This window comes from Lissotriton vulgaris, chromosome 3_1 (assembly GCF_964263255.1).
Source record: "Lissotriton vulgaris chromosome 3_1, aLisVul1.2, whole genome shotgun sequence".
In the NCBI taxonomy this organism is placed as follows: domain Eukaryota; kingdom Metazoa; phylum Chordata; class Amphibia; order Caudata; family Salamandridae; genus Lissotriton; species Lissotriton vulgaris.
The window spans coordinates 1,558,225,916-1,558,370,094 of record NC_141689.1 but is presented as its reverse complement, the minus strand read 5'-3'; the positions used below and the strand labels follow the sequence as shown (position 1 = coordinate 1,558,370,094).

The following is a 144,179-nucleotide window of genomic DNA, read 5'->3' as shown; positions in this document are numbered from 1 at the left end:
CCTTTGAAATACTCCATAACATGGTCAGTCAGAAAAACTTTATTTCGGTCTTTTGCGACCATAAAAGTATACAAAATAGACAACATACAGGGGCATATTACCAAGCATTAGCGATAATTATCGCTATTGCTTGGTTAGAGACAAAAATGTATCGCCGACCTGCGGCGATTTTTATCGCAGATAAACCTTGGTATTACCAAGGTTTATCGCGAATGCGATAAAAATCGGCCGCAATGCATGAATATCGCTGAAAAGTCAGCGATATTCATGCATTACCGAGCTAATGCTCCTAGCCATGTTATCCACCTCCCATTGGATAACATGGCTAAGAACTGCTCAGGGCAGGTGTTAGCTTTTGGAGATATTGGCGCTTAGCGCAAATATTTCCAAAAGTTGGTAATAGGAGATAGCGATGTTGGCGACTGTTTCCAGTCGCTAATATTTTGGCACACCCACTTTGCATGTCATTAGTGATACATTTCTCTGACATGCAAAGTGGGGCCCAAGATGGTCGCTATCTCCTACTAGCTGTCGCTAACTGGTGTTAGCGACAGCTAGGTAATAGGGAGATAATTTTAGCTTTCTTGGCTTTTAAAGACAAAAAAGCGGAGTTAAAACCCCTTGATAATATGCCCCATAGTTCTTTAAAATAAGAGAATCAAAAGATAAAAAGACATCCAGTCCTGAAATTCAATACTGTCACAAATCCAAATCCTATGAGCTCAATAAAGTGCATTTGCAAAATGTATACTGTGCGGAAGGCAATAGCTAATAAATACAACCACTATGTTGGAAATTTCAAAAAGATCAGTACAAATACAATTAATTCGTTTTGAGCAAAGCTAAAAATCTAATGGATACTCATACATTGATATTATGGTTAAAGTTGCATCGTAAACCGAAAATAAATAAAAAATTTATACATTTATAAAAAGAGAAAAAACTGATTTCATCTTGAGGTTAAAACAAAGTTGAGGCCCTAGAGAATTTAAGAAAATATGCTGCCTACGTACGGGCTAAATATTTTACAGAGGCCCAGTGCCTATGCCACAGTTAAATAAAAAAACGTGTAACAGCAAAAACAATGGGCTTGAAGTATCAGACTTCAGAACTCTGAATGCCCCTGCACAGTGTACAAATCCTAAGTTCCTACAGATGTGGAGAAGCCAACACTTCCTATTGGCTTATAACCGGGGCAAAAAAAAGAATGAAGCTCCGACTCTAATCTAATCTAATCTTTATTATACAGTTAATAAAAACCGTAATGTACAAACAGAACAATGCATGTTAAATTAAAATTTTAAAATATATAAAAACATGATCAGGTTCTTAGTGCTGGGTGTTTATGCAGTGCAGTTAAAATAGTATTGACAAACTTCCCAGCTCTTGCTAATGCCTGGGCTGAATTGTTGCTAAAACACAAAGTCGATGCTTCGCTGCAGTGTCTTAGTGATTGTTCCTGAAAGACGGAGATCAGTAGGCGACGTCGATCGGGGGCAAAGAATGGGCAACAGCAAAGCAGGTGGAGCCAGGACTCATGTTTATAGTTACAAAACCTGCAAGTGGGCTTCTCATTCCACCGGGCCCACTGGGGGTTAAAGTCAAAGATCGGTAGGGCTAGCATCCTCATGTATAGTATTTTGTTACGAGTCTGGGGGTTGAGGGAGTAGTTGAAGTATGTTTGAGGTTTTCCCTTGATATATGATTTGTTCAAGGCAGTAAAAAGTTCGTTTTTAGATAGCTCGGCAACGTCGGTCTGAAATGAGACTGAGATGATTTGTTTTGTTATTGTTTTTTTCCATGTTAGCAGAGGAATGGTTGGGTTAATGAGAGAGGTTGGTTCAATCTTTAATGTAGAGATAGCAAGATGCAACTGTTTGTGCCAAGGGGAATGTTCGTCTTTAAACACAGCTTGTAGTTGTTCTTTCAAGGATTGTCCTGGTGCTCGTAAGGTGTGTATATAGTATTTGATTAGGTCGCCCAGGCAATGGAGGTTTGCACTTGTCAGGCCCAGCTCGAGTCTCATCCTCGACCTCCTCACGTGCTGCGGGACGGAGAAGATTTTCTTATAGGCTTTTATTTGTAGGTTTCCCAGAAATACGTCCATTTTCCCGGGAAAGGCCAAGTGGCCATAGGTCACTGCAGGTAATAGTTTGGCCCGCAGCACCCTTAGGATTGGTTCGGCTGAGGGACTGTGCAGGTGACGATTCAGGCGCCTAAGGCTATGAATGATCCTCATGCCCTTGGACCTTAAGTGTCCGAGGTGTACTGCTTGATTTGCCCTGGCGTTGAACCAAACTCCTAGGTAGTTGTAGCTGGTGCAAGTCGTTATTTGTGATCCCCCTGCTCTCCAAATGAGATTTTTCTTTTTGTAGCTCCCAAAGATCAAAATTTTGGTTTTTGATTCATTCATCACAAGATGGTTCTTTGTGTTATATTTATTGAGAGCGGTGAGCGATCTTTGCAATCCTGTTTTCGTATGGTCCATGCCATGATGATGATGTCGTCGGCGTATTGCATTGTCTGTAGGCGCAGCCCGCCCAGTTTAGGAGCAGCCAGGGCTGCGTCAGCCAGTTCCTTTGGTAGATCCGCGGTGTAAAGATTGAATAATAACGGAGCAAGTACACAGCCTTGTTTTAGGCCGTTTTCAGTTGCAATTTTTTTAGATATTGTTTGTGCGCTGGTTTTAACTCTAACCCAGGTGTTATGGTGCAGGGATATCAAGGCTGAGAGAAGAGGAGATGGTATTCCCCAGGAGTTTAGTTTGTTCCACAACGTCCCTCGGTTGACCCGATCGAAGGCTGCGCTGTAGTCCACGAAGCAGCAGAATAGAGGTAGTTGGCGAGCCAGGGTAGCTTTCCGCGACAAGTAGGACAGTGCCATTATGTTCTCCGACTCTTCCTCTCAATTACAAGCTGGGCACTCACGCTGAGCAGGGTTTGTCCATTTACATTTAAGGACACAGGGTGCCTAGTCGAAACTGGACATAACGTTTTCTTGAAAAAAAATGACTGGATGTCATCCAAGAAGGGTTCTATTCTATAGTCTTCTTTCAAGAGCAAGAATTGGAGCTTCAACTGGCCTGTGGGTGAACACCCATGTATAGCGGCTAGCTTGCTCAGTTGGTAGGCTTTTACCACTTTTATGCGTGAAATTACAGAACATGCTTCCTCTGGGTTGCTCCACAGTGTTGGTTTTCCCAACCTATTGCATTCTTCCTTTATATGTGCAAACCAGGGGATTTTTGCAGCTTCAGGGAAACTCAATATATCTTTTAATTCTGCTCTATAAGTTTCCAGTTCCGGGGTCACCCATAATCTGCGCCAAAAAGTTAGGGGTCTGAGGCCCAACTCCTCCCGATAGGTCTAATGCCTAAATCCAACCGCAAGGGAATGAGAGAAGTACTAGAGTGGAGGCCCAAGATCTGCCTGATAAAATAATTTTCTACTTTGCTCACTGGTCCAGAACAGGAATGCCCCCAAAGTTCCGCCCCATACATTGCCGCAGCCCTGGCCTGCACCTTATAGATCTCTACTATTGGCCCAGCGGGTTTGGAGGATAAGTTTCTCAGTAATTTTGCAGTTTCTCCAGTGGTCTGGGCTAGACTGAGGAGCTTGGCTTTGGCAATTTGTGGGCCCCAATCCATATTTTCGGTCAGAGTAACCCCTAAATCCCTAAATAATCAAACACTGACACCCTTTCCAGCACGATACCCTCCAGACTAGGGTTGAGACGGGTTGTTTTAGTGGGATTGAACACCATAAACTTTGTCTTCAAAGTATTAATCTCTAACCCCTATTGTTACAGAAAGTGGAAAAGCTGTCCAGAACCCTCTGTATGCCCATCAGAGATTTTGACAGTAGAAGGGTGCCATCTGCAAACATCGTTGCAGGCACCCTGGTACCTGCCCAGCTTGGGGCATCATTATCCTTAACCTCCGTTTGTTGGGAAACCAATGCATTGACAAAGAGGCGAAACAGGGTAGGGGCAAGCACACACCTCTGCCTTTCTCCACTATCAACCGGAAATCGGGGGGTCAGGTCACCGCCTTTCCCACACCTTACCTGGGCAAAATTACCCACATGCAGTCTCATAAGTATGTTCAGAAGGTAGGGGGAATCCCCATATCTCTAAGCACCCCCACAGCTTTATTCTGGGCACCAAATCAAAGGCTGTGTTCAGGTTCACAAAGATCAAATAGAGGCTGCCACCCTCCATAATCACCGTTTTCCAAAACATAAGTTGAAGTCTAAATATTTGATCAATGGTGGAGATGTTCTTCCTGTATCCGGCTTGGTAGGGGCTTAAAATGTCACGGTCTTCTATCCACCCTTGCAGGCAGTCTAGGACTACCGGTGCAAACAGTTTTTGTGAGATGTCGATCAAAATGATCAGTCTGTAATTTGCTGGCAGAAGTGGTGAACCTTTTTTAAAAACTAGGACTATTTCTGGCCCTGCCCAAGTTTCGGGGGTCGGCATACCATTCATTATGGTGTTGAATAAAACCCATAGCTAAGGTCCCCAAATGTCCGGTTCTTCCCAGTAGAGATCCCTGGAATCTTATCCAATCCCGGTGCTTTGCTGGGGGAAAGTTTGTCTATTTCGTTTGCAACTTCAGAGAGGGTAAATTCAGAGGATTATTCATGGACAGCACTATCCACCATCATGGGCGCATTGTCATAAAGGACAAGGTCTTTATTTGTAGCACATAGTGCCTGGAAGTGTACTTCCCATGCTTCAGCTGCTATATTAGGTTCTAGTGCAGGTTTGCCCTCACTGCTTCCTGAACTAACTATGCACCAGAACTCTTTCAGATATTTGTTGGATAAAGCAGTTTCAGAGCGTTCCATCTGTCCATTTCCCACACCTCCTTTGCTGTTCGAGTAGTCTCTTTGTACAGCGCCCTCTTTTGTTTTATTAATGGCTTCTCCTTAGCTTTGATGGCCTCCAGTAAAGCCTGTTGTGCAACATAGCAACTATCATTGAACCATGAGCGAGTGGCCCGTTTGTCCCCTTGGCGTGCATTTTCGGATAGAATACCTTAGCCAAGTTAGAGACCAGACCAGCATGTAGATCTCCAACTTTCTCCATGGTAAGAATATTGGCCCGCTGCAGCCACTTCTCCCAGTTCTATTAGTACTGGGACGACTGCTGCATACAGTGCTGACAGCTTTTCAGGAGACTGCTGGATTGCCCCACATTTGATTCTTCTCCTATTATTGGAGATTATTAAACTATTATCTACAGGGGTACTAGTAGCCGGAATAGTTGCTAGGTTAGGCAAGTTCAATGTCAGAAATAAAGCATTATGATCCCTGTCATGCCTTGGAAGAACTACAAAGTCAAGAACTCTGTGCCATAGCCTAGTCTCGACTAAAATATAATCCAGGAGAGATGCTTGTCCTATTTTATTGAATGTTAGGTTTCCTGGAATATCCAAAGGTGTACGGCCATTGCATGCTCTCAAGGAGTGCAATAATGTAAATGCATTGATCTGAATTGCCAGCGGGGCCAAGCTTAAACTGCTGAGATTTGCGGTTCTGGAATTAACATTGAACATCCTCCTCAGTGGGGAACAGCCTCCCAGTGGTAGAGGCTAAAATTGACAATTAAAATCTCCCCCCACTATCAGCCTTGTATGGGGGGACAGTGGGAATGAAGGAATTCAATTGCTCAAAAGTTGGGAATTCCTTACTCGTATTTACAGGGCGAGAATAAATGTTGACAAGAGCCAATTCCAGCTTGGAAGAAAAACTGAGTGCAATGCATAGAATGTCGTTGGACAAATAATCTAACTGTGTGGCTGTACAACCCAAGTGTGAGCCAGCCCATTGCATAAGCTCCCTGACGGTCTACCCCTGCCACTGAAGTTGCTAGAATGGTGAACGACGCAAACCTCACCCTAAAAGAATCTTCCTGTGCCTATGTTTCCTGGAACAGGCAGATATCAAATTGGTCCACAAAAACCCCCCAATCAGAGAAAGGCAGTTTGCTTTTGAGGGTGGCAACTTTCCAGGATAGGATCTTTAAGCTCCTACCCTGGTTCTGTTTATCAGTGGAGACCTCGGGAGCATGGAAATCAAGGGTTTGGATGTACCCTGGAAGGGCAAAAGGGAGGCTGTAAGGTGGGCAAACGCGTTGTTTTGTCACTGTAGCGCTGTGTTTTAAATTTTTTAATAGTTGTAGTGGCTTGCTGATCAACCGACTCTACCCCTGGCCTGGTTGTGTCTCTGTCTTTCAACTGAGTTAGTGTATCAAGAGCCAGTATATTTGTCCCTAACCCAGTACCAATGGACTGTCTTTATTGGACATGCCCATACTCCCCAAGTTCTACATGGGGCCTGGCAGTTCTCTTCCCCGATTATATAGGACTGAGAGGGCTGAGGAGTGACAGCACTATTAGCACTTTTGGCTGGCTTATAAGAAGCACTGTCACTGCAATCCAAAGTTGACGTTGCGACTAAGTGGGCATGCAAATCTTGTGTATCCCTCTCAGCTGATGTGGTATCTTGAACTTTTTTCATAATCTTATGGCTTTTTTACGACTGAAGGGATCCTCGTAGGCACCAGGACCTCATGATTTTTAACATGGATGAGTACGTAAGTAGTATATAATCAAAGAAAGTTTACAAGCACAAAAATCTCATGAGATAATGGTAAGACTTACGGTATGTAGGTGGGCGGGGGAGTGTGCAAGGGGCTTGCAAACCACACCTGGATCTAGTCAGACCATATCCGCTGTCTCTTGGCTAAACCCTAGTGAATAGCCACAAACGCTGTTGCCGCGCCGACCTAGATCAAATCTTCTAGCCGGGGCCCTATGTACTGAAGTTATATCTAGGCCAACCTCGAGGGTAGCACTTTGGGGCAAATTGAAAAGTTGAAGAGTGAGCCACAGATGACCGACCAAGTGATTGCAATAGACACAGACCCACCTAGGGCCCTCCAAAAGATGGGCTGAACTCAATGAACACAATGAAGATATCAGCAACAGTTGCAGGCCAGTGCCGCCTCCTCTCACTCCAAAGGAACACGGGTTGCATCAGAGGAGGCATGAGCACACTAGCAATATCACAGTTCATTGAGTTGGACCTTACTCACCCTTTGCCCCTTTCTCCCTCTCAATTGCTGGAGGTTTCAACAATGCAGGAGGATGATGGTTAGGCACCTGGGGTACCTAGCTGTTGTAAAAGGTGGTTGAAGTTGAATCAGTAAAGCTTAGCAAAGTTTTCCTAAAACCGTGTCCGTTGCCACGCTGGTGCTACCTACCTGCACGTACCTGGAGCCACAGGTCACGTTGCAGGGGGCACGAGCACACCAGGTGGTCGATACACAGAGGTCCATAGTGCTGATGGTGATGATGGTTACATTAAAATTCAAAATTAAATTTCGGTGAATTTGAAATTGCAGGGCAAAAATGGGCAAGTGGGAGTGCCAGTTCTCTCATCATGGAGCAAGTCGAACCAGCCTAGTGCAGACTGCTTCCGCTCCACTGTCTGTTGAGGCACCAAATATGTGCAGTGAACTAAACTGAAGTATTACCTTAACATAATTGCAGCTTTTGGAGTAAATGTAATGGTTCACTAAAACTGTAGATGGGCAATGTAGCTCACAGGAGGCCATTCAGCCACTATCTCATGGATTTGGCACCTAAATATTGGCTCCAAAATATCACTTAATGATAATATTACAAAAAATGTATTTTGACTGAAAACATAGCGAGGGACATAATATCAAGGGTTACAGAGGACTGTCCCTCCTCCACACACACACACACTACAAGACCCCTCCCAGCCCACCACCCTTCACATCTATCAGGGAGAGAGAGGATTGGACACTCCTTCAAAATAAGTAAGTGCCCTTTAATGGAAAGGGAGTGGGCCAGAGGGCTCTAAAATGTTTTATTTTATAGGGTTGCTGTAAGAAATTGGCTTACTAGTTGAAGGGGGTGAAACCCTAATCAAGAAACAACCACAATTTCTGTGAGGGTGAAGTCACAAGCAACCCCGAATTAACCCATGCTTAACCCTCTGGCAGCTTGGCAGAAGAGTAGTCAAGCTTAACTTAAAGGCAATGAGTAAGTATTTATGCAGTACTTCAAACACAACACAGGATACAGCCCACATCAATTTAGGAAAATAGAGTACATTTTAATACATTATTCGAGACCAAATCAACAACAAAAATTGTTAGTTTAACCAGAGATATGCAATTTTAAAGATTTTAATCAAACTAAAGTCTAAAAATACACTAAAAGCCAACTGTGGTTATCTAGTCGCACCGGACTGGGACAAAGTCACAAGTTCAGGCCGACCATGATGGAGCACTGGCCAGATACAGGGAACAAGCTAGGCCCACTGAACAAATTACCTTAAATCGTGGTTGCAGATCGTTGCAACATCCCATGTCAAGGATACGTCGTGCATCGGCGGTTCGATGGGCTGTGGGCCGCGATGCAAGGTCCTGTGTCGAGGATGCATCACACAGCAGTGATTCTAGGGACCTGCAGGGCTGCGTTGCTAGGTCCTGTATTGTGGATGCGTTGTGCAACAGCGGTTGGGAGGAGTGGCAGGGCTGTGAGGCTAGGTCGTGCGTCGATAAGGCGCCACGCAGCGGCAGTTCCAAGGAGCTGCGAGGAGAAGCATTGCTCTGCGTTGGTTCTGCTTGGACCATAGCTGGGCTGGCAGAGCACCTTCAGGCCCACTTCCACAGGTCCAGGCCTGGGGGGGCACCACGTGAGGACAAGACTCACAGCAGGGAGAGTCCAGGTGCTGGATTCAAGGTGGTTGGAGCCTTTTCTGTCCATTAGGCTCTGATCAGGAGGCCAGCCAACTAGCCCTTGGAGTCACTCCGGTGGTCCTGGGTTCAAGGTCAGGTCCAGTCCTTTTCACACAGGTAGCAGGGTAGCAGGGCAGCAGACATGCAGTCCTTCTGGCAGCAGAGCAGCACAGTAGGTCTTCTGAATCTTCCACATGTCCATAGGTCTACTGAAGAGTTGGGTCTTAGGGTCCAATATTTATACTTAATGCTAGCTTTGAAGTAGGAGAAGGTTCTGGAGGTGTCCACACCTAGAGGTGCTTGAAATTTCATGCCTCCCTGTCCTGGCCCAAGCCTGCCTGTTGGTACACAAGACTAGTGTCAGACCCTTTATAAGTGTGCTCAGAAAGACCATTTGGGATGTGCAAGTGTGGTATGTGACAGCAGCGCACCCCCTATCAAATCAGAGTTGGACCATCCTGTCAACACCTATTCCCCCTTTGTTTCACTATCTGAGAGCAATACACAAGGACTATCTGCCAGCTACACCTAGTCATGTGACCCAGGATGCAGGCTGCAGGCACCAAATGGTTGGGAAAAGAAAGTGCCAACTATCTAAAAGTAAATACAAGGAGGGAGTGAGTGTCTGAACACTTTCATCGCTCCTTCCATCATCTCCTTGTGTTTGCTTTGTTCGCCCTAAGTTGGCAGGATATGTCCAGACGTTGGTCCCTTGCTCACTTTGCCACTGGATTCAAGCTAGCCTGGCTGATGAGGGGTGTTACCCCAAATCTGGTCCAGGGAAGACCTGGCTTGGCAGTTCGGACTGGATAGTTTCCATGAGGCACAGGGTCAAGACTGATTTGCATATAGCTGGGTCTGAACTGGGATGGCAAAGTGAGCTAAATAGCAATGATGGATTCAACCCAGATATGTGACTGGGGGCGAGTGTCTGAAAAGTTCCAGTGCTCTATTCATCCTCTCCTTGTGTTTGCTTTACTATCTAAAAGTGGCATTGTCAGAATTGTGATTTAAAATCCAACTTTGCCATTGAAGTGGGTTTTAAATTACAATTCTTTAGACACCATTCTTGACATTCCTACCTGCTCCTAATCGAAAGTTATCACTTATTAAATCTAATAAGGTAATCTAATGTCATCCGATGGGAGAGGTAGGCCTTGCAATAGTGAACAAGCATTGCCAAAGCCAATAGATCTTGTCAATGTCCGAGCTACTGACCTTGTCAATGTGAATTATGTTAGCCATGCTGTCTAGCAGCACATCTGCTGTTCATCATGGCTAAAAGTACTAAAAAAAGTGTTAAGATGCAGCTAGCACAGGCCATGTCATAGCACTTTCTTGTATGTGATGAAGGGAGGGAGAATGACCTCAACATGAGGGGCGAAAAAGACTCTTGTTTGCTCTATATCTTTGGATTCTTGCATATCACTTACTTATCCCCATGCCTTCGACAATGAATGTGTTATTGTGTAATGTAGCTGGTGAGCATGTAAAGTGGTCCAATGTGTGTTTGAGAGCCAGGACATGATGTAACTTGCCCTACTTTTACAGTTTTATATAGCGCAGACGCTACCGGAAGGTATTGCGGCACTTTACATGAGCATTTGCCCAAAATCATTGGATGTTCTACATCCCATAGAGTATTAAAATCAAATATTACTTGAGGCAGACCCTAAGTGTAATAGCTACTCCAACTTTGATGATGGCTCCGCCCCCACATTCAAATTCTATGCCCCGTCCCCAAAGTTCAGGTCTAGTTGTGCCCCCGCAACTGACCTACATAAAATAACTTATAATGATACATCCAGGATGTCCAGTTGTTCCTGTTCTTTACATATTGGTTTCCAAATGGGAGGAGATGGGTAGCGAATACCCTAGTGTGTCACCAGTAACTGAGGCATGGGTGAGTGCATTAGTGTGTGGATGAATTGGAATGGATAGATGTTTGTTACAAACGCTTAAGTGGTGTTGGGATGCAAGTGGTGAATGTGAGTGGGCGAATGGTTTTTAGAGTGTGGGTTTATTGATGCGTTAACAATGTTTATTTGTATTATATGTGTTTGTTGTCGTGTTTTATGGCAAAAAAACAAGCATTTACTATACAACAGGTCTCGCATTTGCGAGAGTTTGAGCTATTAGCTTTGCAAATGACAATGCATTTTATTTGTGTGTTTTGAAAACCTGCAAGTGTGCACTTTGTACTAATAGTCCTTGCTTGCGAGATGCAAGACCGGAAATAAATGAGCCTCTTTTACTGCCAGCCTTGCTTCTCGTAAGGAAGGACTAGAAGTACAAAGTGCATGTTTACGCACCGCTTGCAGCTTTTCAAAAACATAAATAAAAGGCATTGTCATTTACAATGCCAATAGCTCAAATTCTTGCTAATGCGAGACCTATTGCTTTGCAAATGCTTGTTAATGTTAGCGCTGAGTTGCGTAAACAGCAGCCCAGGGTTTCTATTGACCAGTGGGCCGTATGTAAAGGTCAGGAGGGCCGCATGTGGCTCCCGGGCCTACTCTGACTGTCACTGCATTAGATTGGAGATAATATTGTTACACATTTCTTTAAACAACTTACATGCAGTCTGGGACTGTTGGCTCAGGGGACATATGCATCCACTTTAGAAACCTGTGTTTGACCTCATGGCTGCACGTTCAGATGCTAGAGGGCTCCCTAAGATGTTCATTCTTCGGAGGTCAATAAAATGAGCACAATTGTTTAACTATAAAAATACAGCTTTTTTGCGTGAAGGTGCACTTTAAAACTACATGTGTTATGTTACTTACATTTGTGTAGACACGCACACGTGGGATTAGCAGTAGTTTCTGAAAAGCACTACGTTTTTCTGTCCCAATACCTTCATGTGTGCCCACTTATGCTTGCGTTTTAGCCCTCCTCCACACTGTATTATGTATAAAGACACACATACTCAAGCACACACACATAGATACATACAGACCATGCACAAATCACACACAGACACACACACACACTGACACAGAGAAACGCAGACACACACACCAGTACCTGTCAGGGGGTCACTGCTGGTGTCCAAGCGCAGGTCCTACTCGTCCCTCACTGGTGCACACCAGAGTTTGCCCATATATACTGTGCATTGTCCGTTGTGTGTTGACACAGCCCTTTCTCTTCTAATTGTAGGACAGAAATGGGCATTGTGCTGGGAGTGTGGTTTCTTCTTTCCAACAATGCTCGTGCTCTGGTTCTTTCCGAGTAAAAACAGCCTAAGCGCTCCTTTTGTTAGTGCCACAAGGACTCTGGCCTGCTCTTCAGGAGCATGTGTTGCTGACAAATGACACACCTGCTTCTTGTAAGCTCCCTGACAAAGAGGGAGGCCTCCTGTTGCTGTTCACTGAAGCCTCAAAGGATCGTGTTACCGGCCATGCGCCTGCTAGCAGTGAGGAGAGGAACTTTGTGTGGCACCACTGAGCCAGGACACAGTATCAGTGATCACACCGGCGGCCTCTCTTCGGGTGATTTGTACTCTCAGCTGAAAGAACAAGCTGTCCCCATTGCGCAAAGGCAGCCGCTTGTTTATATTTGCATTGCGCTTTCACTTTAACAATAGCTGCCGCCCCACACAGAACAGCCAAATTAACAAAAAATAGTGCTTAACGACTAATGAAGGAGACCGTGTAATGCTGCAAGTAAAAGATCCAGCCTCGTTATCAATCAGATGCCAGCATTTACCTAGGACAATGACACCAGCCAATGAAAAATAGGGGTGGATGCTTCCACAGCACTTCTACAGCATACCCTCCTACAGCATGTCTCGCAGAGCGTGAAGCGCATGCGCTGCAAAGCTAGGCCCGACCTAAAAAGCTTCTGCTATTTTCGCTTGCAAGGTTTAGATGCAAGTCTTTCTGGGTGTGCTAAAACCACGCTTAGTAGCACTTTTACCATTCCACTGACCCATACAAAGGTATTTGGTGCAGACAGCTATAGGCTCTTCTGTGAGCTTACCATGCAAATATGCATAAGAAAGGGAGTGGGAGAAGCTTGGGGAAATCAAGTCTGCTTTCAAATGATAGCAACAAATGGCAAGTATTTTAGTCCGAAATCCCTGAACGAGTGCGAAATTCCAAACATTCCACCACCAACTGCTGCCCAGAAATATGATGCCTTGGAGCTAAAATGGAACCAAGATTCGGAGTCCAGACTTTTGCAGCGAATGCACAACGAATTTGATGGGAACACACTTTACTAAGGCCGATGTTAGGAAACCCGATGCAGTCTCAGTGACGAGCAAAGATGGAGGAAGGGGGTGGGGATATAGGCAAGCAAGGATGGTGGGAGGAGGTGGGATGAAGGAGACAGCACACTGAGAAATGGTGGGTGGGAGAGAAAAGCGGGAACACAGGAAAAATTAATAGGGCACATAGGCTACAGGACAATAGGTAGGACATGCATACACTTTCGAAAAATGGTATACATTTGTATACAAAGTAGCAGGGATCACATAGTACATATTGTAGTACGAACTCATTAATTCTATCCTGACTTGATGTGAGCATGCCATGAATAAATGGAGATAAAGAATATAAGAGCAATGATGGAGCCAGCAAATGGAGAGCCTACAGCGGGCTGATGCCTACAAAGTATATACAACCGTCTCTTCGAGACAGCACATGCGCTGTCTAGCCGAGACCGAAAAACACATTTAAGAATGTTTCACTACCAGGACACGTATAGCTTTAAGTATATGTTCAACTTTTTAAATACACTGCACCCTGCTCTATGTGCTGTTTAGGGCCTACCCTAACAGTGACTTATATGTAGGCAAATGGAAGATTTAGTCCTGGTAAATGGTTAATTTAGCCAGTTTCAAATGGCAGTTTACAACTACACACACAGGCTGAAATGGCAGGCCTGATGTATGCTTGAAGGGCTACTTCAGTGGGTGGCACAATGAGTGCTGCAGGCCCACTAGTAGCATTTAATTTATAGGCCCTGGGTACATATTGTACTACTTAACCAGGGACTTATAAGTAAATTAAATGGCCAATTGGGCGTAAGCCAATGTTACCATGTTTTAGGGAGTGATGACACATACTTTAGCACTGGTTAACAGTGGTAAAGTGCACTGAGTCCTAAGACCAAGAAGAATGAGATCAGCAAAAAACATAGAGTAAGACAAAAAGTTTTGGGAAAGACCACCCTAAGGCTGACAGGTCTAACAGTTGCAATCTATCAGTTCAGCATTCAATGCACAAAGCATCCAAGTTAGCTCAATGAGTTAATGAACCTGCTACAGTAATCTGCGTGCAAATTACAGGTAACATGTTTCATCTCTTTGTGCTGATTAGTTTTTTAATTCATCCAATCCTTTTCATCACTTGAGTAAGGTGGATAATGGTTGCCAAATGAATCCATGTCAGTGGGACAGCTTGATTCGAGTCTGGTCTTTCACTGATTGAAACTGTGTATTCTAGGAGTTGTAGTCTTGCTTCACTTCTGTTTGAACTGATTCAGCTAACACGTCCCGAGGCAATGAATTGTAAATGGAGTGGAGGTGCCAGGATTGGAATGGTTGTGGAGTTCCACATATCACTGGGGCAAGATTTTCTCAGTCTGGCCTTCATTGGAGAAAGAGCTGTTTGCTAGAAAATAACATTATTGCTAATTAGAACTTCTACTGTGCACAGTATGCCATAATTACGGCATCAACGTACTTCTGGGCATGGGCGCCCAAAGAAATTTTTCCAGGCGGGGGCTAACCTGTCAAATGAAGGGGTGTGGCTAATGTTAATCAATATGGGCGGGACTAAAATGGCAGACAATCAGGATCGGGTAATGTTCAGGCCAAGCTGAGAAAAAAAGTGGTGAATTCTGCATTTGAAACTGGACAACAATTAGAGCACACATGAACCCTAAAATTCCCCCCCCCATCCCCTTAAAACTCATACATTCCCTGATACCTAAAATTAACCCCCTTGCACCCCAAAACCCATACTCGCCCTGAACCCTAAAATGTCCCCCGCTTGCACCCCGAAACCCATACCCACCCTGCACCCTAAAATAACCACCCCCTGGTACCCCAAAACCCATACCCAACATGAACCCTAAAATTATCCTCAAGGCACCCCAGAACCCATTCCCACCCTGAACTCTAAAATGACCCCTGCCCCCCAAACCTCATACCCGCCCTGAACCCTAAAATGACCCCCCTGGCCTCTAAAAGCCCATACATGCCCTGAATCCTAAAATTACCCCCCTGGTACCCCAAAACCCCTACTCACTCTAAACCTTAAAATTATCCCCCTGGCACCCCAAAACCCATACCCACACTGAACCCTAAAATTACCCCCTGGCACACCAACACCCATACCTGCCTAGAACCCTAAAACGACCCCCTGGCCTCTTAAAACCCATATTCGCCCTGAACCCTAAAACTACCCCCCTGGTACCCCAAAACCCATACCCACCTTGAACCCTAAAATTATCCCCCTGGAACCCCAAAACCCATATCCACACTGAACCCTAAAATTACCCCCTGGCACACCAACACCCGTACCCACCTGAACCCTAAAATTACCCCCTGGCACCCCAAAACCCACACCTACCCTGAACCCTAAAATTACTCCCTGGCACCCTAAAACCCACACCCAACCTGAACCCTAAAGTTACCCCCTGGCACCCCAAAAGCTGAACACTGCAAGCTTACACTACATTTGCATATTCAGAGGGGACTGTCCTCCTTGACGTTTGCATGCATGTAAGTCTAGAACACCGTGCTGATGCTGTAGAATGCATTAAAGTTACTGGAACTTACTTAAAAACTGCTGCATTCTCTTCTGATACTATTCAGTGGAGTCGGGCTGATCAGCAGCACTGTCGTCCTGGCATCCAGCCCCTCCCGAAGGTCTCACTGTGTAGATATGTGGGTCAAATGTCTCCTGGTTTCTCCTTGCCAGGGCCTCCTCTACTTCTTCGTTGGTGCCCTTGGATGCAAAAAGAGACAGATCCATGGCCCTCTTCACCATTCATCTGGTGAGCAGCGTTGTGGATGTGCATTCCATACAAGTGCACAGACAGCAGGGGAAAAGGGATGGTAGTGCAGGTGACGCTTTTCCTTTGTAAAGCACCCTGGGCGTCATAGCCCAGGGTTTGCTGTCTGTGCACTTGTATGGAATACACATCTATACAAGTGCACAGACAGCAAACCCTGGGCTATGATGTCAGCAGATATTCCATTACGAAAGAAAAGTGTCACCTGCACTGGCCATCCCTTTCCCCCTGCTGTGCACATGTTCCCACTCCCACCCCATGCTCACATTCACAACACATCAAGTGCTTTAGGTGAAATCCCTGCCTTCAGGCAAGGATACCACCTCAGTGGCACCAGTCTAATAGAAAACAAAGGGTGGGGGCAGGGACGGTTGCTGAAACCGTTCAGAGGCGGGCTGGCTCGGCTGGTTCTGGTCCTCTCAGAAAGGGTCATAAAAATCACATTCTCTGATGCTTAGCATTCAACCATGGCTCGTTCACCACCTGGTGGTGGCTCAGATCAAAGTAGGCACTTTACAAGCGCAATATGCTACATGGAAAAAATAAAGAAACACAATATCTGGGAAATCGTTAACACTCTAAGGGAATGAAATATTAAGTAAAACGTCAAACACAAACAGGATCTAAATCGCTGACATGGATTGCCTTTTTAAATTCATTATTTAGAAATCGATCAGTGTTTATGTTAAAATAATGGGCATGCTGTTAGAGCCCGATAAGAACCCTTTGCAATGTCCTATGCGACCCGGGGGGAGCCGGCCTATTTAAAGCCCTGGATGAGAGGTCGCTTCAATTTGAGATGATGATCAGCAACAAAAGGGCCCCCCCACATGCAGAAGATTTCTTTAGAAATCCCTGTTCTGGAATGGGGGCTGAGCAGGAATTTGTGGCGGGGAGGAGGCTCATGGTTCCTGCGAGGCTTGAAGCGTGTCTTTTCCCTGCTGGTGGAGGTGCGTGCTTCAGTCATGCTTCTGGGCTTCAGTCATGTCCAGATTTGTGCATCCGAGCGTTTCACATTGTAAGTACCATGGCTGCGTTGGTGAATGCTTTGCAGACACGTTCAGTGAACTCTGTACTTTTGGTGACGTCATGTGTGAACACAGTGCCCCGAAGTGAACTCACCAGTTAATGAGGCACGAAAAGGTTAATGGCCCATTCTGGTGCCGCGAGTCAGCTCAGCTGTGATTACCGCCATGGGCGTCCGCAGGGGGGGCATGGAGGGGCGCTCCAGAGGGGGCAAGTGCCCCTCCTTGCCCCACCCTGTGGACGCCCATGCTTCTGGGTGGACCGGGTATGACTTCCAACACAATTTCCGAGCAATGTATAATCTGTTTTTGTGGCAGTATGTCGTCATGACCAGATGCACCCTGCAAATATCAGTGGGGCGCCCTTAGTCACTCCACCGGAAGGAGCCAAATAAAGGAGTCTTTCGTCTGTTTCACCAGGAAGAGAATTCTTTTTGTGGCATGAGAATGGTAGGGCTGTGCCAACCAAGTCAGTTACATATTTTCTTTGTTGGTACGGTTCCCCTTTCTAGGTACATTTTGTGTTAAGTTGCTGACTGTAGCAGGACTCATGTATGTCTCGAGAGCCAGTTAATTGCACACTGGCTTGCAGTTAAACCAAATGTACCAGAATTCAAGTTTTTTCAAACACAGGGTGCTGGCAGGAATCATTGTGTATCTGTTAGCCGTTTGGGAGACGTTTCTTTTTGTTTCAAAACTTATATTGGTTTTAAAACATAAGTACACATACTGTCATTTCAGAGCTTAGATACTTGCTAATCTCGATATTTTTGACACAATTAATTTATAGCTGTCAACTGTTACCATGTCATGTGATAAACATACACCTCTGGCTTAATAGAAAACAGTGTTTTGGAGCTGCAGTCCCTTATCGCTGAGACTTGTAAAACTACATGTCCCAGCATGCACAGTACTTACGGATAAAGTGCCAGTACTTGCTAATGTGAGTCTTAAGATACGAGGGCCACTGAAATCTAAATCTTAGGCTTCCTTCTAGTACAAAGTCTTTATTTTTTAAATTAGTGAGATATTTCCAGTCCTGACCTAAGCGTCTTCGGTAAATCGACCTTGGCATCACCTTGTTTTGAATGTCAGTCCCACTGCAAGAGATCAAAAGGTCAGATTGTAACTGTCATTGACACTACAGTCTCCCTCACCTCTAGTCACCGTGGGCTGCCAAAGCAAATGATTAGCGTGCCCCAAATAATGTGTTTCACCAATATCTTTGGCTATGTCGCCAGATTCCGCCTTAAGCTTTGATTTGAAATTTAATGCACAGGCTCCATTTCAATTTTCTTAAAATATTCCATTATAGTCATATCTTCTTTCTCTTCTCATAGTAAAACCAGTTCTCCAAAAGTTGCCACGAAAAATCGCCAACATGTTTCGGCTCTACATGAGACTGCTTCAGGGCTACAAGAATGCGAGCAATAAAGATACATTAAAAACACGTATGCCACATTTTACTTCTTACATGCCATATTCAAAGTCTATTAGCCCTCAGTTAATGTAATGTTACAACACAACCTCATAGTAAATGTCATCTATGCATTATACATCTATTATTAATTATAAAATGGTAATTAATTACCAATGGGCTCTGATATAATAATTTCATATAGCATGGGATTCTCTATAAGATCAAGATGCCTAGTTGATCAATTAGTGTCAAAATGTATTGTTTCTTTTTTTCAATTCAATTTTTCATTCAACACAACTAATGATATGTACCTCATTAATCGATTTTCTTGGGAACAATTGAAGCATTCATCAACCAGTCTGGTTTTTGAAAGCTTTCTGGATTCGACTTCCCTCCTGATTCAATATCCCTGTCTAAAACATGAACATCACTTATTTAGGTAATATGTTCAATCATAGTTCCAGATCTACAGATTATAGTTAAATCCAACATTTGTATCCATATTTCAGCTAATTTCATTTCTTATTGGCAACGATGTTTCAAGTCAAGTCTAAATATGCTTTATTCGAGGTTTCACTCATAAAAGCAGATCATTTAACATTTTAAAAATACAATTAAATTTGCAGTTAATTTTGTTAAAAACTGAAACTTCCATTTACATTTATTGGCTAAAGCATTCATTTTATAGTTTTTTGACTTGGGTTAGAGTTCCAATTAAAAAGGAATTAAAAAACAGTGCAAAATTAGCAACATTAAGATTAGTACAAAGTTAAAATGTACCAGTTTAATTTTTTTTATATATATAAAAACATATGCATAGATTACAGATGAATTAGTTGGACAAGAGAATAGTCAAATGACTAGCAGTCTCTGTCTGATCGACCATGCCCATCCAACATACTTGGTAGTAGCAATTAGTAACCATGTCAAACTGTTAGTACATATAATACGCAAAGCAACAGTGCTGCTAGTGGTTCCCAAGTTCTTGCACATCGGTGTTAACCAATTGCGCCGGGGATCAGAATAGGCAGTGCAAGAAAATAAAAAATGACCAATTGTTTCTTTGGCGATACCACAAGCAGGGCAACTGTCGCTACCTCCACCAACCCTTTTTGCTGTCAAGACTCTAAGTGGGAGTGCACCTGCTCTCAGGGTTATAGGCAGGGGTAAAGTTTCATTTCTAAAAATGTTCCAGCCATAAATCCTATATTCGAGCTACCCCATCCCCTGGAGGCTACCTTCTCTCAGTAAATTTCTTTTAAAACTCTTTTAGTCGGAAAAGGAGTTCCCACTGGGTCTTCCCAAAGTGAACCCAGACCAAGCTCAGTCAAAATTGCACTGAGTGATTTGAGCCACTCAATTTTATGAAATACGTCTGCCCTGATGATGTCTCGAAACCCCACGGCATAATGGGAAAGCTCTGGAGTCGTCCAGAGTCTTCGCCAATACAGAATTGGTCGAAGCCTGACCAAGTCTGTGACAGCTTTTCTGCCCAGGTCATACCATAGAGGCAGCAAGAGAGTGCTTTTAGGTACACCAGTTATTGCCCGGAAGAACTTATTTTTCGAGGATTGAAGTGCAGCTATCTTCTCAAACCCCCATAGCTCTGCGCCATAGAGTGCTGAGCCGAGAGCCTTTGCTTCATATATCTGGAGTGCTGGCTTTACAGGTTTGGTCAGGGATTTTCTGTGTTCTGAGCTGATAGCACCTGACAGTTGCCTGTGTCTCAGTGTAGCAAGATCTATGTGCTGTCTCCATCTGTTCTTGCTCGATATATGGATCCCTAAATATGTGAAAGCATTTACAATCTCTAGGGGCCGGGCATTCATAATAATTTTGGATTTAAAACTACGGTGGGGGTTGAAAACCATAAGTTTTGTTTTGGCCACATTGACCTCCAGGCCGTGCTCCTCACAGAATGAATCAAAGATGGACAAGGCATTCTGGAGTCCGCTCGGAATCTTTGATAGAATGAGCGTGTCGTCTGCGAACATTAAAATCGGAATTTTTACGCCAGATAATGAAGGAGCATCCACCTTCGCAGACAACATATGGGCTACAACACCGTTGATAAATAGTGTGAAAAGGGTCGGTGCCATTGAGCAACCTTGTCAGACGCCTCGCTCAACAGGGAAATCCTCAGTCACCTTACCATATCCCCCCCACTGAATTCTAGCAAAGTTTGTTTCGTGGAGCCTTATTATTAAAGATAATAGATCTGGAGGTACACCCATAGTCTTAAGGACCCAAGATAATTACACTGTGTCCAAAGTATTCAAGTATGTGCTCCCTACTATAGCAAGCCCAAATTCATTTGGACCACATGTCCCACAGTACATTTCAGCGCATCTCCCAACCAGTGAGACCATAGCTGTATGGTAATCATAGTGCCCCCTACAATAGTACTTTCCAGCATTTATCATTTTAGGTTATAATTGATCAATTACATAACACTCATCACCTATGCATTTGTTCAATTCACCTCCTCCTTCATATTCAGAACCTATGCATTTGTTCAATTCACCTCCTCCTTCATATTCAGAACCGCACATGAGTTAGTAATTCATTTTCTGCCACATGTAAATTGGCTTATTATGCATCAACATTGTGCCCCTTGACACATTTCCACTAGTAGTGTTGAATACTGTCATTACAAAGCTTTAGATCCCACCATCTTAAGTACATTACGCTTTCATAAATAATCAGTAAGAATTCTTCTTTATTTGAAGTTAATGGCAGATACTAAACATGTTTCACCACGTACTGGGTGGAACTTTAGTGATACTAGTTTGCTTCTGCATGCTAGTCTCCTTGCCTTGAAGGCAGAGGAATTTAGCCACAGTCATTCTGACACATATTGTCCCCATATAATTCGATTCAGTCCACCTCTCCCTTTATATACACCACACACCAAATGTTAATGTTTCATTTCCCTCCACATGTGGCTCAACGTGCTATACAACAAGACTCTCTCCCTTAACATTCAAGCCTGTAGTGTTGAGTACTGTCATTCTGAGAATTTGATTCCCACCATTTAAAATACCTAGCGTAGTCATGGAAGACCTGTAAAAATTGCTCTTTCTTTAAAGTTAACTGCAAACACTGATCATGTTGAATCACAGACCGAGCAAACCTTTAGTGGTACCAATTTACTTCCAGATGATATTCTCCCTGCATTTAAGGCAGAGGAGTTTGGCCAAAGTCATTGTGACTAGTATTGTCTCTTAACAATTCAATAGCAAAATTCTAACATATCTTACCTGTTTTTCAGCACGTTCCCTTCAACGTTATGCAAGCGGTCAAGAGACAAAGGCGAACTCCAAATTTCCCAGCTAATTTATATGTATATAGACTAGAAATAAGTTAAAGTCATTTTTGTAAGATCAATCTCGACCACTCATAGAGTGATGTTGAACACATCCAAGATGGCCGGACCGAGTTGCCACAATTTGGGTGAGGAGATCCAAGTTGGTGTGACCAAAGTCCAGTTTGAAGTGACGAGAGATGACTGTTCCCAGCCACAATATAGTTGAGTGTAAATGTAAATGTAAATGTATGGGCATTTATATAGCGCACTACTTACCCGGAGGGTCCCAAGGCGCTTCGACCGCTGCGAAACCCTTCCTGGCTTCCCTGAGAGATGGTCCCTAATGGGTATCTCCAGGGTGAGACCAGGCATCCCCGGCAGTCTGGTGGGGCCGTTAGTGAGGATGAGGCAAGCTAATGCCCAGAGTTGCCGAGTGTGATCGCTGATCAGAGTGGGCACCGAGGCGAGAGAATTATCGAGTCCGCTGACCCTAGTCCAGAAACCTGCCGCGCCGGGAATCGAACCCTGGTCCCGGGCCGTCCTCTGCTCTCGGGTCTGCCGCCTCTAACCAGTGAGCCACACTACCTCAATAATATATATAATATATACAAATAAATTAACTGTGAAATGTGGGGCTCTCCTTTTGCCACTCGACCGCTTGGATAACGTTGATAGGAACACACCGAAAAACGGGTAAGATATGTTAGAATTTTGTTATCGAATTGTTAGGAGATCATACTAGTTACAATGACTTTTACCAAACTCATCTGCCTTAAATGCGGTGAGAATATCATGTGGAAGTAAAATGGTAGCACTAAAGGTTTGCTTGGCCCACGATGAAACATGATCAGGGTTTGCCGTTAACTTTTAAAGAAAGAACAATTATTACAGGTCTTCCATGAATACACAAGGTATTTTAAATGGTGGCATGGGGGTCTCTCTTCTGAGACGTTTAACTCTATGGTAGTAGCTTTCCTATTGGGGACTGAACACTCTTGCTGTGCATTGGGAAGGGGACAACATGTAAATAAAAGGAGAGTCTCCTCTCCAAAGCCTTCAAAAAGGCCCAATGGACCTTATCCCCGGGGCCATCTGTGTAAATAAAAGGTAGAAGGCCACACAACCCCTACTCCTCGTTGAGCCTTTAAAGGCCCCGGGGACCCCATCTCAGGGGACGGTAATTGACTGTGTCCTGTGGAGCCCACCCCAGGGACATAGTAGTTTCTCTGCCCTCACTAGCATCGGCAGGGAAATATGTGTTTGCACCCACGTGGCGGGAGCATTTTTAAATCTCCCGGCAAACAGGAGCAAACATACAAGTTGGCACACACCTTGCATTAGTTTTGAAAAAATTCCCCCTGGCTTGAAGTAGACTTCTGTTATGTTTCCCTGCATGCACTTATGCGGGCAGGGAAAGTGAACGCATTGTCCCTGCCAGGAGAGAGCAAACAGAAAACAGCTGCTCCCTCTGGACGGGAGCAATGCTGGCTCTCGCACCATGTGGGTAGCCACCTGGGGTCATGGGGGCCCTAGACCTCCCCCATCCAATGTGGTGATGGGTGGGAGCACCAAGGCACCAACCCATCATTTAGACATTACCTAGCGTAAGTGTCAAAATGTAGAGTGTTCTTCTTTCCACGACTTGCACAGGAACAGATGGTTGCTCTTTTCATGACTCCCCCTCTAGGATACACAGAGTCAGTTATGTCAAAACTTGACCCTCGAGGACCCCCAAGGGGAAAGGGGGAATGGATAAAATAATAAATGAAGAAGAGACAGCTCTGGATCTGTTTGTTTTGTTTAGCTTCACCCAACTCGCCTGTAGATCTGACGAATCTTAGAAGTCCTAATACACACAATAAGAGATTGAGTAACTCCCTCCCTAATTCTCCTTATTCCTAATTCTGATTCTGGTAACCCTTACCAAACAATTCAGAGACTAATGCTACTCTTCCTTCTTGTCTTGTCCTGTTCTTTGCCTATTCTGGAGCTCATGGAGTTCAACCTGTAACACATTCAATATTTTATTCTTGTCTATTTCTGTATTTATTTAGCTCTATTTATTTTTTCCCTTTGTCCTTCCTTACCTCCTTATAGATAGAAGCTTTCTTTTTAAATATCTTTTTATTTGTCTTCTCAGTTTCTGCTTAACTTGTCTTTTTCTTTAATTGATAATTCTTCTTCTTGTCTTTTAGTTATTGTTTCTAAACTTCTATTTTAGGAATCTCTGGGTAAGTGTTTTTATGTTTAATCTTTCATGCATCAAGATCTCTAAATGTTCAAGTTAGTAAACTTTTATATCTGTAATGTCTCATGCGCGCTATTCTTATTTATCATGCTCTGCTTGACTATATCTTAACTCTCTCTCTCTCTCTCTCGCTTTTCTCGAGTAAATATGCTTCGCTTGACTTATCTGTGACCTTCTATTTCTGCGTATTCTCGTAGTTTGAAAAGCCGGTTCTTTGTCCGAAATCACAGCTGCCGCCGAAGTCTGAAATCGGTTAGTTGATCTCCGTATTTCTTTCTTGACTCTGGATTTCAATAGTTACTGCAATTTTAAAAATACCTAAGATAGGTTACTGACTCGAATTGACTAACAGGACTCTAAATTTAGAAAGCTGACAGAGATACTAAAACTGCCAACCGACGCGCTCCAGAACTCTGGTGTAGTGCGCATTTACTTAGGCACGCACGCTTCACCACAGTCCCTGCACCTGGAAAGAAAAGGAACCACTAGACCGCCGACTCGACTTCTGAGTCTGCGGCCATCTTAAGATTCCGCTTATGCACTGTATTACTCAAAGCGGTTTCGAATCTTGTCCTCTCTACGTGGTCTAATTTCTCCACTTCGAATTGCACAAACAGAAGTGTTTTGTCGGATTTTGGGAGTTCTGACAGTACCCCCAACAAAAGAGATTCTTCCTCTCTTGGCTTAGTTGGGAACTTTTTGTGGAAGGATTTGACCAATCGGGGAGCGTGAACATCCGAGGCCACTTCCCACGACTGTTCCTCACGTCCATAGCCCTTCCAGTCCCCCAAATAATACAGTTTACCCTTCAATCTTTTTGAGTCTAGAATCTCTTTTACCTTAAATTCCACTCCTGATTCTAACTGAATGGGTTTTGGTGGTGTTTCTTTTTGCAACTCTGGTGATGTCTTTTTTAGCAGAGATACATGAAAAACTGAATGGATTTTCATCTTAACTGGCAATTTTAGACGATAGGTTACTGGATTTATCTGTTTTTCAATTGGGTAAGGTCCTATAAATTTAGGGAGAAATTTTCTATTCCCTTTCAATCTCAAGTTTCTAGTACTTAACCAAACCTCGTCTCCTTCTTTTAACTTGGGACCTTCTCTCCTTCTCTTATCTGCATAGGCCTTATACCTTAATTTTGCTTGCTCCAGATTTTGGAAGGCATTCTGTTGAATTTCTTTTAAATGAGAAACTAAATTCTTTACCGCTGGAACAGAGAGTTCTGTATCTTTTATAGTAGACCTTGGATGTTGACCATAGTTTAAGTAGAACGGGGAATACCCAGTGGAAACGTTCTTAGCATTGTTATATGCCAATTTGGCCGCCCACAAATAATCTGACCAATCTCCACCTTGCTTCAATAGGAACAACCTCAAGTACTGCTCTAGTTCTTGGTTAACCCTCTCAGTCTGCCCGTCGGTCTCTGTGTGAAAACTGGTGGAATATCTATTCTCAATTCCCAAACTCTTCAAAAAGGCCTTCCAGAAATGAGACAGAAACTGTTATCCCCGGTCTGAAATGATCACTTTGGGAATCCCATGGATCTTGACTATGTGTGTGCTAAAATGGCTCAATAGCTGTTTTGATGTTGGTACACCTTTGAGGGCAAGGAAGTGTACCATCTTGGTATAAGCATCCACTACCACCCAAATTGTGTTATAACCTAGACTGGAAGACAAATCCACATTTAAGTCCATAATGATGGTATGCCATGCCATGGGCCTGGAGGGGTGGGAATGGGTTGCAACAACCTTTTAGGTGCCTGCCATTCTGATTTTCCCTGAGCGCAGATTTCGCAAGTCTTTACATAATTTTCCACATCAGTCCTTAAATGCGGCCACCAATAGTGTCTTCTCACTAATTATTTTGTTTTATCCTTTCCTTTGTGCCCAGCCAAAAGATTATAATGACATTCGTGTAGAACCTGGTTCTGTAACTCCTTAGTGGGTATATATAAGGCTCGTCTGTGATAAGGCAGATGATTTTGAATTTCTCTCCCTTCGTCTTCCTTGGCCCATTATTGCATGTCTTCAGGTGACATTAATTGAACAATTTGTTCCCCAAAGGTAACAGGAGTTGTGGCACAGATTATCTTTGAAAGTGGTATAATAGCTTGAATCGGTTCCAAAGGTTTGTTATCTTTGGTATCAATTCTGGACAAGGCATCCGCTTTTTCATTTTGGGTTCCAGGTCTGTAGGTGATCACGAAATCGTATTTAGCAAAATATAGCGACCATCTGAGCTGTCTTGGTGTCAGAGTCTTGGCTGATTTCGAAAATTTCAAATTTCTATGGTCAGTAAAGACGGTCACTTGGTGTCTGGCTCCCATAAGATAATGGCGCCATTCCTTGAAGGCATCCTTAATTGCCAACAATTCCTTCTCTGTGATGGTATAGTTCTGTTCTGCCGGTGTCAATTTTCGTGATCTGTAGGCGAATGGGTGCAATTGGGCAGTTTCTTTGTGCCTATGGGAATAACACACCTCCAATGGCCTGATCAGAGGCATCTGTCTCCACATAGAATGGTTCTGATGGATCAGCATGCAGTAACACCGGGGCGAAGTAAAGCTTTGTTTTAGCAACTCATAGGCCTTCTCCGCTTCCTCAGACCACTCAAATTGGACACCTTTGAGTAGTAGCTGAGTCAGGGGCAGAATTTTTTGGGAAAATTCTTCTATAAACCTCCTATAGAAGTTTGCAAAGCCGATGAAACTCTGCACTTCCTTCACACTGGTAGGAGATTTCCAATCTACCACCGCTTGGATCTTGCGTTCATCCATATTCATACCTTTAGGAGAAAGGACGAACCCCAAAAACTCCACCTTGGATACATTGAAGGAGCAATTTTCCAGCTTGACAAACAATCTGTTTTCTCTGAGTTTCTGCAAAACTCCTCTAACTTGTTCATGATGTTTCCGTGAGTCCTCTGAATAAATCAGGATATCGTCTATGTAAACAATGGCACATTGATCGATAAATTCTCTCAGAATGTCGTTGATGAAATGCTGAAATGCCGCTGGGGCATTACACAATCCATAAGGCATAACCTGGTATTCAAACAACCCAAACCTCGTCCTGGTTTTCCATTCGTTGCCTTCCTTCATCCTGAGTAAATGATAGGCCCCTCTCAGGTCTAACTTTTTGTAGATTTGTGCACTCTTGACCTGGTCCAACAGAACCGAGATGAGAGGGATGGATAGCAATTTTTCTTGGTTATTTTGTTTATGGCACAATAATCTATACATGTTCTCAGGTCTCCTTCCTTCTTCGGCACAAAAAACAGAGGCGAAGACACTGGGGATTTGGACGGCCTTATTAAACCATTTATCCAAGTATTCTTTCAGATGCTGATGTTCCTTCTCAGTTAGTGCATAGTCACGACTGCAAGGTAGATTTGCTCCTGGTTCCAATTCTATTGTACAGTCATAAGCTCGATGAGGTGGTAATTGCTCAGCTTCTTTTCCACTGAAAACATCCTCGATGTCTTGATATTCCAGAGGTATCTCTTGAGAATTCATCACGCAGACTGAGCCACCAGCCATGCACAAGGAATGGGCAGGATTTTCTTCATGGTCGAATTCCTTTCTTTCAAAACAATTTTCTTTGCAATACTTTGAGTTCATTGCGATCGTTCTTGCACTCCAATCGATGGTGGGATTGTGCTCAGTTAACCAAGGTAACCCTAGGATGAGTTCAAATTGGGGTGCATCAATTAAATTGAACCATTTCTTCATGTCCGTCTCAAGACGTCATCTTCGCTGGTTCTTATGGACTTACAATTGGCCCGGATGAAAGGTTTGTGCCATTAACAGCTCTTACCGGTTCACTCTTGGACTTCGGGATGGCCCATAAACCTACTTTTGACGCAAATCCCAGGTCGCAAAAGTTTCCCGTGGTCCCACAGTCCAACATTACTGATACATCTGTGAGAATCTTCTGTCGAAACTTGATCTCCATTGACAGGACCAAATGAGGAGAAGAGGGTGTGTTCGCCAGCTGGTGTTCTTTCGGAGTTGATTCCTGATTAGCATCCACCTGTCCAACTCCTTCTTACAGGTGGTGCTGCAAGTTTTCCTTCGGCTTAAACGAAGTCTTAGGCTTTTTTGGACAATTCCTCACAAAATGTCCATTATATCCCTGCTCTTCTCTTTTCTTTTTCTTCTTTGGTTTATGGACCACGAATTGTTACTATTTGCATTGGTTCTGAGCTTAACGGTCCTTCTACTGTCCTATGGTAATCCGACCGGACACGATCAAATCTGGGCACCACTGGTTTATAGTCTTTTCTTTTCTCACCTTTTCGTTCTCCCTGGCGAAAGTCGATCTCTAATACCAGATCTACCAATTTGGATATTTCTGTGGGTCAGTTAGGTATTTGCGCCAGTATGTCCTTCATCTCATCACGCAGCCCACGATAGAAAACTGCAGCTCTCTTACACTCCGGCCAGTTTGTCTCCACCACTAGCTTATTAAAATGAGCAAGGTAGGCCACTAAATCTCTATTGCCTTGCCGTAATTCCAACAACTCATTGTCTACTGCTTGTGAAATTCTCCTTCTGTCGAAAATTCAGAGGAATTCCTTCTTGAACTTGTCGTAATTCTGTAAGATTGGGTCATCTCTGGATACCAGGGTCATCGACCAAGCTGCTGCGTCACAGCTTAGATAAGAGGGTGCGAATGCCACTCGTGACTGCGCATCAGGGAAAATGGAAGGGCGGCACATGAAGTGGAGGGAACATTGGGTGAGAAATATTTGTGAATCGTTCGGGAGGGGCCAATGGAATCACTGGGGATTGTGAATGGATTACTTGAGTAAATAACCTGTTTGAACCCTCGGCTGACGATCCTAGATTAACCCTACCAGTACCAAATGGTTCTCCCATTCTTTGCACTAGATCAGCCGTCTCCTTCCTAGATTTCACTACCTCTAACTTAAGAGTCTGATTCTCTTCTGTAACAGCTATCAGTTCCTTTTGAATAGATTCTAGCACTGTTCCTAAGGTTTGCAGATTGATTCCTTCAGCCATTCTGTTCGGGTGCAATTTAAATAGGTGGGCACTTCACTCGGTCAAAACGTAGAGTGTTCTTCTTTCCACAACTTGCACAGGAACAGATGGTTGCTCTTTTCCAGACTCCCTCTCTATGATACCCAGAGTCAGTTATGCCAAAACTTGACCCTCGAGGACCCCCAAGGGGGAAGGGGGAATGGATAAAATATTAAATGAAGAAGAGACAGCTCTGGATCTGTTCTGTTCTGTTTAGCTTCACCCAACTCGCCTGTAGATCTGACGAATCTAAGAAGTCCTAACACACACAATAGAGATTGATTAACTACCTCCCTAATTCTCCTTATTCCTAATTCTGATTCTGGTAAACCTTAGCAAACAATCCAGAGACTAATGCTACTCTTCCTTCCTTCCTTCTTGTCTTGTCCTGTTCTTTTCCTATTCTTGAGTTTCTGGAGTTCAACCTGTAACACATTCAATATTTTATTCTTGTAAAATGTAAATCCAGAATTCGTAAAGCGCACAGCTACCCGTAGGCTTCCCGGCGCTGGGGGCCGCCGGGAAGATTAAGCGAGCTATTGCCAAGAGTCACATGGTGCTGGGGATCGAACCGTGATCCCCAGCGTCCGGCGTCAGTCACCCTGGCCGCTGTGCCACACCTCTTCCCTCACCTCATCTCTTGTCTATTTCTGTATTTATTTAGCTCTATTTATTATTTTCCTTTGTCCTTCCTAACCTCCTAATATAAGCTTTCTTTTTAAATATCTTTTTATTTGTCTTCTGCTTAACTCGTCTTTTTCTTTAATTGATAATTCTTTTTCTTGTCTTTCAGGTATTGATTCTAAACTTCTATTTTAGGAATCTCTGGGTAAGTGTTTTTATGTTTAATCTTTCATGCATCAAGGTCTCTAAATGTTAAAGTTAGTAAACTTTTATATCTGTAATGTCTCATGCGCCCTATTCTTATTTATCATGCTCTGCTTGACTATATCTTTACTCTCTCTCTCTCTCGCTTTTCTCAAGTAAATATGCTTCGCTTGACTTATCTGTATCCTTCTATTTCTCCGTATTCTTGTAGTTTGAAAAGCTGGTTCTTCGTCCGAAATCACAGCTGCCGCCGAAGTCTGAAATCGGTAAGTTGCTCTCCGTATTTCTTCCTTGACTCTGGATTTCAATAGTTATTGACTAACAGGACTCTAAATTTCAAAAGCTGACAGAGATACTAAAACTGGCAACTGACGCGCTGCAGAACTCTGGCGAAGTGAGCATTTACTATGGCACGTGCGCTTCACCACAGCCCCTGCACCTGGAAAGAAAAGGAACCACTAGACCGCCGACTCGTCTTCGAGTCGGCGGCCATCTTAAGATTCCGCTTATGCACTGCATTACTCCAACAGAGGTTTTGAATCTCGTCCTCTCTACGTGGTCTACTTTCTCCACTTCGCATTGTACAAACAGAAGTGTTTTGTCGGATTTTGAGAGTTCTAACAGTAAGGGCTCCCAAGGACTAAAATAGGCTTGGGGAGGAGCATAGCGCGGCCCCCTCCCCTTATAATATAATTCGGCCTTGGGCTTAATATTGTAACACTCAGTCCCCCTTCCCATTTTCATTGTATTTAGCACCAGAGAATGGAGTCCCTGGGGCCCAAGTAGCATTTGGTAGGGGCACCACACACTCCCTCCATTATTTAATTGTATTTGATCCCTGGGGATGAGGCCTAATGACACTTGGGATGGGGCCCCACTTCCCTTTTTCATTGAATTTGGCACTGGGAGATGGTGTCCTTAGGGCCAAATGAGGCTTGAGAGGGGGCAGCATGTCCCCCTCCCCTTAATCTAAGTGTTGTTTGGTGGGTGCCCCCAGTGGGCACCGGAGCACCCACCTATAATTTAGAAAGACCCTGGCAGATAGGATCCCTAGTGCCACAATAGGCTTGGGGAGGGACGCCATGCGCCCATCTCACCTTTTAAATAGATATCGGCCCCATGGATGGAGTCCCTGGTGGTCTATTAAGGATTAGGGAGGGGGTTGCATGCCTCCCCTTCCGTGGGTATACATGTTTTGGCCCCAGGAGATGGAGTTCCCGTAGGCCAACCATGTGCTTCACATGCCAAAGGCTGTAAACGGTATGAGGTTGGTAGCCTGCAGGAGTGTTGGCTGCCTGAGTTTGTTCCTTTTCCCGCGCAGACGGGAATTTTTCTAATTGAACACTCGACATTGGGGAGGCAACAATGAAGATGGGTAATATACCCCCTCAGTGAGGACCGAGTTCCTATCTATTCTAGTGTTGATTAAGGCCTCCATAAGTATAACAAGGATACTCTGGCGAAGCCCTGCGAATTTCACACATTCTGGATCTTGCTTGTTTCATCACTGAAATTTGAAATTAATTTTTGGATGCTCATTAGGGGGCCCTTTTACTCCTTTTTAGGGACCACCCCCAGGTTTTGTGAATAGGATTGATTACTTATAGTTTGGAAAACATAACCACTATGGATTGTCATGGCTACTATTACTGTTGTCTTTTTGTCCAGATGAAGACTCGCATACAGACGTAGAAGTTGCCCTCATCGCATAAGAAGGGTCGAAACGTCGATTAATTCCTTTTTTGGCCTGGAATATAACTTATTGGCCCTTTCCTAACGTTTAGGATGATGCTTTTCAGAACATGTGACATCATTCTATAAAAATGGCCCTCTAAGTAATGAGATAGTGTATTTATACTGTATACAGGAATAACATTGGTTAGGTTAATCAATAACTCATTCCAACCAGTGTTAAATATGAATATTAGGGTAATTTTGCTTTTCATTTTTCCTGCTTTCTCTCTTCTTTTCTTTCACAATGCACATGAGCACTTTCTTTTCACGCTTCTCCTGACAACCTTCTACTGTCAGAAATGACTTGTTCATATAGAATCTATAAATAAACAAAGATTTTTTCTATCAAATAATGTTGTCTTTTGGTCCTTCTCTCTGCGACGTTACCCCATGTACAGAATATTTTACTGAATGACCGCATGGATTGAACTTTCCAGTCCCTTGCACCTTTTTGTTGGTATAAAAATAAGATACGTCAGGACCAATTTTTGCTTTGACTGAATTCATTCCCAGGTCCTCTGACGCTCTCTGGGAGAACCTCATTAGTTTGTAAAGGCAGTTCACGGGTGACATTTAGCTTTCTATGCTATGGGTGAAGCTTCAACATCATATACCATGGCCTTATATGAGATTTAAATATGCCATTCAGGGGATAGCCAACTTCTACATGTTTTAAGGGTTAGAGAACATGCACTGGGCAGTGCCCTAGTGTACAGAGTTTAAAAACCAGCAATTAAATTCAGAAAATATAAGGGGCTCACCATGCAAAAATTGTATTTTTTTACACTGATTTTATATGAAGATATGTGGTAATACAATCTCGTTTTTTTCTTCACGGAACATACATGTTAAATCTGAATTCTGTATCATAGTTGTTTATTTTATCTCTAGGTCAATGGCGTTTTAGCAAAGCCTCATGTTCATGTTAGTTGCCAAATTTATGGAAAACATTCAGAAGATGATATACATACTTTTAATAAATTGGCTAAGAGCTCAGAGATTGGAACTGCAAATAACCTTTGAAAAGCAAACAACCAAGTCTGTTTTCATTTGCTTTGGGAGGGTAAGATTTTGCATGGGAAGAAGATTGTGTTGCGGCCTAGGGACTAACAGGACAACAAGTGCAAATAAGTTTGTCCTCCTGACTCGTCCGTTCTGCTTAGCAAGGTTCAATAGATTAGTTGTGACCTTTTCCTTCTCAAAAAATCCATGCAATATGAACAACAGCGAACCTTTTACATAATGAAAACAGGAAATGAAGTACATTCGACGAAATTAATGACACTAATGAGACAAGAGTGTGAGAAAGTCTAACGAAATATAAATCACTTTGAATTCGATATTTTCTTTTGCCAAATCTAAGGTAGTACGTTTTTCAGAGAATTATTTGCTAGTGAGAGTCACCTACAAAATTGTCTCATTTTTGTTTTTGTTTATACAATCTATACTGAAAGACGGGCAAAAGATCCCCACCCCCATCCTTGGATGTTATAAATGTCATTCACATATTCATCAACCGACATTCATCCGAATTTCAGCCATTGATTCATTGTCTGTTATGATTTTTTTTGCAGATTTACATGAGCACCGGTTACGTTACATAAGTACACGATAATAATTTTTTTTATTGGTAGGCACGGGGATGTTGAGGGCGTCATTTATGTGAAATGACGCATCGCTGCGTGCAAGCAGCGATGCGTCACTTCTCAGTGCGCACTCCTTGCGACATACCTGATGCGTCATATTTAATGTATGACGCATCATGTCGCAAGGAGTTACAGATACGTCAGTATTTCTGACGTATCTGTAAGCGCAAAAGTGACGCATTGCTGGAGTGTGTCAAAAAAGTGACGCAACTCCAGCAATGCGTCTCTCTGATCTTTCACCCCTCCCACTTTTTCTGAGGCGGATGCTGGATGTGGGTTAGTGTGTGCCTAGTCTGTTGACTACTTGCCGCTTGATACTCGAGTGTGCCTTGCGCTGACTGCTAGCGCTTTTAATATTTTAAATCGCACTGTTTTATTTTCACACTGTGCACCTCTCACTTACTTTCGTTACCTGAGGCGGAAAACCGGGTAACATCTTGCTCTTTGCTTCCCTAGCGAGGTCTTTCTCTCTGCCCTTCTGCTTTTGGAGGTTGCGCTGCGAAGGAGACCATCTCGTTGTATTTCATCTTTACGGCTGATTTAGGGCCATTAGGGATTCTGGGACCTGTAGTTCCCGCTCTCTGGTAGCGGTCATCTTGGTGGTACCCAGGCACCCTGGTCGGCCGACTAGTGGGCTGTCTCTCACCGGAGACTGCATAAAACTAGAGTCCCTTTGCTCTGTGCAGCGGACGCGCTTTGTGGATGCGCCTCTTCCGCGCCGAAGGAGCGCCTAAGGAAAGCCCATCTGCGCTCCCCGTCAGCGTCCCGGAGGCAGCCGCGTGCGGGTGGGGCCGGTACATCTTTCCATCGCAACTAGGCATAATGCTGAAATATACTGCAGCCGAGCTTACCGCTCTCAAGGGTAAGGCTGGCAACTGCTGTACTGTTTTTCCTTGCAGGCCCAGGGGTAAGAGACGTTGTCCAGCCTGTGCTTGGCTCCCTGGCAATGCATCGGTTAGTGCCCCCATTACCCCTCCTCAGAAGAGTTTGTGTTTACTATTGAACACTAGGTCCCTTAGTAAGCACGCTTTAGACCTCCATGATTTACTGGCAGAGACTAAGCCTATCTGTCTCTTCCTTACCGAGTCTTGGTTGGGTGAGGGCTCTGGCCCGGACATAGCCACGGCTATCGCTCCCAACTATGTTATTTTTAGGAAGGATAGGGCTGTTGGAAGGGGTGGGGGTGTCGCGTTGGTGGTGGACAATCGCGTCCCATGTTCTATCATCCAAACCGATGACATTCCTGGGTGTGAGGCCCTTGGGTTTTCCTTATCTATATCTCCTCATCAATCTTGTGCAGGGCTATTGATCTACAGACCCCCCCAGACCCATTAGCTCTTTTCATGAAGAACTTTATGCGGTGGTCTCGGCCCTCTGCTTAAAAACTGAGCATTGTATATTATTGGGGGATTTTAACATCCATATGGATATGAGGAATGAGGTGGATTCTATTAAAATCTTCGACACCACTTCCTCTCTGGGTCTGTCCCCCTTTCTCTCGGTCCCAACGCACAATAAAGGTCACACGCTTGACCAAGTTTTTTCCACAACCCCTATAGGCATCTCCCCCCCAGTTCCGGTTCTGTGGTCGGACCATTTTCTAGTGAATTTTCATATCTTTCACTTAGACACATACTCGTCGGGTACGTTGGGCCGTCCGCTTCAGATTTCACGAGCTTATCATCGAGTCTCCCCTGACATGCTAGCACAGGCTCTTGTATGCCACCCTTGCCTGTTGTCAGGTAATCTGGAGGAGGATCTTAATCTCCTGCAATCTTGGTTTGCGGAAAGACTGGATGAATTAGCCCCTGCGACGACCTCTCATAAACTCACATGTCAGGCTTCTGCCCCCTGGTTTAATACAGCCTTGTTCGAGAAACGGCGGCAGTGTAAGAAAGCGGAAAGGGCCTGGCGGCGCCATTATGATATCACAGTCAAGATAGCGTATAGGGAGTTATTAAATCATATCACAGCGACATCATGTTGGAGAAGAAAGCCTATTTCTCTAGAAGGATTGAGGCAGCTACGAACATCAGCAAAGATTGTAAAATAATTTACCTCCCCTTTGATGAGCACGCCTACTCGCTCTCACTCCGAATCTTGGGTTTCCCTTCTTGCTGATTTTTTCACCAACAAAATTAAGTCTATCCAGGATTCTTTCCTGTTACTGGGTGCAGTGGCTGCCTCCAGCATCAGTGGTCCTCTTTCTCCGCTTCTGACCGATGGGGGCCCCACTCTCTCTGATTTCCCTTTGCTTTCTTGCTCATCCTCATTGGATCTTATCACGAAACTAAAATCAGGTTCCCCTCTGGACCCCTGTCCAGCTAAAATTCTCGCCAAAATGGAACACGTAATTAACCCCCTAATTAATCCCGTGCTTAATACATCTCTACAAATCTCATAGATTTCACTGCATCACTTCTACTAGGCTTTTTGCGGGTGAACACCCCCCTGCATACATTATACCTGACGGGGGTATAATGAAGCGCAGGGGTTTACAAAGTGACGCATCTGCTTAGATGCGTCACTTTGTAAATAGTGCTCAACAGGAGGCACATTTTACGACGCCGATGCGTCACAAAAAGTGACACATCAGAAGCGCAAAACTGACGCAAGGCCTCATAAGTGAGACCCTAAGTGATTTGCTAAGAATTGCAAGATGTGGAGCCGACCCCGAGGCTCGAACCTTGGTTTCCCAACTCCAAAGTCGGCAGTCTAGCCGTCAGACTACATCCTCTCCTATGATGTATTACGTTTTGCCTCTTTGCTGAAATATGGTCATTCCATTGGAAGAGAAATTGCATGAATGTTCTTAAAAAGGACAAAGTGCATGGCAAATGAATCTTCAAAGACATTCTTACCTCCACACACAGCAGCCCTGCATGAAGCTGCTGTGCTGCAAGGTACAGGCGGTGAGATTGGAGACACCATCACAGCCCATGCGGTCCATGCACACGGTCCCACCATGCAGGGTGACTAGACTGTTGTTCATTAGCAGCATCAATGGCGCCCTCTGCCATCAAATTCCACCCAGATTGTACCCATGTCATAAGTGCATGCACCCCGTGATTGGCTGCTGAGATCTTAGGCTCTGATGGGCTCAGTGAGGAGTTGCCATAAAAACAGGCACAGCTCCACACACAGGCCCTCCTTGGAATGGCTGTGTTACAAGGTGAATGTAGTGAGGCGGGATATACTGCCACAACCCCTGCAAACAGGCCTCCATGGAGGGTGTCTCAAATGTGCCTCTGCAGAAGCACCAGAGGCACCATCTATAATTGCCTGTACCTGCTTCACATACATAACTGAATGTGCTTGTACACATGTCCTTATGTGTCTGGGGGAAAGAGTGTGAGAAAAAGAGAGTGAGTGTGCCTATTTTATGCGTCATTGCAACTATTATTCCACTCCCCTATTTTTCAGGCTACAAAATGCATCTGATGACCACGTTCTTATCTCTGAACCACTAGTTCCATCTTGGACCTGATGTGGGTCACCTCTGGCATAATAGTGATACGTTTTGTCATAATGGTGGTAATTCGTGGCTTAATATGGACGCTTATGGAATGATAGTAGTCACTTCTGGCATAATGCTGCCAAGGCATAACAGTGGTTAATCTTGGAATAATGTAGACACCCAAGCAATGTTGAAACCCACTTCTGGCATAATACTGGTTCTGGCATTATGGTGGCAATCCTTAGCATATTGTGGACATCCAGTATATCATGGTGCCCACCTTTGGCCTAATGCTGAACCTTGTATATTGGTAGTAATTCTTGAAATATTGTTAACATCCATGGAAAGGGGTGACCCACTTCTTGCTAATTCTGGCTTTAGCTCCCAGGACATGAGTGTACCCACATCTGGCGAAAAGCTGATCCTAGCATTATGGTGGTAATTCCTAGCATAATGCTTACAATTCTTGGCATAATGTGGGCATCTACAGCATTGTGGTGCCCCCACCCCAAAGAAGTCTACTTGCTATGGCATAACACTGGTGATTCCTGGCATACTGTGAACACCCATGGCATGAAAATACTCACTTATGGCATTATTCTGGACCTGGCACATTGGTGTTAGTTTTTGTATATTATGGGCATCTAAGACATAATGGTGCCTATCCCAGGCATAATGCCCAGCCCGGTTTAATGGTGGCAATTCTTACCATAATCTTTGCATCTATGGCTTGATGGTAACTACTTCTGTCTTATTTTGACTCTGGCATCCTTGGCATGATGTTACCCACTTCTCACTTTAAGTTGATTCTGGCATCATGGTGGCAAAACTTGTCATATAAGGGGCATCCATTTGCATACACAGTAAGTTGCATGTAAGTAAAGGTGTGATGGCGGTTTATAACCTTATTTCATGGGCCGAGTAACAGAGGCTCCTCGCATCCTGCTAACTTGATGGCAAGCAGCATCCCAGGCTTTTTAAACATTTCGAGTAATTCACATTCATGCTTCTTTCTTACACTCGTTCATTCATTAGTCCATGCACTCACCTAGTCATCCATGTACCAGGGGCGGCTATAGGCTCATGGTGGCCCTGGGCAGGGTGCGTAGGTAGGGGGCCCCGGAAGAGGGGGTCCGGGCGGGGCGGAGCACGGAGGCCAGTGAAGAGGGGGGGTCAGGGTGTTTGGAAGTGGAAGAGAGCCAGAGACCACCAAATCCCTGTCAGGGGCCACCACACAAATATGTATCCATCCTCAGAGGATTATTATATTAAGGATATATATTGGCGTGGTGGCCCCTGGGATTTGGTGGCCCTGTGCAGGTGCACAGCTTGCACATGCCTAAGGCCACCCCTGCATGTACTCATTCATCTCTCCATTTACACAATATTTCATCCATCCTTGCACTCATCCACCCATTATCTCCTTTTCTTATTCAACGATACACAAAGCTGCCCATCAATGAAGAAGCACTTTCGATGGTAAAAAGCCAGGTCTATTGGCTTTGCCATAGTGTGGGTTGACCCTCACAGTGACACAGTTAAGGGAGTGGACTCATTTTAGAGGAATATGGTTAGACTCACCGCATGTAAGATGGGGTTAGCTCCCAGACAATATGGTCAGGGACCTGGCTTAGTTTAAATGTTTATAGTTAGGGTTAGTCTTGAATGAGATGGATATGTTGGTTGAGGTTGAAACAGAGAGCAAGTAATTGGATCAGAAAGGGCTTTGCCACTGTGTTGACACAGGCTTTTTGTAGTTTCCACCCCACGTTTTACCCCTATGTTGACTACTGGGCACTGGTGTAATGACTCTGTGCATGTACTCTAGTCCTTCAAAGAAGAGTGCAAGTTTAATTTGCTTGTCACTGTGAGAAGTTGGCCCGATATGCAGTGTTCACTATTCTAGCGACCACTATGCATCGGTCCAAACGACCCTTATGGTGATTGGTTGTAAGTCAACCTTAGACCAGCTATCCTAGTAGCGTGGATACGAGCAGTCTTCGGGCTAAACTCTAGAGGGCGTGTTAAGCCAGCTGTTATACCATCACATACCCCTTGAACACCAAGTGAAAGGACACCACACAAGTGTTATGAAAATAAACAGTGTATTTATTATGTTATGTTATGTTAAGGGGTGCTTATAAAGCGCACTGTCACCGTGGGTTTCCTGGCGCTGATTGGATGCTGAGGGGACAGAGGGGCTTTAGCTGGGCTGTGGAAAGAGCCAGGTTTTTAATGATTTACGGAATTGGATGAGGGTATTGGCGGTCTTGACTGAGGTAGGGAGGGAGTTCCAAAATTTAGGGCCAAGGTATGCAAATCTCCGACCGCCAGATCTGCAGAGTTTGATGGGTGGGACAACCAGGAGGTGTAGGTGTGATGATCTGAGATTGCGTGAGGGACAGTAGGGCCTGATGAGAGATTTCAAAAAAGCGGGGCGAGAACCAGCAAGAGATTTGAAAACGAGGCAGCCGAGCTTGAAGGCTGCCCTCAGGCTGACAGGGAGCCAGTGCAATTTAATGAGGAGGGGTTTGGCAGACTGCCATTTCGGTATCCCGAGGGCCAGTCTCGCCGCTTGGTTTTGGATGATTTGCAGCTTGAGGAGTGAAGATTTAGGCAAACCATAGTAGATGGAATTCGAAAAATCCAAGCGGGAGAGGACAAGGGCCATGATAACTTGGAGCAGGGCTCAGGGTATTAGAATCACAACAGCCCTGTACTCTTTATGAGGACAGGGTACTAAGCACACAACGAAACTCTTAAGAAAATACTTCAAGTGCACAATCAATACAAGTGCCCGAGGGCACGGAAAGTTTAGTGGTCTCGGGCGGACCCGATAAGGCAAGTCGGAAGCGAGGGACTCGGGACCCTTAAGTAAGGAGGCTATGCGGGCACCGAAATGCCGAAGTTACCTAGCCCCAAGGGCTGCGGCTGCACAAGTCTTTACAGACGTCGGGAGGCTTCGCTGACGAGCCAGGAGCCGGAAGGAAGGAGTTGCTGGCCGGCGACCAGTGGAAATAGTTCGTAGAGATCCAAGCCTGGATCAGGGATGGATGACACCTGAAAGCAGAGGGGACCAAGTTCGTACTACTAGCCAGTAGTCAGAGGGTACCAGGAGGGCACTGGATGATCGTCACCTCGACTAGGTGAGTGGGCGACGCTAGGCTCTGCATTCTCACGGACCAGGAGGCGTTGTCGGCGACCAGGATGGAGGTGCGAGCTGTCCCACGAAGGTTGATGCTGTCGGCGTCGCTGGGCCCAGGATTGGGGCAACAAGCCTTGGCAAATTTCAGGGCCACATGGTGGGCCTAAAATGGCGTCTTGAGTGGACCAGGAGGGTCCGGGGTGCTCCTCTCGCACAAGGGAGCAAAGGCCAGTCTGGAGCAACCAGACCAACAGCGTTGGTTGTCGAGTGTCGTCAAGAAGGTCACAAGCCAGCGGCTAGTGATCAGACAACGTGCTGAGCAGCGGAAAGCAGAAGGGCCCCACGCAGATCGTGAGATACAGGGAGGCTGAGCTTCGGTGCTGGAGCTGCTCAGGGTCGGGGCTTCTCGGACCCCAGAGCACTCACCAGAGGATCCCTTCGGTGATCGTGCTGGTTAAAAAATCGTGCAGGTCTTGATGATGGCCGGTCCCTCGAGGTCTCGTCGCACCCACAGATCTCAGCTGAGCTGACGATGTGGGTAGAGGTCAGAGGTGCCAGGGAAGCCGGTTCTCGTCGAGCTGGGCAGTCGGATTCCTGAGGAAGGACTTGCAGCAAACCGCAGAGCTCTTAGATGGTGCCTGCGGATGCAGGGTGACTACTTAGCCACAAGGGAGAAATCTTGAGAAGAGTCGAGAGTTCCTTTCGTAGAAAGTATTCTTGATTCAAAGATGATCTAATTTGGAAGGGTCCCCGCTCCGGCCTTTATCCTAAAGAAAGGGGTGGGTACATGACTAGGTCCTGCCCTAGGGGTGGGACCAGGAAGGCGGGTAGTTACACCCCTCTCCCCTGCCGGACTTTCCCCAGGTCAGGGGCTGCGCGCCCCTGGAACTGGTTCTAACCGGCAGATGCGTAGTGAGCACCGGGCGGCCACTCCGCAGTCACCTTCTTGTAAAGCCCTGCCTACCCAGGATACACAAAACCCTGTCTGGGATGGTGCGAACACCGCCCGGACAGGAAACCCTTTGTCCAATCTCTCCTCGCTGGAAGGACTCCCAGCAGCAGGAGGTCAGACTCGTGTCTGTGGTGGCAGCATCCATTTTGTGAGGCTTCAGTTAACTTTAACCGGGATTCACAGTTACGTACATGTCGTGTCCCTCTAGAAGGGCGGAATGCTAACCTCGTCGCCAGCATTGGTGAGGGGTCAGCATCCCGATTCGTATGACACCTTACTCGACATGTCTTGATAACGCGATACCGAAGTTAGCGATATGGTATGCGTTATCATGGAACAGCCATTGAGTCTTGGTTCCGCAAGCTGCAACCGGGCTCGGCTCGTGCCAGAGCTCAATTCACACGATTCCATGCACTCTGCCTTCAGGATTGTTAAGGCCTGCCATAGGAGTGACTGATAGGAACTCGGGTGTCCATTTTAGGGTTAGATATAGGGATACTATACCTACAGCAACGGGCGAGTACGCCACGTTGCCCCAGCTGTCGCGCAGCCAGTTGTGTCAGATTTAGATGGCCATCCAGGGGTGGCATAATACATGCCTCAGCCCCTGGTAGGCCCTGGTTACACCGATGCCCTGAGGTACAGGGTCTGACAAGGTGGCCCAGTTCCAATTGGGTAATGCACCTGAGGTACACACATCAATTTAGTGAGAGAACAGCTAGGCTGTGGGTCTGATTGGCAGGCCCACAGCCCGAGAAAGTCGTAAACCAGTGAAGCAAAAAGCAAAAATCTGGGTGATCATAGGATTGCAGACCCTACTCTCCTACAGTCACCAATTGGCTTAACTTAATTTACTTGTAAGACCCTAGTACATGGCACCAGGGGTAGCCAGGGCCTGCAAGTTAAAGTGTCTCTTGTAAACTGCAGCACTAGTTTAGTTGTGCCACCACAAATGTGACAAAGCAAAAGCATGACTCACCCACTACTAGCTCAACTTTGCCATTTCAAGCCATGACAACGCCCAAGCCTTCCTTTCCAATGTTTGTAAGTCACCCCTAGAGCAGGCATAGTAAGCCCTAAAGGCTGGGTGCATTATATTAAAAGGTTGGACCTATAGTTTCATGTTTTAAACGTCCTAACAGTAAAAAACCCTCATTGTCGTTTTTACTGTTGAAAGGCTAGTTTCCCATTGGCGAGTGCAAAGTTACATGCTAATACTTCAGCTATGCTAACTTCCGAATGGGACTCGTAAATGCATTAAAACTGATTTAATGGTTAATTCGAATTTAATTTCACTGGGGTGCAAAGTGCAGCTTTAGTAAACTGCCACTTTGTTGCCCAAGTTTTAAAATGCCTGTTAGAAATGGGGTTTCTGGCTGGCTACGGTATGCACCTAAACCAAGCAGAATCCACCACTCTAGTCAGGATAAGGGGATTACACGTCTTATCTCAGAGGCAATGTGTAAAGCATTTGCACATAACACACAGCAATACAGTGAAAACACTACAAAAGGACACCACACAAGTTTTAGAAAAACATCCAATATTTATCTGTGTAAAACAAGATCACACCAACAACAATCCAACATACAGTTCTTCAAAATATCAATAATGCAAAAAATAGACTTCAAATGTAGTTTCTTGAAGTTGATAGCTCCGTACACCCAAATCCACCAGTTCCAGCCGACCATGGTGGTGCGGGCTGGATGCAGTGTCAGAGGATCCTCAAAACAGTACCTTTTTATTCTAGCTGACCGCGGCGGTGCATGCCGGCTGTGGCGAGCGTCGTGGCTGCGGTGTGAAGCAGAGATGTGCTGTGTGGGGTGCCCTCAGGATCCGGTGCAGGCAGCAGCTCAGTGGCGGTCTTCCAGCCGTGTCGGTAAGGCTAGGGCTGTGGTGCCAAGTGGGGTGGTGCTTGTTCCAGTGCTGACAAGTCAGGGTGCAAACCAAGGTGCCCGCTGAGGATTGGCGGTCGTTGGGGCTGGCGTCGGTGGGCCAAGACTGCGGTGTGGGACAGGGCGGTGTGTCATGTAACTTTGAGCAGTGCCCTCAAACCACGGTGCAGCTAAGTTTAGATAACAATGATGGCATCCATGTTGTATAACTTGACATTGTGATAATTCAATGATGATAAAAATTATAGACAAATGTATAACCATTGCTTGAGCTCATATAACAATACTGATAGATCGTTTGTACTTTACCTGTCAGTGAGCTGCTGATAACACAACACATTGCAAGGCGTGTGCAAGAGAGTACATTTCCATGTTACTGCACTCTGCCTGCTTGCCTTAACAACAGGGCCTGCAGGCCTTAGAAGTATATCCAGACACACATAAGATAATGTGGACCGTTCTGATTGTTCAGCATCTGTTGCTTGGACTTGGGCATAATGTAACTGTTAAACTGTCCGATTGTAGACTTACACGTTAGGTAAATTCCATATCTGTTCTTAAATTTCTGAGCATGATGTATTTCATCACCACCCGCCGGAATATGATGGCCCGGCCCATCTCCTGCTACGCATGAGATATTGTAACAAAATCTTGTGGTTTGCAACTATATATTCTTGTAATGTACTTCTGCTTATTCGAGCATTCAGAGCCCAAGCTGGTGCTCCTGTGAACGTAATACATTTCTTTATATCACGCAGGTGTTGTGACAGAGTTTCTTTCTGGGTTCTAAAGGTTTTGGCAGTTTCTACATTTAGTTTGGTGGAGAATGCGGTCCCTTGAGCCTTGGCCATCTGCTGCTGACCGTCGCCTTCAAGCCTCCTGAGAGGGCACACTTCCGCCTCCAGCTCCTGTTTCCCTCCTGCAGTGACACTCAGAGGGCAGCTCAGAGTGGACAATTTACTGCTCTTTCTGCCTGTGGTGACTCTCAGAGAGAGGGGAGCCGAACGCTCCACTCAGCACTGGCTGGTCAACACTTTAGTAAGATTTGCTGCTCTTTGGCATTTCTTCTTCGTTCACTTCGCCTGCATGTCTCTCTCCGTGGTGGCTCTTGGTATTCTTTTTACCGCCTGTGTGTGGGAATTCTGTGATTTGCAATTTGCTGTGCTTGTCCTTGGGACTGCCCTCCTGAAGGCTGTCAGCCAGTTGTTTCTTCTAGGCAGCCCATGTTAATTTCCAGGCAGCCCGTTATGGCATAGGCTGTCCTATGGATGTTTTGGTTGTTCTTTTCTCTTTGGCGATCTTCTTTTCTTTATATTGCATCTATTCCCTTATTGTTATTTTTGCTGTGACGATTCTGAGCCACCACTTGTTGTCGTTGTGCGACCCTTTCAACACATGTTTTAGCGTACTGCAGTTTTGATTTTCTTTCTTTGTCCAAAGGTGACATAGGCTTGACTGATCCAAAGGGAACAGTAAGAGAAGGGTCAAGCACAGGGCGCGGTCACAGTTAGTGCACACTCTCATGTGCTAGCCAGAGTTCCTAAGGAACTTACACACAGTGTGGGCCCACAAGAAAAGGATGCAGTCGCACTTGGTACACACCCAGTATTGATGGGGTTGTAACTTCAAATACTCCCCTGGTATTCTCTCTTTCTTTCACCCTTGTAGTTGCTGTTGTTATTCTTGTTGTTTATCAATTACCAATATGATGGAAAGTCTGCATTTTGACAAATATGACTTTGACATGACCACACCAACCTATATTGTCGTTTTCATAAAATAATGATGCCAGACTGCTTAGTAGACATTCTGACACTGTTTTTGCATTGCACATTACCCTATGTCTGTGCGCTGCTACTTATGAAAGTAGAGTTTCCAACACTCCTCATGCTCATACTGCTTTGGTCTTAAACACATGGGGAAAAAGGTGCTCGGGTAGCTCAGCACCACCCAGGGACGGACTCCGGCTATTTGTGTTATATGTGTATACATGTGTAAGTGCAGAGTTCACCAGTCCTTGTCTCACCTTTTCATGTGATTCTACAATTCCGTCCAGCGCCACCTCTGTGGGTCCAGGTGGCCCCCGGAGAAAGCAAGTGGATGGAATTACTATTCTTGCTCTGCTTCTTTCCTCCTACTTGTAAATACTTACGGTAAACGTGTAGAAAATGCAATGTCCCTTTGCCTGGTGAACGGCTCTCTTTCTGCTTCATGTAACAATGCGCAGCTGGCTGTTTGACCATTGCATGACTGATTGAACAAATTGGTTATCCTTACCCATGCCTTTTGGGAATGAAGAGAAAAGATTTACTATGCTGACCACCTTATGTGTCACTGTAGTGAAGTGTGTATACACATTTGTTAACTGCAATAGAGGCAGCTGACAATATCCTATACCATGGGTACTTCACTTAGCAAAAATAACTTGATCAACAATAAACCCGCACCACCAAGAGACTCACCTGCTCACCATCTGCCCACCTGCAATGGCTTAAGTGCATTATTATATTTACGAAAATGGCATGATTTGACTGCAAAGAGGCCTGACTTGCAATTTCCACTTACAGGGACTTACGATATGACTATATTGTCTTACTTACGACAGATGTTAATCCTAAAAGGAAAGAAAATAAGGTCCTTCGAGTGGGACTGTTTTTGGTCATGGGAAACAGCATTGCAGGACCTCATGGCCACCAGTGATGTTAAAAGCAAAGTACACAGAGAATTTCAAAACTGAAAACAAGGGTTTTGGGAGCGAAAGGCAGGGCAAGTTCGGAGGGAAAATCAATTGGAGGTTGTTGGGGCCTTTCCTTGCCTTCCGGTGACAAGCGCGCAGTCACAGGAGGAGGGCCAGGAAGAGGACCAGGTGTTTGAAGGTATAATAAGAGGGAAAATAGGAAATAAACAAGGTGTTATTGAGTGCTCCACAACAGGGAGCAAAGAAACGAGGCACCAGACAACAAGGATTTAACACATAGACAAGAGGCAGCCAGCGGTGATTTGGCTACAAAACTACTAAGGGCCCAATTCCGATCCGGGTCGGAAAGCTTTCCGACCGACACGGACAGGAACTGAAGTCTGACCGAATACGATGCATCCCGGTTAAAATTCAACCGACTCGCACAGAATCGATCCAGACTGACTGAAGCATAAGGAAAACAGTGCCCCTGCTCGGAAACGGAACCGAAACCTTCCGACCGATACGTAACGGCTACAATTCCGATCGACATGAACACCCGCCGTACAACCAGCCAAGTACGATGCAATGCGTCGTGGACAAAAGCGAGTCGCACGGAGTCCAAGCCGTACAACCAATTCGCACAGACCAGAGAGATTGGCAAGCAAAAGAGCCCGTCGCAACCGACGCGTACGTGAAACATGCAACATAGCACAGTGTGACCGACTCAAATCACCCTGCAAGTGACGGCACAGGCATACGACCCGGACAACTGAATGTCCCCGTCAGGCTTAAAGAAATCATGGAATTGACACAGAAAAAGGACTAACAGGCAGTTAGAAAACCAAAAAAATTAAATTTTCAAACCAAGACACACCCACAACTCCACCAATAAAAAGGCCAAAAATCCAGACCATTATCCTTTACAAATGTCAAAGACCTGCAAACAGACAACCCCACCACACTGAGACATATAGCCACTACCTACACACTACACAACACTAGCACCACACAATAGGCACACTCACAGACACCTAGTCATACACATACTCACCAAACCTCACTACTACACACGCACACCCATCCATCTCCACCACCACCCATCACCATGCCCCCAAAGACGAATCCAAAGTTCACAGACCGTGAGTTGGAAGTCATGGTAGATGAAATCATTAGGGTAGAGCCACAGTTATTTGGCTCCTTGGTCCAACACACCTCACTATCCCAGAAAAAACAGATGTGAGCGAGGATTGTCAACAAGGTGAATGCAATAGCACCTACCATGCGCACAATGGACGACATCAGGAACCGGTGGTACGACATACGCAGGAGGGTCAAGAAACTCATCAGCAAAGACCATGCCCTGACCCAGCCCACTGGTGGTGGCCCTCCTGCAAAACTGGTGCATTTCACTCCCTGGGAGGAGAAGGTGCGGGCCATGTTCCCACCAGTTGGCCTCCATGGATTGCCTGGAATACCAGAGCCTGGTGAGTACACAAACAACTATTCCAAACTGTGACGAAATAACAAACCGCACACACATACAATAATGTCATGGGGACAGAGAAAACATTCACTGTCATCAAGCCACAGCAACCTAAACATAACTTTCCTCTCATGTGTATGCCACCTACAGAAACACAATACCTGCAATGTCCCAGTAACATGTACCTAGGGCAATACATGTACAAACCCACTGACAAATACCCCAGGGATTTGGCCCCATACACCACCAAACACCCTCAGCCATCAAGCTACCACAGTTACACACACTCCCAGGGAAGCATAGTCACAGGAAGGAAGGTATGGTGTGCCAGTTAGGTGGGTGTAGTTGAAAGCAGGGTGATATTTGTAGTCCCAGGCCATAGTCCCCATCCCACACGTCCCAGGAATAAAACCAAGCACCGTGCACACCCCACAGGGAGTGTGAAAGTACAGGCAAGATTGCAGACACTGGGCTGTGGTGTGGGGAGCACAAGGCCTTGCTGGGTCTTGGGCACCAACAAACAAGATGACACCACTGTCAGGCAACTTGAACATGTACTCAGACTCACTGCCATGGAAGCATGGCCCAAGGGGATCTATCTGGTCCATGAGGGAGAAGGAGTACAACCTCAAACTGTATCTCCCAGCAAGCCCTGTCACACACACCCCTCCCACCCCCAACAAACAACACACCTGGTACAAAACACAACCTGAGACTCAAGGTAAATCGACTTTCAAGATGCCTGACACTGGGGCGAGGAGCTGCAATCCATGGTGGTATTTGTGTGCCAATGCAGATTGTAACTACAAACATACCTGCAATGTCACTGGAAAGATCCCCATTCACCAAAGTAATGAAACTGAGAACAAACTCACAGCAAGGCAATGGGATTCAAACACCAGGAACATGCAGCAGCCATCTTGTCTGCACACATCCCATACCAGCAAATCTGAAACACAGGAAGAAAGCATGGGTTTGCTGGAAAGGGGGGTGAAATCAAATGCATGATGGGAGTTGGAGTCCCAGGCCCTAGTCCCCATCCCACACGTCCCAGGAATAGGCCCATGCACCATGCTCTCCCCACAGTTAGTGTGAAAGCAGAGGCAAGATTGTAGACACTGGGCTGCAGTGTGGGGAGCACATGGCCTTGCTGGATCTTGGACACCAACAAACACCTGACACCACTGTCAGGCAACTTGAACATGTACTCAGACTCACTATCTGGTCGTGGTCGAAGGGGGAGAAGGAGTGCAACCTCAAACTACATCTCTCAGCAGGCCCTGTCACACACTCCCCTCTCACCAACAACAAACAACACACATGTGTGAGGCGGGGGAGTGCACGTTTTGCTATGTACATGTAAGTTACTTAAACTATACATGAACTGTCCATGCACACAGCTCTACGTGCACATAAAACACATCATGAAATTGCTCCAAACATACATCTGCCTGTGACAATTGAGGACAATGCTATGCACATACATTCATCATGAAGAATTGTACAGAATTGAATGTGTGTGATACGATTATGTGTGCTGAACCACAACATACATTGGGTGTCTCTTCCACCCACAGGTGCAGCTGGGGAAACTGCAAGAACAGACGAGGAAGATCCCCAGTCCCAGACTCTGGTTGACACAGAGCTGGCCGGTGTGGATGCCTCTCACTCCTCTGACGACTAAGAACAACCTGGCGCCTCCGGTGTGGATCATTGTGCAGCAGCAGTAACATCTGCACACCCTGCCACCATTCCTGCTCCATCTGACAACACCCAGATGACCCCTACTAACATGGACAGACCAAGCCAACCCAACACCGAGGGTACAGCTACACAGGAAACCCTGGAGGTGGCTGCCAATTCCACCAGTGCCATCACCAGTGTCGTCTGTGACTGCAACATCAGAAACTGCTCATGGGGGTAGGGGTGGTGGGAGTGGGGGCAGGCCCAGGCCGCCTCATGGCCATGCTGCTGCACCCCAAGCTGATCCCCAATTGGGACGCATCATAAATGCATACCAGCAATGCACCGGAGACTTTGGCCAGATTGTGGGGCATCTCAGGGACATCAAAGAACAGCAGGCTGAACATCATGCCAAATTGGACGCACACATGTTGCGGGTGGAGACATACATGGCCCGCATGGAGTCCAAGATGGACAAGTTGGATGATTTTACGGCGGTGCACAGAGACATACTTGGATGCCTACGTCAGATTGCAAACAACATAGCCCCACCTCCCTGTGTGCCCAATACATCATTTGCCACAACAACTGCAACTGCCACAGGTAGGGTGGTGGACTCTGACGTAGACTCTAGCGCACTGCCTCAGCCTGCACTTGAGGGACCACCCCCAAGAAGATGCAGGGTCATCTAAAGAAGGACAAGTGAGATGCAGCTGGCCCTGCACATCCCCCAGGAAGTGAGCACCTGGTCCTGATGTCTACCATTGCGTGCAAACCCTTCGCCTTGTCGACTGTCCCCAACTCTTCCACATGTGATGGAGGGTCTGATTTTAACAAATGGATCTAATGACTGTGGAATTTACTCTGCTAATTTCATCTACCAACCCTACCAACTCCCCTGTGAACTTTGGATTCCCATGGCACTGTACAGCACTTCATGTCACCTATACCATCCACACACATGTATGTAAATAAACACTTTAAATCACAATTGTAGCCTCTGTGATAAAGTTGACACGGTATGACACATATAGGTGATGAAATGCTAAAGTAAGACTGTGTTGGAAAACCACTAGAGCATTCTTAACACTGAAATTAGACTCATGTTGATGTGACACAAATGAGAGGTACACACTTCTAGGTCAACACAACACCAAACCACCATGTCCATCACATTTCTTGCCTCAGACATTGTGAACTGCAAGTACACACAAATGCTGAATCAGAGCCAATCAGCCCATAGGTACAGCATGCCAAAGAGTTTCTGATGTATGGACACAAAGGAAGCACATCACAAACTGGTGCACTCCTGCCTTACACACACACAACAAGTAAACTGAACATCAGATGCAAGGTACCCTCACATAACAGTGACCAAAAATTCACCACAAATGGCAGACATGACATCACTGGGGTGTATGGGATGATGCTTCCGGGAACCATGAAAGGTTGCACCCTGTGACCGCATTGTGCGTTTCAGAGGTTACATGTCACCAGATATCAGCCAATGGACCCTATGAATGACACACATTCAACAGTATTAAAATCACCAAATCACTGCATACATCTACAATACACATTACATACACAATTTCAAAGAGTAGTGAAAAGATCCGAAGAATCATGGCAACACTGATTGTGAGGACATAGTAACTCAAGGAACACATAAATGCAACAATCATAAGACGTAGCATGCAAAAACACATATGCTCACACAGTGCACAACACAGACACGTGTCAGGTGCAGCAAGAATTCGGGATAACACATCACTGTATACTCACAATTAGGAGAAGAAGTTATTGATGAGCTGAGTCTGGACATCCCCCTCACCCCCATCGTCACTCGCAACATGTCCAAGGCCCGGATCCCCCCATGCTGGTGGTTGCTGTCCGTCATCATCTTCGATGAGAGGCACCTCCTCCCTCACTTCCATGTTGTGTAGCATGCAACACACAATAAATATCTTGTACACCTTTTCAGGTGCATATTGGAGGGCCCTCCTGTCCGGTCCAGGCAGCGGAATCGGCATTTCAGGAGTCCAAATGTCCGCTCTATCACTAGCCTGGTCCGCCCATGTGCCTCATTAAAACGTATCTGTGCAGGTGTGGCAGGATTCCTAAGAGGTGTCAGCAACCAAGGCATGTTGGGGTACCCAGAGTCACCTGCACACAAACACACAAACATGTCATGGATCAGGAATGAGCGTATAATCCAAAGATACCTAAGACACGTAAGGTAACGCGCAATTACTCACCAACAAGCCAGGCACGCTGGTTCTGCAGCTGTGACACCAAATGTGGTATCCTGCTGTTCCGCATGATGTAGGCGTTGTGTCCTTAACCAGGGAAACGGACACAGAGATGTGAAATTGACATGTCCACAAGACATACCACTAGGGCATTAATAGAGTGAAAATGTTTATGGTTGCAGTAAATCTGCTCCTGTGCCTGTGGTGGTATCATAGCCACATGTGTCCCATCAATTGAGCCAATGACATTTGGCATCCCTCCCAAGGCATAGAAATCTCCCTTTAATGCCTGGCATTTGTTGTTGGGATGGAAATCGGATGTATCGGTCCAGATACAACAACATTGCCTCCAAAACATCACGGAGGACATGACTGAACATAGTCTGTGGCATCCCACCAGCCACTGTGTATTGGAATGTTCCGGTGGCAAAAAAATGTAGGGCTGCCATCACCTTCACCTTGGGGGTCAGCACAGTTGAATATTCACGTCCAGGTTGTAAATGTGGGGACGCCTGCTCCTCCAATTCCTCTATCAGCTGGCGTGTGAAGCGGTACCGTCGGATGCAGTCACGTTCAACCATGGTTGAAAGGTCTGGGAAGGGTCTGTGGACATTAGGTCTCCTGCAGTACATAGGGAATAAAAGAAAGTATTTCAGTTCCCCCACATCTATGGCTATGACCATGCAAAAGACCACATGCTACAGCACATCAGGACACAATTTAGTCAGGTGTGTGCAATTCACCATGGACACATATGCCCGCCATGTGCCCCTCACCTAACATGTCACCGCCACATGGTGACACAACAAGTGCTATGGCCTGCTGTCAACAACCTGTGGGCCCTGTCACAGTACATCTGAACATATGTCACATGACAAATCCACACCTCAATGACTAGTGAGGATAGTTGTGTTGTCAAAATGACAGGGGACAGGCAGTCACACAGACGGGAAACATGTATTGCGACATGGACACAGTCACCATGTAACGTCTGATGTTCACGTCCCAACACAAGCATTACACACACAGGACATGCAAACAGGCTTGTCTGCATGGCAAACGTGGATGTCTGTGACACACAGCCACAACACAAAATCACAGGACCAAGCCATATACAAATATGTCAATGTCCCTAGCATGATACGCAAATAACCATGATGTACCACACACAGCAAGCTCAGGGGCACACATTACATTTCATATGCTATGTAGGGTTCATGTGACATGGCAATACACAATGTGCCGCAGTAATTGTGCATAAGCCACGTGTGTTGACCAACAAAGTCCCCAAGCACAGTAGGGAGGTGCATTAGACACAATGCCTTATTGTCACCATGTGACATGGCACATCCTGGTAGTGTGTAACACATTGTGCACATCAAACATGACATGTGTGCACATGTATACACACATGTAATGAAGCATGAATAGTGAATGCCTGTCCTGTGTGACAGGCTGTCACTGTGTGGTCCAGCCCATCAGTCCGTGTCAAAACATTTTGGTTGGCAGCCTCTGACCATCGAATGCAATGGTCAAACTGGCGTGTGCAAATCTGAAGGACGTGTCAGACATCAAGGACCAAGGCGTGCGCATGCCTTGTACATAGGCTGTAAAGGCTCTATATGCGGGTGCGATTGGATGAGACGCGTCGGACACTCAGGGACCGAGGCGTGTGCATGCCTTGGACATAGGCTGTAATAGCTCTATATGCGGGTGAGATTGGATGAGACGCGTCGGACACTCAGGGACCGAGGCGTACGCACGCCTTGGACATAGGCAATAATGGCTCTATATGCAGGTGAGATTCTGAAAGACGCGTTGGACACCTAGGATCCAAGGCGTACAAACCCATTGGCTATTGGCTGTCATGGAGACAAGCCTTGTATTTTGCTACATGTACGACTTGAGTGCTGCCAGATTCAGTTGGGCCAATACAACAATGTTGCAAATTCAATGGTGTCATGATGCTGAGAGTTTGAATGACGCTGAAGGCGTGTCCGATGCATTCAAAGACATGGATTGGGATAATTTGGCTAATGCGAATAAGTCTGCCCTATCTCTTTGGCTGCATCGAGCAGATACTGCCTCTGTAGCACTGATTTAAGGCTGTGTGTTCCCCAGAGACTGCACTTGCTTGCACTTCATGCCACAGGACTGGGTCACATCACACCACTGTTGCTGTCTCTGTATCCTCTGCATCCTGTAATGGCACGCACTGTGGAGAGGGCCCCAGCATTCACGGATGAGGAGAACCAGGCCTTGCTGGACAGCCTCCTCCCACAGTACTGCAAGCTGTATGGGACACCAGGGGAGCAGGTGAGTGTGGAGCCCACTGCCTTGGCATTTGTACATGTAGTCTGACTCGCACTACTAGCATTGTGCCCACAAAGGGCAAGCATGCACACTGAGTAAGTTTAAGTTTCAGAGTGTGCTGATGTATGTACACAGCTAGCAATGTTTCTGATTGACTTACTGTCCTTTTTCCCTTATTTAAATGTGTTGATGTGTGACATACAATTGACTAATAGTGACACTTCCTGACATGCATAAGCTAGCATTGATGAAGAGGGGAATGTGACAATGTCTGCCATTCTAGCCATCTCAGCAACCAATTACTGTGAGGGCAACTATGAACTGCTGCAATACCCCAGACATGTAAGGGTAACAATATGCAGGAGGGCCTCATGGTGGTTTGAGAAAGAGAAATTGCCAATTCATTGCAGTGAGATAATTGGTGGAGAGTTGCACCACACCTGCAGGACCCTAGACCCCAGCTCTCCTTCTCAGCTGTGTTGCAGATACAGAGCAGTATGTTTGTTTGCAAAAGTTAAGCTACCACCTGTAAACCTCCACCCCCGGTAGTAAATACCCTGACTAAATTGATATGTTGCTGCAGGCAGTGTTCACTAGTCATTATGGCTCATGCAATCTAGGGAGAGGCTGGTGAGGGGGCGTTAGTGGAGGTGGCCATGTGATAGGTCTACTCGTGCAGGTAAACATCCTGTGCAACTCTGTGCCTCACAGGGTCCGGTCTGAGCAGTGAGTGGCTGTCCACCCTGAGACCATCGGTCTGTCGGCACTGCCATGTCGTTGATTTGGGCTTGCGCACACTACAACTGGTCATTACCATAGTTGAAATACCTGTATACATGATATGCACAGCAAAGTAAAACATGTGTGTACAACTGTGTGTTTGGTGACATGAGGCATGTGTAGTGATGTTGTTTCACATTGTCATCCTCACAGGTCACTGCCCATGAGAAGAATGAAATTTGGCTGACCATCGCCCGGGCAGTTAGGTCGGTGGGGGTCTACAGACGCTGCATCCACAACTGCCAGAAGAGGTGGCAGGACCTTTGTGCTTGGACCAGGAGGATAGCAAGGGTTCGGCTGAAGCTGTCGCCTCCTTGCAGGAGGGGCGGACACCGGAACCTGAACCCCCACATGCCATGGATCCTGGGGGTGGTTTTTCCAGACCTGGATGGGCAGTTGGAGGCCACACAGCAGCAAGGAGGGGGTAAGTCCATGCCTTGTAGGTGTATTTGATTTAGCCTTCATTTTGCACTCCTTCTGCCAAGTTACACTCACACAGTTAGTCTGTCGCTCATGCAAGTCCCATGTGGCTATATGTGGTGATTCCCCATTCACATCTGATGCCCAGCCTTCCACTCTTTCACATGTGTCACTTGGTTTGTGTATATTTACTGTTGTCCAAGGGAATGTTGACACCAACATCAGCAAAGTGTTCATTGACTTAAGCTACATGGGTGAGGCTAATCTTGGATTTGTGTCAGATTATTTATGGCTCATTAACATGTGTTCTGTGAGTGAACAATATCTCTGCACAAATTGCTTTTGTGAGTCAGCATAGGAGTGTGAGGTATTGACCACACACCCATGCAGCAGGAATGCACAATCGTGACACCTCAAACATTTTATGTGTATGAGTTCCAGCAAATGCATGGTCACCTGCATCGTACTCCTGATAATCCCATGAAGCACATGGCCCATGGACAGGTCTGCCTCTCCGGGCCCATGAGACACTATTGCCTCCTATTCTTGTGTGTCAGCCAACACTTCGACCATTGTGAACGTTTATTAACATGTGTCTGATTCTGTGTCAAGCTGGCCTGCCATAGCTTTTTGTATTTGACATGGACAGACATCTGACATGTGACTATTGGTTATGCACACATAACATGTGTGTAGTCACTGTAATGTTCATTCTGATGTATTCAACAGATTTGTGTCATCTGCTTTACTATGAACTTGTGATGTCCTCTATGATCATGTATACAGAGTTGTGGACCCACAAACTGTGATGTGTCATGTTGCTTCTGTGGCTTTATCATATTCTATCAAATGTTTGTATCATGTGGTGACCATGTATACATGACCACTACCGGAGTTCCATTCACAATGCAAACATTGGTGTGACACGTTGCTGAATGTGGAGTAGCCATGCTCTGAGCCTGTGACAGTAGTCAGTACTGACCGATGAGCCAGACCGGCCTCTGCCATCATGTTACACACTAATATCTGGGGCATGCTGTATTGTGTGACGTGTGTCTTGTACTGCAGCCACAGTTTTCTAGCTTTACATTTCAAGTAATGGGCCGTAATGGTGTTTGGTAATGGAAGTATGTTCATCATATCAACAAATGGGTCATGCCATCACAAATGCTGTTCCAAAACCTGAGTCAGTGGCCAGGAATGTGACGTGTGTCAGGACACATGACAGTTACATTCAGAGCAGATCAGAGCACTGGGTAGTTTGGTAATGCCTGCACATGTGCTGTCCGACATCATACATACTATGGGCTGATGGGTCCATTGTCATCATAGGTACTGAGGGCATGGTTCCCTGGTAGGCTCATTGGTGCCAAGTTCACCTATGTGTGTTACATTGTGATTTGCTTTTTAAATGATGCCAGGGCTTTCTCAGTGATGTGTTGCATTTAAGGTCATTTGTCCAGTGAATACAGGCGACTGATGTGAATCTGTTTAAACTCCATGTTCATCAGCATCATCGGCAGACACTGGGGGGGACAGCTCCACAGACTGTGAGGAGGGCCACAGCCAGACTGGATCCGCTGTGGAGGAGTCTGAGGGAGCAAGTGGCTTGGAGTGTGAGAGAAGCCACACTGAGGGCGAGTCAACAGCCACTACATCTTCTGTGGATGACGAAGGCTCAAGTGATTATTCCCAGGAGGGTGCGGGTGTCTCAACACCAGAGAACACTGACAGCAAGTCTGTCCCTGACACCTCCACCATCTCCACCCTCCCAGTTGCTCCCATCCCAAATGTCCGTGGTACCCCCCATGTTAGGGCAAGAGTCTCCTTCAGTCCAGGTACCGCACCCCCTGCATCAGTCTCCCCTGCTGCCCTTAGTGTGGAGTCTTTGGACCTAATGAAGCAGATCCATGTGGAGCAGATATCAATGCTGAGTGTCCTCCATGCTCACACTCATCTCTTGACACAATTGGTGTCATTTGTGGAAGGTATGTCAGCAACCATGTCTGCCCAACAGCGGATCAGTCAGTCCATGGCCTCCTCACTGACAGCAGCAGTGTCCCTCCTCCAGCAGTCCCTCACCCCACCTACCTCAGCCCCGCCCACAGTGACGACTACCCTCCCAGAACCGACCACACTCACACCTGCATCGTCACGCACAACAACAGACCCGAGCAGCACACAGACAGGTAAATCAAAGTCTAAATGCACAAGCACGCACACAAAGGGGACTGAAGGCACACACACAGGGGATAGGGTACAGACACACAGCCAAACCTCCACAACAACCCAGCAGTCCTCAGACACCTCTCCCGCAAAGACCTCTTCCCTTGACTCCCCTGCAAAGCCCCCTACCCAGAAGGTCTTCCTCTGTGAGCTTGGCCTCTTCCCCTCGGATACACATGTGCCAACTCGCAAGGGGAAGAAGACACCTTGGCAGGAGGGTATACCCCCCAAACCTCGCAGACCCTCACCCAAGAGCAGGGACACTGAGGCCCCCACCCCGAAATCACCATGGACCAGGAAGAGCCCACGACAGCCACACACTCCCACCACACACTCTCTGTCCTCAATCTCCTCTGCCACCATTCCTTGTGTTTCCCCACCACACCCTGCCCCAGGTTCACCCACCCACCAGTGGCACATCCCCAAAGTCAATAGGCCCTCTTCCCTTTCCACAGACACTTCCACAACACCCGGCCCTCAGCCTGTTCCAGCAACTGCAGTGGAGCCTGTGTCCCCCCCCCCAGCTGTCCTGGACACTGCAGTGGAGCCCCAGCACACTCCATTGGACATGCTCACTGCAGTGGAGACACCACAGACTGATCCTGACCCATCCACTGCAGTTGCTCCTGTGACCCCTGTACCCACCACCACTCCCCTGCCCCAATCTTGTGCACCCTGATCCTCTCCCTGTGGTGCCTGGCCTGCCACCATAGATGCCCTGCCAAAGGGTGATGTCCCCTACTGTGTGTCAGTGCAGGCAAGCTATGGCTGACATGTTGTCAGTTGTCCCCCATCATGCACTAATTTCATGGATTGGCCATTGGCCTTTTTATATTCGGGGATGGACATTTCCCCTTTACGTTGCTGAATAAAGTTATGTTTTGTTATTGCTTTGATTTGCATCACATGTATCCAATGTTGCTAAGGATTGTACTTAAGTTGCTGTTGTGCTACTGTCATTTGCCAATTTGTGATATGATGTTGTGATGTGTCTCATCTGGGCCATGGTACATGAGTCATATTGCAGTATGTCTCCAAATCATCTTTGGGTGTGACTTCAGATTCTCATGATCATAACTGCTATTGCACAGGGATTGGGACAGCCTTTTAAGTATGTCACATCTTTGTTTTCAAATGTTGCACACGTTTTGTGCTGACATGTGTGCACATCTTACTGACTCGGTCCGTCAGCACCGGACATGCATTTTAATGCATGGGCGATGAACAAGTCATCTCTGTCATCGGTGCAACTTGGTAAGAATATATGTTTGGAGCCTGTGCTGGTGACTTTAGGGACACTGCAGGACACAGGCTGATGTGACCAGAACCTTCAGCCAGAATTAATAGGTGGCTCACTGGCAGACTCCAACTATAACATGACTGGGCCCTGCAAAGATGACTGTTGGCACAGCTGAGGTTACACATGAGTGAAGTCACCTCATGGCAGTGTGTAATCTTGTGTCATTGACTGGGTCCATGTGTTGTGTTCTGTGTGCATGTCTCAGTGGGTTACAGTGTTTTTTCAAAACAGCCTACATTCCCTGCAGTTGTTCCTGACTGTGATGCTTGCTGAGTTGCCCTGTGCTTGCCAGAGGTCTTAGGCCTATGTTTCCTGGGATGTGGGCGGGTGCATGGTAAATACTGGTCATATGGGAGTCATCGGTGTGTGTGTGTGATGTAATGGCCCTGGTATGTGTGCACACTCACATGGGACATAACCAGGATTCAGCCCTGCCCTTTGGTGTTACAAAAATCTGATTGTTTTCACATTGTGGTGGCTTCATGAAACTGGGTAACTTATATTTATGTGTGTGTGCTTACAATCATCAGAACCTAGCCTTCAATGTCTGATGCTGTGAAAATGTGCTATTTGTGGGTATCCATGTACTCTCCATTGTTTGGAGATTGTTCCAAGGATACCTATGTGTCGGATAAGTGTCACGTCATGCACATGTTCCTCATAATTTACGGTGTGTGAGTCATTTGCAAGGGATGTTGCCTGGCCATGTGTGATGTGTTTGTACACCTTAGATACCCCTCCACCCCAGGGATTGTCATTGGTGCATGTGTAATGTCACAAGTCCATGTGGTATTGGCTGCTGCTCATTGGTGCAGATCAAGGTGTGTGGCATTTGTAGTGGGCATATGTCTAGGACCCTACATACATAGAGGGCTAATATCACAGCCCGTGGACATTTAGTTTACAGAGTGAGTGTGATGGCTGTTTGGCTGTCAATTCATGCCACAGTGCGCACATGTGACTGTGCTCAACAGTAGGGTGTACATCCTAATTTGTCAATGCAGAGGGCTCATCATACAGGTTACTGTTGCAACACTGTGTGCTCCTTGTGGGTATTGATGTCGTGGGTCTGTCTCTTGCTGTTTCTTGCTGTGCAGCCAAGCTTATGTCACATGACTCTGTTGTGTGACCACTATTGTCACAATGGCTGATTGCACACATGGAGGTAGCCAGATCCTGTGTGACTTCTGGATGGCAGTCTGTACACATATATCTGTTTTGAGTTAAACACCACAGGATGTGTGTCGCACTAGCCTGGGTACACTGAGACAAACACACATGCGGTGTTCATTTTGCAGTGCGGGGCTGGCTGGTTGTGGTTGTGCACCTGCACCCATGCATTGGTATGGCTTAACTGGACAATGCCTGCAAGTCGGGTGTAGGTTTCGCCGTACTGTCCATGGGACTTCTACTTCATGAATCGGTGCATTCTTCATGGTTATTATGTTCCATTGCTGCCATGGTATGGGTCTTGATCACCTGATGGCTGCAATCTACACAGGATTCCTTGGAATGTGTGTCTGTTTGTGTGCATGTGTGTGTATGCATTCTTGTGGGCACTACTTACATTGTGTAATTATACATTTGAAACATTGTCAGCCCCCATGTGCACTGCTACTCTGCACATGTCAGAGGGATGTTAGTCGATGCAGGTCACGTTCACTCCATAGATCTGTGTTTGCTTGCAACACACCCACTACATAGCCACTACACTGTTACAACCAGGAATCTGACATGCAGAGGTGCATTGGCTGTCAGTTTTGGACAGGCACTCACATTTGGATCCCTGAGGTGGGTTGGGGTTTTGCACCATTGATCCTATGCTCACGATATGCATGGATTTCGGATGCCTGAATCATCTTTTGGTCACAGTAGAGTGGGAGGGATCAAGCCCCATTGGCACGATGTACCACGTTTGATGGTGTCTTTGACCCCACATCCACCTTTTGCTTACAAATGTGATGTGAGTTACATAATGTGTTCCCTCACGGTGCCACTGTTGCAGGGACTTCACACACAATACACAATCTTGGCATGATGGTAGGGTGAGGGGTGTTTGGCCTACTAGATGTATGGGTGGGACTGCTGGTGGTGATAGGCATCCACCCCTAAGGGGTAAAGAACTGGGCATCCACCCCCTATGAGCTGGAGAAGGATGGTAGTGATAGGCACTCACCCCCTGCAGGTGCAGTATGCTGATAGTGATAAGCATCCACCCCCATGCAGGTGGAGTATGCTGATAGTGATAAGCATCCACCCCATGTAGATGGTGACTGCTGGTGGGGATGGGCATCACCCCTAAGGGTTAAGGACTGGGCATCTACCCCCTATGTGCTGGAGATTGATGGTAGTGATAGGCACTCACCCCCATGCAGGTGGAGAATGCTGATAATGATAGACATCCACCCCATGCAGATTGTGAGTGCTGGTGGTGATAGGCTTCCCCCCTAAGGGTTAAGGACTGCGCATCCACACCCTATGTGCTGGAAAATGCTGGTAGTGATGGGCACTTGACCCCGTGCAGGTGTAGTATGCTGATAGTGATAGGCATCCACCCCCATGTAGATTGTGACTGCTGGTGGTGATAGGCATCCCCCCTATGGGCTAAGGACTGGACATCTACCCCCTATGTGCTGGAGAATGCTGGTAGTGATGGGCACTCACCCCCATGCAGGTGGAGTATGCTGATAGTGATAGGCATCCACCCCATATGGGCTAGACACTGCTGGCAATGATTGGCACCCCATCCTATTGGTTGTGCCTGCTGGTAGTTATGGCTATCTAGCGCCTATGGGTGTTGTACTTGCCATCTGCAGGGTACGCATCGATTCCTGTTGTTCATTCGGTCATAGACGTACAGTGCAGGGATCACATGCGTGATCGGATACATGCTTGGTTCATCTCATACAGCTGTTTGTGTTGTGGCGTGAAACGACGCGAAGAGACTCCTGTTCCAGATGCTGAGATGTGCCATCAGTGGCCAACCGTTCGGTGCGTAGGAAGTTCGTATCGTACTTGCCCGGCTGGAAGCTGCTGTTTAAATGCCTCCGGACGAGTCTAATTCTGCGCTTATGATTCCGGCTCGTACGGAAAAAGGTGCTGGTATCGGAGCCTACGGCTCGGTCAGCAATCGGACACATTTGGGCATCGTACTTCCTGGTACGGACGGTTCAGCTCCGGGACCGAGTCGGTGGTAAGGTAAGGCTACGGACGGCTCTTGGAGGGCTGTCTGACCCGGATCAGAATTGAGCCCTAAATGGGGAAATTTCAAAAGAATACTTCGATAATGTTACAGACCGACGCTCACTGGACAAACAGAGAAAGTAAATGAGCGAAAGGGCAAATGACTTAATGTTATACACAGCACATTAAGAGACAAATGTAAGGGACAGACAATGTCACTACCTAAATTAAATAATGCAGAGTGGCGCCAATAATATGATCATCACTCTGCTGATGCCACACGAAACAGTGCCCAGATGCGTGCACTACTTTGGGATATTACCATGTATGCTTCTCAGATGAAGCAGGAAATTGAAGCCTTACAAAATGCCTATAACTTAGCAACCCAGGGTCACAGACCCACTTCCGCGTCCTCCACGATAAGGGACCTTGCCTTGACACCACTAAAATTAACACCAGGCAAAAGATTCCTAAAAAGTGACAGTGAGAAATGTCAAACATTACTAGGAGATTTAGTAGAGGAAAAATCACAAATGCCACAATTTCTAGACAACACTAATAGAGAATATCAGGAAGCTGTGTTGTCCATAACACATCCAAAATTAATGCATGAGCTACCCTCAGTGTGCTGTGACGGTGAACAGCACACCAAGGGTGCAGACACAATTGGTGTAGTACCCACAGTGATACCACTACTACCTCAAGATTATGAATGGGATATGACACATTTTGGGTTCTTAGACTCAGACCTACCAGCCTGGGAAGATTGAAGAATAAATAAAACATTGGAATATGCGATCAATGAATTACGCCAGTGGAGGAACTTACAGACTTCACTAAGAACTCTAGATGTTGTAAAGAACTTAGAGACTGTGACTGCATGCCCGGTACTAACAAATAACTCATTAATAATGCCTATGAGTGAAATTCCAAGTGGAGATGACAAGGAGCACCTATCATATATTCCTGTCCCATGGTCACGGGCTGATCTCCTATCATTTACTAAAGACTTTCTCAAACTACGTGAGAAACCATGATAAAATTGAAAAGTAGTTTTAATATTCCCATGTGTTTTGCTCTCTAATATGTTATCATTCAGATGGTTAATACATTCTATTTTCGTAGCAAGTGTAAGACTTAATCAATTAATACAGATGTGACGTCAGGTTGACATCTGTGCCGCCATTTTAGTCAGATGGACGCCGTGTTCTGATGCAATCGAAGATGTTGCTCTCCTACTCGAAACTGTATTTTGCTCATTTACGAGAAATGGTCAGTGGTAACTTTTGTTTCTTTAATGCCCATGTTAGCTCATTGGCGCATGCCTTTCCCCTTAAATCAAGGCCTTCTCCTACCTATCTAGAGGGGAGGATAGGCCAGACATCCTTGAAATGTAGATAGTTTGTACCAGACTGGACAATCAAAACGTATGTTCTGTACCCCCATTTTATTACGTGTATCCCCATTTTATTACGACATCTGCCAGTGTTTTTCCATGGTGGGCGAGTCCTTGTGGATTTTGTAACGCACATAATGTAACTTCAAGCTTGTAAAGGGCACTCCCTCATCAGCCATCATAGGAGGTTGGTCTGACTGTACTCCACTGAAGTATATTCTCTGAATAATTCTAGAGGACGAGGGAGAGGCGTAAATTACAGAGCAGCCTCTCAGCCTCCGCCAGGGACAATATGTTTCCATTGCCATCAGCCAGGAAACTGGTAAGCCAACTGTCCCTTGCTCCATCAAGAATCACATTACCAGGCTCAGCCAGTAAATACACTGTCAACTCCCTCTTTCCAGAACACATTTGATAAGGACTTTAACAGACAGGCAGGAACACAGACACCACAATGATACAAGGGCCCCCACATACTCCCCACCACCCCCACCGCCCTTCAGGGGGGATAGACACCAATGGTACCCAGAAGATGGGGGAGTGACTGGTTTTCTCCTCTACCTCCTGGTGGATATTAGGGGTACCCGAGAATAGAAGATTGCCTAATAGCCCCTGCGATAATGGTAGATCAGGAAGGGCCATATGTGTCAGGTACCATATTGAACAAGACAGTTACTTTCCTGATTGATACTGGGGTTACAAGATCCATACTCAAGGCGTCCCAGATGCCTGAAGAACCATTCTCGGGTACCCAGATAACGGCAGTCGGCATGACAGGACAACCAGTAGACAAGTATCTGACACAACCACTAAAATTGGTAGGGAGCCCCCTCACAGTCCAACATCAGTTCTTCCTGAGCAGATGTTGCTCTGTAAATTTGTTGGGGCTATGCAAATTGCAGTGCACCATCCATTGTTCACTGGATGGCATGTTCCTGAAAATTAGAGCAAATGGATATGTGCTACAGGCATTTATGAAAATAGTAGCGTTAGTCATACCACCACCACTTCAAAAAGTCAGGCCCCAACAGTGTCTGGGCAAAGGGACCAAATGATGTGGGATGGCTGCTAGAGTACCACAATAAAATATAGCAAACGAAGGGGAAGAAGGCATTGCACCAGTAATAAAAGACTCTTACACCAAGGCATAATAAGAAAGGTACGATACAGCCCATGCAACACACCTATACTTCAGGTGAAAAAGGCCTCCAAGGGCCCGGATTGGGCCCCATTGTACAGATTTACACAAGACCTCAGAGAATTGAACAAAATAGTAGTCCCATCATTCCCTGTGGTTCCAAACCCCGCCACAATATTGTCAAGCATCAATCAATCAATCAATCAATCAATCACAGAATTTGTATAGCGCGCTACTCACCCGTAAGCGTCTCAAGGCGCTGAGAGGGGGGGGGTCGCTACTGCTCGAACATCCAGGTCTTGAGTTGTTTCCTGAAGGAGAGGTGATCTTGGGTCAGCCGAAGGTGAGTGGGAGGGAGTTCCATGTCTTGGCTGCCAGGTAGGAGAAGTATCTTCCTCCGATGGTAGATTTCCGAATTCTTGGGACGGAGGCCAGGGCGAGGCTGGTGTATCGGAGCTGGCGGGTGGGTGTGTAGAAGGTGAGGCAGCTGTTGTGGTACTTCGGGCCCATGTCGTGGAGAGCCTTGTGTGCGTGGGTGAGGAGTCTGAACGTGATCCTCTTGTTGATGGGGAGCCAGTGCAGGCCTTTCAGGTGGGCAGAGATGTGGCTGCGGCGCGGGATGTCCAGGATGAGTCGGGCTGAGGCGTTCTGGATGTGCTGGAGTCTTTTCTGGAGTTTGACTGTGGTTCCGGCATAGAGGGTGTTCCTGTAGTCCAGACGGCTGGTGACGAGGGCCTGGGTGACCCTCTTCCTGGTTTTGGTGGGGATCCATCGTAAGATCTTTCGGAGCATGCGCAGGGTGTTGAAGCATGATGATGAGACGGCGTTGACTTGTCTGGTCTTCGAGAGGGAGGAGTCCAGGATGAACCCCAGGTTACATGCGTGGTCCGTAGGCTTGGGAGTGGTGCCCAGAGCAGGGGGCCACAAGGAGTCGTCCCAGGCGGAGGGCGATGATCCCAGGATGAGGACTTCCATCTTATCTGAGTTCAGTTTCAGGCAGCTGTTCTTCATCCACTCGGCGACGTCTTTCATCCCTTCGTGTCCCAACCCAGCATCCCAACTACAGCAAAACATTTCACTGTACTAGATCTAAGTTCCGCTTTCTTTACTATCCCTTTGCATCCTGATTCCCAATATCTTTTTGCATTCCAATTCCAACAGAAAAGACTTACGTGGGAAAGGCTCCCACAGGCTTTACAGAGTCCACATCAATTTTTTCCAACACCTTAAAGACCCACCTAGACTCCTTAAAGTTACCGGGGGGCTGCACCCTAGTTCAGTACATAGATGATTTATTGCTAGCATCACCATCACAGGCACCATGTACAGAGGAGACAGTGACATTGCTCTGCCACTTGGCACAGAAAGGTTACAAGGTCTCACCAAAGAAATTACAGTTCTGCTTACCTAGAGTTAAGTACCTGGGATACAAATTATCATAAGGGACACAAAAATTACTACCAGACAGAGTAACTACCATCACACATTTCCCAAGACCACACACACAGAAAGAGGTACAAGATTTCTTAGGAGTAGCAGGATATTGCAGGCACTGGATACCAAACTTCTCTTTGATTGCACGTTGTTAGAAAGGGGGGTCTCTAGTTAGAAATGGTTTACACCTTTGTCTAAGTAGGGACCCTTCTTCCTAGTCAAGGTAAGGGAGATACATTCCTAAAAATAACCCCTGCTCACCCCCTTGGTAGCTTGGCACGAGCAGTCAGGCTTATCTCAGAGGCAGTGTGTAAAGCATTTGCACATAACAAACAGTAACACAGTGAATACACTACAAATGGACACCACACCAGTTTGCAAAAATATCCAATACTTTATATATTCAAAACAAGACCAGAACGATAAAAATCCAACATACAGTACTTAAAAATATACACTGTGCAAGAATAACAATGAAATGCAGTTCCTTGGAGTCAGTAGCTCCGTCCGGTGCTACTGCGATTGTGAAAACAGAATCCAACAGTTCCGTCTGACTGCCTCGGTCGGGATGCCTGCAGACTCATAGACAGTATCTTTTTGTTGCGGTCGACACGTTGGTGCGAGCTGGTCGTGGCAACAGTCGTGGTTGCAAAGCTTAGTGGTGCTCTGTGTGGTGCCCTCAAGGTGTGGTGCAGGCAGCGGCTCAGTGACGATCAACCAGCGGCATCGGTGAGACCAGGGTTGCGGTACCGAGTGAAGGTAGTGCTGACAGATCACAGTGCATATGACAGAGTCGGTTGCGGGGTGCTGGCATTGGTCGGTCCGGACTGCAGTGTGAGACGGTGCGGTGCGTCGTGAGACTTACGAGTGGTGCCCCCAAGCCACGGTGCGGTTACGGGGGTCGAAGTCAGCAGCAGGCAGCGTCCGAGTCTGTGAGACCAGGGTGTCAAGGTGAAACAAGGAGTGTGGTGCCCACAGGTCATAGTGCAAGCGCGTCTAGGTGGTGGTGGCGACTGTCGTCGTTGTCGGTGAGACCAGGGTTGCGGTGCGAGATGCAGCAGCGCCCTCTGTGGTGCCTTCAGAACATGGAGCCATGGACGGAGTGGGCTGCTTTCCCCGCTCTGTGGCAACTGAAACCATGGTTTCAAAAGCAGTACCAAGAGGTCGGTCCCTGAGACTTCAGAACAGGAGGCACGTTCTACTTCAAGCCCTTGGAGATACTCAGCACAAGTAAAGAAAGTCCAGTCCAGTCCAAACGAGCCTGACTGGACCCAAGAGAGATCTGTGAGTTTATTGCACTGTGAGGTTTCACTAACAGACCATATGATAAACCATAGTTCCTCACAGCCACATTATAATTTTAACATGGTGGCAAGTGATTGCTTGGTGTAATCTTTATTACGCAAGTTTCTCTTCTTTGTCACCTTCTTACAGAGAGATCTATTGATTTCTCAACAAACAATTCTGAATTCCTAGCTACCTGTTACAACTTGTTTTCCTTTTCTGCAACTTTGTGTGAAAGTGCCATGCCATTGCACTTAGCATTACGTATCTATGTGAGTTCCTCCACAGGGCTCCTTCTGTGCAGCATACAAAGCTAGAACACATGGAACAGCCCTTGCACACTTGCACTTCAGGGTAGGCAATAAGGAGTTACCCAAAGGAGAAACTCTATGTAATCCCCAAGAAATCTGATTATTACCACCTTGTGTATCTGTTGCCTTACTTCCTTACCTGGCCCCAGGAATAACCACCTCCTCACCAAGATGAGAAGGAATAAGAGCCTTAGGCAAAAAGGATATACCAGGACAAAGAATAACAGGTACATGCATCATTAAATGAGTATGTGATTCCTTAATTGCGATTTTTAAGGAATCGCAAAACGCGATGCATCACGAAAATAGCGAAAAAATAAGGAATCGGTAAAAATCGCAGAATTTATTGCGATTTCTTGTGTTTATGAACTCGCAAATTGCGATTTCGCAAAATTGCGATTTTGCAATTTCCGGGGTCGCACATTGATGCATGTTGATGACATCAGAACCAGGAAGTGTGCTGTCCAAGCCTCATTTTCAGTGCTGAGGCTCAGGGGGAGGATGGAGCTGGCTCTGGGAGCATAGGAGAGTGAGAGGGAGAGAGACTGAGTGCACCTGCAAAGAACTGAAAAATGGAACCTGAAAATCCAGCAGAGGACAGCCAAAGTGCAAGGAAAAGAAAAGTTAAATTCTCAGAGAAAGAAATAGAAACTCTAATTGAGGGTGTAGTGCACAGCAATGACAAGCTGTTTGGAAAAGCTTCACTGAAGGTACCTGAGCAGGAAAAAAGGAAGATATGGATCAGGTTTCAGAACCGAGTCAATGCCATTGGGGTGAATCACTGTACCACAGAGGAACTGAAAAAGAGATGGTACGACCTGCGCAGTCGTTCCAAGGCGCGCATTGCAGACTGTTTGAAGGAGGCACATAAGACAGGAGGGGGCACACCACCAGACACTGGAAACACTCCCATGGAGGAATTGGTGGAGTCAACAATCCAGCCAGAAGCTATTGTTGGTGTCATGCAGCTGGACACCTCTGGAGCTGCACACACGTCTGAAGGTAAGAGGAATGCATGTTTATATTGTCCCAATTACTGAAGTCAGGATGTCAGCTCCGCACAGCGTAAGTGCACACTGTAAAGCATGTACTACAAATCTTTTACTAAGGGAAGTGCAGCATGGGAGTTGTAGTCAGGCCAAGTAGTTACAATGACACACACACACACACACATGCCAAAAACGGTTTCAAATAGTGTGGCAGATTTATTTATTTTATTTTTTAAATTTGTATGGCGCGCAGCTACCCAAGAAGGGTTTCCCGGCGCTTTTGGCATAAGGATGAACAAAGGTATATGCTGGGCATGGATTTAGCACAGTTGTTTCTGGAAAAGCCAGGTTTTTACATTTTTCCGGAAGCTAGCGTAGTTTTCCTCTTTCCGGATATGTAGGGGAAGTGTGTTCCACAGTATAGGCCCTCTGACAGAAAACGATCTTCCACCAGTTCTTTGCAATCTAAATCTGGGAACAGCGAAATTTGCTGCAGTTTGGGAGCGCAGGTTTCTTGTTGGTAGGTAGGGGGTAGCTAACGCTTGCAGATAGGTTGGGGCCGTTTTGGATTTGATATTAAACATATAGCTCAGGGTTTTGAAACTGATCCGGAGTTCAATCCTGAGCCAATGTAGATCGTTCAGGTATTTTGATACTCTTGCAGATTTTGGTATCCTGCACAGGAGTCTTGCGGCTGAATTTTGGATCATTTGGAGTCGCTTGATGACTGCTTGGTTTGAGCTCAGGTAGAGGATGTTGCCGTAGTCGATACGCGATGTTATTAGTGCGTTGACTACAGTCTTTTGTGTGGCAGGGGGCAGCATCCATGTGATTTTTTTCAGCCATTTTATTATGGTGAAGCATAGGCCTTCGACTTTGTTTACCTGCTGTTTCATTGACAGTGCATTATCAATGATGACTCCTAGATTTCTTACCTGGGTTGCTGGGGAGGGAAGATTTCCCAACTCAGGGGGCCAGTGGGAGGAATTCCAGAGCTCCTTATTTTTTCCTAGTAGGAGGATTTTGGTTTTATCACCGTTTAATTTCAACTGGTTGGTGGTCATCCAGTTGAAAATTTTCTGGAGTCCAATTTTGAGGAGAGAAGGAGCTGAGGGACTTGACTCTGATAGTGAGAAAATGATTTGGGAGTCATCTGCGTAGGTCATTAGGGTTAGGCCTACGCAGTCTGCTTGGTCAGCCAGTGGTTTGAGATACAGATTAAAAAACAGCGGGCTCAGGATGGAGCCCTGTGGTACTCCATGTGGGGCGTGAAAAGTGTCTGAGCAGGCAAGGCTGGATTTAATCTGGAAGGTCCTCTCAGTAAGAAAGGACTTAATCCACTGTAGAGCATCACTGCGAATGCCGTTTCTCTCTAGTGTGGCCAGGAGAATTTTGTGAGATATGGTATCAAACGCCGCACTCAAATCTAATAGAATGAGTGTGACCGTTTGTCCGTCATCCAGGAGTTTCCTGATGTTTTCCGTGACGCCCAGCAGAGCGGTCTCCGTGGAGTATCCTGCTCTGAAGCCTGATTGTGAAGGATGGAGGAGGTCGTTGTCCTCGGCGAAGAGGGTGAGGGCAGAGTGTGTGTGCCTTTCCATGAGTTTGGAGAAGGCTGGGAGCAGAGATATTGGCCGATAGTTTGTTAGGACTGTGGGGTCCGCTGAGGGTTTTTTCAGGAGTGGGGTTACCATTGTGTGTTTCCAACTTGACGGGACTGTGGAGAATTTGAGGGATGCATTTAGCGTGTCTGCTATAATAGTCAGGGGGGTGGTGTCAAGTTGTTTTAGGATACTCACGGGAAGAGGATCACGAGGGGAGCCTGATGAGATGGATTTCAGGGAGGATTTTAGGGAGTTCAGGGTTATAGGGGGCCATTTCTCAAGGGTGTTCGATTTGTCCGGTGACACGGGGACATCATCCTGTGGGCATTTATCATTGGGCCTAGAGCTGATGTTAAGGATGATTTTTTTCTATTTTTTCATTAAAAAATGTCGCATGGTCTTGACATTGTTTTTTATTTAAAGGGCGAGTTGTAGTAGTTGTTTGAGCACCTGCTAGGTCCTTTACTGTGTTGAATAGGGTTTAAGCTTTGTTTGTAGCATTGTTTATGGTGTTGGCCACAAAAAGGGCACAAGCCTTGATGCAAGAAGAGTGGTACGCATTTCTGGCTTTGTTGTATATTATCTTTTTTTCTTGATTGTATTCTTTGCGCCATTAACTTTCTAGGGCTTTACATTTTGATTTTTCAGTTTTAAGAAGTTCATTGAACCAGGGGGCTGGGGGACGATGGAAGTTTCTTTTTGCCTGAGTTTGAGGGAGGCATTTATTGGCTGCATTTTCAAGCCACAGGTTAGTGGCTTCGGCTAGACTTTCCACGTTCTGGTCATGAGTAGGTTTGATATTTGTTAATGTTTGATTCAGTTTTTCTATGTCAAGGAGTTTCCAGTTTCTCATGGAGTTTGCTGGCCATGCTGTATTTTGAGGGGAGTATGCTCGATTTAGGCAGAAGCTGAGGAGGTGGTGGTCTGACCAACATAAGGGGCTGGTTTGAGTCCATTTTAATTCTGGAACATGAAATGTATTAATTGTGAACTGTGACATAACCTCACAAGCATACATTGATGCTGTTTTGCACTGTTTAACCTCACAGATGCAGAACGTGATGAGGCCGGGGACAGTGATGGTCTGGAAGTGCACCACAGCAGTGCATCAGAACATGAGGACACACCAGCTCTGCCAACTACCCAGTCACGTGTGCCTCATTCCCGTAGGTCACCTGTCCCAACACTGCGTCCCATGGCGTCTTATGATGAGGTCAGTGCTGCACCTGCGGTCAGTATACGTCAAAGATTTAGCGCCACACCAACACAGATCCGGAGAGGCAATCACAGATTGCAACAGAGAAGACTCAGTGCATGCAGACCACAGCAGGTGGAGAAGACAAATCCGGTCTTTGGTGGCTTGGAGGGAGAGATGCTCCGTTCACATCGCCTGCAGGGCAAGAACACTTGATTAGTGAAGGAGGAAATAGCTAAGATGTCAGGCAACATTGCAGTACTGGCCAGTAGTGTCCAGGAACTGACAAAGGTCATGCAGGAGGGGCATGCTTCGCTCAATAGACAGCACCGGCAACTGATGCAGCAGCTCAAACAGCAAGGAAAGTCAAACAATAGGCTGGCCACAGCCACAACACTGCTGGCGCGTAGATCTGTGACAATGCAGACCGAAATATGGCATTGGAGCAGAGATGTTGCCAAAACACTAGATCAAGTGACAAATGCGGTAGAGATGATGAATGCATCTACTAGCAGAGTGAACATGACTGCACAGGAAGAAAGTAGTGAGTGTGCCTCAAGCCTGAGCAGTATAACAATTGTAATTGTAATTGTAAAGGTTCTTCTATAGCGCATGGCTACTCGGAAGCATCCCAGCGCTTGATATTAATCAGAGGCAAATAGATATCAGATACCTGAAGTACAGAGGCCCAATTTATCTAAATCTTAGGAAACAGTACAGTTTTTAGCTTTTTGCGAAATGCGAGCAGGTTAGGCTCTTGATGGAGTGGTGGAGGGAGAGCAAGTGCAGTGAGACGCAATACACGCAGCGCCACCCCATCCACTACCAACGTAAGGCAAGAAGATGCTGCTGCAGACAGACGTCTGGGTGTTCGAGGGAAAAACGCTAGGCTCCCATGCTCAAATTTGGCTTTAAATGGTGACTTAACCATTGCCATGATGTGACCTAATCACTGACTCTCAAGTACATTTCATTTGAAATTTAGATTTATTGTTTTTGGCCAAGACTCTTGTGACATTAGTCACTTTGGCAGTTTGCTTCAGTTCCCTGGTCACGATTCATTTACATAAAGTATACCTTTCATTGCATGTACTGTGTTTGTGTCATCATTACTCACCTTAGAAGTAATTCTGTGTAATCTCCAATCTGCGCCTGCGTCCTTCTGCTGCGCCTGATCCTTGTAGGGCAGGGTGGTGTTGCACTTGTTGGTTCCCATCCTCTGAGTCACTGTCAGACAGCTCCATTTCCAAACCTCCCTTTGTCGCTATGTTGTGCAGCATGGCACATGCTGCCACTATCTTGCAGTATTTTACAGGATTGTATTTCATAGCTCCTCCGGTCTTATGAAGGCGTCTAAAACAGTAGGCAGCCCGCCTTCTCATCCTGCTCGTGATGCCGCCCATTCAGGCGGTGGAGGGCGTATTCAGCCTTGGAGGTGAAAAGACCATTGAGTGTCATGCACGCTTGTTCCAGTCGACAGCGGTTGGGTAGGGGAGGGTGGGAGGAGTAGAAGCAGGTAAGTGAGGCTACCTGTCTGACTTTTTAAAATGGAACTTTGCTCTTAGGTGTGCTGTTAGCAGTTTGTCCAAAAGAAAATGGCAGAAGTCAGTCAAGTGTTTTGGTCTACAATATCATTTTGAAAAATGCATAGGAGGTGTACAGCAAAGCCCTGGGTTTGTTTGACCAGTGAGGTTCAAACTGCCAAGTTAGTGATATGGCAAAAAAAGTTCTGTCATAGCTTACACAAATGGTCAGGAGCTCTGCCCTTTTGATTCGTGTTATTATATTTCTTTGCCAGCAATTATTTGGCTGTGCTATCGCAAGCGCATATTTAGGAGAATACTTTTTAAAGAGATCAGAGTCACAATCAGGTTTATTTTTAGTGTTAGATTAATAAATCCGTCTGCCTGTAACAATACCCCATGAAAAGGGGACAGTTTTAGCGACTTTTGTTTATCTTCATATTTCCTTGACGCTGTTAGTTTAAGATGGACTCAGCAACCAAAGGGAAAAATACAGCATCCTTGTTTTGTTCACATATCACCTTCCTTCCTGCACGTCTTACTTTACCAGCAACTAAATGGCAGTGCGCTGACGGAAAGGTCTCGCTGTCTGATGTCTCCAAGCTCCAGGCTTTCTGCAATCCTGTTACATTCAATTTGTCTGAAGAACATGTTTCTATGCGACCTTTGGTGACTCTGCTCTGCTCCGTTAGTGGCTGGCTGAATCTTTCTTTACTCTCGATATTTACCCTTAGGGTTTAATTCTTCGCCTTTTCCTCTGGCAAGTCAAGAGTGATCCGAAAGATTAAGAAGACAAAAGCAAGGGCGTGATCAGTTGCAGGAGTGTGGGCGCCTACTGCCTGAAGAGAGTTATGGCCTCCAAACGCTGAGTAAAAAAGTGGGCTATTGATAGTAGTTGTGAAACATACTGTACTGTGCCAATGTCCTGGTAGCAATTCGTTTTTGTATCAGCACTTGTAAATTGTCTCCTTCAACAGGTCACCATATCTGTCTATCGCCTAAATAGGAGCTGGTTTTTTTCTGGTCCAAACTAATCTTTTTTTGTTTTTTTGCCTCTGTGACCCAAAGTCAAATGAATCCCCCAAAACGAAAAAAGGTGTCAATTTAGTTTTACAAGACCAGGTCTACAAAACTATCCAATCAGAGTGGCAGTTGTACTAGCTTGAAGTCTGGGCAGTCAGAGCACGTGGACAGCTTGGCTCAAAATGAGGACAAGTAAGAAGAAACCTTAGTTTTTTGGAACTTTGGAACTCAGAGCTGTGTATTTCTTCTTATTTTGCCGTCTTTGTTCTCCTTGACAGACGACAAGGGCCACTGGAATTATGTGATTGTGCAGCTGTGGTGTATTTTGCACACAATTTTGCCACACAATCCATCATCTACTGCCTAATTTGCAGATTTTAATAAAAGAAAATGTTTTTGGCTCAAATGGATCAAAAGTTACCAAAACATGCCAACGTGTTCCGCATTGTGGAATGCCATTCGCATAGGTTGACTGGTCATCATTTAGTTGCTTATTGCTGTATTTGGTTGTTAAACTAGTACTAATGAGGTAAAATCTTTAAGCAGGCAGTGTAAAAAGTACAAAATAGTGAAGTAATACTATCACAAAATGTGGCGCATTATGCCACATACTTTGCATTTTATTGATGCATAATTTATTCAGCCCTGTTGCATAATTTGGTCCTCAACTGATGAATAATTTCAGTGGCTCTGCATTTGACCTGTTTCCTTTCTAGAAGGCTTTAATAATTTTTTTGGACAAAGTCAAACAAAACTGGTAAGCGAACAAAGGGTGGACGTTCAACCCCATCTCTCCTTATTTACTTTCTGCTTTATGAGTGATGTCATTCCAGGAAGGATAACTACAGATCCTTCAGCCTCTTTCAATTTTTTTCTCATAACAAGGTATACGAAATGTTATGTTCATTTATGATCATTTGTCCTGCATCATTTAAGAACCAATAACCTGCATTAAGCCAAATCATCATGAATAACAGAAAGTAAGGACGATGAGCCTTGCAGGGTTTGGAGAAGCTTGGACATTCAATGGCTTTTTTACAAGTCCCTAGTGCGTCACTTTTAAAATGGGAAAAAGTGACGGACTGGTGGCGCAAGGGGCTTGTACATAAGCCTCTCAGACTTTATTTGACTTTTTTCTGGCTTTGGCCTGTGTTTTGCAGGAGTATATTAGGCCCACTGGAGATGCCCCACAATTTTGCTGATGTTTGTCTCTGCTTGTTAGGTGGTCACCCAGACTGCACGGCTGCTACCCATAGCCGAGGGAGACTACTCCACTCTCAAACCGATCTAAGGAGGGACAGGAATGTTTGTGATAGCGGGTGTAGGTCACGGGCTCTGAAATTCTTTCTATTACTTGATGAGAAGGCAGTTCTAACTTTAAAATCCTTCCAATTCTCCGCAACTAGGGTCCTTACTAGCCTCAACTGTATTTGGGTTGTATTGTGTAAGTAGCATGTTACAACTGTGTGCTCTGCCTCAAGACCATGTTGAGGTCTATTGGTGGATGCAGTGACTAAGAGCTGTCTTTAATCCCTTTTACGGATGTGTCAGCCTTCAGGCTCCTGCCCTTACAATTCTACTCCAGAATTTCCATAGATCTCTGGGTATGTTGGTAAAATACACATCCACACCTTGCCAGGCCCACTTCTGCCTGTTGACAGTACCAGAATTCCCCACATTTCCCTAACTTGTGATGGGCACCAAACAGCAACCACGTTTGGATGAAAGAGTTAATGTACAATGGGATCCCCCTCAACACTGAGGAATTACTAGGGGAATTGTTCTTTTCAGTACTGATGCCCCTGTTTATTCATGGAATCATTGAAGGATAATCTCCTCAATGATTCACTCTAATACTCCAAGTCTATGGGTGAGGCATAAGAGATCCGCAAAGTTATCATGGATTTCGTAATTCGTTTGGGGTCAATAACTCCTGTTATTGAGACACTCATAATGAAGGCATTAGAGTCAAGGGTACAAAGGGAACAAAACGGGTATTTAGTTTAAGTACAATTAGAACATTGGAATGTTGGGAGCTCCATTGCAGACAATGGAGTGCTCCCTGCTTCTACGGGCCGGTAAAGGCCCGCAGAGCAACATTCCAATGTTCTACAAAGGCTTCTCGAAGCTAAAGGGGATTTATATCCCCTCGAGCTTCGAGAACCCTTTGTTTAATTTGTTAGAACATTCTGCCCTCTAGTGGCAGAATGTTCTAATAGCCTTATAGCCCTTTGTAGCAGGGCTATGCCGGCTATTAAAGTCCCGCTGTCTCCTTAAAGTCCCTCGCCTTCGGCTCGGGCCTTTAATGATTCAGCGGGCCTTTAATAGACGGTATAGCCCGCTACGGCGAGCTATAAGGCTATATTGTACATGTGACATCAATGCTAAATGACAGCACACACACCAATATTGCTTAGCAACCACTGATTGCCAAAGAACCTACAGAAAAAGCCTCACACAAACCGGTGGCAATTTTGACATCTAAAACACCACACTGTCCATGACATACTGATGGCTCATGGTCTTATTTAAAGTTTTGTGCATGGGATACTCTGTCAAAATGTGGCAGGTATCCTATCCTCCATATTGCAAGTGCCAAAGGCTATAATGCGCTGGTAATGTGGCGGATGGGACTTCTGCCTCGTTTGTGATGGAGCTACTCCTGCCACACTCTAAATAAAATCCAAAAAATGGAGGAACTCACTGTGCAGGAACCTCGTTCAGCCTAGAGAGCACAATGATGAATGCTACATTATTGCTACAAAATGCACAGTTTGTACCTTTGTTTTAATTTTTTACTTCTGATTTCTATATATTCGTGTCTGAATTCCATGTACGAGTTGTCATGCTAATTAGTGAATATCTAAACTATATATTGTTTCAAATTCATCTTGTAGTAGTCCGATTCCCATTGGCGGCCGGTACAAGTAAGCGCGGTGGGCATGGCAGGGCGCAGCAGGGCACGGTGTGGGGGAAGCCGACAGATCACGGAATCAGTATTATTTATTTATTTAATTATACCTATTCTGTCGTCTGTCGACTTCGTCACCCTCCCACTCTGACCCGCCCCACAGCCCACCGCGTTTACCTGTGCCAGCCACCGCTGCAGATTCCCGCTACTTACGTTCCCCTGCCGACAGATAAGATACATCTCAAGCTATTTTCTCAGCACACGTGTCCTGTGGGGATCCTGATCTTTCATGAAAATCCAAGGTCTTTCCAGGACCCTGTCTGTCCCAAAAACTTAACACGTACTTTAAAGATTTACATAATACTCCAGAAAGAATTTTGATACAGCATTTAGTGTCTATCTTACATGCTCCAAAATCACACAGTTAGAGGATCTTTAGAGAACCCATAGAGAGCTCAGACTTTTGTTTTCATGAACATGGCTCTGCAGGAGCTTGTGACTGGATAATATGTCCTTATCAAAGATTGCTAATTATCTACAAAATGTCCCCTAGGCAGCCCCAGAGTGGCACCAATCTCCATCACAATAGTAGGACAGGAAAACACAATTTCAGTCTCACCAATAATCTAATTCACATCTATCTGTACTAACCGGTGATTTGATGCCTTACACTGCTATTTACAAGCTCTTACATTCCATCAATCCATCTACTCACTTTCCTCTGCACATGGGGTCTTATCAAATGTGCTATTTTCTTCAGATATACAATGATTAAATGGCCTTTGTTTTACTTTAGTACCTTGAAACCGTGCAGGATTGATATAGCCAATCACAATCAAACTATTTTTATTCCTTGCTGCACAGAATCATCACTCCAAGCGCTTCTAGTTTCCCTTGCAGGTGTTTTTTCTCCACGGAGACCGCTGATGATTATATTGAGAAAGGTTAATTAATTAAGTGCAATTTTCAATAATTGACAGCTAAATGTGCAATGATTAACGTTCAAGTTAAAGTAAAATTGACAAGCATTCTAAATGAGCAGGCTGCATTATTCAGCTATAGTTATTAATGTAGGCTGCAGAAAAGCTTAAATACAAGTTTTCTTTTAGCTAGAAGTGAACTCAACATTGCTGAAATATGCACAATGCAATTTAGAAACTTGACCTTAAAGTAACATGCTTAGAAATGTTCTTCATAACTACAGAATGTTCTGGTTTGAATACATTTATTATTTTACTAAGGAATATAATATTTCTAATGATTACATTTCCTATTCTCACTATATTTCACAATACGGTTGCATAGAATATTGGCAGATTTTAAAACAGTATTTCTTGTTCATATTAAAAAAAATGCAATACTAAACAGTATTTTTCAAGTTGGTGTTTTTCTTCTTTAGCATAGTTCATTGTTTATGTGGTGAAACATTAAAATTCCAAGATTAAACTGTGTTCCATGCCTATGGGAATGGAGATTTATGAATAAAGAAGACACACATGTAAGATGTCTGTAGCAAACGTTGTGATTGAACTTTGCGAGCTACAAGCTATATCATGGGGAAGGAAGAGCTGAACTTGATCTCAGACGAATGCTGTCACCCGATTGGATCCGCGGAGAGACCTGCTACCCATTTTGCAACATCATTTTTGCCTTTCATATTAATGTGTGTTCCTAGTTAAATGCAATGCCATTATGCTTGCGGACGTTATCCTACTTGCTTTTCCTAATCATTCTCCCAGACTCATTCCTTGTCCCTTGCAGACAGCTCTGGCTACTGCTGCTTCTGTTCATCCCTTACTTTACTTTGAGGCTTGATTTTTGACAGATTGCTGCTGCAAATTTATGATTGATTGCTCAAGTTATTGAGACCCAGCTGGGTTTTATGAACTATTCTTCATGGGAAATTCTGCTTCTGCAATTTGATTTTTGAGCTTTATGCTCTCTTTATCTATCTATTTTCCTTTGAACTTGAACTCTTTATGAGTTCTACTAACTTTAAATTCTGATCCTGTTCTTTAGAATATGAATTTTTGTCTTTATGGAATGAGCTTTATGTGTTATTTGGTTGTGTGTTCTAGCCATTCTTTAAAATGAGATTTCTGTAAATATACTCGATCTGTTGACTAATTTGAATAAACAAATAATAAGTGATACTAATCTCATAATGAGAAAAAACTTTCAAAACTATTTCAAACTCTCATCATTGACTGAACTTTAGTACGGTTATTGTGATTTATTTATGATCATGAAATAGTTCCCGGTTCAAAACAGGGTGGCAAAGATCCATCACTTGAAGCGAGTGGTACTTTGAAGCCAGCGCGGGAATGGGGCTTAACCCTGAACTCGATGCTAAGAACAGGTTGAACCATATTATTCAAATGTTGCCCCATCTCTGTGCTATCAGTATCTAGGTAGTTGGATCCACTTGTCCTATATATAATCGTTCTTCATTCCACAGACCCATATTTTTGTATTTTCCTTGGAGGCTGTGTTGTGTGAAATATGAACGATGCATGTTTGAATATGTGAAGCCACGCTCCCCAGCCCACCTTGGGTATCAAACTGAAACAGAACGACTACACCTCACCACTTCAAGCGCAAAACTACATGGACTCTGTGCGATGGCTTCTTCTCATCTCCAATCTATTTTGTGGCGAAGGTTGAATAACGCAGATTTGAATATGCTCAAAGTGTGCTTAGTAGCAAGATGTTACACACATACATGAAGCCACCGGTGTTGATCGTCAGGACATGCTTAAACCGTCACACAGTGGAACGTTCCCTACCTGATATTCAGCAGAGAAATCTCCACCCCAACATTCTACATGCTCATACCCCAGACTACAGAGATAGAGCATGACAAGCTGTTACCTCATATGCATCCCAGGACCTGTCCCGGCTAATTTATTTTTCACCCATTACAAACATAGACCTCATATAAAATACACTGCTAAAGGAAAACAAGTATGATTACCAATTCCCAGACATTTTTTCTCCCTGAATCATAGTAAAAGTTTCCAGTAATTTACAGGCATTGATACCTTAATACCAGGCAGAAACCCCCTAATGCTGCATACCTTCTGAAAGGCATTTACGGTATCTCTGGTTTCCTTCTACTGTTGGAGGAGACTTGTGGAAATGACCGTCCGAAATCGTTTCTGCTGGTTATTGTGCAAACCCATTGATCACCTTTCAAATATTGGATAAATAGCTGTTTGTGACACTACTAACAGATCTGCTGTTTTAAATTAAAATCTATCAAAAGTCGTTTTTATTATACCACTAAAGTCAGAAGACAAAGTATACTAATTCAGTACAAAGAGATGATGAAAAAGACAAAAACAAAAGAGCATGGCCAAAAAGACATTTAAAAGTTAAATACATTATGTTTAGCCATTGATAAAAATTTAAACATTGGTTAAAAATAGCAAAATTTGATACTGATCGGTTATTGATGAAGGAACATATATACATTATAGAGCATCAGGAGCCTTATTTATCTAATTTGTTATGTAAGGGAAACCAGAATGTTTCTTGTGTGGACAGACAAAGAGAACAAGGAAGGGGTCTTGCTTTAAGAGGTGACACTAGGGAAAATTTGGACCATATTCTTTTGGCCCATAGCATTTTGCAAAAGTCCACTGGTGCAAAGGTTTAGAAAGAATTGCCACATTGGGTGCTTTAAGTAAGCCATATAAAATTGCATCTTTCCCTGCTCGGCGAATCCTGCTACATGGCTAAGTTGAGAAATAGAGAAACAATGACTTTTATACAAAGTACAAGTTACATCTTTTGTACTCAAACAATGCCTTTTGTCCAAAGTAAAACTTACATCTTTTGTACTGAAACATACATTTCTTCTGACCTCGTTAAGATTAGATAAACTTTGAAACACTGTGATATCCCATTTCATACAGTTTAAAGCAAGTTTTAAGTTTGACCTAACAGTAAAGTTAATATGAGTTTATTGCTTAATTCCAAGTGGACTAGCACTCTTAGGTATGAATGAATGAATGAATGAATATACGACTTTTAAAGCGCTAACTTAGCCATTGGCATCAAGGCGCTAAATACAGAACAATATGCAGACGGACGAAGTCGCCCTCAAACCAGCATCTCAGGGAACACCCAGGTCTTTAAAGTCTTTCGAAAGGGTGTGTGTGATCGTTGCCCCGAAATTTCGCCAGGGAGAAAATTCCACAGATTTCCAGCAGCAGTTAAAAAGGCTCTCCGGTGTTCTGCACCAGCTGCAGGCGAAGCAGCTGTCCTTTGTTAATGCCCAGATAAAGGGCATTACAATAGTCCAATCTGGACAGTATTAGTGCAACAACAACTTTCTTTTGTGCAGCAAATGAGAGGAACTGTGAAATTTTTCTTATGAGCCTAATTAGCCCAAAGCAGGTAGCCACCATCCTGGAAACATGCAGATCAAAAGAAAGGGAGTTGTCAACCACAACTCCCAAGTTTTTGCCATGGTAGACAGGAATTGGGCAGGTGCCCAGGGAGTCGGGCCACCACTCTCCTGACCAGGTATCTAGCTTGTCCCCAAAAATCAGAACCTCCGTCTTCTCACCATAAATTTTTAGATAGTTTTGTACCATCCATGACAAGACTGATTGCATGCAGTTTTTAAAGTTTCGAGTGGAGTCACTAACATTATGAGAGATGGACACCATTATTTGAGTGTCGTCCGCATACGACAACACACCTAGCCCAAACGATTTCACCACCCTTGCAAGTGGGGCCACATAGATATTAAACAGTGTAGGGCTTAGGGAAGAGCCCTGAGGCACTCTGCAGACAAGGGAGGCAGGGTCTGAGTAGAAACTTCCCAATTTTACAGTTTGAGACCGCTCCCTAAGAAAGGAGGTGAGAAGATCCAAGGCCGAGCCCCCAACACCTATCTCACTGAGACGCTCCAAAAGTCTCAGGGGAGATAGGGTATCACACACTGCGGTAAGATCAAGTAAAATTAGTAAGGTGGTATGCCCTGCATCCACCTGTGTCCGAATATTGTCAAATACCACAGTGAGGGCAGTTTCCTTGCTGTGACAGCTTCTGAACAGATGTTGAGAGCCATCAAGTATTTGGTGGTCCCTCAGACAGGCTCTTAAGTGAGAGTTCAGGTGAGATTCTAAGTTCTTTGCTGGGACCGGCAGGAGGGAAATAGGATGAACATTTTTAAGTTCCGTCTGGTCCAATGAGGGCTTTTTTAGAAGTGGCCTAACCAATGCCGCCTTCCAAGCCAAGGGATTTTGGGCCCGATGTAGGTGTCCATTTACTGACCGGTAACGGGCGATTTCGGCCGTTACCGACCGGTAAATGGTCATTCCTGATGTAGGTGCCCTATTTTACCGATTCGGTAAATTTACCGAATCGGTAAAATACTGAATCGGTATTTTTACCGATTCGGTAAATTGGAGATGTAGGTGGGACTCTTCTGAGTCCCACAGGCCTTACCGAATCGGTATTTTTCCACCCAATCCAATTGGGTGGTAATATACCGAATCCAGGTGTGCATGCACATGTGTGCATGCACACCTGTGCCATGTGACAGACAGACGATTTGGTATTTACCGAATCTGAAATATCTACATCCCCCCCTTCCATTTTACCACTTCTTAAATACCGAATCAGTATGATTCTGTATTTAAGGAGTGGTAAAATTTATTTACCTGCATCGGGCCCATTGTCCCTCCAAAATAGCTAGATTTTGGACCGTGATGAGGTGCGGAATAATCGCGGCTTTAGCACTTTTAAAGACCTTCAAGGGACAGGGATCCATAGGCGATCCCAACTTAACTGCATCTAATAGATGTGCTATAGTCTCTGGTGATAAATTTGGAAAGGCAAGTAAGCTGAGGGGCACCATTTTACCGTAGCTGTCCATTAGATGAGTTTCAGGCAGTGCATCAAACGTCTTGTTTAGATTTAAAGCTTCCAACTGGACATAAATGTCAGATATCTTAGTGCAAAAGAAGGTAGAGAGTCTATCGCAGAGCTCCTGCGATGGCTTCACCGGGTCGATGGCCATGGGCACTTCAAGAGAATTAACAATGTTGAAAAGCACCTTGGAAGTTATGAGCGACTCTGAGATTTTAAATTTAAATAGTACCTTCCTTTTTCCTCCATAATAGCTGTTTTATATTCTTTCAAACATTGTTTATGCAATTCTCTGCCCGGGGGTGCGAGATCCCTGCGTCAAAGTCTCTCCTTCCTTCTACACTCCTGTCTCAACTTACGCAGTCTGTCAGAGAAGCAAGGTGCTGAAGGCCTTTTTCTTGCCGAATAGTGAAATTTTTTTGGAGCTAGAGTGCCCATGACTGCTAATAACTTTTTAGAGAGCTTGTCTGCGGCTGAGTTAGCGCTTAGATGTTCTGGAAGCTGGAAATCTATAAGAAGATTGGCAACGACCTCATTGCCAATCAGATTAAGATTTCGTTTATCAGCCACTTTCATATTTTCAGGTTTAGTGCTCCCAGATGCTGATACCCTTAATATAAAGGGAATAGTGAAGTGGTCTAACCAGGCTAACAGGAGAGGCTCTTCCACTCTAATCTGATGTTCATTGGAAAAGATCCCGTCTAGGGTGTGGCCTGCTACATGTAAGGGAGATTTGACCAGTTGTGAGAAGCCACAGCCGTTCATACATTCCAAAAGGGTTTGTGTGTCATGACTTGAGTTATTCTCTGAGTGAAAGTTAAAATCCCCAAGAAGTGTAAAAATAGTTCTTTCTAGGTAGGGCTCCAACCGGTTGCACAAGTCCTGACTAAAGGATGCCCTGGGGCCTGGTTGTCTGTAACAAAGAACACCAGAAAAGCTTTCTGTAGGGATCGTGTTTATGGAGAAATATAATGCCCGGTATTGGTCTGGCGGTGAGGTGCGAGAAGTAAAAGTATCCCCGAATAGAATGCCTAAACCCCCACCTCGTCGTCCCACCCTGTCCAGTCTAGTGAGGCAATATCCCACGGGGATAGCCTCTACGAGATCAGGACCGGAGAAATCATTGGCCCAGGTTTCAGTTAGAAACACCCAATCGGGTGTATATTGTAACACAAAATCTTTAAAAGCAACATTATTTTTAATCAGGGACCTGGCATTAATAAGAAAACCCTGAAGAAACTTCCAGATCCCGAGGGAGTAACTATGGTTTTAGCAATGGAAGAGCTCTTCACCCCTCCCCTTATGATTCCAAAGTCACACAACATACAAGAAGAGGACCCCTTTCTAAAGAGGGTTTCAGGATTTAAAATACATTTGCAAGACGACTTAGCCATACAGGTATTACTTTAGGTATTAGGCTTGACAACAACAAATCATGGAAGTGATAGCTTTTGAGTGCTTTTTAGTCCTAACTTTAATCTTAAGGCTTGGCTGGATAGACTAGTTCTGGCCAATAGAAAGCCTCTCATGATCCTACGTTCAATTTTATTCAGGTAGGATAATTCTGCAGTGGATATATATAAAAACCATATAACAAGGTTGGTGGCTTTTTTTGGTTAAAGGCTTATAATGCAAAAATAATATGTTGTTTATCAGAAGGACCATATCGAGGCCTTGAAGTGGTGGTGTGCACTTTGACTTTTCATTTGAGTTACTTTTAAGGGGATTACATGACAAGTTATGTTACAGAGCTCCACACCGAGACGTATAACTGGTAATTCTTTCTAGACTTATTTATTTATTTATTTAATTTATTTATTTGATTTATATAGCGCGTTATAACCCAGGGGTCTCTAAGCTTACGTTTCCAACTTTCCAAATAATGGGTAGTCTTCATGTATGTAGAAAATACGTACCACAATATTGCTTTTTTCCTTTTTGATTTTTGAAGAAGTGGGTATCAGCATATAGAGAGAGAGCTGGGTTGCACTAAATATCAACTGGTATTTGATTTGTAATGATTATGACATTCACATATAACAATGTGTGAACGCGACTGCCAAGAACAGGCTAAAAATTGTTAAGATTGTCAAAAATAATAGACAGGTTGTATGTATGAAAGAGCAAGGGTGCTAAAATGTTTCCCTGCTTTAAACCATTTGGAGTTTCATTTTTTGTAGACAGGCCTGTTCTAGCACCTTGTAATATCTAGCACCATGTGTCTATATCTAATGTGATTAGGATTTTTAAGAAATAGGCTGGAATATTTAAAATGGAAAGCTTACCCTGCACTGAAAAAATATCTATGATATCAAACGTGTTTGAAAAATTAACGAAAGCGGTGCAAATCATTTGCCTTTTATATCATACAAACATTTCCACATCGCCAATAACAGAGTGACATTGAGTGCTGTCAGATTATCCAGACAAGATGACTGCTTGCGAAATCTAAATTACTGTAATGGTAGAAAGTTATTATTAGTTACCTAGTTCAACAAGGACTCTATGACTATTTAGAGAAGACCTTCCCTGAAGAGAGAAAAAGGGCAATATGCCTATCATTTTGTGGATCATTTTTATGCCTTGGCATCATTATGCTTTCCCTCCAAAAGCATAAGATTTTACCAGAAGGCAGAACTTCTTTACACTGTGGAACAAGTATTTCACCTCAGCTTTCTGGATTGCTTTTTCACAGATAGGAATGATTCATCACAGGCCTCTAACCAATGCTTTAGTTGAGTTAGTGGTCGCTGCTGGGGGCCAATGACACTTATTTTTCTACATTAGACATTTACCAAAAGCAAGAGAGGAAAAAAAGGCGGACGGATGAAGGGAAAGCCGGAAAATCTGTCAAAAAGTAAGAACGAAGGAACACGCAAGAGTGAGATAAAGGGGTAGGGAGTATCTGGTAGTGGATTAAAGGGGCATGAAGTGAATTCAACATCACTTGGTATTCAGCCCTTTGAGCACTGAGACTCATTCATTTAAAAGTGAATTTCTCACTGACCTGATTAAATCCACGATCCAGTATGAATCCACAGACGCAACAGGAATAAATGAACCCACATTTCCAGAAATAGTATTAAAAGGCATGACTATTCAGTGCTCAATTTGTAAAAAGTGCCAGGGCCCTCGTAAGGAGGCCACCCCAGCTTGCACCACGCCTTTCCACTGCCGTCACTGCCAATGGCAGTACATACACAATTACTAGCTATCACATTGTTACATGTGTGACAGTTCAGATTGACTGTTCAGACTGTTCGAGGACCCCCAAAGCTATAAGAATGGCTTGAGAGACAGATACTAATTGTTTTAATGTATATTTGATTAATAAGCAACTGTTGTTGTGCTCATCTGTATATTACACAAACGGTGCCACCATGTGGTAGCTGCCAGAAGCCCTTGAGTGGTCAATTAAGTGCCAGTGCCGAGCACCGGAAAGCACCGGGTCAAAATAAGCACTGCTCCAGATTTGCAGAGTACGTTGCTGCGCCGTGTTTGATCCACATTATTTCCGGAATTGAGATGTTTTAAGTGGGCAGTCCTTGTCATTGTTTTACTAGCAACAAGGAACCAAAATCTATGGAAACCTATCTAGAGAAACCTTCTGAAAAGAGTGTCAGAATTTTGTTTTCCTGTTGGTCTTTGCTCATATATGAAGCTATATATTTTTGTGACGAGTGCAATAGCTAATAGAGTCTTGTTCATTTAGTTTGGCTTGGAGACTAATCTTCTTTCATCCGCTATATATTTTCTAAATGTCTTAGAGTTTTGCTATGGTTCTTGCTGGCTGATCGCTTTTTTAAATTAAACAATTTCCTGAATTGATTTTTCAAAGGTTGAGATTACATTAATTTTCTGCTGGAAATATCCATAGTACCGTACCCAAATGCCTTGTTTCTTTAGAGGCATCTTGATGAACCAGAATGACCTGACATTCTTTGAAGTAATTGAAAGGTCAACATCCCTCAAATTCCATTTAAGAATAGCTTGTTTACTCAGAAATAACATATATTCGACAATGGCATGATCATTTATTCTGAAAGGAATAATAGCTGGTATACATTATGGAAGAAGTCGCAACAGGAGATAAAGTCGTCAACCGTGGAGCCCCATTGATGGTTTAATTTTTTGACTAATCTAGAAAATGTACCTGGAAGGTCAACTTGATCATATCATTAAGGATGACTCCATGTCTCTAGTATCCATTTTATTGCTTGGAAGTAGCAGGATCAGGATTGTTCAAGTCTCTTTTAGTTCCAAATTAGACATAATAAAAGCAGTGTAATTTGTTATTTTTAAATTAAAGTATCCAACTACCAAATCTTTCAGTCAGACATTAGTTGCTAAAGGTACTGAATTTTTTATACATCTCCTAAAAGGTAGACAAAACAAGAACCAGGTTGAACAGAGGTATTAAATAAAATCAGCATAATTCTGTCGTCTTCAACAGTTGAGTACAGGAATATGCACATTCCTAATACCTTGTAACCTGCTTTTTTTTTTAATATTTGTCATTTTATTGATTTTTGAAAAGATAAACAGAAATTGCACAGTTTATCCATCTCATTGTCAGGTCAAAAATATTTATTCGATTCAACCAAATTGACCATAAAAGAGCAAAAGATACAACATCAATTGGATGGTATCTCCCCAGCCCGTCATAGAAAATACAAAATAGAATAAAGTGCTTGGTGCTTTGCTAAAAAAAAGGACCATCACATGGGCATGGGATCATACCACTGGGAAGTTGCTTCATTACTAGAAAGGCAGCTAAAAAGTGTAAACTGCCCATCCACAACCTAATTAAAACAAAACGATGAGGGGCGTGAACTGGAAGCGCATGAATTGAGACGTGCTCTGTTGCAGCTCCGAACCCCTATGGCCCTAAATTGCAGGAAAAAGCAACTAAACCACAACTATTTGGACCGGAAATGGTGGTGGCACTTACCCTATGTCATCATGGGTGGGGGAGACCTAATAAAAGCAGAGGGGGTGCCTGGAAGATGGAGGACTAAGCTAGCAGGGAAGGCCTCGGCTTCTCTGACAGCTGCACCATATTGGTTCTCCTGGGACCCTGCAGTGCACCTGAATGCCCCTGTGGCGGCTGGGTCTAGAGGGTGGTCGTGGCCTGGCTGAGGAGCCGTGCTCGAGGCATTGAGCCATTCTCTTTCCCGCCAAAGGATAGTGACACAGCCCTCCCTCCTTCCGAGTGGTTCACCAGAGGGAGGGAGGCTGCCATTTTGCCTCTGAGCCGCTCGCAACCTTGTTTGCTGCTCCCACTAGAGCTGGGCAGAGCGAGGCCCGCTGTGCCTTGGAGGAGGCGCCACGCTAGAACTGGCACTCCGGCCCACTCTTTGGTGCGGGTCATGGTAAGGCCTCTCCTTCCCCTGAGGGAATCGGCATGAGGGAACCACCTTCTTGTGCCCTGCGGGGCCTACCGATGTGACCGGGGGCACCTTACCTGGCAACTGGATATTTTTGGATGCCGCCAGGAGAGGTGCTGCACACCTCTACAAGGAGGCCACCAGGTCACTTCTCCCTTCACCTGCCTGGTTCCCTGCAGTGAGACAGACTGCTTTGGAGTGCTGCGGAGTGAGAGCTGAACTGCCTGGGACTGCAGTAACCCCACCATATTCACTCTCTCTGGTAAGTAGGTGATCGGCTGGGACAGACAGAGTGTGGTCCCACTTGCCTCCTGCTGGGTACCTTCCAGCGCCAGCCCGGTGGATCTAGCTTTACCTGCTTGAGCCCTGGGTGTGTGCGCGGGCTACCTTGCAGTTAGCTGACCTCTCTGCCCTCTTCTCTCACCTGACCCCGCTTGCTGCAACTACCCTGCCCTGAATCTCTGCCTGCTTCTGGCCTGGACTTGAGGATGGGCACATAGACATTTATGGGCAGCCTTTCCCTCACACTTGTTTGCAGTGGCTGTGACTCTTCCGATTGACTCGAGCCTGCGCACCCAGCCTTCCCAGCTCTTCCCTCCGGCCTGCTGATCATTGCCTTCCTGGAGACATCGGTGTGGGGGCACTTAGCGAAAGCCTGGGGCCGAGCTGTTTCCTGGACACAGCTTTTTGGGATCTCTGTCGCCTTGTCTCTGTGCATCACCCCCGGAATTCCCCCCTACACAACCCCTCCGGGGGACTTGTCTTGATCCCTAGTTGTGCAATATATGAGGCCTGCCTGGTTGTAGCTCTTCTGCTAATCCCTCTCACTGGTACACTTGTGAGGGCCACCCTGGTCAGTTCTGTCACCAACACTCCTGCTTCCAACTCTGGCGGCTAACATGCCCTGTTGCAAGTCAGCAAAGGACACTTCTGGTAGTCCTACCAGGAACAACCCAGTCTCTTTGCTCTGGAATAAAGTGCTTGCACTGGAGGTGGACTCTGTCGCTCCCACACTCTCTGGTATGGAGGGTGACACAGCGTCAATACCCATCTCTCAAGCCTACATGGATCTCATTTTACAAGAAATCCATTGGTTCACTCAAAACGGACTATAAGTCTGGCTTAAAAGATATTCACAGAGAGGTCACTGATTAATTGTTTGTTAATTACTTTTGATTATTTTACTGGATTGGGAATATTAAATGATTCCTCTCTTCTATCCAACACTTTCCCTACTGTTGCACTCTCTAGAGTGGAAATAGTCATTTTTACACCTCCGCTATCCACACTTTCCCTACTGTTGCACTCACTGGACTGGGAATAGTAATTTTTACCCCTACGCTATCCAACACTTTCCCTACTGTTGCACTCACTTGAGTGGGAATAGTAATTTGTACCACTACGCTATTCACACTTTCCCTACTGTTGCCCTTACTGGAGTGGGAATAGTAATTTTTACCCCTCCGCTATCCAACACTTTCCCTACTGTTGCACTCTCTGCAGTGGGAATAGTAATTTTTACCCCTAAGCTATCTAACACTTTCCCTGCTGTTGCACTCACTGGAATGCGAATGGCAATTGTTTCCCCTATGCTATCCACACTTTCCCTAATGTTGCAACCACTGGAGTGGGAATAGTAATTTTTACCCCTATGCTGTCTAATATTTTCTCTACGAAGTGTAAAATTTATTTTAAAAAGATAAACAATATTTTAATATTTTAATTTATTATATATTTTTTTTATTTTTATGTTATTGGTATATGTGTATAAATATATATGTGTTTATTACTTTTAATATATGTCTAACCATTTATAATTTAATAAAATAAATATGTATTCATATTATTAAGTATATATAAATATATTATATTTTAAATATATGTATGTTTATTTTTTCTTTTACATTATATGTAATATTTATAATTTTAAACATTTTCTAATAATTCTAACTATATATTTCTAATTATATGTATTATTTTCTTTATTTTATATTATTTTTTAAACATTGAAAAAAATAGATATTTATAACAACGATATTTTAGACAACAATATTTTTTTCTCTCGATATTTTTGTACTTACCATTGTGTAGATAGGACATCGAAATTCTGGTCAATGATATTTTAGCATCGATATTTTTTTGTACCTACGATATTTTTGATTTCGATATTCTGTCAGTGATCCCCTCTGACCGACACCATATCGGATTCGGAACCGACTGACCTCAGGCCGGCGGTTCTGACCACCTGATTACTATGCGACCGCACCTTGTTCAGTCGGATAATCACTTTTCTCTATGGGGGCTTGTGCCACTGCCATAAACCGGCCGTAATACAGGCTGCTATAGAGAAATGGGTGTGTGTGTAAAACACTGTACCCTGTGGCAGGCTCCCCAGAGGGCCTGCCATTCAGTGCTAGGGTTTTCAGGGGGATACCCTAGGTACCCCAACCGTAGATCGCAAAGGCAAGAGGGCCCTACTAGGAGCCCCTGAAGTTGCTTTCTGACAGCCTTTCTATGTTGGAAAGGCCAGCACGGAAATGATCTGGGGAACAGACATCGTAATCCCTATGGCGGAAACGCCATCCATAGAGAATTACGGTGTGGTTCCGACTGGCTGGAAGACTCCGAGAGCTGCTTGGAACCGAGTCAGAATGACTGGCCAGTTTACATTCCGATCGCCAACATCGTAAATGGGCGGTTGGACCGCAAAATGACCGTGTCGTTCGGAAAGCCAGCGACCACGGTTGGAAAGCTTCCAACTAGCGGTCTGAGGCTTTCTGACCGACATCGTAATCGGCCCTCTAGATTGTAATTGAAGGGCTGCCATTATTAAAAAGTAAGAATCAGCATAATAAAGATTACCAGTAAGCAGGGCTACTTTATAGGGCAATTATGCTGCTGACGTGTTTTCTGCATATTTATGGATTTGCTGCATAATCCATCACTGGCTGCATATTTTGCAGAATTTACAAACAAATGTTTCTAGCTCAAATGGGTCAAAAGTTACTAAAAATGCTGCCAACGCATGTTCAGTGGATGGCCCTACACAACGATTGACTGGTCAACTTTCAGGTGCTTATTACTGTATTTGGGAGATAACTGATACTAATAGGGTAAAACCTTTTCCCAGATAATGTGAGCATGTAAAAATAGCAAAAACATGAAGCTTTACTATCACAAATGTTACTGTATTACATTGTATAGTGTGGCTTTTCTTGTTGCAGTACTTATTCAACCCTGCCACATAAATTGGTGCTCCTCGTTTACATAATTCCAATGGTGCCAATGGTAAGTAAACCTAGCATCACCTACTCATCTACTGCCTCTTCTAATTCCCCATGTGATGAGAATTTACCCGAGCAGTTTTTGCAGTTGTCCATCCTGAACAAAAACATAATGAATCAAGTCAAAGGTAATGCAACACCACATCTTTATTAATGCATTACCCAGAGTAAAGACATTTTTATATGAAAGAAAGTCCTAATAGTACACTTGCTGTCAAATACAATTTTAATATCACTAGTCACATCCAATCCGTGGTGGAAACAAATGTGAAGTGGAAAGGCCAAGTCGAAGCTCTGTAAATATCTCAAATTGAAGCACCACCAACAGCTACTCGGGAAACTACCAACCTGCATGAAGAGAGTTCCCCAGTACCACCAGACGTATCAACCTCTCAATGAAAGAGATTACTTATGTGAGAAGTTGGCCTGATATATGATGTTCACTAGTTCTAGTGATCACTTTGTATCAGGCCAAACAACCCTTATGGTGATTGGTTGTAAGTCAACCTTATAGACCAGCTATCCTAATGGTAGCATGGACAAAGCAGTCTTAGGCTAAACTCTTTTGGCATGTGAACCCAGCTGTTTTACCACATATAACCCCTTGAATACCAAGTGAAAGGACACCACACAGGTTGTTATGAAAATAAACAAGATATTTATTAATAACAAACACCTCTGAACCATTTATGAGATCAAAGGGCTAAGCACATGACAAGACTCTTAAGAAAAATACGATAAGTTGCACAAATTACAATGGTGCCTGTTGGACAGGCCTCGTGAAGGGGCCGCTCCCTCCCCGCATCATAAGACTCGAACACCGGCTCTCCCGGTGTCACCAGAAGAAGCACCCCGCAACCCGTCCCCAACGGGACGCCTGCCCCCGAACACCCCGACATCGGCCGGACCGGGCCACCACCGGCAGCATTGCCCCGGCCCAGCCGCCATCTTGGACACTGCACCATGAGGCCGCGTGGCCTCAGCTCGACCCCAACCCTGGGCCTGGCCAGGCCCCGACATCGAGGCACCACCATCCACCCAGGAGGTGAACGGACCACTTGGTAGGTCAAAGGGAGAGAGGAGTGTCAATGGCTCTCCCCCCGCCAGGTGCCGATCGCCCCCAGCCTCCCTGGGCGCTGGCTCCACCCCCCTGCTGGGTGTCTGGACTCCCTCATCCCGGACCTCCCGACCTCCAAGAGCGAGGGTCCGGACATCAAAGGAGGCAGACCTATAACTGGGGCAGCTCCAGAGCAGGAAGGCAGTTGTATCCTGGAGTCGAGAGACACCTAGAAGAACTCATCCTTGACGGACTGCTGGCGCTGCCACAGCCCTGCCTTGTGAATCATCGTCCTGCCTGCTGGCGCTGCCGCTGCCTTCTGCAACCTACATCTTCGTCGGGACCTGCTGGCGCTGCCGCGGCCCTCTGCAACCTACATCTTCGTCAGACCTGCTGGCGCTGCCGCGGCCTTCTGCAACCTACATCTTCGTCGGGACCTGCTGGCGCTGCCGCGGCCCTCTGCAACCTACATCTTCGTCGGGACCTGCTGGCGCTGCCGCGGCCTTCTGCAACCTACATCTTCGTCGGGACCTGCTGGTGCTGCCGCGGCCCTCTGCAACCTACATCCTCGTCGGGACCTGCTGCCGCTGCCGCGGCCCATCCTGGTGTGAACCATCGTCGTTGCCGGCTGGCGCTGCCGCTGCCCTTCTCAAGTGAGACTTATCAACCGAGCCTGCTGGCGCTGCCGCGGCCCGACTTTCCAGAACTCCGAGCTCGAGGATTGTGAGCTATCCATCGTACCACCTCAGTACCAGACCGGTACCAAGACTGTCCCGCTACCCTTTCCCTTCCAGAGACTAGAATTAAGAGGACCCTCGTGTCCCGATCTCACTGTATCGCTGATATCCTTGCTTCAAGAATCGTATATAAAGAGTGTTAACCTCATCCTTGTGTGGTGTCCATCTGTGGGGGGGAAGTTACTTGTCTGTACGATCGCTGGAGACGGTCCTCTCCGGAGGCCTCTCCCCTTGTCCTCGGCCGACCCTCAGGGTCCCCGTCTACCATTGGTGGCCAGCGGCGCGATCCGAACCAACGCGTAATCGTACAGAGAGTAACTCACCCCACGACTCAACCACAATGACAACAAAAGAGAGCGGATCCACAGAGAAATTCCAGATGGAGAAACTAGAAGAGTACAACCACCGAGAGCTAAAGCAATTTTGCATAGAACTAGGCATTGCTACCACCGGACTGAGCACGAAAGAAGACTTCAAACACGCCCTAGATTCTTGGGCAGAAACGGGTACGGCCGTACCCCAAAACCAAAACCTCGAGGCGCCAGAAACAAACACCACTCTGACAGAAGGAAGGAGATCGGGTCTCTCCCTGGAGGAGATCCGAGAACGAGAGAAAAGCAGACTCCATGAATTAGAGCTGGCACGACTTCGGTTGGACGGAGAGCTGAAATTGGCGGAACAAAAGATAACATTAGAACACTTGCGGCTCCGAGAGGAGCGGGAAGAGAAACAAAGGCAGAGGGAACTCGAAGAGAAAAAACTGGCATATGAACATGAGCGCAAGCTAGCAGAGATAGAGATTCGGAAACAGAATAAAGATCTCTGGGTGCCCGAGCGCCCGAACACTCCGGGCACCGCAGAACCGAAAGTCCACATCCCCAAGGATGTCGTCAGAGAATATTATCGGAACAACGATATCCAGCAGTGGTTCAAGGCCTACGAGATAGCCATGACCTCCCACCGGATTGATCGAAGTGACTGGGGAGCCGGGTTATGGGGGAGGTTCATCAATGAAGGGCGCGACGCCCTGCTGCAGCTCCCGGACCATCAGATGACATCCTATGACCACATGAAGGCCGCCCTCCTCACTCGATACGGACTCACGCCCGAGATGTACCGCCAGCGGTTAAGCGACTGCAAACGGATCCCGGGTACAACTTGGGTGGAGTACGTGAACTATTTCAGCCGAGCCTTCGAGGGGTGGATCAAGGGCAGCCACGTAACCACCTACGAGCAACTCTTTAACCTCATTGTGTGGGAACACCTCTCCAACAATTGCTTCGTCGAGCTCAGGCAGCACCTCCTCGACAGTAAACTAACTGAACTTCGGCAGCTCGCCGCCGAAGCTGACCGATGGGAAAGCACTCGAGTTGCCCGAAGTGGGCTTAGTGAGCCAAACAGAACCAACCAAGGTCCCCATCGCCCCCGAGGAGGAGGAGGCCAGGGTCGGGGCAGAGACGCCGTCCCGGCAGCTTCCACCAGCAACACCCCACCCCCGGCCGGTAGGGGAAACTCCCTAATGCGTCCAGGGTTCCGAGCCAACGTTACTTGCCACCGGTGCCAGCGAACCGGCCACTATGCCAACAACCCTAACTGCCCGAAGAACCAGAGTCCTATACCCCGCCAGGTCGCTGCAGCCGCCCTGGGAGAAGAGCCAGCACCAGAAGATTATGAAGAGTACGACCAGGAACAGCCCGAGTGGGAACCCGCCGCCATGTCCCTGGTTTGCCTAGGGGAAAGAGACATGATCCCGCGGGCGCCCCTACCCGCCAACACGAGAAAATACAGCCAGTGGGTGAACATCAATGGGCGCAAGGCCGAAGCCCTGCGTGACACCGGGGCCAGTGTGACGGCAGTCCGCTGTCATCTGGTAACCCCCGAGCAGATCCTGCCAAACGTTCTTTACCCGTCCGATCAGCTGACAACTCAGAGAGCCTGTGTCGAATGGCCTGCGTCCCCTTCGAGTGGGGAGGAGTGTCCGGTATGCTGAAGGTGACTGTCCGCGATGATGCCCCGGTGGACTGCCTCCTGGGAAACGACCTCGAAAGTTCCCCCTGGGCAGCAGTTGAGAGAAGAGAGCACCTGGGGATGTTGGGCCTCCCTGACTGGGCCTGCGTAACGACCCGGTCCATGGCCGCCCGAGCCATCTCCAGTTCCAAAGAACCCGAATGGCCAGCACCTCCTCCCCCGATCGTCCCGGAGAGAGACGCCCTCAGTACTGATCCCCCAGAGCACAGCCAAGAAGGGCCCGCTCAGCTCCAGGACCTTCCAGAACTGGCCCAGTGGCGTCAAGAGGGTGGACCCACCCAGGAACAATTCCGGCAAGAACAGAAGACCTGTCCCTCCCTCAAGGAACTCCGACAGCAAGCCCTCGTCCAGAGCGCAGGAGACACCGCAGGGGCACACTGGATCTATTGGGACAATGACCTACTATACAGCGAGCAAAGAATTGCTGAGTTGGGGGCCAGCCGGGTGCTGGTGGTGCCCCTCCGCTTCAGAGACTTCCTTTTGAACTTAGCGCACGATGTCCCCCTTGCTGGACACTTGGGACAAGACAAAACGTACAACCGCCTGGTAACACACTTTTACTGGCCCAAAATGCGAAATGATGTCTCCAACCACTGCCGGGCCTGCCCCACCTGCCAGGCCAGCGGGAAGAGCGGCCGAAAAATCAAAGCACCCTTGCAACCATTTCCCGTCGTCACCACCCCGTTCGAACGGGTGGGAATAGACATTGTGGGACCCCTGGACCCCCGAACAGCACAGGGGCACCTATTCATCCTGGTCCTGGTGGACCACGCCACCCGCTATCCCGAGGCCATTCCTCTTCGGACTGTAACAGCACCCGTGGTAGGCCGAGCCTTAATGGGGATCTTCTCTCGAGTGGGCTTCCCCCGGGAAGTCGTCAGCGACAGGGGCACGAACTTTATCTCCAAGTACATGAAATCTCTCTGGCAGCAGTGCGGGGTTACCTACCGGTTCACGACCCCCTATCACCCGCAAGGAAACGGACTGGTCGAGCGGTTTAACCGCACTCTCAAGGGAATGATCATGGGCCTGGGAGAGCCCCTACGTCGCCAATGGGACGTGCTGCTCCCGTGCCTCCTCTTCGCCTACCGAGAGGTCCCCCAGAAATCCCTCGGTTTTAGCCCCTTCGAGCTCCTGTACGGACACCCTGTCCGGGGCCCCTCAGCCTGGTCAAGGAAGAATGGGAGATGGCCCCCCAGAAGACCCCTCCAGACGTGTATAAGTACCTCCTGACCCTCCGCAACCAGACTCGGCGATTCAGGGAACTCGCCAAAGCCAACCTTGAGGCCAGTCAGGAGGACATGAAGAAATGGTACGATCAACATGCCTCCTCCATTGAGTTCGAGCCCGGTCAGCAAGTATGGGTGATGTCTCCAGTCGAACCTTGTGCCTTGCAGGACAAATGGACAGGACCCTTCAAGGTGATTGAGCACAAGGGCCCTGTCACCTACCTAATAGACATGGAGTCCCCCCGGAACCCCCTCCGGGTCCTCCACGCCAACAGACTCAAACCCCACTTCGTACGCTCGGAGCTCAGCCTACTGATGGCAACAGATAGTGGGACGGAAGAAGACTCCGAACCCCTCCCTGACCTACTGAGGACCAGTGAAAAAGATGGCTCAGTGGAAGGGGTCCGACTCTCCGATGCCTTGTCCCCGGAACAACGCCAAGACTGTCGGGCTCTTCTGCTGCAATTTGCGAACCTGTTCTCCCTCACCCCAGGGGTCACCCCCTGGTGCCTTCACGACGTGGACACTGGGGATAGTCCACCTATCCGACACAGGGCGTACCGAGTACCGGATCGGGTGCGCACCTGCATCCAGGAAGAAGTCTCTAAAATGCTCGCACTAGGGGTGATCGAGCCATCCGACAGCCCCTGGGCTAGCCCAGTCGTCCTGGTCCCCAAAGCTGCCTTCCCGGGCGCCACGCCCGAGCTCCGATTCTGTGTAGACTATCGGGGCCTGAACGCTGTCACCCGAACCGACGCTCACCCCATCCCCCGGGCAGATGAACTGGTTGACCGTATGGGGGCTGCCTGCTACCTGAGCATCTTCGATCTGACAGCAGGCTACTGGCAGATCGGCCTCACTCCCAGAGCCCAAGAACGATCCGCCTTCTCTACCCCGGATGGCCACTACCATTTCAAAGTGATGCCCTTCGGCATGAAAAACGCTCCAGCTACTTTCCAACGACTCGTGAACCAGGTATTGGCGGGCCTCGAAGAATTCAGTGCTGCTTACCTGGACGATATCGCTGTGTACAGTCGTCACTGGGCCGACCACCTTCACCACCTCCGAGAGATTCTGCGCGCCCTCCAGCAGGCCGGCCTCACCATCAAGGCCAGCAAATGCCAGATTGGCCAGGGGTCCGTGACCTACCTCGGACACCAAGTGGGGAGCGGTCTGGTGGCCCCCCTTCAGCTCAAGATCGCTGCCATCCAGTCCTGGCAGCCTCCTGTCACCCAAACCGAGGTCCGAGCCTTCCTGGGGCTCACCGGATACTACCGGCGGTTTGTGAAGGACTATGGCAGCATTGTGGGGCCCCTCACAGAACTCACCTCCAAGAAAAACCCCAAAACCGTCAACTGGACTCTGGACTGTCAAGCGGCCTTCGAGAAGTTGAAGGCCGCCATGTGCACCGCCCCCGTGCTCCAGGCCCCCGACTACAGCCGGGAATTCATCGTCCAGACGGACGCCTCAGATCATGGCATTGGGGCAGTACTCTCTCAACTCAACGCCGAGGGAGTCGATCAACCAGTGGCCTTCATCAGCCGACGCCTGCTGGCCCGAGAGCAGCGCTGGAGCACCATCGAGCGGGAGGCCTTTGCAGTAGTATGGGCCCTCAAGAAACTCCGGCCCTACCTCTTCGGTACCCATTTCAGGGTACAAACAGATCATCGACCCCTGCAATGGCTGATGCAGATGCGGGGGGAGAACCCAAAACTGTTGCGATGGTCCATCTCCCTGCAGGGGATGGACTTCACTGTGGAGCATCGCCCTGGCCAAGACCACGCCAACGCGGACGGCCTGTCACGCTTTTTCCGCCTCGGCGAGGAGAGTACCCAAGAAGATGGGGGGGACGCATGTTGGACAGGCCTCGTGAAGGGGCCGCTCCCTCCCCGCATCATAAGACTCGAACACCGGCTCTCCCGGTGTCACCAGAAGAAGCACCCCGCAACCCGTCCCCAACGGGACGCCTGCCCCCGAACACCCCGACATCGGCCGGACCGGGCCACCACCGGCAGCATTGCCCCGGCCCAGCCGCCATCTTGGACACTGCACCACGAGGCCGCGTGGCCTCAGCTCGACCCCAACCCTGGGCCTGGCCAGGCCCCGACATCGAGGCACCACCATCCACCCAGGAGGTGAACGGACCACTTGGTAGGTCAATGGGAGAGAGGAGTGTCAATGGCTCTCCCCCCGCCAGGTGCCGATCGCCCCCAGCCTCCCCGGGCGCTGGCTCCACCTCCCCTGCTGGGTGTCTGGACTCCCTCATCCCGGACCTCCCGACCTCCAAGAGCGAGGGTCCGGACATCAAAGGAGGCCAGACCTATAACTGGGGCAGCTCCAGAGCAGGAAGGCAGTTGTATCCTGGAGTCGAGAGACACCTAGAAGAACTCATCCTTGACGGACTGCTGGCGCTGCCACAGCCCTGCCTTGTGAATCATCGTCCTGCCTGCTGGCGCTGCCGCAGCCTTCTGCAACCTACATCTTCGTCGGGACCTGCTGGCGCTGCCGCGGCCCTCTGCAACCTACATCTTCGTCGGGACCTGCTGGCGCTGCCGCGGCCTTCTGCAACCTACATCTTCGTCGGGACCTGCTGGCGCTGCCGCGGCCCTCTGCAACCTACATCTTCGTCGGGACCTGCTGGCGCAGCCGCGGCCCTCTGCAACCTACATACTCGTCGGGACCTGCTGGCGCTGCCGCGGCCCATCCTGGTGTGAACCATCGTCGTTGCCGGCTGGCGCTGCCGCGGCCCTTCTCAAGTGAGACTTATCAACCGAGCCTGCTGGCGCTGCCGCGGCCCGACCTTCCAGAACTCCGAGCTCGAGGATTGTGAGCTATCCATCGTACCACCTCAGTACCAGACCGTTACCAAGACTGTCCCGCTACCCTTTCCCTTCCAGAGACTAGAATTTAGAGGACCCTTGTGTCCCGATCTCACTGTATCGCTGATATCCTTGCTTCAAGAATCGTATATAAAGAGTGTTAACCTCATCCTTGTGTGGTGGCCATCTGTGGGGGGGAAGTTACTTGTCTGTACGATCGCTGGAGACGGTCTTCTCCGGAGGCCTCTCCCCTTGTCCTCGGCCGACCCTCCAGGTCCCCGTCTAACAGTGCCCTAGGGGCACGTCAAACCATATACTAAGTAAGTGGATTGAGAAAGTCGATAGAAGGAATGGAGCTGTCCAGAGGCTGTAGATTCGCTGGGACTACACTACCCTAACCTTAGGTAGGGAGCAGGAGGCCCACGGGACGAGTGCGCAGAGTGTGAACTCACACGCGAGATATGTAACAAAGTCAATGGACACTACAATTTAAGAAAAGGTAAGTAATAGACAGTTCTGACTAGTTAGGACTAAAACGACTGGATATCTGGACACTAGGAGAGTCAATCTACCCTTGAGCACCGAAATGCTCTTGTTACCTCACCCACGGGCTGCGGGTGCACAGGTGCCAACGTGTGTCGGATTTCCGCGTTGAAGTCTATGGAGCCTGGAGGAAAAGAAGCTGCAGGCGACCAGGAGGAAGATGTCCGGAGTGATCCAAGGGTGGATCAAGGAAGATAAAAACCTGAAAGCAGAGGAGACAATGTTCACAGTCACTAGCCAGTGACTGGAGTGAAACCAGGAAGTACCCAGATGATGTTGTCGCGATCAGGTGAAGAGTGGACGCTTGACTCTGCAGCCACGTGGACCAGGAAGGGTCTTCGACGACAAGGATGGAGGCACAAGCTGTCTCACGCAGGCTCTCGCTGTCAGCGTTGTTGGTTCTGGATTCGGCATCAACAGGCTTTGGCAAAGGCAACCTACTCGGTGAGTGGTAAAGGCGTCTGGTGCGGACCAGGAGGGTCCGGGGTGCTTCTCCTTTGCAGGGAAGCAAGGGTCAGTCTGGAGCAACCAGACCAGCAGTGTGGATTTCAAGGATCATCGTCTAGGAGGCCACTAGCCAGCTGGCAAGTGTCCAGACCAGGCATCGAGCAGCAATCAAAAAAAAGGGCTCGTCGGACTCTGAAGTCTCGTTCCGGCAGGAAGGACGACAAAGTGAACCTCTAGGACGCTTGATGATGCCTGCTTGTACAGGGTGGTCACTCCTTTGCCACAAGGGAGATTTGTTCAGTCTTTTGAGGAGCAGAACATCGAAGTCCAGAGTTTCTTCTTTGTAGATTCAATTCAGGATATTCTAATTTGGAATGGGACCAGCTCCTACCTTTATTCTCCTAAAGGGGGCTGTACTGTGACTAGGTCCCTCCTATGGGTGGGAACAGGAAGCGGGGTGGTTACACCCCCTATCCTTTGTCAGGTTACGCGCCAAAGCTGAGGCTGGAGAGCCCCAGCAACCGGTTTGAACCGGGGTATGCACAGGGACACCTTGTGTGCCCCAGGCATGTCTCATTCCTTTCAGCCTGGCCTACCTCAATACACAAAATCCTGTCTGGGGTGGTGCTAACACCTCCCAAGGCAGGAAACCCTTTGTCCAGGCCTCCCTCACTGGAAGGACTCCCAGCAGCAGGAGGTCAGACTCGTGTCTGTGGTGGCAGCATCCATTTTGTGATGCTGAGGCTCGAGTTAACTTTAACCGGGGTTCACAGTTACATACATGTCGTGTCCCTCTAAAAGGGTGGAATGCTACCCCCGTTGCCAGAACTGGTACGGGGTAGTATTCCAATTCGTATGACACCTTACTCGACATGTTTTGATAATGCTATGCCAAAGTTAGCAATAACCGGAAGGATTATAATGCACTTAAGAGTATATGGTATAGCGTTATCATGGAAACAGCTAAAGGACTTGGTTCCGAAAGCTGCAGACAGGCTCAGCTCATGCTAGAGCACCATCTCACATAATTCAAAGCACTCTGCCTCCAGGATTGTTAAGGCCTGCCATAGGAGTGACTTATAGGAGTATATGTGTCCATTTTAGGGTTAGATATACGTATACTATATCTACAGCAAAGGGTGATTACACCACCTTGCCTCAGCTGTGTTACCAGCCAGTTGTGTCAGTTTTGGATGGCCAGCCAGGGCTGGCATAATACATGCTGCAGCCCCTGGTAGGCCTTGGGTGCACTTATGCCCTGGGTACCTATGGTACACTGTACAAGGACTTACAAGAGTGACCCAATACCAATTAGATATGTACCTAAGGTACATGGAGTCCATTTTAACAGAGAGAGCAGGAAGCCTGGGGTCCTGGATAGCAGAATCCCAGGCCAACTATGTCGAAAACCAGCAAAACACTAGGCAAAAAGTTGGGGGCAACCATAGTCAGATATCCACCTTCCTACAACTTACTTCGTCCTTTGACCAAGAGTGCCAAGAAAGGATCTGTAATCCTTTCGAGCAGCACCAAAGTTAAAATACCTGGAAACCATCACGGGTGACAAGCAGCGCTCTACAAATTAACCTTGCATTACAAGAAACAATTTATCACATTTATGGAAATCAGTGGACTGCCTCACTAGAGATGTACAATTCAATCCACTCATGGAAATGCAAAAGTGATTCGATCTCTCAGCAGGAAGAGATAGTAATAAAAGAATGTTGGAAAACTCCTTGTCCATAATGCATTGCAGAGTTAATTTTCGGAAGAAGCCCTGGACCAAACCTTTCATCATTTGTTCTGTAAGAATCCGTAAGAAAGGAGCTTATTTCACCCAAACACATTCCAGTAGTGACTACTATGAAGAAAAATACTTTGAACAACAGAAATGTAATAGGCGAAACCTCTAAGTGTTCAAAGGGAGAATCTTGTATAGAAGAAGAAGTCAAAGGCAGGCGACAAGTAGTAGGGGAAAGCACATTCCTGGAAAGTACTAAGAAAAATCCTCGTCAGAGATGTGTATTCAGAATCTGAATAGAAAGACCACCCTTAGGTTCCCAAAATGCTAGAATGGCAGCCCTTTGTAATCAACCAGTTGCCACATACAGATCAATATTGAAACCATCCTGCATGAACTGGGGCAGTAACACAATGAGGTGGAGACCGAAGTAGGCGAATACACCAATCAGAGAAGGAGATCCAGTGATGATCATATACTCATCTTGTGGAACATTCTTTGAAGTGTGAATACTGCTGGAAAGAGTTAGAGAGACGCATAAGTGTGAAGTATTGCCCTAAACATCTCCACGCTGCCAGCTTCAGGCAAAACCAAGAGGCTCCTTCCAGAAGAGGATGGGGAAGAGAGGATGGGGCATTTGGCAGAGCCGACTTTTTGCATATTACTATGTGACAAAGCATCCGGTACTAAGATTTCCTACACCAAAATGGAAGATCCACTGCCCCTAGTGCATCTTCTCTCACAATTCAGTAAAATAGCTAAAAGAGGAACAGCAGAACATAGGCCAAGAACACTGAATGGCATCTGTCACAGGACTCCTTGCAGAGGAAAACAGGAAAAAATGAAGAAATAGAGCACTGAATCTGTCTGCAAATAGATTGTTTGTTGGGAGTGTTGAACTGAATGCAAAATTCCCAGATGCTCAGGGGAGACAGATCAAATCTGGGAGGAGGAAAATACTCAACTTCCTCTGTTTGCCTTGATGAACATCACTCCTCTGAAGAACACTTTTGAGTGGGAAAGAACCATCCTTTCAGCTCTTGAATGAAAGAAGGAGAGAACCAATCCTTGATTGTATATTTATGTATGCCTTGGCCACCATAGCATGTGAGTAATTCTACTGCTTTATCTTGAGTATTTGTGCACAGGTCTATTTGCTCTATAGACCCCTCAGGTTTCATCTAAATTGAGAAAATAATGAGGACTTATGGAGTCCAGTGACCCTGGACTATCCAATTTCACCCCACTAATCCAGACTTCTGTGATGACTACTTGCTGAACAGGAGGACAAAGAGCAGGGATGTGGAATTCCTATAGCCCGACGCCCAGGACATATTGTTTGGGGTCAAGGGCAACACGTTTCTTGTGTATTTTGTCCTTGGGACAAGTAGGCCCAACCCCCTGCAGCACAAAGCCTTTGGCTGCCAGTTTGCAGTACCACATTATGGATCAGGGAAGGGGGACTATTTGCAGTTAAGGTAAAATTTTTGTTAATGTTGTTCAAAGTTGTATTCATGGTTAATTAATTGAAAGCCTTTATTATTCGCATGAGTGCTCGAAAGTAAATGTTGTAAGCTCTGACTGCACTACTGACAGTGGTTCCAGTATAAAAATGTGTACACAGGTTTTCAAAGTTTAGAAATATGAGGCTATGTATAATGCTTCCAGAATGCTCTCTGATTTGATGCCAATATTTGTAGAAGCTTGAAAGCAAGATTGATGAGTGTTTGCTCCCAAAAATAAAATTTTCAAAAAAAAATGAAAGCAGAAAAAAAAAATGTTCTCTGAATTACTGTTAAATTTCAGGTACCCTCGCAGCATCATTTAGTAACATGTGTTGATGCATGCTAGTATTTCCCAAAAATATTCGTAATGGAAAATCAGTGTAACTAGTTCCAATAACATTATGGGAAACAAAAATAAACAAGCACTGGTAAAGCCAGTGGATCTGAAATTGGTGGTCAGCTTTTTAGTTTTGTCAATTGATTTGGCATGGTTTTTGTAAAACCTTATTGGTGTGGGAGCTGCCAGGCCCTCACCATTATAATAAACATTGGCAAACGCATACATTGTTTTTGGTATCAAAAAGCACACACCGCCACAGTAGTTACTGGCACTGAACAAAACTACCTTGTTGAGCTGATATGCTCCTTGTGAAACAGCAGAATGCTGTCACTCACAGTGAAGCCAGCCGATACAGAGAGAGACACCAAATTTTAATAAACACAAAAGGTCATGATCAATGCCAGACCAAATTAGGGGCCCAATTATTATCTGAAAAGTGCACCCATGTCCTTGCATTACGTGCAGCTTTATGGATTTTGTGCATTCCCAAGAATTTACAGAAGTAGGTCAAGAAATAGTACTCCTAAAAAATATTTGTGAACTGCATTTTAGCATGAGCAACTGTGCATGTGTAGATTTGCTCATGCGAAAATCTGAGTGTTTGCAAGTTCACTTTCCCTCCAATCACTTTTTTCCCAACTCTGGAAGAAGGTTTACGTCTGCCATTGTCAGGAGTAAATGTCCTACATTTCTCAGTATGGGAGAAGATTAGTGAAGAGTTGTTGAAAACCCTTAAAACATGCAAGTTAGTAGGTTTGCACAGACTCAAAAGGGCACTCTAACCCTGGAACAATTGCTTACTTCAGCCCCAGTATGTAGATCTGCGGAAACGTGGCAACATAAGGGAATTGCAAGTATTCAAACACTATTATGGTATGAGCCCTGGCAAAAACAGAGAGGCTATATCAGAGATCTTATATAATGAGATTGCTGCCATAATTTGTCACCGCACTACATGCCACCAAAGGGATACGTTGATTTTGTTACAGGACAAGTAGACTTATGAAGCAATCTGCCCCATGGACAAGTAGATATTTTATTAAATTCTACACCCCTGAAAGAGAGACCACGGCTGACAAAATAAATGGCAGGGAGTAGTCATCATTGATTAACCTACTTTGTAACTGGAATTGGTTGCTTCAAAGTTTCTCAATACTGGATCCCAATGCAGCATAATCTCGCCGAAAGTATCCAGATGGTGATGGAGCCCATACTACAACAAATAAAAGCTGCCTAAATAAAAGACAAAAGGAAAAATCAGTGACTACTTGGAATCAAACAAAGCTACAGGTAAAAGAAGTGTACTCTTAAATATCATAAAACCCCATCATGTCCCCCAACATGCAGAGCAAATCCTTGACTGAGGTGCAGTCCTGTTGCAGTAGAAGGGAAAGCCTTTAACACTTTGATCCCTCATGAAGGAGGGAGGAAAACAAAGCCAATGTTTGTCTGGAAGCAAGACCCTTTGCACTCTTAGTTCTGCTAGGGGTGAAGGTAAAAACTGTGTAGGTTAATAAGAAAACAGGGAGACTGAAGTATGTGCAGTTTGAACAGTGTCCCAAGAAACCTAAGCAGAGATGGAACATAAACTAGAAAATTGCCCAGGTAGGGATGAATCCTTCTGCCCTCCGCATGTATGGCGAAGATTAAAGGCACCAAAATCTGTGTGAAAAAATACAGGAGCTCATTTTAGGATTAAGGTAAAAATGGAGAATTGACAATATCCTACTACTACACACAGGAAATGCTGGTGGGAAGGCATCATTGGTATGCTGCGTAGGAGGGTGGGTGTTATTTGAGGCTTAAGAAATGCCCTAGAACCCTGAAATCAGGGTTTGTTAGAAGTTGGCTCAGATCTGCTGTATTGAGAACAAATGTAAGGATTAGTGTTGTTTATCAAAGGATTCAGCACTAGAACCAAAGTCCCATACATACCTGTGTATGCCGGAGTGTTACAAATTCTTCTTAAAATGACTCGCCAAGTAAAATGAGATGAAGCAAAAGCATATGTAGCAGCCAATTCTTCTAAGTCCTGCCCACTTTCTAGTCACTCAAACGTAATTGGTGCCCAGCAGCCATCATTCTGCATGCTGCATTGAAGCATTCAAGGTGTCAAAAGGTGGCATCAGATAGAAACAGCCTGCATCTCCACCCTGGCTAGAAGCTGGGAACAGATGTGTCTCACCAGCACCAAAAAATCATTAACAAAGAACTGAGAAGTCTACACTGCATATATCTCAGCCTTCAAATATACTCTTTATGGCTTCCTGAGGGTGACATCTCACTTCCTGTCCACCTGTGTGTGGTATCCACACTGTGTAACTAGGAAAAGATCTTCAATAAGGGCTACAGATTGCATTTGCAACAAATGATCCAAATGCAAAAACAGCGCTATACATGCCATCTGCATTGGGGAAAGGATGGAGACAATCCCTGAACCCTATCCAGGTGTGTCTATTTTCGTAAAATGATATTCCGCACAGATGAATTATTAGGGAACTTAGACAATGTAAGGGTATAAAAGAGTAAGGTGTGCCGGGTCCTTTACATTCTCCACCACTTCAGCCAAGGGCCGCAAAACACAACTCATTTGCAGTGGCGGTTTTACCTTGGGGGCGTTTGGGTGCCGCCCTCCCTGCTTTCTCGCCGTGCGAGAAGGCAGAAACAAATGGTAAAACTTCCTGTTTACTCGAGCCTCAGGGCAGGGGGGAGTGGCTTGCCCACTGTTGTGAATACGGACTGTTTGGACAGCCTGAGAGGCTGTCCAAACAGACAGTATTAGCAACAGTGGGCAAGCCGCTCCCCCTGCCACCTCCCACTCTCCGTTCTGCACCATGCAGACTAGGAGAAATGACGTGTTTAGGGCAGCCGGCCGAACCAATCAGCGCCGGCTGCCATGGAGGGGAGGGAGGCTGCCTGCAGCCTTCAGTGACGACTCTGGTGACGAGGCATTCAAAAAAATTCAGGATGGCGCGCAGGAGTCTGCAGTCTCGGGACAGGACTCGAGTCGAGAGTCAGAGCGGGAAGCCAAGCCAAGGTAAGTTTTTTTACATGTATTTTATTATTATGAGTCAGTCAGTCCGAGTCTGTTATTATTGTCGAATTAGAAGCAGCGTCCCTTGCCAATGAGGTGCGGCAGACTGCTGCTTCTTTTGAAGTTTTTGAAGAGTATTTTTTAAAACCCATAATTTAAATCAAGTGCATGGCAATGCGCGATACTAACTCTGACTGCGAGATGTGGTACAGTCAGCTGGGAAAAACAGTCCAAATGTGAAGGTACCCCCCACTGAGCGTGGAATCGTAAAATATATTTCAATTGTGCTGTTTTACACTTGCACACTGGTGTTTGAGTTTGACCCACGAGGAGCATAATTTTCATTATAAAATCGGAACACTCTGACTGCGAGTAGGCCTTTGAGTTGTTCCTGTATGGACTTTTCTCCACCGCCAATTTTACGCCCCGCCTATTTCAAATGTCACCAGCCGCCACTGCTCATTTGTTTATGAAAAAGGAGACACCGTGCACCTTACTGTTATGTCACTGCTCTAAGTGTGTTTCCACATTCCAACCCAAAAGAAAGTTAACATTCTCTGCTATATGGCTACCTTATTTGAAAGAATCAAACAGCCCTGTAAGGTCATAAAAAGCATATTTATAAAATTAAAATAACCCTCCCTTTTAAGGGGCTTCCTTTAAACAAGTGCAGCCATGCAGAGGCGAAGGAGCCCCCAAGCACTTTGTTTATGGGGTGCGAGTAACCTTCACTGACAACATTTTGAGTAATGAAGGTTTTCTGTGAGTAATCAGACTAACATCCTTTTTGGGAGGAAGCAGGCCGGATTGCTTTCAATACCTCTTGCATGGACAATATATTTAGTTGAGCCTGCAGGTGATAAAATATCTGCTCCATATCTAACTCCAACAGGCTCCATTAGTAGCTCAAGTGAGCTACAGTACTTTTGAATTTTGTATTTTCCTATCCATTAACACAGCAGCTTCCCTGAACTATAAATAATAACAAAAGAAACCATTTGCAAGTTTGATACGTAGCTTCTTGTCACTGAAACGTTTATTGGCGTCGCCATTAATTAGCTGGGCAAAAACACACCATTGGCCATCGATGGGGTCAATTGAAATAGCTGTATGATTAACAATCAGGTGTTTACCTTACCTTAGCGAGAACATGCAAAATTCCCATAGTTAATGAATACTTTCCAAAAGGTTTCCTTCCTTTGGCAGAAGTATGTGTTAATAATGTTTTGCCTCGAGAGCTCGGAGCACGAGTCTGTTGAATACAAAACATTAAGGTTACAAGGGGAAGGTAAGAGCCTCTACACCGAGGGATCACGTTTTCCCGCCTCAAGTCTCCGACCAGTGTGACGTGCCCTTCAGGACAAAGGCGCCTGATTCTTGAACACATCTGGCACTTCAATGCAGTCGCCTGCTGACTGTTCGTTTTTCACGGCTAATTGTATACATTTCCCACTCCCCTGGGAAGTCAGTAAGAATATGATTTAATTTCATATCAAGACCTGCATATGCCAGTCTTCACTTTTTCCACTTTCAGCAGAATATTAACATTATGTTCCCGTCACAGGAGAGCAACAAAATATTTGTGAGCAAGTCGTGTCGCACTTACTTAGAAATATGCCTCAATTTTAATTTTTTGAAACAGAAATTGCCTCATAGATTGTTTTCTGTTCACTTGACACGTTTATATTATCTATGTGTTTTTATGAAAATTATTTGTACTTCGAGGTGAAAGAGGGGGATTAATACAAGCACAGTTGCTATTTTGCATACATTTTCGATTTGTAGCTTCATTTCATTGATGGAATTCAGCTAAGCCCTTTTTTGCCACATATGGTTCAGTTGCGTTGCTTTTCGGTCTGAACCTACTGCTGTGGTTGCTGGAGTCCAGTGGTGTCTATTGTTTACTGTTTATTCCACCTCATTCCTCTTTCACCACTATACGCTTTGTCCCTTTATCACAATTCTGTATGTTATTTTTTAGCTCTTCTTTTTTCTTTTTGACACTGTTTCCTTAGCTTTCTCTTCCTCCCTTTTCTGCCTTTTGCTCTCTTATTCTGGATGAAAGTTTAATGATGAAAAATAAGTCAACTTGTCCAAAAATGAGTCTGTGCTTATCACTAGCAACCACAGAAACAAATTAACCACTGCCGACCTTGGATCGTTTGTGTTTTTGTCTGATTATCTTTTGGGTGCCAGGACTCTCTTCCCAAGGTTGCTACTATTTTCAAAGGGTACTGGGAGCCATGAGGTGTACAGGAAGCAGCACAGCTTTAAGAATGGTTGTCACAAGGGTAGACTACACTAGTAAAGATCAAAAAGACGTCCTGAGAAAAGAACTTCATTCTCTTATGCCCAGGGCACAAGTCCTAAAAAAAGAAGTGGGGGGACTAACCTAGTTAACCAGTATGCAAGTGACGTCATGGCACATTACATCACGGCGTGTGGCATCACAGCGTGTGGCATCGCAGGAATTAACATCACAGGAAATGGCATCACAAGAAGGGACATCATATCTTAAGCCTTCACATATATCTTTAACAGGTCTATCATGTGTGATGAAGCGGACTTTAGAGATAAGTTAACAATCTGTCTGCAGATTTAAAACTCCCATAATTTTTAATTCACTAATGAGTGTTGCATGTTTTTGTACTAATTCAACCTAGAATAATGTGCACCGACATAAACATTTGGGTTTAATTATATGTGCTCTTGACGTGTTTGTCATTTTGTTTTTAAATAATATATTTACCTTGTCTTTTGTATTGTCAAACATTAATTGTGGCTGATTCAAATAATAGCGTGTGCATCCTCTTAAATGTGCTTTTGTTTATGTTGTGTCTTTTTATGTGACTGTGCTATGTTTGTCTTTTGTATGCAAAGCTAGGTAACATAGACTAATGGGTTAATATTAGTCAAGGGGGTGGGTAACAGAATAATTATCCTTTCCTGAATTAATTATTGTCTTGTGTTTCCTTGCATACTAGAGTCATGCTAAAAGAGGCCTGTGGCCTATTTCTAAAATGGATGTTCGAAGTCCTGTCAAAGTTGGGCCTTGCACAGCAGTGATTGAAAAGGAAAATATTTTCTTCAATAATTCTTTGAAAGTTGCTTGTAAAAGCAAGGCTGCGTGGAGCATTGAAATAAACTTTGTTAAACTTTCATTGCCAAGGACAGGATGTGTAGCGGCAGAAAGGCTTGGACGGAGGAAGCAACGGATGAATTTGCTTAATGTTGCGAGTCTCGGAAGAGCCTGTGACACTCATAATCTATGAACAATGCCGTTCTTGAGGAAATGTGGTTTTTTACTATGAAATGAAATGAATGAAACTTATATAGCGCACAACTTACCCTGGGGCATCTCCGCGCTTGCTTAGGGAACCCGTCCTGGTATTCCCCTGTGAGATAACCCTGGCAGGGTATCCACAAGGTGAAAGCCAGGCATCCCACCGCGAGGGGCCGTTGTGGAGATTAAGCAAGCTATTGCCCAGAGTCGCAGAGTGTGAACCCGTGAGTCGAGAAGGCACCGGAGCGAGAATTAACGAGTCCGTGGAATTTTTGAGCCCAAGACCCGCCGAGGCGGGGAATTGAACCATGGTCCAGGGCCGAACTCAATCTCCAGGTCTGCCACCTCTAACCCCTGAGCCACACTTCTCCACGAAAGGCAAACGACTTCATCGAAAGACATTTTTGACCAATCGTGTTTCGTGTCGCTCGGATATTTGTATTCTTTTAGTTAGTTTTAGATAGAGAAAAGTTATAAAAATTGCCCCCTTGGAAAGAGCACTGTTGACTCGTTCCTGTGCTCGGGAGATGCTGCCGGATTTTTGACCCACGTAAGAACCTTTCTAACTTATGTTTTTCCCTTTAGGTTTCTTTAGTTAAGTTAGGGAAATAGGGTTTAGGGAATGAGTTTTCAAAAGTTTTAAGCATTTCTCGTACTGATTTGATTTAAACTGACAGTCTAATGTGCCTTTCTAATAAATAATGCTGCTAAATAAATGCTAATAAAGATTTAAATTCCTTAAATGCTCTTTGCTCGATAAATAAAGTTAATAAAATAGATTTTGAAATGACAAGCTGGTCTTGTTTGTTTCTTTAAGTTACCATTAGTTAATCCATTGCCTATGATTTTGACTTAATTAAATGTTTATTAAGGTGTTTTGATTAATTAGGTCATATGATTCAGTTGGTCAATTCATGTCTCAGACACTTATGGGCCTAGTGAAGAATTTATTAATATTGGTAAGTAATGTGGTGTAGAGTTGTACATTTGAGACTGAATTTCTTTTGGCCCGCTGGATCATGTGTATATTTGAGCACATTTGGAGTGTGCATGCAAACCCTCCTGATTTAGGCAGAAGATTCACTCTTTTGCAAGCTATACATAAAACAATGTTGCTTTTTGTCAGCGTAAACTTAAGCTTCCTGTACCCAAGGATTGAATAAACAAACTTAAGCTTCCTCTACCCAAGGATTGAACAAACAAACTCTACCGCCAGCCTACTCAACCATGCATAATATTCAATAAGCAGCACATTTCCATGTAGATGTGATTGCTTCAGCTGCTTGCGCTCTCTGAAGGTGAGACCACTCCTATGCAAAGTATTCGTACCCACCTGCACTCATTTTAGGGGATTGGGACTAATTGTTCACTTATAGACCATCACCCAAAGCTAGAGTGAAAGACAGAAAGGGAAGAAAGGAGAAAGATAAGAAAACAATGATGAAGGCAGAAAAGGGGATGTAAAAACAGCCTGCAAGAATAAGCAATTTTAGGGTAGTGAAAGAAAAAGGTTATGGCATCCTTGACATTCAGCATTAGGACCCTAAGAAGTTTGGGACTCTCTGTTTGTTTTTACAAATTACACATTTCCCCCTAAAATGTCACCTCCACATTTAGCAGCAGACATCTCTCATGTACTTATTGTTGGCATAACTATATCTAAACCATCCTGACATTTACCAGCGCATCCTGACAGTTTACCCTGGAATCAGGACCATCAGAATGCCCACACAAAGAATGAACCATACATTTCAAAGTAAGAGGTATCAGTTCCACATCAAAATAAGTGTAAGCTGCACAGTATCCAAGAATGAAATGGAAATGGTGACAAAGGTGACTCACAAGAAAAAGGCACATGCAATTCCAGTCCCATTTAGAGCTTTTACTAGTTTGCATAGAAAAACTACCCAAGTGGGTAGAGGTAGGAACAGCGAGAGACACAACTAACTATTGCCAGTAATCAGAATCTACTTTGCTCGCTAATAAGACCTCTGCATATTCTCGACATGTTACACTGCCAACATGGTGCACCAGACACGGCCTACTTGACCCACTTGTTTTCAGTAACACTGACCCGTGGGCTCACCAATTCACTGTAACCTCATCCTGAAGGAGCCAGCCCTAGGTAAGCACACATGATTTTTCATTTTATAGATAGCATAACTCTGTATTACATCATTCTCCCAGACCTAAGAGCATCATAACAGCAAAGCTAACCTGTTATCTTGTTTTAATACAGTACACTGCAAACTTTGCAACATCGCTGCAGTAGGTAGGTGTTAGAAGGGCAAAAAACACAAACCAACCCATTCGTCGGAAATGGTAACAACTTGGCAAAATAACAAAGCCATATCCAGCACACTTGGATTTCCAGAGTTACAAAAATGCCACTTCTCTTACTTTGAAGGAAAACAGCTCTACAAAATTTATTGATTTGAACTGGTAAATAAAGCACGAATTTCAAATGTTTGGAAATCATTTTCGCTTGTGGTATGACTGATTTCGAAACTTCTGCACAAAACTGAAATATTTGGGTCATGGAGGAGCAAGCAGGATTATGCAAGGCAGTCCTTATTTGAAGCGAAAACTGCACAGTTGCGGCATCTGCCTGCCACCCACACTTCAACTTAATTTTCCAAGAATTAAAGACAAAGCATTAAAATGTGATGTACAACAGGAGGTATAAAGATATGTCCATCTAATGGCTGAAATGAACAATGGGAAAGCAGAAAACTTGTGATCAATCCCAGCCTACCGACTTGACAAAATTCTTTGATCCGAGCCAAATCTCACTTATTTTTGATGAAAAAGGCTATAATGTTGTACCATCTATAATAAGAATATAGGATGTGGGGAAAGGAGGAACCAAAGTGGTTCAAAGCCAGGCAGAGATGTTTGATGCAAGTTTGGCTACAAGGTCCACCTGTCTCCATCCCTTCATGGAGCTCGACATAGGACGCTACTAAAGAAATGCTAACATAGTAACAAAATGGGTCGGTATGTATGACATGTTATGAGTATGGCGAATGGAAGTTTCACAACTGAATGCAAACAAATAGGATACTAACGGGATACTTGTGAGGACCTGAAGAAAGCCAACCAGCCCTGTGAGGCATGGGTGCGAGGGCGAAAAATGTTGACCCAGGGTTACAGAGGATAATCATTTCCTTAGTGCATCTCCACCTATTTTTAACTCTGTCAGGGTATCTGGACGAGGACTCTATGATAAAGCATGCCACTTCGAATTCCAGTGGGTGAGTACCCTTTTAATACCATAGGGTGATCCCCTTGGGCTGTTATAGAGAGATAGGCTAAGCACAGTAGGGGTTCACTCCTGTTGTTTTTCTATGGTTAGGTGTTTGTGAAAGTGAGGAAACACTGTATCACTTCTCACTCACTCCTTCTTGGAATATAGTAATAAGAATCTAAGCCTTGAGAGGAGGAGCTTAACGCGCATCCAAGATGGTCGCGTGAGCACAGGGCTCCCCGGACCCTCGCCACCCTTCGCAATCTATCCTGAAGTTATCCTGATTTCTTGGACGGATTCTTTGAGATGAACCTCGGCTGGGTTCATAACTCTTTTCAAATCTTAAATCGGACCTGGGCAACCGAAACTGTGTCGATCTGAACTTCTTGGGCCCACCAGGAGGCAATCCGGGGACTGGGCGACTCGTGGATCCGGGACGGAATCGAACAACAACGGCAGTGGGGTCTCCTCAGTTGCCCCTTCATCACTTTCGGTTTCGTTTCTGGATCCCGACACGGTCTGATTGTGAGACCGTATCCCTCGGCTCGGGGCCTTTCCAGCCTCTAGCTAATGCAACCACTGCCTTGACTCTGCAGCCGTTTTGATCACCTTTGTACTTTTGTTTTGGCAGTACGAGCCGGCCTTTGGGGTGTATTGGTGCCCGGCCTGACGGCGGCCATTTCGACCAGGTCTCGCGGGCCCCTCCGGGGCGCATCTTCCAACACGGCTGGTAAGGGTGACGTTGAGAGGCGGAAAACGAAGGCACCTCTTCGTGGGGGACTGGTCCAGACTAATGTCATTGATCGCTACACTCAGCCCAAAGGATCCCCTGGACTCTCCAGTTGTACCCCTGAGGATGCCAAAGAAGACCTTTCCGCCCCTGTTGATCTGTCCCTGCAGGACATCATGGGCGCCATCTCCAACATGAAGGAGACCATCGGTCAGCAATACGAGGCACTGGCTCGTAAAATCGTCACGGTCGCCATCGATGTCACCCTGATTAGGACCGACCTGTCCAAGACCAATGAGAAAGTGAAGTCATTGGATCTGAAGACTTCCAGCCTCACGACCGATGTGTCGGAACTTCAGACAGAAGTTGGTAACTTGAAATCAGCCAATGACTTGATGTCCCATCGGCTTGAGGAGTTTGAGAACAGGGCACGACGCAACAACATTCGCGTCATAGTAGTGGCAGAAAATTCCGAGCCTCACTCAGTAGATCTCCTGGTCGAGGATCTTGTCCTGAAACACCTTTCTCCCTCTGGACTCAGCAAGTTTTTTGCAGTGGAGCGTGCACATCGTGTGCCGGGTGGAAAGCCCAAGCCGGGTGCTCCCCCGCGGCCCATCATTGCAAAACTCTTCCACTTCAGAGATCGAGACGCGATCTTGCAGGCTTCAAGAGTACATGGCCCGGTAAACTTCGAGAACTCCTCTGTCAACTTCTTCCCGGACTTTACCCAACATGTTCAGAGACAAAGAATGGCCTTCCAGGGGGTAAAACGACGGCTTCGGGACCTCGGCATGAAGTACGTGATGCTCTTTCCTACTAGGCTTCGAGTGGAGTATGAGGAGCGGACTTTCATTTTTGATCGGCCGGACAATGTAAATGACTGGCTGGACACCCTACCTGGCCAAGGTGATCGGACGGAGCACCCTGGCGGTGCCGAAGGTGGTGAGCCTACTCGGAAGTGACTTTTTCCACCTCTGACCTCCGAATATTAGGCTCTTCTCAGCTGGGTTCTATTTCTTTCCTAATATGTTTTATTGCGGTCCACGTCTGGGTGGCGGGTGGCGACGGGCCTCTTTCCTCCTCCGGGGTCTTTTTGTAGAGTGGGGTTCTTAGGGCGACAGGCACACTGCATGTTGGGGTGGCATTTTGGTCTACTGCAGGGGTGCAGGGAGGGGGGAGTTGTAACAGGTGTTAGTTGGGGGGTGGTTTGGGAGTGTGTTCTTTCCTTTCAAGGCGACAAATTGATCTTTTCCTTGCTTCAGGTGTCTGGCTCTTTGTGGGGTGACCCATGCTTTACTTGTGGGGATGGGGGGTAGTGGGTTGAGGTTGATATCATGGAATGTCAATGGATTGGGGGATCGTATCAAACGGGGTGTTGTGTTGCAATATTTGCGTCGTTTGTCTCCTGATGTAGTACTCTTGCAGGAAACGCATTTGGTGGGAAATGTGTGTCATGCTTTAAACAGGTGGGGTTACCGACTGGTGGCACATTCGGGGTTTACTACTGGTTCCAGAGGGGTTGGTATCTTGATCCGGTCTTCTCTCCCCATTGAGATAGATAGTGTTATCCTTGATGATAGAGGGCGCTACGCCGCTATCACCGGTAGGTGGGAGGGTAAAACTCTTTCCTTGGTTACAGTATACATTCCCCCAGGTCTTCAGACCGCTACTTTCTCTGATGTTGGCCGGATGATGCTGGGCCTCCCCTTCAGTCTCCTTCTTATGGGTGGGGATTTTAATTCTGTGCTTTCAGGCGGGTTGGATCACCACCCTCCCAGGACGCTTCCCACTTCCCAATCTTGTTTTGGTGGGTTCATAGACACTTTTGGCCTGGTGGACTGCTGGAGGTTAATGCACCCGACGCAATGTCAGTATACCTTCCATACCGGGGTTCATGGGAGTCTATCAAGGCTTGATTATGTCCTTATGCCTGGGGTCTAGTCTTCCTATGTCGGGGGGATCAGACATTTGGCCCGAGGTATTTCTGATCATTCTCCTTTGTGGTTTAGTTTTGACACGGGGACACACGCCGCGTGGCGGATCGCCCCATTCAATCCATGGTATTTGCGCAACCCCAAGACCTGTAGTAGCCTGATAAAGTCCCTAGACTCTTCCTTCCTGGAAAATGAGGGGTCTGTCTCGTCCTCTGTGTCACTGTGGGAGGCATTCAAAACTGTCATTCGTGGTCAGGCCCTATCCTTAATAGCGGAGACCAAGAAGGCTCGAAATATGGAGGTTGAGAAACTGGAGGCAGAAATACTTGAGTTGGAGACCGACCTGGAATTAGGCGTCACCCGGGAGACAGCAGTTTGATTATAAAACCCATGTTACAGATGCCGCCAAGACAATGTTCAGGGAACCGCAGGGTAGATTGTACGATGTTGGTGATAAGCAATGTTCCCTCTAATTTTTTTCCCCTGTGTGCGGCACTGGAGGGTCTCTGTGCGCTGCAACCATGGCTGTGTGTGCCAGGAACCAGTCACTCGCGTGTGCAGTGCCAAATTTCACTCCAAACGTTTACTTAAAAAATTGAAAAGATGGTGCATTTTTAACACATACAGCGCCACGTTAAGGGTTTAAGGTTTCTTTCTTTCTTTTTTTGAAGCCATGACTGGGTTTAAGGTTTATGTATGGTCATGTGAATTGTAATGTTTTCTCATCATTACTGTACGATGTCTGTAATATTTAACTAAGAAATTGACAACTGTATAATATGTGCTCGGGCATGCGTATAATAAGTTGAAGGTTAACTCGTTTTTCAGTAATCCTGTTAAGACATGGCAGCAACGAGATGAGTCGAAGATTAGTAAGGGTGGTGGGATCAGGAAGTTGTTTCTTTCGGAGCGGTTTGACTGCTTCAATTTTAATTAGTTTGGGACTACTGCTAGTGAAAGAGAGCCGTTTATTAGGTTAATAATGACTGGATTTACAGTGTCTATGAATGCGTATAGATTTAAAGAGCGACATGGGTCATAGGGAGAACCTGATTTAACTGCAAGAGTAGATGGACGGGATTGTTCTAGGCCAGGGGTCTCCAAACCGGTCCTGGAGAGCCGGATCCATGCAGATATTTTGGATATCCCCATTGAGATACATGTAGTTATTTTAAAAATGTGGCATGGATCCGGCCCTCCAGGACCGGTTTGGAGACCCCTGTTCTAGGCTAATGGCTTGCATCTAAAATGGGCACGCTTTTTACGAGAAAGAAGCACTCTGGAGGAGTTGGGTTTTAAATACAGATTCTACAGGTGTGATGAGAAGGAGCGGGCAGATCAGATACTGCACTGGGACAAAGGGGCATCAAGCGATGGCCACTGTGACACAAATTAAATAGCGTGGAACAGTTTATTGTATTGGGGCATCTCAATATCGCTTTGACCCCTTTAACGAAGCCACAAAGTCCCAAGTGTTAGACTCTTAGAAACTAGGCCTGCAGCCAAGGAATGGACAAAAATCAAAAATCTCCACTGGAATCATGGCACGGACTGCACCATCGTGGCACAGCTCAGGGAATACTGCTGGTAGCTCACTGTAGTGTACAATTATGCTACATTAAATCTACCACTGGAGGAGAGATGTGGCTCTACCTTGGTATTGAGCCTGACCAGTTTGCCAAGACTAGAGAGTGGAGGGACCCCTTGCAGAAGGAAAACTGCTTAGTAGGGAAACCAAGCTGTGGCCCAGGAAAACAGATTGCAAAGGAGGACATCACAGAAACAGGCCAGTGCTGAAGGATCCGTCAGTGCCCAACGAATATGATGACCACAGCCCGTGGTGTCCATGTGCTGCACTTCAGGACTGATGGTGAAACTGTCAGTGACATCTGGCTATCTTGAACCAATTAGCTCACTGAGAACTCAATGGAGGACTCTTCACTGTTTAGGGGAGGGAAAGGTGAGGCTTTGCATTGGGCATGGTGGCACCTCCAGAGCTCAATGCCGTAACTGGAGACAGACTTTAGGATTTGGCGTTGGGGAGATGGGAAGGGGGGGCACCAATCTACTAGGTGAACTGGTGCCGAATGAGATTGACTGAGCAGTCAGATCTCACATTTACCTGTGCTTTCATCATAAGCTTGCATCACTGATTGTGGCGTGTTCATCACATTAATGTCTTCTAGAATATTTTTAGAACCCTTTCCACCTGTTTATATCTTTTTATATAGAAGTGCATAGTGGGTAATAATGTAGTTCTCTTTCTTGTGAAGCTAAGGGCAGGACTGGACAGCTGTGCTTTTTACTATCTTGGATGACTGCTGAATTCCAAGTCTATGTCCCAATACCTCCCTGTGAAGCCTTGGACTGCTGGTCTTGCTGCCTGGGAGTTAAGCGCTGTAAGGGTGTGCTTTTGGGTTTGTTTTCAGTGCTTGTGGGATACCAGAGGTAAACAACCACAACTACCTCAGTTGTGGCCCAGGTACTCTCACTTACCACATGAGTGTGGAATCGGTTCTGAAACTCCTTAATCACTGTGTTCTAGATGATACACAAAAATTCCAATTACATTGCCCTAGATACGACAGCCATTCTCCTATAACATACATACATTTACATAACATATAAACTTCATACTTTCACTGCACACAAAAATAACAAAAAATATGCAACAGAACTCATACTACAGTCTCACACTTCAGATTTCTACAGAACATGGAGAAGATGATTAAATACCATGCCTATCACTATACCTGAAATTCTTACAAGTACATTAGATGCCTTCGTAGCCTGTCACTTCTCTTAGCTCTAGAAGCTACGGATTCATAGATATCCAACCATATTATTTCACTTAACCATCTATGCTGGTATGCCCACCAATTACAGAAGACCTTTCTTCACAAAACCTATCCATGTGGTTCACATATGGAAACCGATCTTCCTCCTCAATATGCAAATCTTTCCTTACCATGCACCCTTTCTTAGTTTCCCACATTTTCCTTCACCCACACACAAGTCCCCCAAACAACCAAATCTTTCACAAGTGGACTAAATTTTAAGTCACCCTTCACTCCACAGCCTGGTCAAATTATTCACACTAATCCCACTTGATTCTATTGTAAACATCTTTGCCCAGTTATCAGTCAATAACCATCTCTAACACTCCTTCCCTTCAGAATATTCAATTTAAGAAATCAAACTCAGGCAAAACTAATATAGTTTCACAAACGCCACCTTTATGCCTTGTTTACAGACTTCCTGTATTGGTTTGGTAGTAATGCGAGGCTGCGAGGGGAGATTGTGTGCTTGTATTTAAATATCCATGTTAATCGCAGCCCCTTCACGAGCTGCGAGTAACATGGATTCTTAAATAAAAGCACTCAATCTGCGCGCAGCCTCACTTTACTACCAAACCAATACAGCAAGTCTGCAAACAAGGCAGATTGGCCTAAAAAACACACGCTGTGTTTTGAAACTTGCTGTATTGTTCTGGTAGTAAAGCGAGGCTGCGGGGGAGATTGAGTGCTTTTGTTTAAATATCCATGTTAATCGCAGCTCGTGATGGGGCTGCAATTAACATGGATACCTAAATAAAATCAGACAATCTCCCCTGCAGCCTCGCGTTACTAAGGAAGCATTACAGCAAACAGTGCGTGCGCTTCAGGGCAATAGAAAAAGCACACGCAAGTGGCCACATTTTACCTAACCTCCGTAATCTGTAAATGCCGGTTTTTCGCGCCGCCCGCCTTTTAAAAGCGGCGGCGGCGCGAATACTCTTGCGGGATGGGCCCTCTGTGCGCGCTCCACACATGGCACTGCGCGCTCGGGGGTAGGGAAGTGCGCGGCCGCGCGGCTTAGTGGGAACAGTGGTGATAAGGCGGGCAAATTGATCGCATGGCTTGATAGAAAGGAAAGAGCGAATCGTGTGGTTCCCGTGATACTGACTTCGGATGGTGTGTGCGTGACTGACCCTGGCGAGATTGTGGAATGTTTTGCTGATTATTTTCGTGTGGTTTACTCCCCGGTGTCCGACAGAGATGAAGATGACTCTCGTTTGCTGCTGAGGGACATTGCTTTGCCTTGTCTGTCTGAGGAGGACCGAGAGCGCATGGAGGCTCTGTTGTCGGTTGATGAGATTGCTACCGCAATCCGCTCCCTCTGTTCTGGTAAGGCAATGGGCCCTAATGGCCTCCCTGTCGAACTGTATAAACTGCGCCCGGACAAGGTCACGCCCTACCTTCGCGCAATGTTCGGGGAGTCACGTGCGCTTGTCGCCCTCCCCTATGATCAGCGTCTGGCTACTATAGTCGTGATTCCTAAGGAGGGCAAGCCTCGTGATCGCTGTGCGTCGTATCGGCCTATTTCCCTACTGAATGCCAAGCTTAAGATCCTTGCCAAGGTCCCTGCCAATCGCTTAATCACTGTAATTTGTGACCTGATCCACCCGGATCAATCCGGTTTCATTCCGCACCGAAACACTGCTCTTAACCTGCGGCGCCAACACGGTGTTCTCGCTAGGGCGGAGTCTCTATTGGAGCCGGCCATCTTGGCTTCCTTGCACGCCACGATGGCCTTTGATACGATCGAATGGCCATATCTTTGGGCCACTCTGGCGAAATTCGGATTCGGTGCGGACTTTATTAGTTGGGTTAAGCTTTTGTATTCGGATCCGTTAGCTCAGGTCGTCGTCAATGGCCGAGTGTCCTGGTCCTTTGCTCTCGGGAGGGGTACGCGGCAGGGATACCCGCTGTCCCCCTTGCTCTTTGCTCTTGCTCTCGAACCGCTTGCAGCCTGGCTCCGTTGGGAGCCTTCGATAAAGGGCATCCAGTGGTCCCCCGATTTTGAAGATCGTGTTTCGTTGTACGCCGACGATATCCTTTTATACCTTACCTCCCCTCGTAAATCCCTTAACGTCCTGTTTGATGTTCTCACCTCTTTCGGCAAGAACTCCGGCCTGATAATCAATTGGTCCAAATCGTGTCTATGTCATCTCTGGCGGCCTTCCCCCCTTGCCGAGTAAGTTTCCCATTCAAATCTCGCAATCAGGCTTCAAGTACCTGGGAGTCTATATATCGTTGGACCCGGTTGCCCGCTACGAGCACAATCTCCTCCCTCCTCTCCGACGACTGAAGGTGGACGTGGCTCGGTGGCGTAAACTGCTGTTGTCGCCACTTGGTCGAGCGGCACTCTTTAAAATGATGTCGCTGCCTCGCTTTCTCAATCGCTTCAAAATTATTTTGACGCTATTCCGGCGGCGTATTTTCGGGAAGTGGAAGGTCTGCAGAGGAGGCTTGTGTGGGACGGTCGTGCTCGCATTGCTCTGGCAAAACTCACTCTCCCCTGGTATGACGGGGGCATTGCGCTCCCGGACATCAGGAGGTATTACTGGGCCTCTCAGTTGTCCGCCATCAACCATGCTACGTATGAACCCGGTCTGGCTCCTGCATTCGAGATGGACAAACATCAGTTGCCCGGCGGTAACTTCAATAGAGCACTCTACTCTCGGGCCGCGGGGAGGAACCTCACGGGACCCACTAAGGTTGCGGTGCGTGTGTGGAAAGATGCGAATGCGGCTATGGGATGGAAGGATCGATTGACGCAAGCGACCCCACTGTATGAGTCGGAACATATGGGATGCCTCTGGACAGCAAAAGGTTTTGAGAACTGGGACATGATTGGTATCAGCAGAGTGGGTGATCTTTGGGTGAAGGGAGCATTGAAGACCTTTGTGAGGCTTCAAAGTGAGTACGAGTTGGGAGAACGAGAGTTCTTCAGGTATGTACAGGTCCGCCACGCTTTGCTGTCTGTCTTCACAGCTGGTGAATCGGTTCCTGAGTCATCTCCACTCGAGGACCGTATACTTGATGGTCATCTCCCCGACAGTACAATCTCCTTGATCTACAAGAAACTAATTAACAATCGGGCAGACCTTCTTGTACGTCTCAGAGAGGTCTGGTCCGGAGACGGGTTGAGTTGGATGATGAGGACTGGCAGACCGCCTTATCCTCCCCCAAAGAAGTCGCCATTCCGGCCCGTCTCCATCTTGTCCAGCTCAAGATCCTCCACCGTGTATATGCTACGGGTCCTCGTTTGGTTGCGATGGGTTTTTCCCTGGATGGGTTGTGTAAGCGTGGATGTGGTATGAGTGCTACCTTTCTCCACATCCTCTGGGAGTGCCGGGAGGTGGCGGCGTATTGGCAGCGGGTGCATGCGGTCATGAAGGGTGTTACCGGGGTTGCATTGCTGCCTGGAGCCCATAGATGTCTGTTGAATGTGTGGGAGCCGAATGAATATAACATTGCCCAGGCCTGGTGGGCGGCACTGGGGAACATGATTGCGAAAAGAGATATTGCGCAGTTGTGGGGTTCCCCGCGGTTCCCACCGTGTCGGCATGGAAGGAGAATATGGACTGGTGTATGTTTAGAGAGAAGACGGTGTACGGGGCTACGGGCAAGCCTAGGGTGTGGAGTAGAGATCTGGGGTCAGTGGAAAGCCTACTGAGGGAACATTTGCACACCTCCCCTCGAAGACACTTTGGACATTCCATCCTCTCCCTGATCCAGAGGTTCCTGTAACGACTTATTCCTTTTTAGGTCGAGCTCTCTCGACCTATTGTGGCCGAGAAGCTCCTCAAGGGACATAGAGCCGTGCACGTGCGGCGATTCTGGTCTTTGGACGAGCACGTACAGGCACGCCCACGTGCACATCTCCTGTCCCGCAGGCAAACCAGAATTCAGACAAGAGATGGCCACGCGCAGCACACTGTGCGCAGCACACTGTTCACAACACACACAGACACCCGCACGCACGCACGCACACACACACACATATGCCCTCCCTCTCTGCCCCCCCTCTCTCGCTCCCCACCCCCCACTCACCGGGCTCTTTCAGTGGTTCGTTTCAAAGAAGGCGTACATGCAAGCCCTACCGGCCGAGCGCCGGCAGCTTCCCTGCCTGCTGGGAGACAACCACGGCGCTAGGGCCTCGCCTACATCCTCCCTGCCCGCTCCTCCAAGCTCTTAAGGTATGTTCTACTTGGCTCCTGCCCTGAGGTCCATCCGTCGTCTTGCCCTCGTGGAATACGGACCAGGGACTAGGAAGCGGGAGACGAGTCCGTGGAATAGTCTCTTCAACAGGGAATCGGCTTGTGACGTCAGTGCGCCGGCGTCCGCTTCAAACCACGTAGTTCTGTTCCTGGGTCACTTTTTGCATTTCACTGCATCTCGTCAGTGGCGTTGTTTTTAAATATGCTGTGAGTCCTTCGTTTACTACTTCCTTTATTGTGTGGGAGGTCAGCTGTGAATGTTCGCTACAAAAGCAACATGCCCACATTGCCGCGTTTTATTTTGAGTTTGTAGCTTTGAATTGCGCATGCCCACTGTTACGTGCCGTTTTGATAATGGAACGGAGCAATTCGCTTTCGGGTCAACGAGGCCGAGAGTCACGGGGAGGCTGTACAATGGAGCGGAAACCGGTGCATTATTGGTACCAGCAGTACTTGTGGGGAAGCGAGAGTTACCGGAGCAGGAGCATCTGCACTTCTAAACAGGACTGCGCCACTTTCTGACAGGGCAGTGTCAGGGGGCAGTACCAGCACTTCTCGGAGGGGTTTTAATAGGGCAGTCCCAACCGCGTTTGGGGGCGGGGGAGAGTAGTGCCCTGTATTTCACACCCCAAGCCTCCCGTATCAGCTGTGAATGTGAGCGCTCTTTTGTTCCTGCACTTTCCCCCTCCTATGCGAGAGCCCTTCGCAGCGCTTTACCTCTTCCAACGGAGTGCTCTCTCCCTCCTCGAGTGCATTGACCCCTTCGGCTGCCACGGCGCCAGCCGCTACACAGCGCTAGGAAGTGGACACTGCTCACTCCCCACAGCCCCAGAGCCTGGTGCAGACACCAGCGGCCTGCCAAATAGGGCTCCGAGGGGCGGGGCACAGGCTGGGGGCTGAGGGGGGGGCGCACCGTGTGCGAGCACACAGATAAGGGACGGGTGGGAATTATGCACAACACTCCAAACAGTATTACGTAAGCGGTTCTCTTTATGTCGACCCTGCAAGGATAAAGGGCTGAGTTAAGTAGCATCAAAACTTTCGCCTGCATGTTTTGCCCTTTCGCCTGCATGTTTTGCCCATCTCTGCACGGACAAAGGACCCATGCAGCTGCCTTACCATCGAGAAGGGGGTCCGCTGAGACCCGCGGCTCCTGTCCCGTTAGCCCCTGTTCTCCTGCCCGATTCTACTGCGATCACTTTAAAGGTTGCTGCCTGCTCTGCAGATCTCCTCCACTTGGGCCTTTTATGAGCATTGCCCTCCAGGAAGGGCGTGCCCTGATGGTCACAGCAAGTAACAATCGACAGGGTTAGTTACCCTGTGTCCATCGGAACCTCGGCGTATTACACTATACAAATACATCTGCTTCTGTTGGATCGGGTAGTAATGTTGCGCAATCTCAGATGGAACCGGTCGAGCAAACTGTCATGAGTAGGTTATGTTATTGTTGACACTTTTAGTCAATCCATCCGGAGTGTCCCGCGCTAAGTCAATTGCTTTCAAAAGTGAATTCACACTCACGCATAGATCGTTCTTGCTATAGTTACCGCCCCAACACCACTTCATAAGTAATATAGCTCAAACGAGTGTTCCACGTGCAATGAAAGATGGACGGAGTGCTTGTGCAGTGTGTAGACGCGCGTGAAAGAATACAACAAAAATTAAACAAAGTTGATACAGCCTGGCTGCACAGCACATACATGTATTTCATTGGTCAGTACTAGGGTCAATTTGTTTTGCCTCATTCCAGTCATGTAGTGCAGGTGAGTTCATATTGTTTGTTAACATTTCGACACGTATATATATCTCTTTACGACATTCAATCATCTAGTCAGCGGCCTCTTTATGTGAGCATCTACAATTAATCAAACCGAGGTGCTCAGCGGGAGCTTCTTTTAGGATTTCAGAGCGACCACCCGGAGCCCCGATAAGACTCCCTTTGACTTTGTCATTTTACACTCCCAAACAATAGGGCGTCTCCTTAATGCTGTCTTGAGGACGACATGACTAGATGACTGAATATCACATCTCCTGTACTGCACGACTATATTGGGCCAAAGCACTGTGCACTGTGTAACCAGGGAGTTAAGATTATGCTTTAATTTTTTATCATATTATTTCACACTGCATGAGCACCTCTTTCCCTGCGCACAGACCGCCTTGTTTGAGCTATATTCCTTATGAAGTGTTGTTAACTTACCTAGGACAATATATATATATTCCTTCTCTGAAAATGCAATCGATGCTTGTGTGTGAATTAACTTCTGAATGTCATTGATTTACTTTATGATAAATTGCTATTAATCCACATCTGAGTGTGTAAAGCATTACTACTCGACTCAACATGACCTCAAGGCCTCACAGTGCCCGCAGAAACACACAGCTACTCTTTCCACATGTAACCTTGCAGCTGAAGCACCGGCAGCTTTAACAAGCACTGGCAAAGTGAGTAGCTCTGGCTTGTATTTTCTCTCTTAAACCAAAAAGAAACGTTGCCAATGTTTGTTTTATCACTGCACACAGTGGTGGTGGTGGAATTGGGGTTGGTGTTAAAGGTGGTGAATGGAATGGTAGTGGTGGTAATGATGGTAGTCCTAGTGGTGCTGGTAATGGTGTTGGTGGTGGTAATGGGGGAGGTGTGTGTCTACATATCGGCCTACCAACAAATGCTAGTGCACACTTTTCCATCAGGCAAACACACCACCAGCCTTCAGTGCACGCTTCCAGACACAAACACCATCAGCTGTCAGGGCACGCTTTGCCACCAGGCACACACACCACCAGCCGTCAGTGCGCAGGCACACAAACAGCACCAGCCGTTAGTGCACGCTTTCACCAGGAATACACACCACCGGCCATCAGTGCACACTCGCCAGGCACAGACACCATCAGTCATCAGTGCACGCTTTCACCGGGCACAAACCCCACCAGCCGTCAGTGCACGCTTCCACTACACACACATCTCCAGACGTCAGTGCACGCTTTCACCAGGCGCGCACACACCACCAGCCGTCAGTGCACGCTTTCACCAGGCACACACCACCAGCTGTCAGTGCACGCTTTCAGGAGGCACACAAATAGCACCAGCCGTCAGTGCACGCTTTCACCAGGCATACACACCACCAGCCGTCAGTGCACACTCACCTGGCACAGACACCATTAGTCATCAGTGCACGCTTTCACCGGGCACAAACCCCACCAGCCGTCAGTGCACGCTTTCACCAGGCACAAACGCCAGAAGCAGTCAGTCCATGCTTCCACCACACACGCACCACCAGACATCAGTGCACGCTTTCACCAGGTGCACACACACACCACCAGCCGTCAGTGCATGCTTTCACCAGGCACACACCAGCCGTCAGTGCAGGCTTTCACCAGGCACACACACCACCAGCCGCACGCTTTCACCACGCATACACCCCATTGGCCGTCAGTGTACACTCACCAGGCACAGACACCATCAGCCGTCAGTGCATGCTTTCACCGGGCACAAACATCACCAGCCGTCAGTGCACGCTTTCACCGGGCACAAACACCACCAGCCGTCAGTGCATGCTTCCACCACACACACACACCACCAGCCGTAAGTGCACGCTTTCACCAGGCACACACACTACCAGCCGCCAGTGCACGCTTTCACCAGGCATACCCACCACTAGCCGTCAGTGCACATTCACCAGGCACAGACACCATTAGTCATCAGTGCACGCTTTCACAAGGCACAGACACCATTAGTCATCAGTGCACGCTTTCACCAGGCACAAACACCACCAGCCGTCGGTGCACGCTTTCACTGGGCACAAACACCACCAGCCGGCAGTGCACGCTTCCACCAGGCACACACCACCAGCTGCCAGTGCACGCTTTCACCAGGCACACACACCACCAGCCGTCAGTGCACGCTTCCATCAGGCACGCACACCACCAGTCATCCGTGCACGCGTCAATTGTTAAGGCATCCACAATTCACTATTGTAGCAATCCCAGTATGGTGCACTTTACTTTTAAACATGTCAGTGCACTATTTTCCACCAGGCGCACACACCACCAGCCTTTAGTGTAAGCTTCCAGACACACACACCACCAGACGTCAGTGCATGCTTTGCCACCAGGCACACACAACTCCAGCCATCAGTGCACGCTTTCAACACGCACACACACAACACCAGCCATTAGTGCACGCTTTCAGCAGGTACACACCACCAGCCGTCAGTGCACGCTTTCCCCAGGCACACACACCACCAGCCGCCAGTTCACGCTTCCACCAGGCACACACACCACCAGCTGTCAGTGCACACTTCCACCAGGCACACACACCACCAGCCATCAGTGCACAATTTCTGCAAGCACACACACCACCAGCCATGAGTGCACACATCAATTGTTAACGCATCCACAATTAACTATTGTAGCAATCGCAGTATGGCACACTTTACTTTTAAAAAACATATTCATCTAAAGCGCAGCATGCCACCATTGCTACAAAAATAAATATAATTTTTTTTGCCTTACAATTTATAGACTTTTGTTGCAATTGGTGTAGCAATATTTCGCAATGCCAATAGCTCAAACTTAATTAATGCGATACCTATTGCATTGCAAATGCTTGGTGTGTGTGTGTGGGTGCAAATGCAATAGGTGTCGCATTTGCGAGAGATTAGGCTATTGGCATTGTAAATGACAATGCATTTATTTATCTGTTTTCAAAGCCAACACATAAATAAAAATGTTGTCATTTAAAATGCCAATAGCTCTAACTTTTGCAAAGGCGAGACCGTTGCATTGTAAATGCTTGTTTCTTTTTCGATTGTCTGACTTCCCCACTGCCTCCCCACCCTTCCCGTTTGTCTTTCATGCCCTCCTGATCTGTTATTTTGTACTGTGGGTCCCCCCCATCGGAGCTTGACAGCGTCTATAACGTCCTTCGCCTTGAGTCTTTTTCCCTTGTTTTCTTCTTCCTTTTGTTTTAAAATTTAAAAATTTCTATATCCTGCCTGCATCCTGTGTTGCGGAAAAGGTATCCTGTGTTAATTTGGACCACAGAAGAGCGGTCGCTGCTTTGTGCACTACATACATTGCCTTACATGTCCTAGCGGCCGGCCCCTGTGGTTGTAGGCCCATACTTGTAATGATATTTTTTGCACAATAACGTTTTTCAAAAAAAGAATCTAAGCCTCATATATATAATACATTTGATAGAACTTTCATGTGGCTTCTACCTGCCAGCCACACTCTAACCTGATGCTCCAAGAATTAAAGACAAAACATTGACCTCTGATGTGAAATAGGAGAAATAAAAATATGTCTATTTAGTGGCTGAATTGCACAAAGTGAATGCAGAAAACCTGTGTGGTCCCCATGACTGCCATATGCTAGGTGGGGACTGCAGTGATGACTGAGGGCTGTCATCCTGGTGCATTGCTTTGTCGAGAAGAGGGCCATCGCACTATGCAATGATGTGACTTGAAGGGAACATTTTTCTGTGTGCGCTGTCACAACCCCTATATGCCAAGAGGGGGGCCTTAGTGTAGTGAGAGGGCTTTGTCCTGGAGCAGCGTGTAGCTTTGAAGGAGATGTAAGCCATTACTCGTGATGGAAGTACAATGATTCAGCTACCCAACAATCCAGGAGGGCCCATAACTTGCTGCTGGATTCAGGGGGGGCTTACTACATAGGCAGAGGAGCGTGTAGACGCTTCCTGCCTCTACCGTAGCATCCAGTCTTCTGGTCACTGGCACTCCTACCCTCCACTCCAGCGAGAGCGAGTAAGATTGAATACTGGGCCACCAATACTGGACTTGCTCTGATGGGCACACTACAGCGTGCAGGCACTTTGACTTCCTCAAAGCCATCATGGAACTTCTAAGACTTGAATTCACTAGCTAGGCCTAGCTGGAAGGCTGCTTCACATAAATAGAGAATAACCTCGATCCTTTAACAGGGAAGTGGAACTCGAGATCTGTTCCAAAGAAAACTAGTGTGCCTGCCTTTAGAAGACTGTGTATATTATTTGCACACAAAATACCTTGGTGGATGTACGGGAACACCAATGCACCACCCATGTAAAGCCTACATGTCGCATGGTAATGCAAGGCAGTACACTGGCCTGCCCTGCATATTGTTTTTGTTTTGTTTTTTCTCCCCAAAGCCACACAAGAACTATCCTATGAGGCTATTTCCTCTTTGTATGTGTGCTGCAGAATGCAGCATACATGTAAAGAGGAAGTAACACCGAGAAATAGATATATTTCTCCTTGTTACACCAGCCTCGCATAGACTCACCAGTACGGTGCTAACCTAGGTTTACAAGTCTTTGCAAATATGGGTTTGCATCAAAATACATTGATGGGATGCACAGGCGCGCCCTAGCACCACCTACGTAATGCCTATCTGACGTAAGGTAATGCAAAGCAGGGCAATGTGCTGCCTTACGTTTTTGTTTTTTTGTTTTTTACAAACCCACACGAACGGGATTTGTGTGGTACTAAATCCCAAAATATATTTTACTTCAGGGTTGTGCCAGAAAAGTGACTCAACCCTGATGCAAAATCTGCACCCCAACTTACTCATTTATGTTTTTTTAACTCTGCCACAAAGAAAGCGGCAACAATGAGAAAACTGACAATAAATCTGTTCTGCTTAATTGGTTGCAAATACTGTATTTTAAAGTATCTTATGAGGTTACAGCACCTGCTGCAGAGATCTGTGTGTTCCCAGTAAATCTGAGTGAATAATAATAGTAAGATAACTCTGGAAGTTAATACACATGCTGGAAATATCTGTGTTTTGTCTAGCCTTAGTTTTGAATCACAGTAGCATAGAGGGTTAATGTGTCTCCTGCAAAGCACATCATGTAACAATCAAATGACAGATTTTATTTTATGTAGCTAGGTAAGTGGGTTACTGCTTTTAACACAGAGATCCTTATGTTACTTGCAATTGCATTGCACTCCTTGTCTCCTTCTAATACATCACAGTGAGCTTTGAAAGATGATATGTGACTTCTGCACCGTGTAACCCCCCACTGTTTTATGGAACACATTCTGCACATTGATTTGTAAACGTATATGATTAATTGCCTATGTAACATGTTTCTATGATGTAAAGTGCTCTGACATCCTACATTGGGATGAGTAGCGCTATACAAGAAACAATTATGATATTTTAATTATTTCAACGCCTCCTCAGGTGCAGTAAGCACTGTATAAATGCTATTTATTTTGAGTAAATACTGGGAAAGACCAACACATCTTACATTCTTACAGTGCATGCATATGTTGTAAATAGGGACTGAACAAAGTGGAAATCTGCCTCTCTTAAGTATGTGTGAAGTGCTAACAAGGTGTGGCCTTTGTTTCCCGTCCACTTCATTTGTATCTAGGTATGAGGCTCCTGACTGCTTCCAGCCAGGAGACTCAAACTCAATACCCCTCAAATGTGGCCTTTGTTATGGGCCCTGCTGGAGCATGGAATAAGAGAGCCCCCTCCCCGCCTGCAAGTTGGTGCGGATCGAAAGCAGACAACAATGTGCAGGCACTGCTGAATGCGTCCCGGTGTTTGAAAAATACACCATTATTCAGTGGGGGCCAACTTCTTTGTAGGTTCAATAGCGTCCACACTGTAAAAGCAGTCCACCTGCATGTACCCCGACTTGTGCCCTGTTTATGCCGCCTAAGGAACAGTTGAGGGAGTGGACCTACTGGGGAGACCCTGTGGATTCCCCTAGTAATTGGGTGAATTGGCCCTTGATTCTGCTGACAAGCAGATGACCTTCAATAAGGAAAGAGGCTATGGGACCTGGGGAGACAGCAGGTAAGGTGTTCTGTCTGGAGAATGTTTGAATAAGTTTTATTTTTGCATACTAACAAGCTGGGGATACTAGAAGCACCACCTCCCCTGAGTAAGCATTGGTCTGCTTTGCTTCGCTACCCTGAGAGATAACGTGCTACCATGGGGACTTGGTTCCAAGTAAAACGAGAATTGCAGACGTTTTACTTGTAAAGACTCACATCCTAGGCAAGTAATGACGCAATTTCTTACAAACGCCTTACATGTAACCCTTGATAAAAATTATTTTGAAGCTTGTCTAAATTCATGCAGCAGAGATGCAGCTATTGATTAAAGGAAGTGTGAAAAATAAAAAGGAAAATTAAACATTCAAATAGCAACTCATTTGGATGGTCTCATTACCCCTGTGAGAACACATCTATTCCTCTTAAACAAGAGCTATATCTGACAATAGCTTCTTGTACCTCTAAAAGATCTACTTGCATGCATGTACGTGATGATTAAAAGAAATAGGTTAATCAAATTGTAACCTTTTGAAAATTAAGGAGACGGTGAGTAACAGAGAGGATGGATGGTCTGAGGAAATAGTTGCACAAAGGGAATGATGGTACGGATCTCTTTTATTAACTATGTTAACCATTTAAAATATATATTATACATTAAATGATTAAAGCCCACACATCCCCTTTCATTTGCATTTACCCCTCAATTCTCATTTAAGTTTGTCTGTTTCATATTGAAGACTTGAATTCATTTGTTCATATTCCAATGCCTCACATTTGTCATGAATATAGAACATTAACCACTGGTGGCAGGCAACTACGGTGAGTGAAAGGGCGGGCAAATGTGTGGGGAGTGCATACAATAAATACATTACATAAATTAATAAAATAAATAAAAAAATACTTAATACGCTTGCTGCACGACACGTCCAATTTTGCTTTGGCCCTCTTCTTCTCTCGTGATGTCACGTCCAGGACCCCAGCCAACTCCCTTAACTAATCCTGGCGCTGCTCTCATGCTGTTAGCCAGCTTGAGAGCAGCGCCAGGATTGAAGGGAGCGACCTCTCTCAGTGCTCCCAAGAGCACTGGAGGCCTGTGCTTTCTCTAACCCAGCTGCCTCAGATGGCTGGGTTAGAGAGGTTTAAAGTGTGTCTGGCTGGCCATAGTAAGACGGCCGGACAAAACAAACATGCACACTTTAAACTAATGCGCAGGTAGCCCACCACTCCACCCTGCTGCCACTCAGCAGGCCCTGCCCAGTCCTAACAGTCGGTTCAAGATGGGTTGACGAAAAATAAAATGGTAATAAATTAACTTCATTACCAGTTTGTGTTTTTGTCTTTTGGGCGTTTGTGGGGGCATTTTAGTGGGGTGACGGTCCTCTGCTCAAATGGAGGAGCTGCTCCTGACATTAAAATTCTGCTTGTCCATTTGAAGTGTGTGACAAAACTAGGGTAGGACACTCGGGTATCAACTAACAGTCTGCTTGTTCTTTTGGAAGTACATGTTTCACTCAGCGAGCCAGACTTTTTTTCGCACGTGAATGCAGAAGATATTTTAGAACGGATAGAGGTTTCTGGAGCACTAACCATAATTCCCATAACAAAATCGTACCCCTCATTTTGTTTATTTACCGTATTCTCCCAACAGAAATGCTTCAAAATTTACAGCACCCATTCTAACAACATGAAATCCAGGAGGGCCTCACATTAGTCATGAAAATAGAATGTAGCATTCTAATTTTCCCATAGAACTCCAGTAGAACACTGGGGAATCAACTGACAGACTGCTTCTGCTTTTGAAAGGCCCAGTTTAATTCAGAATGTCAGACTCTTTCTGTGCATGGTTAAAAAGGATATCTGTCCATTTGAAGAAAATACGTCCTTATTTAAGTTTCAGGACTGTTAAACGTAAATTCCATTAGAAAACAATTAGAGAAAACCGTTGAACCTACCGAGCCATGATAAAGGACTGTTAACACTACCACAACTTCTTCCTCACTTCAACAATCTTGAAAGACCCAAAAAAGTATGCGTCACCCTATTAATCTTGTAATGTCTATCAGTCATTACCTCTTCTGACATGACTTAATTTTTGTCAACACTAAACTTCTCTAACCCTCTTTTTTAATCACACCACACTAAAATCCCAACAGGTTAAAATTGGGTACACTACTTGATCCTTTAGACCAACAAAATATTATACTGCAGTTTCACTTTTGGTATAGTTTGGTGAGCCCACATTGTCTCATGCAATATACTATTGAGGATTATTCTTAACTTCATAGGTCGCTGCTCTCATTTTATGCCCAATCTATTTATTCTCTACTCTAATCCGATAGCCTGTAGAGAATGTAGGGCAGTTCTATGATGTGTAATAGCCAACCCCCTGATGATATTCTGCATTTCAACTGAAAAAAGCTACACTCCATTGTTATTATAAATATGGGGATACTTTTAAAAGCAAATTCATCCTTCAAAAGTTTTAATACAGTAACTGCCATGACTGAACTAACATACTTGGCGGTGATCCATTCAGTTGTGTAATCCACCAGCAAGCTGACATATCTCTCTGATGCTTTACATGGGCCTATACTACCCATACCCAACTTACACCATGACTCTTTAAAAACCTCCACTGGCGACAAGGGTTGTTTCTGACCACCCCACTTTTGTCATTTCTCACACACTTCAAACAATCTGTCACAAACCCTGCCCCCATCTAATCCATTTTTGGCCACCATTACTGTTCCCTAAAGAACACTTTTGACAGGTTCCCCCCTAAGTGTCCTACATAGGCCAATTTGGCAATCAGATACATTCTTCCCAGAGAAGGATTCCACCTGTTACCTGTGCATAACTCACCATCATGTATGTACAGCTCATCTCTAAGAGCACTCAAAACGTATGCTCTGCATCTGTCAAGGAATTGAAATTAGGTCACCCTTGAGCTACTTTCTTTCATGCACTGTCCTGTACCACATCTTCAAGTTTGATCTCTTCCCAGTCCTTCCTGACCATGGCTTTCTTACACACTAACTGCAAAAAAGCTGGCTCAGCATAAATAGCTGATCTAGCATAGGGCTAATAGAGTCTGTGGAGAATGGGATAATGGAAACTAAAGAGATTAGGCACACTAAACGAGGCACTACTAATCTATATATCTGAATGTTACTGCAGGAATCATGTGGGACCCACCGGTCTCCATCCCTGTCATCAGTGTTGAGCACATTCTAGGTCAGGGGTCTCCAACCTTTTCTATAGTAAGAGGTACTTCTGATCAGTGAAAATCATTGTGAGCTACTGAAGGCCAACCCACTCACGCAGTTTTACCAGACATCCCCACACCCAGCTTCATATACTTTAGGTCCAATGTCCATAGATCTAGAAACTATGGTTTAACAAAATACTTTGACTAGGGGCAATATGACAGGGCTGCCACATGTGTCAGTGAGAATGTGGGGGCATGTTACCAAGCAATAGCGATAATTATCGCTATTGCTTGGTTAGCGGGAAAAAAATATCGCCGAGCACAGAGGATTTTTACTGCTGAGATACCTTGATATTATCAAGGTTTATCTCAAAAGCGGTAAAAATCCTGCGAAATGCATGAATATCGCTGAAAAATCCGCAATATTCATGCATTATCGTGACAATGCTCTTAGCCATGTTATCCACCTTCCAGTGGATAACATGGCTAAGAACTGCTTTTAGTAGGCGTTAGCTTTTGGAGATATTCGCGCTTAGCGCGAATATTTCCAAAAGTTGTTAATAGGAGTTAGAGATGTTAGCGACTGTTTTCAGTCGCTAACATCTTGGCACGCCCACTTTGCATGTCATTAGCGATAATTATCGCTGACATGCAAAGTGGGCCCCTAAATGCCCGCTATCGCCTACAAGCTGTCGCTAACTGGTGTTAGCGACAGCTTGGTAATAGGGCGATAAAATTATCGCCGCATTAGCGGGAAAAAGTCCCGCTAATGCGGCGGTAATGCCCTTGGTAATATGCCCCGTGGTCTTTAGGAATGTATGAAGATGTGTGCCTATGAATGGGATATAATGTTATGGGTGACTTGAGAGCCTGTATTATTTTTATTTGTGGTACAGGACATACCTTTCGCCATTTGTGGCACCGTTACATGTATAACACAAACATACACCCATTTTTTTAAATGGGAGAAATTTAAAGTGCAGAAACATGTTTTTTTGTTTTCTTTTGATTGACCCATTGCTACTTTTTGTTGGTGTAACTGTTATGGTAGGGGCAGTAGCATTGTCTGGTTGTTAAACATCCCCTAGGACCCTCCTCCCCCTTCTTGTGTTCAGGTAAAAGAATAGTAACATTCTGCATGAAACGAGATACCCACAAGAATTACTCAGATAGCTGATGCTCCCTGGTAAATATTCAGTGTATCAATGGCACAGTACCTCTATCTTTTTAGAGTCACAAGAATGGTCATGAGACTGGTCTTGTTATGATGTCCTATAACAGTTGCTATGCTATTGCCCAGCAACTTGAGAAACCAATTAGAAACAAAGGTTCACACAGCATCTGCATATAACACTATGTAGTCTCAAGAGATAGTTATTCCAGCCCAAACTTTGAAGGGGTGAGCTAATCCCAATATGTGGGTGCAGGGGACAGTACAATGGCCCCATAGGAGTCATACAATCTAAACAATTAATGGCTAACTCTCCCTTGCTATCATTATCCATAGTGTTAGAATTGGGGGTCTCTGGTTGGCACAGTTAGGCACTTGTCACAAACAGGGACCCTCTCCTCTAGTCAGGGCAAGGGAACTACTCCTTAAGAATAACCCCTCCTCACCCATTAGGTTGCGTGGCGCGAGCAGACAAGGCTAATCCTCAGAGCGCTAAATCAGTTAAGCATTTATGACCATATACAGCAAAATCACAGACCCACAACAAATGGACACCAGGCGTAAGTTTTGTATCAAAAATACGTGTACTTTATATAAAAATAAGTTGCTATGCAGTTTTATCACAAGACCATAATAACGTTTTATCAGGAGTAACCACAAGATGGATGTTGGCAAAGAGAGTTCTTAAAACAAGCGTATCTTTCTAAGGGGGGTGCGTTGTGCACGTTGTCCGACTTTTCCCAAGTCACAAAAGGCAGTCTATGCAAAATTGGCGTTGCAAGCTCTTAACCCGGGTGTTTGCACCGTAGTGCGCGTCGTAAACACAGTACCTTGCTTGGGATGGGGAGCCCGGTCCGTAGGCGGCGTCCGTGGCATTGCGAGGGTGCAGGCAGTTTTACTCTGTGTCGGGCCCTGGCTCAAGGGTGTCTCGCGACGAGACGGAGAGCAGGGGGCTTCAAGGAGCGGGCCGTCAATTTGGGGGCACGCAGGCGGGGAGCGGCGTATGAGCCGTTCCTAATGGTCGTTGTGGACGAAAGAAGACGGGCGGCGCGGCACTAGGCAACCAGTACGGTCCGTACCGGCTGGCTATTAGTGTGCAGCGCAGCCCCAGCGGAGTCAAGTGTGGTGCGAGGGTGAGAGGGTACGCGTCAGGTGTATGGCCCGTCCTGGGCTCGAGGCGGCACTTGAGCAGGCTTCCTGCGGTGTCAGGTGCGGTGCAAGGGGGAGGGTGTACGCATCGGGCATACGGTCCTCGGGGCGGCACTTACACCGGCTTTCGGCGGAGGGGAACAGCGGCAATCCGAGCAGTGTGGCTCGTGGGGAGACGAATATAGCAGAAAGGGCGGGCGGCCCCGCGAGTCATGCAGGTAGCGGCTCGAAGATCAGAGCGGCTCACAAGAGGCGGGGGAGACCGGGCCCAGTGGTACAGAGAGGGGAAGGAGGCGAGGTGCACTGGAGATCACGGCTTTCCAGCGCCGAGGAAGGCCATAAATCAGTAACAACCGCAAAGGCAGGGTTAGAGCCCAATGGTCATGGGGCTCAGTTCAGGGGGCAAGCTCAGTTCTAAGCCCTTGGAGATAGTTTTAGGCACAAAAGCTACAAAGTCCTTTCTGGTCTTTTCCTCTCCTTTCTTCAGCATGGCACCAACTGCAGGCCAGTCCCCCAGGTCAGGGACAGTCTTTCCTTCTTCAGCTTCTCCTGGTCCTTCTAGTCGGGCAGAGGTTCTTCGTGGTCAAAACAGGATCTGATTTGTTAGGAGCAGAGCTCCTCTTTTTATACACAGTTTATTTTGTTCTTTCAGGCCAGGGGGGCCTTTGCATAGTCCATCTCAGCTCTGGAGCACTTTGTTTTGCAGACTCTGGCTTCTTCTTTCAGTGAGCAGGGCAGAGACATCAGACACTCTCCAGGGTGTGGAGCCAGCATTGTGGTGGCAGAGCACAGCCCTATTCAGAGTCAAGGGGCACTCCCCCCGTCTATCCTTGGGGTAATCCCTCTATTCACCACCTGGCAGCGCAGACTGTCCCCTGGAATCCCCAAGCCCTGTCACTCACAGAAATAAGACAACAGATACACATCATAGCAGAGGCGGGCTGAAATGGTTAGGCAAGCAAATACTAACTTTCTAAAAGTAGTATTTGCAAACACAGGATACTAAAATAAACTTTACTAAAATAAGTATTTTATTATTCTGGGTTCAGGCATACTAAACTTGCCTTTCTACCATGTTTTCTGAGCCTGCTGGGATTATAGAGTGTATTAATTCCAGCAGCCCATTCTTGCCTATGAGAACAGGTAGCCTTACAACAGTGAAAAACAAAAATGGCTGTAATTCACTATTAGGACATGCCACCTATTGGGTTTACTATCAGTCCCCAGTAACGTGCACCAGGAGTGCCAGGGCTTGTAAATACCAATGCTGCTGGTGGGCCTGCAGTGCTTGTTGCGCCACCCACAGAAGCAGCCTTTTAAAATGTGTCTAAGGTCTGCCATTGCAGAACCTGCGTACAGCCTGGTACTGTCATGCTGGCTGGGCAAGTGTACACACTTGCCAGGCACTAAACCTTCCCTTTAATTCATGTGAGTCACCCCTATGGTAGGCCCAAGGGCAGGGTGCATTGTAAGCATAAGGTAGGACAAGCCCTGATGTGTGTGGCATGTCCTAAAAGTGAATTACAGCCATTTTCGTTTTTCACTATTGTAAGGCTACCTGTTCTCATAGGCCAGAATGGGCTGCTGGAATTATTACACTCTATAATCCCAGCAGGCTCAGAGAACAAGATAGAAAGTCACGTTTAGCATGCCTGAACTCAGAATAATAAAATACTTATTTTAGTAAAGTTTATTTTAATACCCTGTGTTTGCAAATACTACTTTTTAAAAGTTAGTATTTGCTTGCCTAACCATTTCAGCCGGCCTCTCCTAGGATGTGTATCTGCTGTCTGGTTTCTGTGAGTGACAGGGCTTGGGGATTCCAGGGGACAGTCGGGCTGCCAGGAGGTGAATAGAGGGATTCCCCCCAGGATAGGTGGGAGGAGTGCCCCTTGAATCTGAATAGGGCTGTGCTCTGCCACCACAATGCTGGCTCCACCCCCTGGAGAGCGTCTGATGTCTCTATCCCGCTCTCTGAAAGAAGAAGCCAGAGTCTGCAAAACAAAGTGCTCCAGAGCTGAGATGGACTATGCAAAGGCCCCCCTGGCCTGAAAGAACAAAATAAACTGTGTATGAAAAGAGGAGCTCTCCTCCTAACAAATCAGACCCTGTTTTGGCCACGAAGAACCTCTGCCCGACTAGAAGGACCAGGAGAAGCTGAAGGAGGAAAGACTGTCCCTGACCTGGGGGACTGGCCTACAGTTGGTGCTTTGCTGAAGAAAGGAGAGGAAAAGACCCGAAAGGACTTTGTAGCTTTTGTGCCTAAAACTATCTCCAAGGTCTTGGAACTGAGTTTGCCCCCTGAACTGAGCCCCAGGACCATTGGGCTCTAACCCTGCCTTCGCTGATGTTGCTGATTTATGGCCTTCCTCAGCGCTGGAAAGCCGTGATCTCCAGTGCGCCTCGTCTCCTTCCCCTCTCTGTACCGCTGGGCCCCGGCCTCCCCGCCTCGTGTTAGCCGCTCTGATCTTCGAGCCGCTGCCTGCATGACTCATGGGGCCGCCCACACTTTCTGCCGTACTTGTCCCCCCACGAGCCGCACTGCTTGGATTGCCGCTGTTCCCCTCCGCTGATAGCTCGGGACGGACCGTACGCCCGATGCATACGCCCTCCCCCTCGCACCGCACCTGATACCGCAGGAAGCCAGCTCAAGTGCCGACTCGAGCCCAGGACGGGCCGTACGCCTGACGCCTACCCTCTCCCCCTCGCACCACACTTGACTCTGCTGGGGCCACGCCACACACCAAGAGCCAACCGGTATGGACCGTACTGGCTGCCTAGTGCCCCGCCGCCCGCCTTCTTTCGTCCGCAACGACCCTTAGGTACGGCTCGTACGCCGCTCCCCGTCTGCGTGCCCCCGGATTGCCGGCCCGCTCCTTGAAGCCCCCTGCTCTCCGTCTCGTCGCAAGACACCCTTGAGCCAGGGCCCGCCACAGCATAAAGCCGCCTGCACCCTGCAACACCACGGACGCCGCCTACGGACCGGGCTCCCCATCCCAAGCAAGGTACTGTGTTTACGACGTGCACTACGATGCGAACACCCGGGTTAAGAGCCCGCAAAGCCAATTGTGCATAGACTGCCTTTTGTGACTTGGGAAGAGTCGGACAACGTGCACAACACACCCCCCTTAGAAAGATACGCCTGTTTTGAGAACTCTCTTTGCCAACATCCATCTTGTGGTTACTCCTGATAAAACGTTATTATGGTCTTGATATAAAACTGCATAGCAACTTATTTTTATATAAAGTACACATATTTTTGATACAAAACTTACGCCTGGTGTCCATTTGTGGTGGGTCTGTGATTTTGCTGTATATGGTCATAAATGCTTAACTGACTTAGCGCCCTGAGGATTAGCCTTGTCTGCTCACGCCACGCAACCTAAAGGGTGAGCAGGGGTTATTCTTAAGGAGTAGTTCCCTTGCCCTGACTAGAGGAGAGGGTCCCTGTTTGTCACAAGTGCCTACCTGTGCCAACCTGAGACCCCCAATTCTAACATTACTGGCAGCGGTGAGGATTACGAATTTGCATTTATGATTGATATGCAGTAAATTATTGATCATCACATAGTGAGTGCAGACCTTTAACACAGCCAGATTTATTGATTTTTTTAGTTTTGCTGTGAAATCTCCATGTATTGTTGAAAAGTCATGCCTGGGTCAGTGAGAATGGAAAAGGCAGCATCCAATTCATGTATTGACTGTGACTGGGAGAAACTGGAAAACTACACCAACAAACAGCTCAGGAGCTTCTGCACACATTTTAAAATTTCCATGACCTGACTCTCCAGAAGGGAGCAGTTCCAAAAGGCGCTGAGGGCCTGGGTCAAGGCAAGGAATGCCCCTGGAAATGTGATTGAATTTGGGAATGCAGAACAGCAGCTGGAGGGACCACTGGGTCCAGAAGGGAGGGGTGCAACCTCCCCGTTGGGTAGCAGTGTTTCTGCCTGAGGTCTGTCACCAGAGGAGTTGGCAGACAGGGAGGAGACCAGGAGACACGAAATGGAGATGGCCAAACTCAATATACAACTGGAGCTAGAAACTAGGAAATTAGCCCTGGAAGAAAACAAAAAATTCAGCTTGAGCATGACTTGAGAATGAGGAAAATTGATTTGGAGCTCGAGGGGCTTGAGGCCATTAGTGTTTCAGCCCAGCAACAAGAAAGGTGTGTAGCTCAGAGATTGAGCTTTGCTGAGTTGGAGGAGGAGTCCAGCTCAGATGGTGGCAGCAACATTCAGGTATCTAGTGCTGGGAGAGTAGTACACACATTCAAAGATGTGGCACCTGAATTGGAGGGGGTTAACATACACCAGGAGGTTCAAGGACATGAGATCGCTCCAGTAGTGCACAGTGTCCCTGAAGGGAATAGGGTAACTGGTGTAAGGGTTCATGGTCCTAGTAGTGGGAGGGACACTCTACTGACTCTAGATGAAAGGTACAGGGAGAGGGGATCCCCCAAAGTTGAGGTCCTGGAATGTGAGTATGGAGACCGCCCAGAAGAGTGTCGGTTGTGGGACAGAGACAGTCAGATACTGTCTTGCCTATATCAGGAGAGTGATGTGGAGTATGTATGTGAGGCACAGGATGGTGAGGTGAAGGATAGTTTGGTTGACCCTTGTAGGGAGCTGTGTGATCCAATTCTGGGAGAGCATATTTAAGTCCCTGTTTTCCAGAGCCATGCCAACACCTGTTTGAGAGTGAGTTCTCTGACCCCAGGGAGCTCACATTGGAGGCAGACTCTTTGGTGGATTCCAGAGGGTCTGAAGAAGCATTGGGAAGTGATTTCAACAAGAGTGGCACAGGTAACTTTCAGTCCTGTGTGATGGAAGTGGTTCAGTGTAGCCCAGCTAGGTCTCAGTGTAATGGGAGGGGTGTACGGGCTCGGGTCCTGTCTCAGAGGAGAAGGAGCGAGTATGGGTTCAGACCCCAGGTACCCGAAACTCAGTGTCAAGGCCTAGATAGTTTCTTAAGGGAACATCAGGTCAAGAGCCTAGGCTGTACTTGTAGGCCATTTTAGGAGGATCCCCCAGTATCTAGACGACATGGAGACTCTGTAAGAAGAGCTCCAGTAGTCTGGTATCTGGCAGTACCGCTCCAGTTGGGAGGGTGCAGAAGTCCAGGTGGAGGGGAGAGAGGGGAAAAGAGTCTCCAGTGGGAGAACCAGTGGGTCAGAGGCCAGCCAGCAGGGCTGCGTCCCCAGGGAATGACCATGGTGACACCACTTCTGTCCTGAGGGATGTTCGCGCACTGTCAGATGGACAGGTGATGGGAGATCTGTGCCAGGCAGACTGTCACACAACACAGGAGTTATGTGTTACCCTCAGGGGGGCATGCATGCTCCCAAGGAAGTCCTGGTACACCAGGCAAGTGTTCAACTGCAGGGTTGGGTCCCTGAGTTGGGAAGCCAGGCACAGGGGTTGCCTGACCTGGAGGGAGGGACATCTGCAATCAGTGTCCCTACCAGTCTGTCTTTTTGGTATACCACTCCAGGTGGGAGGGTACAGCCGTCTGGAAGGTGGTGCAGAGGGAGGGAGTCCTCGCCTCTGACCCTGGTGCAGCTTGAGGGTTTAGACCCTTGGTTAGAGGGCCAGGTGCGGGGTATCCTCCCTAACCTGGCACCCCAGTTGCAGGATAGCACCCCTGAACTGGTGGGCGAATTGTGTAGGTCACCTGCCACAGGTGCCCTGACAATTCTGGAAGGGGGTACCACTCCAGGTAGGAGTGTACAGAGCCCCAAGGAGGAGGACCGGGTGTGGGAGAGCCGCTGGGTACAGGCCTGGAGCTGGTGGGTCAGTGCCAGGATGTCATGCCTGACCTGACAGGAGGGAGAGTGGACAAAGGGTGCCAAGCACCTGGGCTACTGCCCCCCGCTCTCTAACGCCACAGAGGTTTGAGAGCCCTGAGAGGCATAAGGCATGGGTCTCATCCCTGACTACTGTCAGTGGCCACTGTGACTTGATGTCTGTCTGTGGGGGCACACCTGTGAGCAAGTTAAGGTTAGATGCTGCACCAGTGGTGTCCACAGGTGAAGAGAAGGGTTCCCCATGGATTGGCCTGGTGGACCCTGAGAGTATGGACAGAGGATTTGAAATGGGTCCAGATTGGTGTAGAACAGGAATATGCCCCTGCTGTTGCGGGCCAGGTCCATGTTCTATCGCCCTAAGCAGGGAGCCCATCACGGTAGTGATTGGTCTACCCTGCGTTTTGGCTGGAAGGGGGTTGTATTGGTCTTGGCAGGGCCAATCATGGAAATCAATCAATGTATACACTTTACAGTAGGGAGAGCATATGCACTTTAGCACTGGTCAGCAGTGGTAAAGTGCCCAGAGTCGTTAAACCAACAAAAACAGGGCAGAGAGAATATTGGAGGAAGGCAAAAAGTTCAAGTATGACCTTGCCAAGAGGGCCAAGTCCAACAGCCTAGGACTCAGAAAACAGCACTGGGAGAGGTTGGAGGATACCAAAAATTTAAGGAAATACTTTGAGGTGCGCTGCGGAAAGAATTTCAAGAAGAGCAGTAAACAGAAAATGTCTAGGAAGATGTTCTCGACGTCTGAATTGAAGATGATATTGACTGGACCAAGGATGTAGAGCTGAGCCCAAGCAGAGGAACATAGGTGAACAACAGAATCCAAGAAAAGGATTCCTCTCCTCAACAGGGAGCAAAGCACCAGACCATGTCCTCGGTGCGGCTTTTATAGACTGTGGGATCCTTGCAGTAGACGCTTAAATCTCTGCATACTCAAATCCTTAAGTAGATCCTCAAATACTTGGATCCTTCAATCCTGCAGCAGATCATTGAGTACCCCTGTAACTTGCCATTTAGCCAGCATACAATCACAGTTTTTTCGATGCCTACGATAGTACAGGGTTGACTGTGCTAGTGGCATAGGACGGTAACAAATGACAGCACACGTGACAACCACAATCTTAGGTGGAATTGCTCACGTCATGCTGAATATATGTAACTTCATGAGCAAGGGATGGTAGGGGAGGGCCAATAATGCCCAGGACCAGAGGTGGATAAGACAGGGGTCAACACCTGTGACAAGCCATGACAGTTAACTGACTGACTCACTTCCTGATAATTAAATACTTCCAGGGTGTTAAGGGTTGAGACAGTGCTTAAGGTAATTTCTGATATATAGCCTTTGCCGGCAATGTGTTGTGAGATGTTGTGGCTCTTCACTTCATATCAATTAACACCTATTACCCATCCTTCACATTTATTGTTTTCTTCAATCTCGCGTATGAGATAGCTTCCGTTATTTATTCCTTCCTTGCAAGAGGACTAGTGTCATGATACTTTTGCAGCTTGACACCCATGCCAGAGGAAGCTGTAGGGCTTAATCAGCCAATATGCTTAGTAGCTCTGACTCAAAACATCAATAAACCATTAGCTCATATGTGATTGCTGGACATGACCCTTTTTGCAGGGTCAACCCTGAACTTTTGGCCTTCCTCCTAGTCTTTTTTCTGACCTAGTGTTGGTGGTTTTAGGACACTGGGCGCTGGTGTCCAGTGTAAAGTGTGTGTGCTCCCTGTGGTAAACACTGTAAGATTGGTTTACACCTGTTTCACATTTTTAATTTACCTGTCAGTCCCTTGTAAAGTGGTATCTCAGATACTCAGGGCCAGTAAATTAAATGCTACTGGTGGGCTTGCAGCGCTGACTGCGATACATACCAAAGTAGCCTTTCACACCTGTCTCAGGCCTCTGCCATTGCAGGGCCTTTGTGTGCAGTTTTCTGCCGCTGTGACGTGGCACCTAAAGTGGGTGCCACATCTGTGACCCCCCTTTTACTGCATGTCAGTCACCTCTAAGGTAGGCCCTAGCTAGTGATGGAGCGAGGTTGTGAAAACAAAATGTTGTACACCCCTCTCGAAATCAATGTTCCATAACATTAATATTTTACTAATAGTGTGATGTGGTGAATTAATCAACCATAGTATAAAAATGCATACACGAACATATGTGAATACTAATTTTGCTTGCATGGTGCAATAAAACTTGTTAATATATGTTGTTAATGTGATGTGAACTAATGCAAAACTTAATTATAAACAAACACAATGTAAATGTGCTTATTGTACATGTTTTTATGCAAGAAAGTCGTTGGATATGTAAGTATAAAGCGCATTTATGTGGCTTATTTGCTAGGTAACAACTTATAGGGAAACCTTAGTATGGAGGGAGGTAAACAGAAGGGTTTCATTACCATAATTAACATGAATTTGTGTTTGTTTCTATGATAGTTCCAAAATGTGGCCTGTGAGGCCTAGTACGAAAATGACCACCCTGATTCACTGTGAGCGAGTATTGGTCTGCGCATGTGCATCCCAAGCCTGCAAGCACGAGTGAGCTGACTGGGCTTGGATGGGAGGTTCAAGGACGCCTTGCCCCGGAACCTAGGATGAGTGCCAAGCATGGACGATGTAATGCTCGGAGCCTGAGAACTTTTCCCTATGTTTCAAGTGAAGGAAGTGCCTAGGCCACAAACTGTCCTAAACAAAGCCCCTTTATTTTTCTGCTGATTCATTGAGAAAAACATGCTGTAATGATGAGGAAGTGCTCATCTACCCCAAATTTGTCCAATCAGAATTCGAATTGGTGATGTTAGTTACTTTTTAGATAGATTAAATCAGGAAAAAACACCCAGATTCATGAAGAACACATTTTGCGATTCTTTAATAGCGAAATTTACCGATTCGCTATTAAGGAATAGCAAAATGCTATTCATCAAGAAATAGCGATTTCAAATTATTCCTTAATTGCGGCTCACAAATTGCGAGTCGCAATTAAGGAATATCTCCCCATTCATTCCTGTGGGCCTAGAGGCCCATAGGATTGAATGGGAAGACACAGTGATTCGCAAAATGAAATTGCTATTTCAAGGGTGCAGGGGTGTCCAAAGGACACCCTGAAGCACCCCTGAAATGTGAATTTAC

General features: G+C 46.3%; 1 pseudogene; it reads left to right on the top strand.

The window, feature by feature from the left end:
• Positions 1–52,811: 52,811 nt before the first annotated feature.
• Positions 52,812–113,892, top strand: LOC147728181 (uncharacterized; annotated as a pseudogene).
• Positions 113,893–144,179: the final 30,287 nt, after the last annotated feature.